Source organism: Heteronotia binoei, unplaced genomic scaffold, assembly GCF_032191835.1.
Source record: "Heteronotia binoei isolate CCM8104 ecotype False Entrance Well unplaced genomic scaffold, APGP_CSIRO_Hbin_v1 ptg002012l, whole genome shotgun sequence".
Lineage (NCBI taxonomy): Eukaryota > Metazoa > Chordata > Lepidosauria > Squamata > Gekkonidae > Heteronotia > Heteronotia binoei.
This window is the reverse complement of record NW_026800497.1, coordinates 1-102,268: the sequence shown is the minus strand read 5'-3', so window position 1 is coordinate 102,268 and position 102,268 is coordinate 1. Positions and strand designations below refer to the sequence as shown.

The 102,268-nt window shown below is 50.7% G+C and overlaps 2 protein-coding genes and 1 non-coding gene across 3 annotated transcripts; 2 read left to right on the top strand and 1 right to left on the bottom strand.

Moving 5' to 3' along the window:
• Positions 1-400: 400 nt before the first annotated feature.
• On the top strand, positions 401-27,668 carry LOC132565926 (beclin 1-associated autophagy-related key regulator-like). Its single transcript, XM_060230549.1, is given in 10 exon segments — positions 401-486; positions 606-651; positions 2,846-2,927; positions 7,148-7,385; positions 13,750-13,979; positions 17,461-17,493; positions 17,496-17,577; positions 19,614-19,704; positions 20,352-20,437; positions 27,334-27,668. Coding segments are annotated over 10 exon segments (1,281 nt in total). The 3' UTR covers positions 27,641-27,668.
• On the top strand, positions 8,468-8,534 carry TRNAR-UCG (transfer RNA arginine (anticodon UCG)). The gene has a single exon. It is a non-coding gene; the product is annotated as a tRNA-Arg (tRNA).
• A 23,151-nt stretch (positions 27,669-50,819) lies between the features above and the next one.
• LOC132565925 (F-box only protein 34-like) lies at positions 50,820-93,944 on the bottom strand. Its single transcript, XM_060230547.1, has 3 exons — positions 93,843-93,944; positions 57,835-58,058; positions 50,820-53,575 (listed from the first exon to the last, which is right to left on the bottom strand). Exons 2-3 carry the CDS (start codon positions 57,909-57,911, stop codon positions 51,502-51,504), a joined length of 2,151 nt encoding a protein of 716 aa, XP_060086530.1. The 5' UTR covers positions 57,912-58,058; positions 93,843-93,944; the 3' UTR covers positions 50,820-51,501.
• Between the last annotated feature and the right edge of the window lie 8,324 nt (positions 93,945-102,268).

Below are 102,268 nucleotides of genomic sequence, written 5' to 3'. Positions count from 1 at the left end.
TTTGTCCATTGAAGAGTCGGTGCAGCTGCATAACAGTCCCTGGGTTAGGAGAGCGGGCAGCCAGCCAACCAGCCACCAGGGGCTTTGCCACACCCCCAGCAGCCTTCATTAACCCCTGGAGAAGCCCGCACCACCCTTTCTCCATTTTATGTGACTTTGGTTTACCAGTGGCTTGCTGGCCTTTTGACTGGGGGGCAGCCCAGGAGAGCCCCAGGCAAGCAAGGCCTGCTTGGGCTGGCTGGATGTCTAGCCAGCCCAAACAGGCCTTGCTTGCCCAGGGCTCTCCTTTCTTGTGTCGGGTTGCTTTTGGCCTGTCGGGGAGGGGGGGGCAGCATATGCTAATGAGTTACGCTAATGAGCTCCTCCACCTATTTTTCTACAAAACGACCCCTGAGGCTCGATGTTTGCTAAGCGCATCCAGCTGGATCTCTCAGACCCGTTCCTTCAACAGCAGCACTTTGCCCAGACGCAAAATATGTTCTCTCCGTCAGGAGGGCTCTTTGTGCCACCAGGAAGTGCATGGAGTTAACAGATCAGGTCCACAGGACCCAACTCGCCTTTCTGGCTCCCAGCTAATGCACCGTTTGTGTTTTCATTGCCTGCAGGTTGTTAAAAGCTATGGAAAGGAAGTGGATCACCAGCGACCAGTTGGTGAGTTTCCGTGAAGCCTTCCTTCGGCCAATCCCGGTTCACGAGACGCACTTGGCCCGGCCCGACAAGGTCTCGTTTATGTCAGATCCGGCCCGCCCTTGCCATACACAATTGAAATACCTTTTAAAAACCATTAACACCAAATAGAAGATGTGCCATTAAAACATTTAAAACCAGAGCTGAAATACACACGCCTGTCCCGTGGAAGCTCGCTGGGTTACTGTGGGCCGGTCAGACTCTCTTGGCCTATGTACCCCAGGGTGTTTTTTGTAGCAGGAACTCCTTTGCATATTGGGCCACACACAAGATCACCATACTTGGTTAACGCTTCTAATCATGTTCTTGGAGCGAACTTTACCTCCTTACGATTCCAGTCAGTGCCAGCAGCAGTCATGGAAGGTCGTTTTAACCAAACTCAAGTGGCCTAGCGTTTATGCATATGCTATTCTTATGCAATTGAGGATTTACCTCACTATTTACTTTTCTGTTTGTTCTGTTCCACTCCAAAGGCTAAATTTTTAGGTGAAATTCTGTCTGGCCTAAGTGCTTATTCAGTGGAGGAAAAAATATAGTATTTCTTTTATCTGATATTGATGCTTATATCTCCCCGAAAGTTTCAGTCTTTGCCCTTGCAGCAAAGAAAATACGTGCCAAGGTGGCAGTGCGAAGGGATAACTTTTAAATTTATGTCCACATCGTTATTGTTATTGTCATCTTATTGCAGCCATTGTTATATCTTACATGATACTTTTTATGTTTTAACTTCTAGTTTACTTTCCTTTTTTCTTGAGATTTTTGTAGATTTGTGGCAGCCAATGCCTAATTACAATAAATAAACTGGCTATTGGGCCACCCCCCCCTGCCGTAGCCAATCCTCCTGGAACTTATAGAAGGCCCTGTAAGAAGAGCCCTGTAATAATAATAATAATAAAATTTTATTTATACCCCGCCCTCCCCGCCAAGGCAGGCTCAGGGCGGCTGTAAACTCTGGGAGGATTGGCTACATCAGAAGGCATGGCCTAATATGCAAAGGAGTTCCTGCTATAAAAAGCCTTGTATTTGCATATCAGACCACACCCCTGATGTAGACAATCATCCTGGAGCTTATAGTAGGCCCTGTAAGAAGAGCCCCGTAAGCTCCAGGAAGATTTGCTACCTCGGGGGCGTGGCCTAAAATGCAAAGGAGCTCCTGCTATAAAAAGCCCTGTATTTGCATATCAGACCACACACCCTGATGTAGCCAATCTTCCAAGAGCTTCCAGTAGGCCCTGTAAGAAGAGCCCTGTAAGGAATTCTAGCAGGACCTCCTTTGCATATTAGGCCACACACCCCTGATGCAGCCAATCCTCCTGGAGCTTCCAGTAGGCCCTGTATGAAGAGCCCTGTAAGGAATTCTAGCAAGACCTCCTTTGCATATTAGGCCACACACCACTGATGCAGTCAATCTTCCTGGAGCTTCCAGTAGGCCCTGTACTGAGAGCCCTGGAAGGAATTCTAGCAGGACCTCCTTTGCATATTAGGCCCCACCCCCCTGATGTAGCCAATCCTTCTGGAGCTTCCAGTAGGCCCTGTACTGAGAGCCCTGGAAGGAATTCTAGCAGGACCTCCTTTGCATATTAGGCCACACACCCCTGATGTAGCCAATCCTCCTGGAGCTTCCAGTAGGCCTTGTACTGAGAGCCTTGTAAGGAATTCTAGCAGGACCTCCTTTGCATATCAGACCACACCCCCGGATGTAGCCAATCCTCCAAGAGCTTACAGTAGGCCCTGTAAGAAGAGCCCTGTAAGCTCTTGGAGGATTGGCTACATCAGGGGGCGTGGCCTAATATGCAGAGGAGTTTCTGCTACAAAAAAACACCCTGATGTACCCTACCCTGCAGGGCTGTTGTGAGGATAAAATGGAGACAAGGAGAACAGGGTAAGCTACTTTGGGTCTCTGTTGTGGAGAAAGGGGGGGTACAAATGAAGGCAATCAGTATTTGAACAGCGATGAAATTGATCCCTGCAAGAACACTGTGAGGCGGCAATGGTGGTGCAGTGGTTGGAACGAGAACTAGATTCAGATCCCCATTTGGCACCGGCAGCCATTTGTTGCTTGGCGTTCCAAGGCAGGTTGCGGCTTTTCTTTCTTTCTTTTTGGACGCCGTACGGAAGACAGCAGGGAGCCTTAGGCAGTTTCGCTGTTTTCTTACAGAGATGGAAAATCATGTCTTGCAAGATGAGAATCGAGCAGCTGAAGCAAACCGTTTGCAAAGAAAACGAAGAGGCGGTCAGACGTAAGTGGCATCCTTTGCGACAGCAGAGGCACCCGGTCTCGCCGTGGGATATAAATCTGGTATCATCATCTTCTTCGTGGAGAGCCAGTCTGGTGTAGTGGTGAAGTGTGCAGACTCTTTTCTGGGAGAACCGGGTTTGATTCCCCACTCCTCCACTTGCACCTGCTGGAAGGGCCTTGGGTCAGCCATAGCTCTGGCAGGAGTTGTCCTTGAAATGGCAGGTTTTGTCAGAGCTCTCTCAGCCCCACCCACTTCAAAGGGTGTCTGTTGTGGGGGAGGAAGATCAAAGAGATTGTGAGCCGCTCTGAGACTTGGAGTGGAGGGCGGAATATAAATTGAATGTTGTCTTCTTCCATTGACTAAGGCTCCTCCTTTGGGGAGGAAGTGGGGGGGGGGAGGGAGAACTTGCTTTTCCCAGGCGCTCTCAATCACACAGCAGAGCTACTGAGCCAAGCCCCTCTTCTTTCTATTGGCTGAAGCTCTGCCCCCTCCTTGTAGCAGGAGCTCCTTTGCATATTAGGCCACACACCCCTGACGCAGCCAATCCTCCTGGAACTTACAGGAGGCCCTGCACTAAGTGCCAGTTTGCTGTAGTGGTGAAGTGTGCGGACGCTTATCTGGGAGGACCGGGTTTGATTCCCCACTCCTCCCCTTGCAGCTGCTGGAACAGCCTTGGGTCAGCCATAGCTCTGGCAGAGGTTGTCCTTGAAAGGGCAGCTGCTGTGATAGCCCTCTCAGCCCCACCCACCTCACAGGCTGTCTGTTTTGGGGAGGAAGATAAAGAAGATTGTGAGCTGCTCTGAGTCTCTGATTCAGAGAAAAGGGCGGGGTATAAGTCTGCAGTCTTCTTCCACAACTCCGAGTCTTTACCTGCATTCTCTCTGCAATTCTTATGGCAATTGTGTAAGGGCGTGGCCTAATATGCAAAAGAGCTCCTGCTATACTACTGCACTACTTACTACTGCCCTACAGATCAAGAAACAGTGGAAGCAAGCGGTTTGCTTTTAGCAGCGGGGCACCTAGTGACAGCATGGTTAAGTTGAGATTTGAACTAAGGACTCTTCAGAACGCAGAACTGTTGGATGCTGTGACTCTGCATGCAAAAGGATTTGGAAGGGAAAGGACTAAGAAATTCTCTCAATCAGGCACACTTGGTTCCAACCACTAATGAGAGCCAGTTTGCTGTAGTGGTTGAGTGTGCAGACTATCTGGGAGAACCAGGTTTGATTCCCCACTCCTCCACTCACACCTGCTGGAATGGCCTTGGGTCAGCCATAGCTCTTGCAGAGGTTGTCCTTGAAAGGGCAGCTGCTGGGAGAGTACTCTCAGCCCCACCCACCTCACAGGGTGTCTGTTGTGGGGGGAGAAGAAGAAGAAGAATTGCAGTTTTATACCTCACCCTTCTCTCTGAATCAAAGACTCAGAGCGGCTTACAATCTCCTATATCTTCTCCCCCCCACAACAGACACCCTGTGAGGTGGGTGGGGCTGAGAGGGCTCTAACAGCAGCTGCCCTTTCAAGGACAACTCCTACAAGAGCTCTGGCTGACCCAAGGCCATTCCAGCAGGTGCAAGTGGAGGAGTGGGGAACCAAACCTGATTCTCCCAGATAAGAGTCCACGCACTTAACCACTACACCAAACTGGCTCTCTGGAGGAAGATAAAGGAGATTGTGAGCCACTCTGAGATTCAGAGTGGAGGGGGGAATATAAATCCAATATCTTCTTCTTCGGGCCCCTGTGCTTCTGTGCCCTGATCCAGCTAGCTTTCACATTGTGTTCTCTAGAGCCCTGCGGGTTCCCAGAATCATATCAGTCCATGTTCTGATGGGCTACAGAAGAACAGCATCATCTGCGTTTCTCTATTTCCCACTCCATTGTAGAGTCCGGTGGGTGGCGGCTGAGCATATTTTAGTGCAGGGTTGTCAAACTTGCAGCCCCTGGAGGGCTCCTATCAGGCCCGCGAGCAATTCACTGTCATCTGCTTCCCTCTCTTTCTCTCTTGCTCCTTTTTGCATCACAGCTTGCTTTGCCAGGTTTGCTCAGTTGCAAAGGAGCTACAGAGCGAAGCCTCTCTTTTCTCCATTGACTGACCAGCGTACAAAGCAACTTATGTCCAAAAGTTCGCAATGCCCCGCCATTTCATGTTTTCCCCTGGGTCTTAGGCTCAAAGGCATTGACCATGAGATTTCTGTAAATGAATGTCAATAAATCAAAAGTAGTTTTGCAACTTATAGATATATACCTGAACAACACATGAACAACCTACTGATCTTTTAAACGTGTTTTTTAAGTTTTTTTTTTTTAAAAAACTTTAATTGTGTTTGTGTCCTTTACAAAGTTTCTGTCTCTGCTACCTGGCATTACAATTTGTGACACACGTGGCCCGGCCTGATGAGGTCTCGTTTATGTCAGATCCGACCCTCATAACAGATGAGTTTGACACCCCTGTTTTAGTGGGTGCATTCAAAGGGAGTTTTGACTTTCCAGAGTTCATGAGGGGTCTGGAGACCAAGTCCTATGAAGAAAGGTTGAAGGAACTGGGGATGTTTAGCCTGGAGAGCAGGCAGCTGAGAGGTGACCTCATCACCAACTTCAAGTACTTGAAGGGCTGTCCTATAGAGGAGGGTGTGGAATTGTTTTCTGTGGCCCCAGAAGGTAGGACCAGAACCAAGGGGTTGAAATTAAATCAGAAGAGTTTCCGGCTCAACATGAGGAAGAACTTCCTGAGCGTTAGAGCGGTTCCTCAGTGGAACAGGCTTCCTCGGGAGGTGGTGGGCTCTCCTTCCTTGGAGGTTTTGAAACAGAGGCTAGATGGCCATCTGACAGCAATGAGGATCCTGTGAATTTAGAGGGAGGTGTTTGTGAGTTTAGAGCAGTTCCTCAGTGGAACAGGCTTCCTCGGGAGGTGGTGGGCTCTCCTTCCTTGGAGGTTTTGAAACAGAGGCTAGAGGACCATCTGATAGCAATGAGGATTCTGTGAAGTTAGGGGGGGGTATTTGTGAGTTTAGAGTGGTTCCTCAGTGGAACAGGCTTCCTCGGGAGGTGGTGGGCTCTCCTTCCCCGGAGGTTTTTAAACAGAGGCTAGAGGGCCATCTGACAGCAATGAGGATTCTGTGAAGTTAGGGGGAGGTATCTGTGAGTTTAGAGTGGTTCCTCAGTGGAACAGGCTTCCTCGGGAGGTGGTGGGCTCTCCTTCCTCGGAGGTTTTTAAACAGAGGCTAGAGGGCCATCTGACAGCAATGAGGATTCTGTGAAGTTAGGGGGAGGTATCTGTGAGTTTAGAGTGGTTCCTCAGTGGAAGAGGCTTCCTCGGGAGGTGGTGGGCTCTCCTTCCTCAGAGGTTTTTAAACAGAGGCTAGAGGGCCATCTGACAGCAATGAGGATTCTGTGAAGTTAGGGGGAGGTATCTGTGAGTTTAGAGCGGTTCCTCAGTGGAACAGGCTTCCTCCTTGGGAGGAGGTGGGCTCTCCTTCCTCGGAGGTTTTTAAACAGAGGCTAGAGGGCCATCTGACAGCGATGAAGATCCTGTGAATTTAGTGGAAGGGATTTGTGAGTTTCCTTCATTGTGAAGGGGGTTGGACTAGATGACCCTGAGGTCCCTTCCAACTCTGTGATTCTATACCCTGAAAGTCTGGCTGCTCTCTAAGGTGCTTCTTGACTCCACACTAGCTGTTCTACTGCAGCCCAGCTGTTATCTCAGCATCTCTCACTACAAATGCTAATTTTTTGCCCTAAGTATCTCTCGTCTACGCTAAGCACGCCGATTCCGTTTTGCATTGGAACCCCTACATCCCGACTGCTTTCTTTGCAGACTGATCCCACTTTCAAACTGGGATGCGTGTGTGTATGCGCAAGTCCTTGCCTGGAAGTCACGGTTGACTTCTGGTAACCCCTTGTGGGGCTTGGACGTTCAGAGAGGTGGCTTGCTATTGCCTGCCTCTGCGTCCCAGGCCTGGTATTCCAAGGAGGTCTCCCAGTGAAGTACTTGCCAGGGTCCACCCTGCTTAGCTCCCGAGATCTGACGAGATCAGGCTTGCGTGGGCTCTCTGGCTCAGGACCACACTGGAATGTTAAGGACTGAAGGATCTCCCTTCTAGTTTGTAACTACCAAAGGGACTTTTGGCTCTCGAAAGCTCGGAGCCTCCCAAATCTCGTTTATCTCCGAGGCGCTGCTGGGCTTGACTCTGGCTCCTTCCCTCTCGCCTTTGGCACCCTGCAGAAGCCGAATGTCTCCTCAGAATCAAGGACGAGAACCAGAAGCTTTACCGCCGAGCCCAGCGGCACCAGGAGAAGAAGGAGAAGATCCAGAGGCACAACCGCAAGCTGGGCGACCTGGTGGAGAGGAGGCTGTGCGACCTGAGGAGCCAGCACGAGCAGCTGGGGCGCCTGCGCCAGGCCCACGTCCTCGAGCTGACCTCCGTCATCTTCCCCATCGAGGAGGTGAAGATCGGCGCGAGGTAGGGAAGGGCGGGGAAACGGGACTGCCGGGAAGCGGGCTGCTTTCTCGGTCAGAAGGGACGAAGGGAAAGGCGGTGCGGTCCAGAGGGGTGCTTTGTGCACGGAACGGGGCGGGGTGGGGTGGGGGAAGAATCAGGACAGGGGGCCGCACTTCCTTAACCCACTTCACACCCAAATCCTAAAAGCGTTTACTTAGAAGCAACAAAGAAGGGTTGGTTTTTAGAACCTGCCTTTCTCTATCAGAAAGAGCCCCGGGGCGCAGTGTTAAAGCTGCAGTGCTGCAGTCTGAACTCTCTGCTCTGAGCGGAGAGGTTTGGAACACTTTCCCTGTGAAGAAAGGTTCAAACGCTTGGGGCTCTAGCTTGGAGAAACGTCGACTGCGTCGTGACATGAGAGGTTGACAAGATTAAGCATGGGATGGAGAAGGTAGAGAAAGAAGTCCTTTTCTCCCTTTCTCACAATACAAGAACTCGTGGGCATTCGATGAGATTGCTGAGCAGACAGGTTAAAACGGATAAAAGGAACTACTTCTTCACCAAAAGGGTGATTAACATGTGGAATTCACTGCCATAGGAGGTGGCGGCGGCTACAAGCATAGACAGCTTCAATTGGGGTTTGGATAAAAATATGGAGCAGAGGTCCATCAGTGGCTGTTAGCCACAGTGAGTATATATATGTGTATATATATGTATGTGTGTGTGTGTGTATTTTTGGCCACTATGTGACACAGTGTTGGACTGGATGGGCCATTGGCCTGATCCAACATGGCTTTTCTTCTGTTCTTATGTGTGACACAGAGGGTTGGACTGGATGGGCCATTGGCCTGATCCAACATGGCTTCTCTTATGTTCTGAGTTCGATCCCCGTCAGAAGCTGGGATTTCAGATAGCCGGCTTGAGGTTGACTCAGCCTTCCATCCTTCCGAGGTCGGTAAAATGGTGGCTCAGTGGTAGAGCATCTGCTTGGGAAGCAGAAGGTCCCGGGTTCAATCCCTGGCATCTCCAAAAAAGGGTCCAGGCAAATAGATGTGAAAAACCTCAGCTTGAGGCCCTGGAGAGCCACCGCTGGTCAGGGGAGGGACGGTGGCTCAGTGGTAGAGCATCTGCTTTCGAAGCAGAAGGTCCCAGGTTCAATCCCTGGCATCTCCAAAAAAGGGTCCAGGCAAATAGATGTGAAAAACCTCAGCTTGAGGCCCTGGAGAGCCGCTGCCAGCCTGAGAAGACAATACTGACTTTGATGGACCGAGGGTCTGATTCAGTAGAAGGCAGCTTCATATGTTCATATGTACCCAGCTTGCTGGGGGGAAAGTGTAAATGACTGGGGAAGGCAGTGGCAAACCACCCCATAAAAAGTCTGCCGTGAAAATGTAGTGAAAGCAACGTCACCCCAGAGTCGGAAACGACTGGTGCTTGCACAGCGGACCTTTCCTTTTCCTTCTGTATCAGAAGGAGACTCAAAGTGGCTTACAATTCCCTGTTCTTCCTCTCCCCACAAATGTGAGGCAGGTGGAGCTGAGAGAGATTTGCGAAACTGGCACAAGATCACCCAGCAGGCTTCAGGTGGAAGAGGAGTGGGGAATCCACATTAGAAGAGGAAGAGTTGGTTTTTGGTGTTGGTTTTTGGAGAAAGCCAGTTTGGGTTTGATTCCCCCCTCCTCCACTTGCAGCTGCTGGAAGGGCCTTGGGTCAGCCACAGCTCTGGCAGAGGTTGTCCCTGAAAGGGCAGCTGCTGGGAGAGCCCTCTCAGCCCCACCCACCTCACAGGGTGCCTGTTGTGGGGGGAGGAGATAGAAATTGTGAGTCGCTCTGAGACCGTGATTCAGAGAGAAGGGCGGGGTATAAATCTGCTGTCGTCTTCTCTTTTATATCCCACTTTTCTCTACCCTAAGGAGTCTCAGAGCAGCTGCTTTCATATGGAATGTCTCATGAATATAGGTTTCGAAATTTTTCTTAATAATGAGATGAAAATGGAATCATGTATATTGTGGTCTTGACTGTCTTTGCACGTTTGCTTGGGGTTTTCCTAGTGGTTTTACTGTGTGCCTATAGTTTGATCATCCCAGGTCGCCAGTGAGCTGAGGACCCGCATCTCAAACCTTTACGGCCCAGCTCAAGTCATCCAGGTTGCCCTTTCCCGATACCGGGGCCCTCGGTTAGCTCCACGCAGGAACCCTGTCTCCACTCGGTTGGCCGTTTGGTCCGATAGTAGCCCTTCTCTCAGACATATGAACATGAACATATAGAGCTGCCTTATACTGAATCATACCTTTGGTCCATCAAAGTCAGTCTTGTCTTCTCAGACTGGCAGCGGCTCTCAAGGGTCTCAAGCTGAGGTCTTTCACGCCTACTTGCCTGGACCCTTTTGAGTTGGAGATGCCGGGGATTGAACCTGGGACCTTCTGCTTCCCAAGCAGATGCTCTACCACTGAGCCACCGTCCCTGCCCTGCTCTCCAGGGTCTCCAGCTGAGGTTTTTCACACCTTTTGCCTGGACCCTTTTTAGTTGGAGATGCCGGGGATTGAACCTGGGACCTTCTGCTTCCCAAGCAGATGCTCTACCACTGAGCCACCGTCCCTGCCCTGCTCTCCAGGGTCTCCAGCTGAGGTTTTTCACACCTTTTGCCTGGACCCTTTTTAGTTGGAGATGCCGGGGATTGAACCTGGGACCTTCTGCTTCCCAAGCAGATGCTCTACCACTGAGCCACCGTCCCTCCGCTGCTCTCCAGTGTCTCCAGCTGAGGTTTTTCACACCTTTTGCCTGGACCCTTTTTAGTTGGAGATGCTGGGGATTCAACCGGGACCTTCTGCTTCCCAAGCAGATGCTCTACCACTGAGCCACCATCCCTCCGCTGCTCTCCAGGGTCTCAAGCGGAGGTTTTTCATGCCTACTTGCCTGGACCCTTTTTAGTTGGAGATGCCAGGGATTGAACCGGGACCTTCTGCTTCCCAAGCAGATGCTCTACCGCTGAGCCACCATCCCTCCCCCACAGAATGTTTCCCGCTAAGGCTGGAATCTCAAGACGTCTTGCCTTGCGTGATCGCAACCAACTTGGGCTGGGTTGTGTCCAGCGTCCCTCTCAGCTGAGTTAGCGTGAACTAGCTCCGTTTTTTAGCCTCCGGCTCACACATTTTTGTCTTAGGAAGGATGGCCCAAGAGCACGCTGATGGATGCAGGGGCTCACGACTTGAATGCCAGTAGCTCGCAAGGCAGAATTCTTGCTCACAAGGCTCCGCAGCTTCGAGGGAACCGTGTTCACAGAGTGTCGCCGTGCTTTCATTGTTTGCTTAATTTCCCAGTAACTTTCTGGAATTCTAATTCGTTTCCCATTCTTGGCCTTCTGCCTTAAAAAAGCAAAAACACCCAGATTCAGTGGGTAGTTTCTGTGCCTTCCTAACTCTCCCCCTGTGGGCGCCGCGACACTTTCCCCACCAAGTAGGGGTGCCAAGTCCAACGAAAAAATATCTGGGGACTTTGAGGGCGGAGCCAGGAGACGTTGGGGAGGAGCCAGGAGACGTTGGGGGTGGAGCCAGGAGACGTTGGGGAGGAGCCAGAAGACGTTGGGGAGGAGCCAGGAGATGTTGGGGTGGAGCCAGGAGACGTTGGGGGTGGAGCCAGGAGACGTTGGGGTGAAGCCAGGAGACGTTGGGGGTGGAGCCAGGAGACATTGGCGGTGGAGCCAGGAGACATTGGCGGTGGAGCCAGGAGACGTTGGGGAGGAGCCAGGAGATGTTGGGGAGGAGCCAGGAGACGTTGGGGAGGAGCCAGGAGACGTTGGGGTGGAGCCAGGAGACGTTGGCAGTAGAGCCAGGAGCAAGGGTGTGACAAGCGTGACTGAACTCCAAAGGGAGTTCTGGCCGTCACGTTGAAAGGGACTGCGCCAGCTTTCCCTCTGAGTTTAGCATGAGCTAGCTCACAGATTTTTAGCCTCCAGCTCACACATTTTTGTCTTCACTCAGGAGGGATGACCGCAGAGCAGGCTAAATCTGTTAATCGCTGTTGCTGCAAAGTCTAGGTAAAACAAAAGGACATGCCTTTCCCAGTGATGTTCTTGTCCAGCTGCTTCAGACCAACACGGCTGCCCACTTGGATCTTCTACCTGTGAGGGTAGATTCAGGTCGGGAGCCATGTTAGTTTAAAGCAGAAGAGGAAGCCCCTTGAAGCCAACAAGATTTCCAGGGTCTCAGAGTTTGAGAGTCAAAAGCCCTGAGGGAGATACCTGACAAATGGAGGCTAGCAAGGGGGTGTCCGGGTGCGAGCCTTGGAGGGAAGGGGGGGCACTGTGCCTCCCCTTCCTGCATTCCATATTGTTGGAACTCTCTGTCTGGGGCAGTGATGCTCTGTATTCTTGGTGCTTGGTGGGGGGCGGGGGCACAGTGGGAGGGCTTCTAACCAAACTGGTGGACCTCCCGATGGCACTTGGGTTTTTTGGCCACTGTGTGACACAGTGTTGGACTGGATGGGCCATTGGCCTGATCCAACATGGATTCCTCTTATGTTCCTGTGTCTGGAGCAAGTAATGCTCTGTCTTCTTGGTGCTGGGGGGGGCGGGGCAGCAGTGGGAGGGCTTCTAGTGTCCTGGCCCCACTGGTGGACCTCCTGATGGCACCTGGGTTTTTTTGGCCACTGTGTGACACAGAGTGTTGGACCAGATGGGCCATTGGCCTGATCCAACATGGCTTCTGTTATGTTCTTAATTGACACAGAGTGTTGGACTGGATGGGGCATTGGCCTGATCTAACATGGCTTCTCTTATGTTCTTATGTGACACAGAAGTTGGACTGGAGGGGCCACTGGCCTGATCCAACATGGCTTCTGTTATGTTCTTATGTGACACAGAGTGTTGGACTGGGTGGGCCATTGGCCTGATCCAACATGGCTTCTGTTATGTTCTTAATTGACACAGAGTGTTGGACTGGATGGGGCATTGGCCTGATCCAACATGACTTCTCTTATGTTCTTATGTGTGACACAGAGTGTTGGACTGGATGGGCCACTGGCCTGATCCAACATGGCTTCTCTTATGTTCTTATGTGACCCAGAGTGTTGGACTGGATGGGCCATTGGCCTGATCCAACATGGCTTCTCTTATGTTCTTATGTGACACAGAAGTTGGACTGGAGGGGCCACTGGCCTGATCCAACATGGCTTCTGTTATGTTCTTAATTGACACAGAGTGTTGGACTGGATGGGGCATTGGCCTGATCCAGCATGACTTCTCTTATGTTCTTATGTGTGACACAGAGTGTTGGACTGGATGGGCCACTGGCCTGATCCAACATGGCTTCTCATGTTCTTATGTGACCCAGAGTGTTGGACTGGATGGGCCATTGGCCTGATCCAACATGGCTTCTCTTATGTTCTTATGTGACACAGAAGTTGGACTGGAGGGGCCACTGGCCTGATCCAACATGGCTTCTGTTATGTTCTTAATTGACACAGAGTGTTGGACTGGATGGGGCATTGGCCTGATCTAACATGGCTTCTCTTATGTTCTTATGTGACACAGAAGTTGGACTGGATGGGCCACTGGCCTGATCCAACAAGGCTTCTCTTATGTTCTTATGTGACACAGAGTGTTGGACTGGGTGGGCCATTGGCCTGATCCAACATGGCTTCTGTTATGTTCTTAATTGACACAGAGTGTTGGACTGGATGGGCCATTGGCCTGATCCAACATGGCTTCTCTTATGTTCTTATGTGACACAGAGTGTTGGACTGGATGGGCCACTGGCCTGATCCAACAAGGCTTCTCTTATGTTCTTATGTGACACAGAGTGTTGGACTGGGTGGGCCATTGGCCTGATCCAACATGGCTTCTCTTATGTTCTTATGTGACACAGAGTGTTGGACTGGGTGGGCCATTGGCCTGATCCAACATGGCTTCTCTTATGTTCTTATGTGACACAGAGTGTTGGACTGGGTGGGCCACTGGCCTGATCCAACATGGCTTCTCTTATGTTCTTATGTGACACAGAGTGTTGGACTGGATGGGCCATTGGCCTGATCCAACATGGCTTCTCTTATGTTCTTATGTGACACAGAGTGTTGGACTGGATGGGCCACTGGCCTGATCCAACATGGCTTCTCTTATGTTCTTATGTGACACAGAGTGTTGGACTGGATGGGCCATTGGCCTGATCCAACATGGCTTCTCTTATGTTCTTATGTGACACGAAGTGTTGGACTGGAGGGGCCACTGGCCTGATCCAACATGGCTTCTCTTATGTTCTTCTAGCCTTGGATGACTCTTGAATCTCTTGCTGGCCTCGGCACTCCTTGTGCAGCCCAGATGCTCTCTTCGGCCCAGGCCTCCCTTTCCAAGCCACGCCTCCCTTTTCTCAAGAGCCTCTTGCCTCTCCCGCAGGGACCCAGCGGACGTCTCCTCCGAGAGCGACAGTGCCATGACCTCGAGCACCGTCAGCAAGCTCGCGGAAGCCCGGAGGACGACATACCTGTCCGGGCGTTGGGTCTGCGACGATCACAACGGCGACACCAGCATCAGCATCACGGGGCCTTGGATCACCCTACCCAGCAACGGCGACTACTCCGCTTACTACAGCTGGGTGGAAGAGAAGAAGACCACGCAAGGGCCAGGTAAAAACGCCCAAAGGCAGCGCTCAGACAGCCGAGCGCTGCTTGTGAGATCAAAGTCTGTTCGTGAGCTGGCCTTTCACGAATCATTGGCTTTTGCAAGGAAGGGGAAGGGACTGGAATGCATGGCTCAGAGTTTCCACCCCCCCCAATAGTTTAATAGCAAATTCCTAGCTCTAATAATAATAATAATAATAATAATAATAATAATTTTTTATTTCTATCCCGCCCTCCCCGCCGAAGCAGGCTCAGGGCGGCTCACAACATAAAATGCACTGTACATCGGTTATACTTATAAAAACATGGTTAAAACAAAATTATAGATTATTAAAATTAACATTTAACAATGTGGCGTTATAAACATTGGGTCTTCAGTGGAATTCAGTGACTAAAAGCATTTCCAGCAGCATTTCCTAGCTTTGTCACTAGTTGAAGGCCATCTTGAAAAGGTGGGTCTTACAGGCCCTACGGAATTGATCTAAGCATCGTAGGGCCCGCACCTCCTCAGGGAGTTGATTCCACAGCAGTGGAGCTGCGACAGAGAAGGCCCGATCCCGGGTGGCCTTCAATCTGGCCTCCCTTGGCCCAGGGACATTCAGCTGGTTTTTTCCAGCTGACCTCAGCGCTCTCTGGGGCTCATATGGGGAGAGACGGTCCCTCAGGTAGGTAGGTCCTCGGCCATATAGGGCTTTAAAGGTGATGACCAGCACTTTGTAGCGAACTCGGTATGCCACTGGCAGCCAGTGCAGTCCACGTAGCCCCGGCTGTATGTGCTCCCACCTTGGGAGCCCCAGCAACAGCCTAGCCGCTGCATTCTGCACCAGCTGCAGCCGCCGAGTTCGGCACAAGGACAGCCCCATGTAGAGGGCGTTGCAGTAGTCCAGTCTCGAGGTGACCGTAGCATGGATCACCATTGCAAAAATATGCTGCACACAGACAGGAGCGGTGGCTCAGTGGTAGAGCCTCTGCTTGGCATGCAGAAGGTCCCAGGTTCAATCCCCGGCATCTCCAGTTGAAAAGGACCAGGCGGGAGGTGATGGGAAAGACCTCAGCCTGAGACCATGAAGAGTCATGAAGTGGGGCTGTAGCTCAGTGGCAGAACGTCTGCTTGGCATGCAGGAGATCCCAGGTTCAGTCCCTGCCGTCTCCGGTTAAAAGGACCGGGCAGGAGATGATGGGAAAGACCTCAGCTGGGAACCCTGGAGAGCACCGTCCGTCTGAGTGGACAGTACTGATGGACCCAGGGTCTGAGTCAGTATAAAGCTGCTTCAGGGGTTAAGAACAGGCCATCCCGATCTTCTCTTGATCTCCAAAGCGAAACAAGGTCAGCTCTGGTCAGGGCTTGGATAGGGAGACCTTCCAGGGAAATTTCAGGTTGCTATGGAGAGGCAAAGCACCTCCGTTTGTCTCTTGTGTTGAAAGCCCCACGGGGTCACCGTAAGTCGGCTGGGGCTTGATGGTGCTTCCCAACACCTTTTTGCTCAGAGCTGGTTATCCCAGTCTCTTCAGATCTCAGAAGCTAAGCAGGGTCAGCCTTGTTGGGTACTCGGATGGGAGATCACCATGGAAGTCCAGGGTTGCTACGCAGAGGCAGGCAATGGCAAAACCACCTCTGAAATCTCTTGCCTTGACCTGGACGGTCCAAGCTAGCCTCCATCTCATCACATCTTAGAAGCTGAGCAGGTCTGTCCCTGGTTGGTATTTGGATGGGAGACCCCGAGGAAGTCCTGGGTTGCTATGCAGAGGTAGGCAATGGCAAACCAATTCTGTGGGGAATTGAACCTGGTTCTCCCAGATAAGAGTCTACACACTTACCCACTACACCAAACTGCTCTCCAATTCTTTTATAAGAATGTAAAAGAAGCCAGGCAGTGGATCAGGCCAGTGGCCCATCCCAGTCCCCAACACTCTGGGTCACACAGTGGCCAAAACCCAGGGGCCCCTCAGGAGGTCCACCAATGAGGACCAGAACCTCAGACGCCCTCCGCCTGTTGCCCTTCCAAGCACCAAGAATACAAAGCATCACTGCCCCAGACATAAGAATGTAAGAGAAGCCCGTGTGAGTTGGACCGTCCAGTCCACTGTGTCACCCACTGGCCAAAAGGAGGCCCGTCTGAAAATCCACCAGGAACAGGGCCCTTTTCTGTAATGGCTCCTTACTGGTGGAACCAGCTGCCGAAGAGGTGAGGGCCCTGCGGGACCTTGGCCAGTTCGCAGGCCTGTAAGACAGCCCTCTTGCGGCTGGCCTATAACTAACTGGCATTGGAAACTCTGTAGAAGGTTGTAGTGTAGTTATTCTGATCGATCGCTTGTTTTATACGTTTTATTATTTTACTGTTTTAACTGCTGTAACTTGATGTATTTTAAATCTAAAATTTATGTTAGATCTTGTATGTTGTGAGCCGCCCTGAGCCACTTCGGTGGAAGGGGCGGGATATAAATTGAAATAAACTGAAACTGAAACAAAGCCCAGGTGCCATCAGGAGGTCCACCAGCAGGGCCAGAACTCTAGAAGCTCGCCCCCCGTTGCCCCTCCCTCTCCAGCACCGGGAATAGAGAGCATCACTGCCCCAGACAGAGAGTTCATCTACACTTGGCGGCTAACAACCACTCATGGACCTCTGCTCCAGATGTTGATCCAATCCCCTCTCAAAACTGTCCTCGCTTGTCACTGCCACCGCTTCCTGCAGCTGTGAATTCCACGCGCTCGTGACTCTTTGGGTCAGGAAGTGCTGTCTTTAATCGGCTCTAGCCTTAGGGAAGAGCCCCGTGGCGCAGGGTGGGAAAGCTGCAGTTACTGCATTTGGTAGCCCTCTGCTCACGACCTGAGTTCGGATCCCAGTGGAAGCCGGTTTCAGGTAGCCGGCTCGAGGTCGATTCAGCCTTCATCCCTTCCGAGGTGGGTCAAAGGAGTCCCCAGCTTGCTGGGGGGAAAGTGGAGATGCCTGGGGAAGGCGATGGCAAACCACCCCGTAAAAAGTCCTGCCGTGAAAACATTGTGAAAGCACGTCACCCCAGAGTTGAAAACGACTGGTTGCTTGCACAGGGGACTACCTTTGCCTTTTTAATTTACTCGTAAAAGAACCCCATGGCACAGAGCGGTAAAGCTGCAGTACTGCAGTCAGAGCCCTCTGCTCACGACCTGAGTTCAATCCAGCGGAAGCTGGTTCAGGTAGCCGGCTCCAGGTTGACTCAGCCTTCCATCCTTCCGAGGTCAGTCAAATGAGTCCCCAGCTTGCTGGGGGTGCGGAAGTGTAGATGACTGGGGAAGGCAATGGCAAAACACCCCGTCAAAAATCTGCCGTGAAAACGTTGTGAAAGCAGCATCACCCCAGAGTGGGAAACGACTGGTGCTTGCACAGGGGACCTTTCCTTTATCTGTTTTTTTTTTTTAACCCTTAGAGGGAGCTTACGGTCGTTTGCTCTTTCCACACTCCCCCCCCTTTTTTTTTTGAGTTCTCTGGTCCTCTTCTTGCCATTTCAGACATGGAGCACAACAACCCGGCTCACACCATCAGCGCGCCTTGTGCTATGCGACTCAGCTCGTCAACATCCTCTCCCACATCCTCGACGTCAACCTTCCCAAGAAGCTGTACAACAGGTAAGCGGGCTAGGGCCACCCCAGGGGAAAAGCCAGCCTGGCTGCGGATGGTTCGGTACACAGACGCGGAGTATGGAAAGACGGCTGCGTGCAGCTTCCTCAGAGCCAATTTGGTGTAATGGCGAAGTGCGCGGATTCTTAATCTGCGAGAACTGGGTCTGATTCCCCCTTCCTCCACTTGAAGTGCTGGAATGGCTTTGGGTCAGCCACAGTTCTGGCAGAGGTTGTCCTTGAAAGGTCAGCTGCTGGGAGAGCTCTCTCAGCCCCACCCACCTCACCGGGTGTCTGTTGTGGGGGAGGAAGGGAAAGGGGATTGTAGGCCGCTCTGAGACTCTGTCCTTGGAAGGGCAGCTGCTGGGAGAGCCCTCTCCAGCCCCACCCACCTCACAGGGTGTCTGTTGTGGGGGAGGAAGGGAAAGGGGATTGTGAGCCTCTGAGACTCTGATTCAGAGAGAAGGGCAGGGTATAAATCTGCAACTCTGCTTCTTCTAATGGATGCAGCAGGAAAAATGGCCCCAGAGCTGGCGCTGGAGGATCCCGGGACGCGTCCCAGCCAGAGAGCCAGTTTGGTGTAGTGGTTAAGTGCATGGATTCTTATCTGGGAGAACCAGGTTTGATTCCCCACTCCTTCTCTTTGCAACTGCTGGAATGGCCTTGGGTCAGCCATAGCTGTTGCAGAGGTTGACCTTGAAAGGTCAGCTTCTGTGAGAGCTCTCTCAGCCCCATCCACCTCACAGGGTGTCTGTTGTGGGGGAGGAAGGGAAAAGGAGATTGTGAGCCGCTCTGAGTCTCTGATTCAGAGAGAAGTGCGGGGTATAAATCTGGAATTCTTCTTCCTGTCGCCCACGGGTTTTGGCCACAGAGCGTTGGACTGGGTGGACCATTGGCCTGATCCAACATGGCTTCTCATGTTCCAACTTTTGGTGTGGTCCTAGCTTGTGGATCCCAAAAGCCGAACAATGAAGAAGAAGACGACTGCAGATTTATATCCCGCCCTTCTCTCTGAATCAGAGACTGAGTGGCTCACAATCTCCTATATCTTCTCCCCCCACAACAGACACCCTGTGAGGTGGGTGGGGCTGAGAGGGCTCTCACAGTACCTGCCCTTTCAAGGACAACCTCTGCCAGAGCTATGGCTGACCCAAGGCCATTCCAGCAGGTGCGAATGGAGGAGTGGGGAATCAAATCCGTTCTTCCAGATAAGAAGACTGCAGATTTATACCCCGCCCTTCTCTCTGAATCAGAGACAGAATGGCTCACAATCTCCTATATCTTCTCCCCCACAACCGACACCCTGTGAGGTGGGTGGGGCTGAGAGGGCTCTCACAGCAGCTGCCCTTCCAAGGACAGAGTCTCAGAGCGGCCTACAATCTCCTTTCCCTTCCTCCCCCACAACAGACACCCTGTGAGGTGGGTGGGGCTGAAAGGGCTCTCCCAGCAGCTGCCCTTTCAAGGACAACCTCTGCCAGAGCTATGGCTAACCCAAGGCCATTGCAGCAGAAGATATAGGAGATTGTAAGCCGCTCCTGAGTCTCTGATTCAGAGAGATGGGCAGGGTATAAATCTGCAGTCGTCTTCTTATTCTTCCTTTCCCCCTTTGTATGACCAAGCAGAGGTCAGCATGCTTTCTCAAAGAAACAGCGAACCAAAGCTGGAAGGTCAGTGCTGATAGCTCATCAGCAAAGGGTCTGGAGAACGGATGTAAGAAGCATAATGTGCCTAGCCGCAAACAGGAGCCGAGCTGTAGCGTCCTGCATTAGCTGCAGTTTCCAAGCTTCCTTCAAGGGCAGAGCCGCGTAGAGTGCATTACAGTAGTCTAGCCTTGAGTCACCCTCCCCTGGAAATGCTGGAGCTCAAAAGCGCCGGCGCTGGAATCAGAGACTGATTCCATCATCAGTGTGACCATCTTGAGATCACCCGATCTCGTCCTGTCGTGTCGCCGAGGTGGAGTTTTGTGAAAAAGGAGCTCCATTGGCTTCAAGATCCAGTCCTTCCTCCCTCCCTCCTCAGCCCCCGCCTCTCAATCTGTCTTGCAGCGAGTTCTGTGGGGAGAATCTCAGCAGGCGGAAGTTCACGTGGGCGGTGAAGAAGCTGAACGCCAACATCCTTTACCTTTGCTTTTCTCAGGTAGGCCGTCCGTCCGTTGCTCCGTGGGGAGGCGAGGGGGTTCCTTCTCAAGGGGCTTTGGATACGTGCACATTAGGGTTGCCTAGTCCAGTTCAAGAAATACCTGGGGACTTTGGGGGTAGAGCCAGGAGACTTTGGGGGTGGAGCCAGGAGATTTTGGGGGTGGAGCCAGGAGCAAGGGTGTGACAAGCATAATGGTCCTCCAAAGGGAGTGCTGACCATCACATTTAAAGGGACCGAACACCTCCTAAATGCCTCCCCTCCACTGGAAATAATGACGGATAGGGGCACCTTCTTTTAGGGCTCATAGAATTAGAGCTCCTGGTCCAATCCTTTTGAAACTTGGAGGGTGTTTTTGGGAGAGGCACCGGATGCTATGCCGAAAATCTGGTGCCTCTACCTCAAAAAGCAGTTTCCCCAGAGCCTCGTATACTTGCAGGTCAATTCTCCATTGTACCCAATGGAAATCGGTCTCCAAAAGGAATAATGGAGTGCCCAGCAGACATCCCCCCCCCTCTTGCTATCTTATGACCCTGGAGCGGGGGAAGGGCCTCCAAACCAGGGGATCCTCTGCCCCCACCTGGGGATTGGCAACCTTAGATGCATGTGTAAGTTTAACTCTTTCGTTCTTCCTCTTGCCGTTGCAGCATGTCAACCTGGACCTGCTGCACCCTCTGCACACGCTCAGGAACCTGATGTACCTGGTCAGCCCCGAGACGGAGAACTTGGGAAGGTGAGAGTGGCTCTCCTCGGCCTTCTCTCTGGTCTCCTGCACAGAACCCGCTCTGCTGCCGTTTCCTCTCACGGGGCTCGTTTCTCTCCTCTCCTCTCCTGGCAGGCCCGTGCCCAGTCTCTCAGCTCTCAGAAGCTAAGCAGAGTTGCCCCTGGTTACTATTTGGATGGGAGGCCACCATCCACTAGAGTTCCATCCGTGGCTTCTCTTCTGTTCTTGTGTCTGGGGCAAGTGATGCTCTGTATTCTTGGTGCTTGGGAGGGGCGACAGTGGGAGGGCTTCTAGTGTCCTGGCCCCACTGATGGACCTCCTGATGGCACCTGGGGGTTTTTTGGCCACTGCATGACACAGAGTGTTGGACTAGTGGGGCCACTGGCCTGATCCAACATGGCTCCTCTTATGTTCTTATGTCTGGGGCAGTGATGCTCTGTTTTCTTGGTGGTTGGGAGGGGCGACAGTGGGAGAGCTTCTAGTGTCCTGGCCCCACTGGTGGACCTCCTGATGGCACCTGGTTTTTTGGCCACTGTGTGACACAGAGTGTTGGACTGAATGGGCCATTGGCCTGATCCAACACGGCTTCTCTTATGTTCTTATGTGTGACACAGAGTGTTGGACTAGATGGGCCCTTGGCCTGATCCAGCATGGCTTCTCTTATGTTCTTATGTGACACAGAGTGTTGGACTAGATGGGCCCTTGGCCTGATCCTGCATGGCTTCTCTTATGTTCTTATGTGTGACACAGAGTGTCGGACTGGATGGGCCATTGGCCTGATCCAGCATGGCTTCTCTTATGTTCTTATGTGTGACACAGAGTGTTGGACTGAATGGGCCATTGGCCTGATCCAACATGGCTTCTCTTATGTTCTTATGTGTGACACAGAGTGTTGGACTAGATGGGCCATTGGCCTGATCCAGCATGGCTTCTCTTATGTTCTTATGTGTGACACAGAGTGTCGGACTGGATGGGCCATTGGCCTGATCCAGCATGGCTTCTCTTATGTTCTTATGTGATACAGAGTGTTGGACTGAATGGGCCATTGGCCTGATCCAACATGGCTTCTCTTATGTTCTTATGTGTGACACAGAGTGCTGGACTGAATGGGCCATTGGCCTGATCCAACATGGCTTCTCTTATGTGTGACACAAGAGTGTTGGACTGGATGGGCCATTGGCCTGATCCAACATGGCTTCTCTTATATTCACCAAGGAAGTCCAGGGTTGCTGCGCAGAGGCAGGCAGTGGCAAATTACTTCTTTTCATCTCTTGCCCTGACCTGGATGGCCCAAGCCAGCTTGATCTTGTCAGGTCTCAGAAGCTAAGCAGGCTCGGCCCTGGTTAGCACTTGGGCAGGTTGCCTCTATGGAAGTTCAGGGTTGCTACGCAGAGGCAGGCAAATGACAAACCAGCTCTGAACATCTCTTGCCTTGACCCAGATGGCCCAAGCTAGCTCCATCTCATCATATCTTAAGAAGCTAAGCAGGGTCAGTCCCAGTTGACCCTGGTTGGTAATTGTATGGGAGACCACCAAGGAAGTCGAGGGTTGCTACGCAGAGGCAGGCCATGGCAAAACCACCTCTGAATGTCTCTTGCCTTGACCCAGATGGCCCAAGCTAGCTCCATCTCATCACATCTCAGAAGCAAAGCAGGTCTGTCCTTAATTGGTATTTGGATGGGAGACCACCAAGGAAGTCCACGGTTACTAAGCAGGGTCATTTCCATTTTTGGACTCAGTAGATCCAAAATGTGCCCTCCCTCTGTATAGGCCAGTGGTAATAGTCACTTACAAGATTTTTCAACTAGAGCCCTCAGGTTTGCTAATTTGTGCCGGACCATCCTTGTGTCAGGATGGCCCAGGACAGACCGATCTCATCAGAGCTTGAATACTAAGCAGGGTTGGCCTTGGTTAGTCCTTGGATAGGAGACCACCAAAGAATTCCAGGGTCACACACACACACACACACACACACACACTGAAGCAGGCAATGGCAAACCACCTCTGAACATCTCTCCTACAGGGTCCTCATAAGTCATAAGAACATAAGAGAAGCCATGCTGGATCAGGCCAATGGCCCATCCAGTCCAACACTCTGTGTCACATAAGAACACAAGAGAAGCCATGTTGGATCAGGCCAATGGCCCATCCTGTCCAACACTCTGTGTCACATAAGAGAAGCCATGTTGGATCAGGCCAATGGCCCCTCCAGTCCAACACTCTGTGTCACATAAGAACACAAGAGAAGCCATGTTGGATCAGGCCAATGGCCCATCCAGTCCATCACTCTGTGTCACATAAGAACATAAGAGAAGCCATGTTGGATCAGGCCAATGGGCCATCCAGTCCAACACTCTGTGTCACTTAAGAACATAAGAGAAGCCATGTTGGATCAGGCCAATGGGCCATCCGGTCCAACACTCTGTGTCACATAAGAACATAAGAGAAGCCATGTTGGATCAGGCCAGTGGCCCCTCCAGTCCATCACTCTGTGTCACATAAGAACATAAGAGAAGCCATGTTGGATCAGGCCAATGGGCCATCCGGTCCAACACTCTGTGTCACATAAGAACATAAGAGAAGCCATGCTGGATCAGGCCAATGGCCCATCCAGTCCAACACTCTGTGTTGCACATAAGAACATAAGAGGAGCCATGTTGGATCAGGCCAATGGCCCATCCAGTCCAACACTCTGTATCACACAGTGGCTAAAACCCAGGGGTCATCACTGGGGCCAGGACACTAGAAGCGCTCCCACTGTTGCCTCCACCCAAAGCAACAAGAATACAGAGCATCACTGCCCCAGACAGAGAGTTCCGTCTAGACCAGGGGTGGCCAAACTTGCTTAACATAAGAGCCATATAGAATAAACATCAGATGTTTGAGAGCCAGGAGGGAAAGAAGGAAGATGTGGTGAGGGGGAGAGGTGGAAAGAAAGCAACTTTAACTTTAAATGCATTCTCCAAGTCATCTGGGTTGGCTTAGATTAGTAATTTAAAGAGACAAATGCCTTCTTCAAACTGTGGTGGGGGCTTCGAGAGCCACACAATATGTGTGAAAGAGCCACATGTGGATCCCGAGCCACAGTTTGGCCACCCCAGTCTAGACCTTGTGGCTAATAGCCACTGATGAACCTCTGCTCCAATCCCCTCTTGACGCCATCCATGCTTGTAGCCGCCACCACCTCCTGTGGCAGTGAATTCCACATGTTAATCACCCTCTGGGTGAAGAAGGACTTCCTTTTCTCCATCCTAACCCGACTGCTCAGCAATTTCATGGAGCGCCCATGAGTTCTTCTGTTGTGAGAAAGGGAGAAAAGGATTTCTTTCTCTATCTTCTCTTTCCCATGCATACTCTTCTAAACCTCTCTCATGTCACCCCTCAGTTGACATCTCTCCAAGCTAGAGAGCCCCAAGGGCTTTAACCTTTAGCTGAAGAGCCCCAAGCACTTTAACCTTTAGCTGAAGAGCTCCAAGCACTTTAACCTTTAGCTAAAGGGCCCCAAGCATTTTAACCTTTAGCTGAAGATCCCCAAGCACTTTAACCTTTAGCTAAAGGGCCCCAAGCACTTTAACCTTTAGCTAAAGGGCCCCAAGCACTTTAACCTTTAGCTAAAGGGCCCCAAGCACTTTAACCTTTAGCTGAAGAGCCCCAAGCACTTTAACCTTTAGCTGAAGAGCCCCAAGCACTTTAACCTTTAGCTAAAGGGCCTCAAGCACTTTAACCTTTAGCTAAAGGGCCCCAAGCACTTTAACCTTTAGCTAAAGGGCCCCAAGCACTTTAACCTTTAGCTAAAGAGCTCCAAGCACTTTAACCTTTAGCTAAAGGGCCCCAAGCACTTTAACCTTTAGCTAAAGGGCCCCAAGCACTTTAATCTTTAGCTAAAGGGCCCCAAGCACTTTAACCTTTAGCTAAAGGGCCCCAAGCATTTTAACCTTTAGCTAAAGGGCCCCAAGCACTTTAACCTTTAGCTAAAGGGCCTCAAGCACTTTAACCTTTAGCTAAAGGGCCCCAAGCACTTTAACCTTTAGCTGAAGAGCCCCAAGCATTTTAACCTTTAGCTAAAGGGCCCCAAGCATTTTAACCTTTAGCTAAAGGGCCCCAAGCACTTTAACCTTTAGCTGAAGAGCCCCAAGCACTTTAACCTTTAGCTAAAGGGCCCCAAGCACTTTAATCTTTAGCTAAAGGGCCCCAAGCACTTTAACCTTTAGCTGAAGAGCCCCAAGCACTTTAACCTTTAGCTAAAGGGCCCCAAGCACTTTAACCTTTAGCTAAAGGGCCCCAAGCACTTTAACCTTTAGCTGAAGAGCCCCAAGCACTTTAACCTTTAGCTAAAGGGCCCCAAGCATTTTAACCTTTAGCTGAAGAGCCCCAAGCACTTTAACCTTTAGCTAAAGGGCCCCAAGCACTTTAAGCTTTAGCTGAAGAGCCCCAAGCATTTTAACCTTTAGCTGAAGAGCCCCAAGCATTTTAACCTTTAGCTGAAGAGCCCCAAGCACTTTAACCTTTAGCTAAAGGGCCCCAAGCACTTTAACCTTTAGCTAAAGGGCCCCAAGCACTTTAACCTTTAGCTAAAGGGCCCCAAGCACTTTAACCTTTAGCTAAAGGGCCCCAAGCACTTTAACCTTTAGCTAAAGGGCCCCAAGCACTTTAACCTTTAGCTAAAGGGCCCCAAGCACTTTAACCTTTAGCTAAAGGGCCCCAAGCACTTTAACCTTTAGCTAAAGGGCCCCAAGCACTTTAACCTTTAGCTGAAGAGCCCCAAGCATTTTAACCTTTAGCTGAAGGGCCCCAAGCACTTTAACCTTTAGCTGAAGAGCCCCAAGCACTTTAACCTTTAGCTAAAGGGCCCCAAGCACTTTAACCTTTAGCTAAAGGGCCCCAAGCACTTTAACCTTTAGCTAAAGGGCCCCAAGCACTTTAACCTTTAGCTAAAGGGCCCCAAGCACTTTAACCTTTAGCTAAAGGGCCCCAAGCACTTTAACCTTTAGCTAAAGGGCCCCAAGCACTTTAACCTTTAGCTAAAGGGCCCCAAGCACTTTAACCTTTAGCTAAAGGGCCCCAAGCACTTTAACCTTTAGCTAAAGGGCCCCAAGCACTTTAACCTTTAGCTAAAGGGCCTCAAGCACTTTAACCTTTAGCTGAAGAGCCCCAAGCATTTTAACCTTTAGCTAAAGGGCCCCAAGCACTTTAACCTTTAGCTAAAGGGCCCCAAGCACTTTAACCTTTAGCTAAAGGGCCCCAAGCACTTTAACCTTTAGCTAAAGGGCCCCAAGCACTTTAACCTTTAGCTGAAGAGCCCCAAGCACTTTAACCTTTAGCTAAAGGGCCCCAAGCATTTTAACCTTTAGCTGAAGAGCCCCAAGCACTTTAACCTTTAGCTAAAGGGCCCCAAGCACTTTAACCTTTAGCTAAAGGGCCCCAAGCATTTTAACCTTTAGCTGAAGAGCCCCAAGCACTTTAACCTTTAGCTAAAGGGCCCCAAGCACTTTAACCTTTAGCTAAAGGGCCCCAAGCACTTTAACCTTTAGCTAAAGGGCCCCAAGCACTTTAACCTTTAGCTAAAGGGCCCCAAGCACTTTAACCTTTAGCTGAAGAGCCCCAAGCATTTTAACCTTTAGCTAAAGGGCCCCAAGCACTTTAACCTTTAGCTGAAGAGCCCCAAGCACTTTAACCTTTAGCTAAAGGGCCCCAAGCACTTTAACCTTTAGCTAAAGGGCCCCAAGCACTTTAACCTTTAGCTAAAGGGCCCCAAGCACTTTAACCTTTAGCTAAAGGGCCCCAAGCACTTTAACCTTTAGCTAAAGGGCCCCAAGCACTTTAACCTTTAGCTAAAGGGCCCCAAGCACTTTAACCTTTAGCTAAAGGGCCCCAAGCACTTTAACCTTTAGCTAAAGGGCCCCAAGCACTTTAACCTTTAGCTAAAGGGCCCCAAGCACTTTAACCTTTAGCTAAAGGGCCTCAAGCACTTTAACCTTTAGCTGAAGAGCCCCAAGCATTTTAACCTTTAGCTAAAGGGCCCCAAGCACTTTAACCTTTAGCTAAAGGGCCCCAAGCACTTTAACCTTTAGCTAAAGGGCCCCAAGCACTTTAACCTTTAGCTAAAGGGCCCCAAGCACTTTAACCTTTAGCTAAAGGGCCCCAAGCATTTTAACCTTTAGCTAAAGGGCCCCAAGCACTTTAACCTTTAGCTAAAGGGCCCCAAGCACTTTAACCTTTAGCTAAAGGGCCCCAAGCATTTTAACCTTTAGCTGAAGAGCCCCAAGCACTTTAACCTTTAGCTAAAGGGCCCCAAGCACTTTAACCTTTAGTTGAAGAGCCCCAAGCATTTTAACCTTTAGCTGAAGAGCCCCAAGCATTTTAACCTTTAGCTGAAGAGCCCCAAGCACTTTAACCTTTAGCTAAAGGGCCCCAAGCACTTTAACCTTTAGCTGAAGAGCCCCAAGCATTTTAACCTTTAGCTGAAGAGCCCCAAGCACTTTAACCTTTAGCTGAAGAGCCCCAAGCATTTTAACCTTTAGCTGAAGAGCCCCAAGCATTTTAACCTTTAGCTGAAGAGCCCCAAGCACTTTAACCTTTAGCTAAAGGGCCCCAAGCACTTTAACCTTTAGCTAAAGGGCCCCAAGCACTTTAACCTTTAGCTGAAGAGCCCCAAGCACTTTAACCTTTAGCTAAAGGGCCCCAAGCACTTTAACCTTTAGCTGAAGAGCCCCAAGCACTTTAACCTTTAGCTAAAGGGGGGCCCCAAGTGCTTTAACCTTTAGCTAAAGAGCCCCAGCCAAGAATTCTGGTATTGGGAGAAAGTCAGCTGTGACCGGAAAGCCCTTCCTGTTGCCAACAGGCTCGCATTCCCACTGGTTTTGGCCAGGAAGGTGTCTGATCGAATCCCCCCTTTCTGCTCCCAGGTCCGGGCCCTTCGAGATCAGTGCCGACCTGGAGGACTCCATGGAGTTCGTGGACCCCAGCGGGGCCGGTGAGACGGACGAGAGCGGTGACGAGCACATCAGCGACGAGGAGACGGACCTGGGGACGGACTGGGAGAACCTGCCCAGCCCCCGCTTCTGCGACATCCCCTCCCAGCCCGTGGAGATGCTGCAGAGCCAGAGCACCCAGGCCTCCCAGCCGGTTGCCAGCAGCAGCGCCGGCGGCATGATCTCCTCGGCAGCGGCCTCCGTGACCTCCTGGTTCAAGGCGTACACCGGACACCGCTAGGAAAGGGGCCGGGCCTCCCCAGGGCGAGGACTTTTCCCACCGCAACCTGCCATCGCCGTAGTAAAAGGCGACCCGTTCGGTTTTAAGTAGTGCCTGGAGCAAAAAAAAAAAGGAGGGGCTGTCACTTTTCAACGGCGTAAACCCAAGAGACGCTTTTCACGGCAGACGTTTCGGAAGCCTCTCTCGACGTGCGTTTCGGAGGCCGGAGACGAAGCTCAACGCCTCGGGGGCCTCGTCTGTCTCACCGCTGAAAATCCTGTTCGTGATTTTATTTTAATTTTTTTTTTTTTTTTAGTTTATTTTTTCTGAAGGAAGAAAGAGACTCGGGGTGCGTGAGCGACCCGCCGGTCATCAGAGAGACAAGGAACCCCAAGAGCACGCGGCTGGACAGTCCCATTTGCGTACCGTTGCCTGTTCCCACCTGATCAGTTCCTAACGGGGTTTTTTTTTGGGGGGGGGAGGGTACTTTGTTTTTTAAAGTCTGTACGAGTTTTACAGCACAAAAGGCGCATTTCCAACACCGACTGGCAGGCGAGAAGTTTGTGGATTTCCCGTTCTTAATGTGGTTTCTAATCTCCATTGCCATAATTTTGAATACAGAAAAGAACCGCGCTTCTGGAAAACCAAAAGGAGCAGTCGGCACTGCCGGGAATTTTGGGGTGTGCGAACGCCATGGAGGCTCCCTTGTGGGCTTTAACCGTCTTTTAGATTGAGCTACCCAGAGTTCCAAACGTTTTGCGTTTGCTCTCAGGCCGCAAAGCACTTGCGTTGCAGGAGTCGGCTGTTTCCGCAGCAGTCCCGCTCGAAAGGAGCGGCAGTTCTTTTGCAGTTCTGCCTGCCTGCGGAAAAGTCATCTCCTTGGGGTGACAATTGCAGGAGGGCCGTTTTGCTCCTTGGACAGATCCGGTCAGATTCAAGGGACCTGGACAGATTCAAGGGATCCGGTCCCCTTGAAAGCACAGCCGGGCAGCTTCCTGCCTGTTGCGCCACCCCCTCCGGCTCTGCAGCCCGCTGTTGGTGTTTTTCAGACAAGCGGCACGTTTGCAGTTGCAGGGTTGGCTTTGCCTTTGGACGACAGGTCCCTCTTTGCCCGCTCCTCTTCAGCAGATTCCAGCTTTGCGTCAGGCAGATGGTTTGGTTCATGCGCTCCACGAGGGTGAGCGGGTTCCCCAACGGGGAAGGAAGTGCACTTCCATTCACCTCCACCAGGTGCCCGGGGTCGGCACTGCCTGTCAAAGTCCACATGCCTGGCACCGGGCGTTCCCATCAGGGGTGGAATTCTAGCAGGAGCTCTCCTTTGCATATTAGGCCACACACCCCTGATGCAGCCAATCCCCCTGGAGCTTCCAGTAGGCCCTGTACTGAGAGCCCTGTAAGGAATTCTAGCAGGACCTCCTTTGCATATTAGGCCCCACCCCCCTGATGCAGCCAATCCTCCTGGAGCTTCCAGTAGGCCCTGTACTTAGAGCCCTGTAAGGAATTCTAGCAGGACCTCCTTTGCATATTAGGCCACACCCACCCCTGACGTAGCCAGTCCTCCTGGAGCTCACAAGGCTCTTTTTAATAAGCTCTTGGAGGGTTAGCTACATCAGGGGGTGTGGCCTAATATGCAAAGGAGCTCCTGCTAGAATTCCACCCGATTCCCACCAAACAGGGAGGAGAGGGACATATTACATGGTTCAGACATCGGCATGCACACAGAGGTGAATGGATCTGTGGCCTATCTTAGTAATTTTTTTATTTTGGGGGGGGTGGGGGGAGGCAGGCACCCTCCTGAAAGTGGGAGCCATACCAGCAGGGCTTATTTTTGTAGCAGGAGCTCCTTTGCATATGAGGCCACACACCCCTGTTGTAGCCAATCCTCCTGGAGCTTTCAGTAGGCCCTGGAAGAAGAGCCCTGTGAGCTCTTGGAGGATTGGGTACATCCGGGGTGTGTGGCCTCATATGCAAAGGAGCTCCTGCTTCAAAAAAGAAGCCCTGACTGTAGGTACCTGTAGTGAAAACAGAATCACATAGGGCTTTTTGTTGTACCAGGAACTTCTTTGTGTGTTAGGCCACACCCCCTGATGTAGCCAATCCTCCAATTGCTTACAGGGCTCTCAGTACAGGGCCTACCGCAAGCTCCAGGAGGATTGGCTACATCAGGTGCGCGTGGCCTAATAAGCAAAGGAGTTCCTGCTACAAAATAAGCCCTGCCTGGATCTATAGCCGTTACTACAGTCAGGGCTTTTTTTTGTAGCAGGAACTCCTTTGCCTATTAGGCCACACACCCCTGATGTAGCCAATCCTCCTGGAGCTTGCAGTAGGTCCTGGAAGAAGAGCCCTGTAAACTGTTGGAGGATTGGCTACAGCCGGGGTGTGTGGCCTAATATGCAAAGGAGCTCCTTCAAAAAAGAAGCCCTGACTGTAGGTACCTGTAGTGAAAAGAGAATCACATAGGGCTTTTTGTTGTACCAGGAACTCCTTTGTGTGTTAGGCCACACCCCCTGATGTAGCCAATCCTCCAATTCCTTACAGGGCTCTCAGTACAGGGCCTACCGCCAGCTCCAGGAGGATTGGCTACATCAGGTGCGCGTGGCCTAATAGGCAAAGGAGTTCCTGCTACAAAATAAGCCCTGCCTGGAACTATAGCCGTTACTACAGTCAGGGCTTTTTTTGTAGCAGGAACTCCTTTGCCTATTAGGCCACATGCTCCTGATGTAGCCAATCCTCCTGGAGCTTGCAGTACGCCCTGTGAAGAAGAGCCCTGTAAACTGTTGGAGGATTGGCTACATCAGGGGTGTGTGGCCTAATATGCAAAGGAGGTCCTGCTAAAATTCCTTACAGGGCTCTCAGTACAGGGCCTACTGGAAGCTCCAGGAGGATTGGCTGCATCAGGGGGTGTGGCCTAATATGCAAAGGAGTCCTGCTAGAATTCCTTACAGGGCCTACTGTAAGCTCCAGGAGGATTGGCTACATCAGGGGGTGTGGCCTAATATGCAAAGGAGGTCCTGCTAGAATTCCTTACAGGGCCTACTGCAAGCTCCAGGAGGATTGGCTACATCAGGGCGTGTGGCCTAATAGGCAAAGGAAGTTCCTGCTACAAAAAAAAAGCCCTGCAAGCTGGAGTTGGTCGCTGGGTTTGTATCCAAGCAGAAAACCCTCCCTCTCTGCGGATCCCAAAGAACAACAGCTTTGCGTTGTGGTCCAAGGAAGGGGACCGACCACTTGGACCCTCGTGGCCGAGGCCTGCCCTTCCTTTTGTACGATGGAGCTCGGCATCCGCATCAACCCATTAGTCGGGCATCTGCGGATGGCCGGCTGAACGCCGGCACGGCTCTCTCTTTCCTCCTTGCTCACAAAACTCCACACAAGAGGGCGCTCTTGAGACGCTTTTCCGTTTTCCTCTTCGGGTTGTGGGGGGGGTGGGAAGCAAATTTCTACTTCCGCTGCAGGGCACGCAAACACCTCTCATGAAGCCCTCTGCGTGCACGCGCAGGGTGCTTTCGCCATGGGGGGGTCACGGGCAGTGAAAGAGGCGCCTCCTTTCCTAGGGGGGGGGGCTCTACCACACGGCCATCGCTAAACAGTTGGAATTGGCTCCTTCTCATTTTCCATCATTTTCCAACTAGGTAGGCGGATGGAAGCGCTTGTGGGAAGATGAGAGCATTTCTGTATCCCCCCCCCCAACGGAAATGGGGGGGGGACGGGGAAAGGCTTCCATTCTGTGCGTTTCTGTTGCTTTAAACCAAAGATCTTTCTCATTCTGCGTTTTGATTTACGACCTATCGGGGGGAGGTTTCTCAGTCGGCAGGGTCTCCTTCGGAGCAGCCCCGGCGGCGAGATCCTGCTTTTTGCCAGGGCGGACTCCTGTTGAGGTCGCGTCTGGTTTGCAAAAGTCCGGAAGGAAACCGGGATTGGGTGGAAGAAAAAGGGTCTTGGGCCCCAAAGCGAGAGGTTCTCCTGTGAATCTTTCCTGGGCCCCCAAACGTACCGTGGGGGGTGTTTGCTCGGTGAAAGGCACTTTATGAGTCGTGTGGAAGGTGGGTGACTCGAACTCGGGGCTCGATGGCTGTTGGGAGGAAACAAGGGAAGCTCCTCCTCACTGATTTTTGAGCTCCCCGCCAAGACGCACCCGGAGCCTCCCCTTTGTAAATATTCTTGTGTTTTTCCCCCTTTTCCTCCCCTTACTTCATGTCTTCCCTGGTCACTATGTTTATTTATGTCTCACGTCTCTTAAAACCGCCCTTCCACACGCGCAAGAAACCCTTTTCCGGTTCTCCCCAAAGAGAGAGGCAAATCTCGGTGAAGCCACAAACCTCATCACCGTTGGGTTTTCCTGGCTTCCTTTCTGCCCCCACCCACCCCCCAAATGATGTATCTTGCAATACTGTAGCATCTGTTCGAAACCTACAGAGGTGCCCTGGGAGTTGTAATAATTTTGGGGCGTCGCCCCCTTTCGAATTGTTTTTCTTTTTGTAACAGTAGTTTGACTTGTTTTTTTGTTTTTTTTTAAGAAAAGGTTTTTAATAGTGTATATATCGGGGGGAAATCTGGGAGCATGTGTCTAAAACGTCAGTGCGATTGAGAAGAGTGGATCTGTTCCGCGTGGGAGGGAGAGAGCGTCCTTCCCGCCAGCAGTGAGTCTGGTTGAATGTTCCTGCAAGATCGTATTGTGACGTCACGAAGGCCGATTTGTCAGTTTCGGGGCCTAGTGGCGTGTGTGAAACCAAGGGGCTTCAGTCTCCGGAAAGAGGGATTCCTTTTTCCATTTACCCCAAGCCCTTTCTCAAAGGATTTTTGGCAGCGGTGCGCCACTGTTGGAACTGGTGTGCCACTGTCGGAACTAGTAGGGTTGTAACGCCAACGTGCGCGCGTATGTTTTCTAAAAATTTATTGTACTGCTGCAATAAATCTTTAACAGGAGTTTTTCTAAGGTTGGCTGGCTTGATTTTTTTTTTTCTTTATCCTAGGAGGATTATGTAGCGATCGGTTCTCAAAAGAGCCTTGCTCTTGTTTTAAGATGTGACGAGAGAAGTAACAAACGTGTAGTGTTTTTAACGACACCTTGACCTGGATAGTCCAAGCTAACCCAATCCTGTCAGAACATAAGAGAAGCCAAGTTGGATCAGGCCAGTGGCCCATCCAGTGCAACACTCTGTGTCACATAAGAACATAAAGAGAAGCCATGTTGGATCAGGCCAGTGGCCCATCCAGTCCAACACTGTGTCACACAGTGGCCAAAGAACACAAGTGCCATCAGGAGGTCCATCAGTGGGGCCAGGACACTAGAAGCCCACCTACTGTTGGCCTCCCCCCAAGCACCAATAATAGAGAGCATCACTGCCCCAGATATAAGAACATAAGAGATGCCATGTTGGATCAGGCCAGTGGCCCATCCAGTCCAACACTGTGTCACTTAAGAACATAAGAGAAGCCATGTTGGATCAGGCCAATGGCCCATCCAGTCCAACACTCTGTCACACAGTGGCCAAAAAACCAGGTGCCATCAGGAGGTCCACCAGTGGGGCCAGGACACTAGAAGCCCACCCACTGTTGCCCTCCCCCCAAGAACCAAGAATACAGAGCATCACTGCCCCAGACAGATAGTTCCATCAATACCCTGTGGTATAGCCACTGATAGCTTCTGCTCCAGATGTTTCTCCAATCCCCTCTTGAAGCTGTCTATGCTTGTAGCCGCCACCACCTCCTGTGGCAGTGAATTCCACATGTTAATCACCCTTTGGGTGAAGAAGTACTTCCTTTTACCCGTTCTAACCAGACTGCTCAGCAATTTCATTGAATGTCCACGTGTTCTTGTATTGTGAGAAAGGGAGAAAAGGACTTCTTTCTCTGCCTTCTCAGAAGCTAAGCGGGGTGTCCTGGTTGGTACTTCGATGAGAGACCCCCAAGGAAGCCCAGAGTTGCTATGCAGAGGCAGGTACTGGGAAAACCACCTTTGGTCATCTCTTTCTTGGGTGGCCCAAATTAGCCAGACCGTGTAAGGTAAAAGATGATAAAAGATCCCACCCTCCACTCCAAATCTCAGCGTCTCAGAGCGACTCATAATCTCGTTTATCTCCCCCTCTCCCCCCCAAACAAGTTTTTAAACAGGCTGGATGGCCATCTGACAGCAATGACGATCCTGTGAATTTAGGGGGAGGTATTTATGAGTTTCCTGCATTGTGCAGGGGTTGGACTAGATGATCCTTCCAACTTTATGATTCTATAATTCTAACAGATACCCTGTGAGGTGGGTGGGGCTGAGAGAGCTCTCCCAGAAGGTGCCCTTTCAAGGACAACTCCTGCAAGAGCTATGGCTGACCCAAGGCCATTCCAGCAGGTGCAAGTGGAGGAGTGGGGAATCAAACCCGGTTCTCCCAGATAAGAGTCTGCGCACTTCACCACTACATTTAACTTGCTTTCGGAGCCACTCTGAGATTTGGCGTGGATATAAATCCAATATTTACAATATCATTTCAGTATTTTTCATCAACTTTTTGTGGCAGGCAATGAGCTTTTGTGAGTCACTGAAGAAAGGAGCGGTGGTTCCTGAAAGCCAGGTGGCCCTGGCTAGTACTTGGATGGAAAACTCCCAAGGAAAGGTTGAAGGAGCTGGGGATGTTTAGCCTGGAGAGGAGGCAGCTGAGAGGTGATAGGATCACCATCTTCAAGTCCCTGAAGGGCTGTCCTATAGTGGTATTGTGTTCAGTTTTGGGCACCACGTTTTAAGAAGGATCTAGACAAGATGGAACGGGTCCAGAGGAGGGCGACGAAGATGGTGAGGGGTCTGGAGACCAAGTCCTATGAGGAAAGGCTGAAGGAGCTGGGCCTGTTTAGCCTGGAGACGAGGCGGCTGAGAGGTGATAGGATCACCATCTTCAAGTCCCTGAAGGGCTGTCCTATAGAGGATGGTGTGGAATTGTTTTCTTTGGCTCTGAAAGGTAGGACCAGAACCAATGGGTTGAAATGAAAACAAAAGAGTTTCGGGCTCAACATTAGGAAGAACTTCCTGATCATTAGAGCGGTTCCTCAGTGGAACAGGCTTCCTCGGGAGGTGGTGGGCTCTCCTTCCTTGGAGGTTTTGAAACAGAGGCTAGAGGGCCATCTGACAGCGAGGAAGATCCTGTGAGTTTAGGGGGAGGCGTTTGGGTTTCCTGCATTGTGCAGGGGGTTGGCTAGACGACCCTGGAGGTCCCTTCCAACTCTAGGATTCTATGAAGTCCAGGGTTGCTATGCAGACACAGCAGATGGCAAACCACTTCTGTCCTTGTCTTGTAAACCTTACAAGGCCACCCTACGTCAGCTGCGACTGGATGGCACTTTCCACCTGGATGGCTTAGGGTGGTCCAACCTCAGGCATCTGAGTTGTGTCATTCCTGGTTAGTATCTGGGTGGGAGACCACCGAGGAAGCCCAGGGTTGCTGCGTAGAGGCAGGCGACGACAAGCCATCTCTGGCCTTGAAAATTCTAAAGTGGGCGGCGTACGTTTTTCAAATGGATGGCATTTCCCACCACCGGGTGTCTACACGTTGTCGTGAACATCCCTCAAATTAATCAGTTTGGGTTTTGACCTGTATAAGAAGAAGAATCGCAGGTGTATACCCTGCCCTTCTCCCTGAATCAGAGACTCAGAGCAGCTCACAATCTCCTATGTCTTCTCCCCCCCACAACAGACACCCTGTGAGGTGAGTGGGGCTGAGAGGGCTCTCACAGCAGCTGCCCTTTCAAGGACAGAGAGCGGCCTACAATCTCCTTTCCCTTCCTCCCCCACAAGAGACACCATGTGAGGTGAGTGGGGCTGAGAGAGCTCTCACAGCAGCTGCCCTTTCAAGGACAGAGAGCGTCCTACAATCTCCTTTCCCTTCCTCCCCCACAAGAGACACCATGTGAGGTGAGTGGGGCTGAGAGGGCTCTCACAGCAGCTGCCCTTTCAAGGACAGAGGCTCAGAGCGGCCTACAATCTCCCATATCTTCTCCCCTCATAACAGACACCCTGTGAGGTGGGTGGGACTGAGAGGGCTCTCACAGCAGCTGCCCTTTTCAAGGACAAAGTCTCAGAGCAGCCTACAATCTCCTTTCCCTTCCTCACCCACAACAGACACCCTGTGAGGTGAGTGGGGCTGAGAGGACTCTCCCAGCAGCTGCCCTTTCAAGGACAGAGTCTCAGAGCAGCCTACAATCTCCTTTCCCTTCCTCCCCCACAACAGACACCCTGTGGGGTAGATGAAGATACTGGATTTATATCCCACCCTCCACTCCGAAGAGACTCAGAGTGGCTCACAATCTCCTTTACCTTCCTCCCCCACAACAGACACCCTGTGAGGTAGATGAAGATATTGGATTTATATCCTGCCCTCCACTCCGAAGAGTCTCAGAGTGGCTCACAATCTCCTTTCCCTTCCTCCCCCACAACAGACACCCTGTGAGGTAGATGAAGATACTGGATTTATATCCCGCCCTCCACTCCGAAGAGTCTCTGAGCGGCTCACAATCTCCTTTCCCTTCCTCCCCCACAACAGACACCCTGTCAGGTCGGTGGGGCTGAAAGGGCTCTCACAGCAGCTGCCCTTTCAAGGACAACCTCTGCCAGAGCTCTGGCTGACCCAAGGCCATGCCAGCAGGTGCAAGTGGAAGAGTGGGGAATCCAACCTGGTTCTCCCGGATAAGAGTCCGCACACTTAGCCACTACACCAAACTAGTTCTGTATAAAGTCCCAGATTCGCCTTTTGAGATCCATAGGACAAGGTAGCAGATAGACTGAGATGGGTAGCTGTGTCAGTCTGCAGCATCAGAAAAGAGCAATAGTCCAGTAGTGCCTAAATGACTAACAACAGGAGGGCCATCTTGGTGCAGAGGTGAAGTGTACGGACTCTTACCTGGGAAGACCGGGTTTGATTCCCCACTCTTCCACCTGCAGGTGCTGGAATGGCCTTGGGTCAGCCATGGCTCTTGTAGGAGTTGTCCTTGAAAGGGCAGCTTCTGGAAGAGTCCTCTCAGCCCCACCCACCTCACAGGGTAATTGTTGTGGGGGAGAAAGATAAAGGAGATTGTAAGCTGCTCTGAGACTCTGTCCTTGAAAGGGCAGCTGCTGGGAGTGCCCTCTCAGCCCCACAGGGTGTCTGTTGTGGGTGAGGAAGAGAAAGGAGATTGTAGGCTGCTCTGAGACTCTGTCCTTGAAAAGGGCAGCTGCTGTGAGAGCCCTCTCCAGCCCCACCCACTTCACAGGGTGTCTGTTGTGGGGGAGAAAGGTAAAGGAGATTGTAGGCCGCTCTGAGACTCTGTCCTTGAAAGGGCAGCTGCTGTGAGAGCCCTCTCAGCCCCAGCCACCTCACAGGGTGTCTGTTGTGGGGGAGGAAGGGAAAGGAGATTGTAGGCCGCTCTGAGACTCTGTCCTTGGAAGGGCAGCTGCTGTGAGAGCCCACTCCAGCCCCACCCTCCTCACAGGGTGTCTGTTGTGGGGGAGGAAGGGAAAGGAGATTGTAGGCCGCTTTGAGACTCTGTCCTTGGAAGGGCAGCTGCTGGGAGAGCCCTCTCAGCCCCAGCCACCTCACAGGGTGTCTGTTGTGGGGGAGGAAGGGAAAGGAGATTGTAGGCCGCTCTGAGACTCTGTCCTTGAAAGGGAAGCTGCTGGGAGAGCCCTCTCAGCCCCAGCCACCTCACAGGGTGTCTGTTGTGGGGAGGAAGGTAAAGGAGATTGTAGGCCTCTCTGAGACTCTGTCCTTGAAAGGGCAGCTGCTGTGAGAGCCCTCTCCAGCCCCACCCACCTCACAGGGTGTCTGTTGTGGGGGAGGAAGGGAAAGGAGATTCTGTCCTTGAAAGGGAAGCTGCTTGGAGAGCCCTGTCAGTCCCACCCACCTCACAGGGTGTCTGTTGTGGGGAGGAAGGTAAAGGAGATTGTAGGCCTCTCTGAGACTCTGTCCTTGAAAGGGCAGCTGCTGGGAGAGCCCTCTCAGGCCCACCCACCTCACAGGGTGTCTGTTGTGAGGAAGAAAGGGAAAGGAGATTGTAGGCCGCTTTGAGACTCTGTCCTTGGAAGGGCAGCTGCTGGGAGAGCCCTCTCAGCCCCAGCCACCTCACAGGGTGTCTGTTGTGGGGGAGGAAGGGAAAGGAGATTGTAGGCCGCTCTGAGACTCTGTCCTTGGAAGGGCAGCTGCTGTGAGAGCCCACTCCAGCCCCACCCTCCTCACAGGGTGTCTGTTGTGGGGGAGGAAGGGAAAGGAGATTGTAGGCCGCTTTGAGACTCTGTCCTTGGAAGGGCAGCTGCTGGGAGAGCCCTCTCAGCCCCAGCCACCTCACAGGGTGTCTGTTGTGGGGGAGGAAGGGAAAGGAGATTGTAGGCCGCTCTGAGACTCTGTCCTTGGAAGGGCAGCTGCTGTGAGAGCCCACTCCAGCCCCACCCTCCTCACAGGGTGTCTGTTGTGGGGGAGGAAGGGAAAGGAGATTGTAGGCCGCTTTGAGACTCTGTCCTTGGAAGGGCAGCTGCTGGGAGAGCCCTCTCAGCCCCAGCCACCTCACAGGGTGTCTGTTGTGGGGGAGGAAGGGAAAGGAGATTGTAGGCCGCTCTGAGACTCTGTCCTTGAAAGGGAAGCTGCTGGGAGAGCCCTCTCAGCCCCAGCCACCTCACAGGGTATCTGTTGTGAGGGAGGAAGGGAAAGGAGATTGCAGGCCGCTCTGAGACTCTGTCCTTGGAAGGGCAGCTGCTGGGAGAGCCCTCTCAGCCCCACCCCCCTCACAGGGTGTCTGTTGCAGGGAAAGGAAGAGACAGGTGATTGTGAACTGTTCTGACTCCTTAAGGTAGAGAAGTGAGCTATAAAAACCTGCTCTTCATCTCAGTGGTTGTTCCGTGACCCTGTAGTGGGGCTCGTAACCTGGAGGGCTCCGGCTAGCCCATTTTTGTCAGATCTCAGAAGCCAGGGCTTGACTTTAATGGAAGACCCCCAAGGAAGCTCAGGGTTGCTAGGCAGAGGCAAGCAGCGCCCAGCCGCCTTTCTCTCTGCCCTCCCGTGGATGGCTCAGGCTGGCCTGAAGGCAGCCCACCAAGGAGCTGCAGGATTGCTACACAGAGGCAGGCAATGGCCAAGCCACCTCCTCCAGCCTTGAAAACCATAACAGGGTGACCAAAAGTCAGCTGCAACTTGGCAATCACCACACACACAGAGACACACACATGCACAGAGACACACACACAGAGACAGGCAGACACACAGACACACGCACACAGACAGGCAGACACACAGAAACAGACACAGACCGACACATAGACACACACACAGGCAGACACACGCACAGAAACCGACAGACACACACAAAGACAGACACACACGGAGAAACAGACACATAGACACACAGGCAGACACATAGACACACACAGATACGCACAGAAACAGGCACACACACAGACACACACACATGCACAGACACGCACAGACACAGACCGACACATAGACACACACACAGGCAGACACACGCACAGAAACCGACAGACACACAGAGAAACAGACACACACAAAGACAGACACAGACCGACACACAGACACATAGACACACAGAGACACGCACAGAAACAGACACGCACACATGCACAGACACACACAGACAGGCAGACACGCACAGACACACACAGACACAGAGACACGCACACAGACAGGCAGACACACAGACACACACACAGACCGACACATAGACACACATACAGGCAGACACACGCACAGAAACCGACACACACACACAAAGACAGACACAGACAGACACACAGACACACACAGAGAAACAGACACAGACATAGACACACAGGCAGACACATAGACACACACAGATACGCACAGAAACAGACACACACACACATGCACAGACACGCACAGACACACACAGACACAGACCGACACATAGACACACACACAGGCAGACACACGCACAGAAACCGACAGACACACAGAGAAACAGACACACACAAAGACAGACACAGACAGACTCACAGACACACACAGACACGCACAGAAACAGACACACACACATGCACAGACACACACAGACAGGCAGACACGCACAGACACACACAGACACAGACCGACACATAGACACACACACAGGCAGACAGACACAGAGACAGACACACACACACACAGAGAAACAGACACAGGCAGACACAGACACACAGGCAGACACATAGACACACACACAGACACACACAGAAACAAACAGACACATTCACACACAACAGGTTCATTTGTAGGTGAGATTGCCTTGAGAAACCTCTCTGAATTTTTCTACACTTGTGCCTCGTTTGTTGTTGTTGCTGCACCTACCACAGAGATGTATCGTGAAGAGTGATGATGGGGTGGGTTTTAGGGTTGCCAGCTTCCAGGTGAGGCCTGGAGATCTCTCGCTTTTGCAACTCATTTTCAGCTGGCAGAGATCTGCTCCCGTGCAGAAATTGTGCTGCTTGAAGGGCACGGTGTAATTAGTAGACTGATCGAAGCCACCAAGTAATACACCGTCTTTCAGTTTGCAAAAATATATTACGAGGATTGTGTACAGCACATAATAAGCAATACAATAACGATAGAGGCCGGCAGGGCTAGGGCCTTTTAAAGTAACAGAAATCCCATGGAGGCAAAAAAAAAAAAAACCTCGTCCCCAAATGAATAGATAGAAGTCCAAACTTGGAAATAGTCCAGCTGAAATTCACAAGGTGGGTGCTCCTGAGGAACGTAGCTTCAATGCAGCCGCTTTCTTACAAAGCTTTGCTCTTGTAAGACCTCACTTGGAGTCTTGTGTTCTGTTTTGGACACCACATTTTAAGGAGGATATAGACAAGCTGGAACGGGTCCAGAGGAGGGTGACGACGATGGTGAGGGGTCTGGAGACCAAGTCCTATGAGGAAAGGTTGAAGGAGCTGGGGATGTTTAGCCCGGAGAGGAGGCAGCTGAGAGGTGATAGGATCACCAACTTCTAAAACTTGAAGGGCTGTCATCTAGAGGATGGAGTGGAATTGTTTTCTGTGGCCCCAGAAGGTAGGACCAGAACCAATGGGTTGAAATTAAATCAAAAGAGTTTCCGGATCAACATGAGGAAGAACTTCCTGACCGTTAGAGCAGGTCCTCAATGGAACAGGCTTCCTCCTCCGGAGGTGGTGGGCTCTCCTTCCTTGGAGATTTTTCAACAGAGGCTAGATGGCCATCTGACAGCGATAGAGATCCTGTGAACTTGGGGTAGGTCGTTGTGAGTTTCCTGCACTGTGCAGGTGTTTGGACTCGATGACCCTGGAGGCCCCTTCCATTTCTATGATTCTACGTCTCTCTAGATTTTGATAACGTTTCAATCCCTTCTTCAGTTTAACGGCTCAGTTATTTAGGGACGCTGTTCTATGTTCTCTAATCACAGCAAATCTCCCCTTAAAACTGTAAGGTTGGGGAGGCTCTGTAATGAACGAGGCTGATGTTCACACTGGCTTTGATCAGTCCCCCTGGAGAAAATGGCTGCTTTGGGAGGGTGGGCTGTATGGCAATGGACCAGACCGAGGCTCCTCCCCTCCCCAAACCCCGCCCTCCCCAGGTATTTCCCAACACAGACATGGCAGCCGTAATTCTGTCATGCTGGCTTCTGTAGCCAGTCAATATTTCCTTAGCAATTTTAAGGGGCGGGGGGGGGGGGGGGAACCCGTCACATACTTAGTAATAATGGTAGCCGTGGTGACCAGTGGAAACATAAGAAAGGCAGACTCAAAGGGTGACATGTTTGGGCTGCATATGGTGACTCCCATCATCATGCCCAAAAGTCCAGACAAGCAGTGGGAGCCAAACTATAATGCAGAGGTTTGAGAGCCCTAAGACATAGAATCATAGAATCGGAAGGGACCTCCAGGATCATCTAGTCCAACCCCCTGCACAATGCAGGAAACTCACAGATTCCTCCCCCTAAATTCACAGGATCCTCATCGCTGTCAGATGGCCCTCTAGCCTGTTTAAAAACCTCCAGGGAAGGAGCGCTCACCACCTCCTGAGGAAGCCTGTTCCACTGAGGAACCGCTCTAAACTCACAAACACCTCCCCCTAAATTCACAGGATCTTCATTGCTGTCAGATGGCCATCTAGCCTCTGTTTAAAAACCTCCAAGGAAGGAGAGCCCACCACCTCCCGAGGAAGCCTGTTTCACTGAGGAACCACTCTAAACTCAACAGATTCCTCCCCCTAAATTCACAGGATCTTCATTGCTGTCAGATGGCCCTCTAGCCTGTGCTTAAAAACCTCCAAGGAAGGAGAGCTCACCACCTCCCGAGCAAGCCTGTTCCACTGAGGAACTGCTCTAACAGAAAATTCTTCCTAACGTTGAGCTGGAAACTCTTTTAATTTCAACCCCTTGGTTCTGGTCCTGCCTTCTGGGGCCACAGAAAACAATTCCACACCCTCCTCTATATGACAGCCCTTTCAAGTACTTGAAGATGTTGATCCTATCACCTCTCAGCCACCTCCTCTCCAGGCTAAACGTGCCCAGCTCCTTCAACCTTTCCTCATAGGACTTGGTCTCCAGACCCCTCACCATCTTCATCGTTCTCCTCTGGACCCGTTCCAGCTTGTCTATATCCTTCTTAAAATGTGGTGCCCAAAACTGAACACAATACTCCAGGTGAGGTCTTACCAGAGCAGGGTAAAGCGTTACCATCACATCACGCGATCTGGACACTAGACTTTTGTTGATACAGCCCAAAATTGCATTTGCCTTTTTAGCCACCGCATCACACTGTTGACTCATGTTCAGCGTATGATCCACTAAGACCCCTAGAGCCTTTTCACACATACTACTGCTAATACAAGTCTCTCCCATCCTATAACCATGCATTGAATTTTTCCTACCTAAATGCAGAACTTTACATTTATCCCTGTTAAAATTCATTTTATTGATTTTAGCCGTTTTCCAGCCTTTCAAGGTCTTCCTGTATCCTGTTTCTGTCTTCTACTGTATTTGCAACCCCTCCCAATTTAGTATCATTGGCAAATTTAATAAGCATTCCCTCTATTCCTTCATAGAGCCCCGTGGCACAGAGTGGGAAAGCTGCAGTACTGAAGAAGATATTGGATTTATATCCCGCCCTCCACTCCGAAGAGTCTCAGAGCGGCTCACAATCTCCTTTCCCTTCCTCCCCCACAACAGACACCCTGTGAGGTGGGTGGGGCTGGAGAGGGCTCTCACAGCAGCTGCCCTTTCAAGGACAACCTCTGCCAGAGCTATGGCTGACCCAAGGCCATTCCAGCAGGTGCAAGTGGAGGAGTGGGGAATCAAACCCGGTTCTCCCAGATAAGAGTCCGCGCACTCAACCACTACACCAAACTGGCTCTCTACTGCAGTCGGAGCCCTCTGTTCACAACCTGAGTTCGATCCCAGCGAAAGCTGGTTCAGGTAGCCGGCTCCAGGTTGACTCAGCCTTCCATCCTAATGAGGTCAGTAAAATGAGTCCCCAGCTTGCTGGGGGGAAAGCGTAGATGACTTTATCCGTAGTTAAAACGGATAAAAGGAAGTACTTCTTCACCCAAAGGGTGATTAACATGTGGAATTCACTGCCACAGGAGGTGGTGGCGGCCACAAGCATAGCCACCTTCAAGAGGGATTTAGATAAAAATATGGAGCAGAGGTCCATCAGTGGCTATTAGCCACAGTGTGTGTGTGTATATATATATATAATTTTTTTTTGCCACTGTGTGACACAGAGTGTTGGACTGGATGGGCCATTGGCCTGATCTAACATGGCTTCTCTTATGTTCTACTGGGGGAGGCCATGGCAAACCACCCTGTAAAAAGTCTGTTGTGAAAACATAAAAGCAACGTCACCCCAGAGTCAAAAACTGGTGCTTGCACAGGGGACTACCTTTACCTTTTTACTATTCCTTCATCCAAATCATTGATAAAGATGTTGAACAAAACAGGTCCCAGGACAGATCCTTGAGGCACTCCACTTGTCACTCCTCTCCAAGAGGATGAGGAACCATTCACAAGCACTCTCCGGGTGCGATCTGTCAACCACGTACAGATCCACCTAACGGTAACGATAACGTGAATGTCAGATGTTTGAGAGCTGCGAGGGAGGGAAGGAAGGAAGGCAAACAGATGGGGGGGAGGGAGGGAGAGGGGAAATAAAGCAACTTTAAATGCATTGTCCGTGGCTTGGCAAAGGGATTGAGAGAGACAAATGCCTTCTCCAAGCCGGCCAACAGGACAGTGGGGGCTTCAAGAGCTACACAGTATGTGTGAAAGAGCCGCAGGTGGATCCTGAGTCAGTGTGGCCACCCCTGGTCTATTCGGACTGGCAGCAGCTCTCCAGGTCCTCAGGTCGAAGTTTTTCAATTCCTACCTGTTCCATGGAAGGGCTGTGGCTCGGTGGTGGAGCCTCTGCTCGGCATGCAGAAGGTCCCGGGTTCAATCTCGGGCATCTCCAGTGCAGAGAACCAGGCAAGAAGTGATGGGAAAGACCTCAGCCCGAGACTCTGAGGAGCCACTGCTGGTTTGAGAAGACTGACTCCAGTGGACGGGGGTGTGTGTGTGTGTCTGATTTGGAATGGGCCAGCTTCATGTGTCCGTTGCCATGGAGCACCCCTGGGAGCTTCTGCACACACAGCAGACGCTCTTCCATTGAGCCCACGACCTCTCCAGCCTGATTAAGCCAGGGAGACCTGTACTTGCAAAGGAAACATGAACGAAGGCCAGCACCACTGCAAAGGAAAAGGTAGGGGAAATGTATGTCAGACTCCCCGTCTATTTGATCTTGAGCCTTCCTGGTCCTCAAGCAAAGAGCTTGTACTCTTCCAGCTGCCCTCTTGTGGCTCTTTCAGGTCTCATGCACAAGAAGGCCTTGTTCTTTATAAAATTTATATCTCTGCTACCTAATCTTAAATAAGTACACACATGGACCGGCCCGACGTGACTTGACCCAACCCGACATGGCCCGGCACAACAAGGTCCCTAGGGCAGTTCCGCAGGGCCTGCAAGACAGCCCTCTTCCGGCAGGCCTACAACACCTAACTGCAGAGGAGAACATCTTGGATGGAACAAAATGCTTTTATAGACCGCTGGTTTTATTTTATCTTGTTTTATCAATTGTGGTTTTAACTGTACTTGTAAATGTTTTAAACTGAATTATGTGAATTATTGTGTTGTGAGCCGCCCTGAGACACTTCGGTGAGAAGGGCGGGATATAAGTCCATTAAATAAATAAATAAAATAAATAAAATATGTCAGATCCGGCCCACATAACAAATGAGTTTGACACCCCTGCGTGTAGATTTATACCCCACCCTTCTCTCTGAATCAGAGACTCAGAGCCACTTACAATCCCCTTTATTTTCTTCCCACACAACAGACACCCTGTGAGGTGGGCAGGGCTGAGAGAGCTCTCCCAGAAGCTGCCCTTTCAAGGAAAACAGGTTGCTTACCTGTAACTGATGATCGAGTGGTCATCTTAGCAGCCACACACTGGGTACTGCGCCTGCATGGTACCTCTGTTCAGGAAATTTCTAGAGATAATTTTTTTGGCGGGCTTTTTCTCAGGTCCCGGGAAGCCGGCATTGACGGCGCATGCCTGGAGCTGAGGGAAATCCTGCCCGCACCTCAGTTCCTTCCTTACACCGCCGGGGAGCTCTGAAAGTTTCAAATCGTCTGAGAAACCCAGCCGTCAGGAAGGTTGGGTGGGTGGGTGGGTGCGGCTGCACAGATGACCACTCCAAGATCTTCTATTTGATTTGAGATGAACTGCGCCGTCAGTGCCTGCTTCCCGGGAGCTGAGAGAAAGCCCACCAAAGAAACTATTTCTAGAAATTTCCTGAAGAGAGGTACCGCACATGCGCAATACCCAGTGTGAGGTGAACTGTGCCATCAGTGTCTGCTTCCCGGGAGCTGAGAGGAAGCCCGCCAAAGAAATCATCTGTAGAAATTTCCTGAAGAGAGGCACCGCGCAGGCGCAATACCCAGTGTGAGGTGAACTGCGCCGTCAGTGCCTGCTTCCCAGGAGCTGAGAGAAAGCCCACCAAAGAAACTATTTCTAGAAATTTCCTGAAGAGAGGTACCGCAAAGGCACAATACCCAGTGTGAGGTGAACTGCGCCGTCAGTGCCTGCTTCCCAGGAGCTGAGAGAAAGCCCACCAAAGAAACTATTTCTAGAAATTTCCTGAAGAGAGGTACCGCACAGGCTCAATACCCAGTGTGAGGTGAACTGCGCCGTCAGTGCCTGCTTCCCAGGAGCTGAGAGAAAGCCCACCAAAGAAACTATTTGTAGAAATTTCCTGAAGAGAGGTACCGCACAGGCGCAATACCCAGTGTGAGGTGAACTGCGCCGTCAGTGCCTGCTTCCCGGGACCTGAGAGAAAGCCCGCCAAAGAAACTATCTCTACAAATTTCCTGAAGAGAGGTACCGCGCAGGCGCAATACCCAGTGTGAGGTGAACTGCGCCGTCAGTGCCTGCTTCCCGGGACCTGAGAGAAAGCCCGCCAAAGAAACTATCTCTAGAAATTTCCTGAAGAGAGGTACCGCACATGCGCAATACCCAGTGTGAGGTGAACTGTGCCATCAGTGTCTGCTTCCCGGGAGCTGAGAGGAAGCCCGCCAAAGAAATCATCTGTAGAAATTTCCTGAAGAGAGGCACCGCGCAGGCGCAATACCCAGTGTGAGGTGAACTGCGCCGTCAGTGCCTGCTTCCCAGGAGCTGAGAGAAAGCCCACCAAAGAAACTATTTCTAGAAATTTCCTGAAGAGAGGTACCGCAAAGGCGCAATACCCAGTGTGAGGTGAACTGCGCCGTCAGTGCCTGCTTCCCAGGAGCTGAGAGAAAGCCCACCAAAGAAACTATTTCTAGAAATTTCCTGAAGAGAGGTACCGCACAGGCTCAATACCCAGTGTGAGGTGAACTGCGCCGTCAGTGCCTGCTTCCCAGGAGCTGAGAGAAAGCCCACCAAAGAAACTATTTGTAGAAATTTCCTGAAGAGAGGTACCGCACAGGCGCAATACCCAGTGTGAGGTGAACTGCGCCGTCAGTGCCTGCTTCCCGGGACCTGAGAGAAAGCCCGCCAAAGAAACTATCTCTACAAATTTCCTGAAGAGAGGTACCGCGCAGGCGCAATACCCAGTGTGAGGTGAACTGCGCCGTCAGTGCCTGCTTCCCGGGACCTGAGAGAAAGCCCGCCAAAGAAACTATCTCTAGAAATTTCCTGAAGAGAGGTACCGCACAGGCGCAATACCCAGTGTGTGGCCTGCACAGAGACCACGAGGAAGATCAGCACTGAGAGAGCTCTGCTGACCCAAGGCCATTCCAGCAGCTGCGGGTGGAGGAGTGGGGCATCAAACCCGGTTCTCCCAGATAAGAGCCCGCGCACTTCACCTACACCAAACTGGCTCTTTAAGGAGCTACTGGACATTTGTTCTTTTCTGCTGTCAGGTCTTGGAAGCTAAGTGGGGACAGTACTTGGATGGGAGACCACCAAAGAAGCACGTGCAGAGGAAATCAACTGCAAACCATCTCTGCGTCTCACATGTCTTGAGAGCCTAATGAGTGTTGCTGTAAAGTTGGCCGCAACTTAGAATCATAGAATCATGGAGTTGGAAGGAACCCCCAAGGTCATCTAGTCCAACCCCTTGCTCAATGCAGGAAACTCACAAACACCTCCCCCTAAATTCACAGGATCTTCATTGCTGTCAGATGGCCATCTAGCCCAGGGGTGTCAAACATGCAGTTCGGGGGCTGAATCAGGCCCCCGGAGGGCTCCTATCAGGCCCCCGAGCAACTGGCTGTCATCTGCTTCCTTCTCCCTCTCTCTTGCTTCCTTCTGCATCACAGCATGCTTTACAAGGCTTGCTCAATCGCACAGGAGCTACAGAGCAGAACCTCTAATTTCTCCATTAGCTGAGGCTCGTCCCTTGGGGAAGAAGGGGGGAGGAATAGCTTGCTTTGCCAGGCTCTCTCAATCGCACAGCAGAGCTACTGAGCCAAGTTTCTCTTCCTTCTATTGGCTGAGGCTCCCCCCCCCAGTCCCCTGGGGGGAGGAAGGAAAGAGCCAGAGCTTCCTTGGCCCAGTCCCCTGGATCCCATGGAAGAAATGAAAAGAAAGCATCTTTAAGACCAATAAGTGCTAACATTTTAAGCATTTTTAAAAAAACATATTTGTATTTGTCTGTGTTCTTTATAAATTTTATAACTCTGCTCCTTAATCTGAAATAGGTACACACAGGGCCCAGGCGGACATGGCTCGGCCCAACCCGACATGGCCCGGCCCAACAAGGTCTCATTTATGTCAGATCTGGCCCTCATAACAAATGAATTTGACACCTCTGATCTAGCCTGGGGAGGGACGGTGGCTCAGTGGTAGAGTATCTGCTTGGGAAGCAGAAGGTCCCAGGTTCAATCCCTGGCATCTCCAAAAAAGGGTCCAGGCAAATAGGTGTGAAAAACCTCAGCTTGAGACCCTGGAGAGCCGCTGCCAGTCGAGTAGACAATACTGACTTTGATGGATTAAGGGTCTGATTCAGTAGAAGGCAGCTTCCTATGTCCTCTGTTTCAAAACCTCCAAGGAAAGAGAGCCCACCACCTTAACGCACTTGACTTAATGCACTTGATCCACTACCGCCCCAAGGGGATTTCTTCAAGCTGACGTCAACCCATTTCTGACATTGAATATACGCCTTCAGCCAACTGCAGACCACTCTGTCCGGGTTTCTCAAGCTTAGGTAGGCGACCAGGCTCCAGAGCGAACGACAGGGTACAGAATCCAATCGAACGTTCGGGGTGGGTAGGGGCATGCTAACTTTTCGAGTGGCCGAATTTAGAGATTTGTTCAATGAAGCTGCCAGTAGTTGGGAAGCAAATTCCAACAAGGTAGAATCATTAAAGAGTTACACATGGAATTCACTGCCACAGGTGGTGGTGGTAGCTGCAAGCATAGACAGTTTTAAGAGAGGATTGGATAAACATGAATACATGAAGCTGCCTTATGAAGATCCTGTGAATTTAGGGGGAGGTATTTGTGAGTTTCCTGCATTGTGCAAGGGGTTGGACTAGATGACTCTGGAGGTCCCTTCCAACTCTATGATTCTATACTGAATCAGACCCTCGGTCAGTATTGTCTACTCAGACTGGCAGTGGCTCTCCAGAATCTCAAGCTGAGGTTTTTCATGCCTACTTGCCTGGACCCTTTTTTTTTAGTTGGAGATGCTGGGGACTGAACCTGGGACCTTCTGCTTACCAAGCAGATGCTCTACCACTGAGCCACTGTCCCTCCCCATATGGAGCAGAGGTCCATCAGTGGCTGTTAGCCACAGGGTATAGATGGAACTCTCTGTCTGGGGCAAGGGATGCTCAGTATTCTTGGTGCTGGGGGGGGGGGAGCAGCAGTGGGAGGGCTTCTAGTGTCCTGGCCCCACTGGTGGACCTCCTGATGGCGCATGGTTTTTTTGGCCACTGTGTGACACAGAGTGCTGGACTGGATGGGCCATTGGCCTGATCCAACATGGCTTCTCCTGCGTTCTTATGTGTGACACAGAGTGTTGGACTGGATGGGCCATTGGCCTGATCCAACATAGCTTTTCTTATGTTCTTATGTGTGACACAGAGTGTTGGACTGAATGGGCCATTGGCCTGATCCAACATGGCTTTTCTTGCATTCTTATGTGTGACACAGAGTGTTGGACTGGATGGGCCATTGGCCTGATCCAACATAGCTTTTCTTATGTTCTTATGTGTGACACAGAGTGTTGGACTGAATGGGCCATTGGCCTGATCCAACATGGCTTTTCTTGCATTCTTATGTGTGACACAGAGTGTTGGACTGGATGGGCCATTGGCCTGATCCAATATAGCTTTTCTTATGTTCTTATGTGTGACACAGAGTGTTGGACTGAATGGGCTATTGGCCTGATCCAACATGGCTTCTCTTGCGTTCTTATGTGTGACACTGTGGTCGTTTTCGCACTCACCTTAATCAGCAGCGACGACCCTCTTCACCGCGCAGGATCCGCGCGGATTTCGCACTAATTGCCGCGGAGCACCCGGAAGAGCCGGAAAGTCCCGGCGCTTTTGCGGCGCAAACGGAAACTGCTTTTTGGCGGTTTCGGTTTGCGCTGCAAAAGCGCCGGGACTTTCCGGCTCTTCCGGGTGCTCCGCGGCAATTAGTGCGAAATCCGCGCGGATCCTGCGCGGTGAAGAGGGTCGTCGCTGCTGATTAAGGTGAGTGCGAAAACGACCAGAGTGTTGGACTGGATGGGCCATTGGCCTGATCAACATGGCTTCTCTCATGTTCTTAAGTGACACAGAGTGTTGGACTGGAGGGGCCACTGGCCTGATCCAACATGGCTTCTCTTATGTTCTTATGTGACACAGAGTGTTGGACTGGATGGGCCATTGGCCTGATCCAACGTGGCTTCTCTTACGTTCTTATGTGTGACACAGAGTGTTGGACTGGATGGGCCACTGGCCTGATCCAACATGGCTTCTCTCATGTTCTTATGTGACACAGAGTGTTGGACTGGAGGGGCCACTGGCCTGATCCAACATGGCTTCTCTTATGTTCTTATGTGACACAGAGTGTTGGACTGGATGGGCCATTGGCCTGATCCAACGTGGCTTCTCTTACGTTCTTATGTGTGACACAGAGTGTTGGACTGGATGGGCCACTGGCCTGATCCAACATGGCTTCTCTCATGTTCTTATGTGACACAGAGTGTTGGACTGGATGGGCCACTGGCCTGGTCCAACATGGCTTCTCTTATGTTCTTATGTGACACAGAGTGTTGGACTGGATAGGCCATTGGCCTGATCCAACATGGCTTCTCTCATGTTCTTATGTGACACAGAGTGTTGGACTGGATGGGTCATTGGCCCGATCCAACATGGCTTCTCTTATGTTCTTTGAGTCCGGCTTGCCCTGAGGACTGAGTAGATTTCCAGAGCCAGCACAGTGTAGTGGTTTCAGAGCACTGGACTTGTAGCTAGATCAAGATGGGTAGCTGTGTTAGTCTGTATCAGTAGAAGAGAACAAGAGTCCTGGAGCACCCTAAAGACTAATGACTATTAACCGCTACAACCCCACTGGCTCTCTGAATCAAGAGTCTGAAACACATCAGTCACACACACTGCTTCCCGAGCTACATTTCTGCGCAGCCTGGAATTCTACTTTATCGCATTGGGGGTGGAGAGGGGGGAAGACAACACGAAGAGTAATGGCAGATTGAGAATGCACATTTTATTTAAGTAAAAAAAAAAAAGAAGGAAAACCAGATAAGTGGGGGCCGTCAGCAAGAGCTTTTCGCGACATCTTTTCTAAAGGATAACATTCTTCTTTCCTCTGACGGCCCCCCCCCTAAGATATAACAAATATTTTGTTCTAGGCTAGTTTTTAAGGTTGTCCAGTTTAAACCATCTCTTTCACCTTTACCTATTTAGAGTTTCTTTTTCCAGAAACGTTTTTTTTTTCTTTTTAATATATATATATATAATTTTATATATAATATGTATATATTATACAGGATATACAGATTTCCAAGAACGAGACCACTTTAAAACACGGGGACCGAGTAGCCGCAACACTCTCTGCCGCTGCGTTGTAGCGATTTTGGGGGGAGGGGCTTGGCTAGCCAGCTGCTGAGAAAGACAATTCTCACAGACAAAAAGGGAATTTCTGGGATATTATTTACACAGGTGGGCCGGGGCGGGTGCTCTCTTTCCTCTAAAAGGCTCTCATGATTTAAAGTATGTGCAGTTTCAAAGCCCCATGGAAAGGATATGGGAAAGGGGGGGGGGGGGAGAAAAACCACCCACAAACTATGTACAGCGTAAACAGCACAAGGCGTGAAAAAATCCTCCTTCTGTCCAGGAACGGAGGCCTCCCAAAGAAGCCACCGGATCGGGGGCTAACACTCCTCTTCCGTTTCCCGGGGCTTCTTGTGAATAGCCCGGTTAAAGCTGTGGCACGCAGGGACCCAATGATTGTCGTGGAGGCCTAGTTTGCACCCGGGGACATTCTTCTGGGCCCGGTGGCAACACATCCAGTAGCCGGGTCCATAGGGCAAAGCTTGGCAATAGGGCTTGGGGTGCCACCGGCAGAGCGAGACGTCCCCCTTGACGTACTTCTTCTTGCACTGCTTGCACGGGTCCTCCCGGTAGCGGGGGTCGCGCACCCAGCGGGAATCGGCCGGCCGGATGTTGTAGTACTCAATGATGAATTTGAAATAGCCGCAAGTGCATTTGAGGGCCACCAGGCTCCTGGTGGGCAGCAGGCCGAAGATCTTCACAAGGATGTGGTGGGGGAGGAAGACCAGGTACTGCTGGGGCTCCAGCAGCTGCTGGATCTTGAAGCGGGTCTCCAGAAAGTCATGCGATCGCTGCCTCTTTAAATGACAAGCATCGGGGCCCTGCAAGAGGGCTTCCACGGGTTCCCCGGAGACGCCGCTGATTACACAAGGTGTGTCAGTGGGAGGGTCTCCCTTCCTGTCAACATCCACTCGGTGCTCTTCTGCAGTAGCGTCCCCTGTACGGAGATGCTTGCGGCGAGTTTCGCGCTCAGACAACAGTAGGAATAACCTCCCCGGAAGAGAATCTTCCCCGAAGCTCGAGTCAGAAGGGTGAGCTTTTCTACACAGTTTATCCATCTTTATGACAGAGATGCTAATATTTAAGGACTCTTTCGTCCTGAGATGCGAATTTGGGTTAGAAACATCTCCTGGTTCTTTAGGTGTAGAAGCAAAGGCTGCATTTTCCCCGTGTAAGGAACGTAGACACGCCTGAGCGGCTTCTGGATATGTAGAAGGGAGTTGTAGCGTAACCTTAGATCGTGATGGAGTTCCCAGATCGAGCTGAGAACTTGAATTCTCCACAAATGATGACAACTGGACAGGCGGCGGAACTTCCCAGAAATTGTCTTCCTCCGTAGAGCCACACTTTGATCTCTCGTTGTCATCCTTGCCCCGTTCTTCCTGATTAAGAACCCCGGAAGGCTCCTTGCCGGCTTCATTCTCAGCCGGTGTTCCACTTGCCAGCAGCACCCGCCCAACGTTCCTCCGGAAGCTGTTGTTTCGTGAGAGGCTTCCCGCTTCCCGTTCGCTTTGCCGTCTCAGGCACTCCGATTCCAGCTTCGCCACCATGTCCAACACCCGCACGGGCTCGGCCTGCTGCTCTCCGTCGCTGCTGGTCCCGCAGGTTGCCTTTTCAGGTGGAGTCTCGTGGCCTCCCAAGTTGGAAAAGGGGCTGGATGAGGGAAGTGAGACTTTGGCTTGCCCGGGACACCTAGTAACGGTTGGGGCACCGGGGCAGTTCTTGGTGCAGTCAGCAAGCAAAACACTCGCTCGTTGTTCCAGGAAAGCGACCATCTCGATCACGGATAAAGGCCTCCCGGGGAAACCCCCCTCCCCGCCGTCATTCACATTATGGACAGAGCAGTGCTCAATGCCGCAGGCGAACGGCTCGTAGCACCTCCCACTAGTCTCTCGTGGCCTTTCCAGGTGGATCTTGGCCTTCCTGAGGTCGAGCGATTTTTTCCTCCGCTTGGTCGCCCTCCCGTCGATGTCCCAAGTGCTTTTGTTCTTCATGGAGCAGAGCCGGTTGTCAGCGCACTGCTGGGCTGCGAAGAAGGCAATCTTCTCCTTGGTGTTCCCCGGTTTCACAACTGCCCAGATGTCCAGCAACGGCTCTCCGTCCTCCCCCTGGTGGATGGTGGCGGGCAGAGCGCTCCGCTTCTCCTTCCCGCTTCGCCCTTCGGCGTGAACTCGACCACCATTCCTGCCACAGAGGGAGTTGGCGGAAAGGTTCCCCAGTGGCTTGCGGAGAGGCGGGCTAGCTAAGAAGCCAGCCTTGGGACTGCTGCGCTTTTCCTCATTGGCCAGCCGCTGTTGGCTCATGGGTGTGCTTTGTGGGGGGTCCTGGCTTATTTCTAGAGGCCGCTCTTTCTTCTGAAGCTTGAGATATGGCTTTAAGTGCATGCCAGATATTCTAGGAAAGAAAACGATAGAGAGGGACATTTTAACTCACACAACATACATTATTCCACTGCAAAGAGATCTCCTTTGGTGCAAACAATGAGGCAGAGGAAATCTTAAGCCGAAGGATCGTGCCACTGTCTGCTAAGCGAGTGGCAAGATACAACCCAGTGTCCTTATTTTCCTCAAGGGGATTTGTAAACATGGACTCCTATTTGTTTGTTTGCTTATTTATTTCTCAAATTTATATATTGTTCCCTCTCCCCTGAGTGGGATTTGGCACAGCTAACAGCATATAAAACACACCCAATGAAAACAATAAGAAGGATACAATAAATAGATTTTTTAAATATAAAACGATTAAAAATCTATCCCCATTCAAATCTATCCACTATTAAACAGGATAGGATGTGTGGATGGTGAAGACACAGCAGAAGCTGCAGGGTGGATCACAGTCACCCAAAGGCTGCCTGAAAAAGAGCAGCCTTGATGCCCTGCAGAACCTAGAGAGATCCCATAAGACATCTGCCTCCTCAGGCAACTGGCTTCACAGAACAGGGGCCACTAGTGAGAAGGCCCTCACCCTTGAGAAGGCCCTTGCTCAGAGAAGGCCATTGGTAGGAGATGACCCTTGCCCTTGAGAAGGCCCTTGCCTTGAGAAGGCCCTCGCCCTTGAGAAGACTCTTGCTCAGAGAAAGCCCTTGCCCTGGAGAAGGCCCTCGTTCGGAGAAGGACCTTGTCCTTGAGAAGGCCCTTGCTTGGAGAAGACCCTCACCCTTGAGAAGGCCCTCGCTCAGAGAAGGACCTCGCCCTTGAGAAGGCCCTCGCTCGGAGAAGGACCTCGTCCTTGAGAAGGTCCTTGCTCAGAGAAGGACCTCACCCTTGAGAAGGCCCTTGCCCAGAGAAGGCCCTTGCCCTTGAGAAGGCCCTCGCTCGGAGAAGGACCTCGTCCTTGAGAAGGCCCTTGCTCGTAGAAGACCCTCACCCTTGAGAAGCCCCTCGCTCAGAGAAGGACCTTGTCCTTGAGAAGGCCCTTGCTCGGAGAAGGCCCTCACCCTTGAGAAGGCCTTCGCTCAGAGAAGGACCTTGCCCTTGAGAAGGCCCTTGATTGGAGAAGGCCTCACCCTTGAGAAGGCTCTTTCTCTGGATAGAATAGCTGCAATTAAAATGAATATTCTACCAAGAATAATGTATTTGTTTCAAACTATTTCCATTGTGAAAGAAAGTAAACAATTTGATAAATGGCGAAGAAAAATTTCAAAATTTGTGTGGGCTGGGAAGAAACCAAGGATCAAAATGAAAAAGAAAGGTGGATTTCAACTAACAAATTTAAAATTATATCAGGAAGCAGTTTGTTTAGTGTGGATAAAAGAATGGATAACGCTGTTAAACAAAAAGTCTTAGTGCTGGAAGGTCACGGAAATAAATTTGGCTGGCACGCATATTTGTATTATGGGAAAAAAAAGATGGACATTTTTTTCTCTCACCATTATATAAGAAATAATTTGCTAAATACATGGATGAAATACAAGAAATATGGGGATGAGAGAAAACCGTTATGGATAGTGCCAGCTGAAGTAATAAAAATAATGGCTGAGATAGGTGAAGAAAAGTGGTTGTCATATAATCAATTATTAAAAATACAAAGTGGAAAAAAGAACTGAAAACTGCTGAAGAGTTGAATAATAAATATGATTGGTTCCAAATGCAACAATTAAAGAGTTTGGTGGATAATGATATCAAAACTGAAGGAATAAGACGAGAACAAACAGAAATGGGAAAAGTTCTGCTTGGAGATAATGAAAAATTAATTTTGAAAATCTATGCTACTCTTAAAGATGAAAGATGAAGTAGTTAAATCTCAAATGATTAAGTGGGCAATTAATGTAAATAAAGAAATACAGATGGATACATGGGAATATTTGTGGAAGAACTCTATGAAGCCTTTCTCCATATGTTCCTCAGAGAGCACTGTGTTCAGGGACACAAAATCTACTCTCTGTCCCCAAACCAAGGGAGGCCAGACTGTGCTCTATACAGGCTAAGGCCTTCTCAGTGGCAGCACCAACCATGTGGAATGCCCTTCCAGAGGCCATAATGAGGAATTAGGATCACTGTCAGAAGAAAGTAAGTTATGATCCCGCCTATACTGAAGTTTTGAGCAGTGCCATGAAATGTATTTTAATTGTTTTAAATTGTAATCTAAATTTTGTTTAAAAAAAAAAATTGACTGTTAGCCGCCCGGAGTCCGCTTGCGGAGAGGGCGGGGTAGAAATCTAGAAGAAGAAGAAGAAGATATTGGATTTATATCCCGCCCTCCACTCCGAAGAGTCTCAGAGCGGCTCACAATCTCCTTTCCCTTCCTCCCCCACAACAGACACCCTGTGAGGTGGGTGGGGCTGGAGAGGGCTCTCACAGCAGCTGAACCTTTCAAGGACAACCTCTGCCAGAGCTATGGCTGACCCAAGGCCATTCCAGCAGGTGCAAGTGGAGGAGTGGGGAATCAAACCCGGTGCTCCCAGATAAGAGTCTGCACACTTAACCACTACACCAAACTGGCTCTCCACTTATCTAAAGTGATAAATAAATAAATACATTAATAAAGCATTGTTCCAAAGGTTGGTGTGTGGCTAAAAAGTTCCCACAACCTTGCGGTGAAAGGTGCGTCACCCTCCTCTAAGGTAAGGGATGCTGAGACAATATGACTCTCCGTGAGCCAAATCGGCCATTCTGCACCACGCCTTGCGTGCCCTGGACCCCTTCGCTTGGGGAAAGAGGTTAAATGTTTCATGCACGACAAGAGAGCGGCAGCTTTGCATGCGGAAGATCCTGGGTTCAAATCCTGGTCCTCTCTGGAGGACCCAGAAAACCATGGATGGTCACAGTAGACAGGAATGGTCTAGCTGGGCCAATATGCAGATTCATTATAAAGCAGCCTTGAATTCCCATCTCATAGCCTGCTGAACTTGAAGTCGCCTTCTGCTGAATCAGAGCCTCAGTCCGTCAAAGTAAGTATTGTCTGCTCAGCAGGGCTTTTTTTTGTAGCAGAAGCTCCTTTGCATATTAGACCACACCCCTCTGACGTAGCCAAACCTCCAAGAGCTTACAGGGCTCTTAGTTACAGGGCCTACTGTAAGCTCTTGGAAGGACTGGCTATGTCAGAGGGGTGTGGCCTAATATGCAAAGGAGCTCCTGCTACAAAAAGAGCACTGATTTAGGCCACAACCTCTGATGTAGCCATATCTCCTGGAGCTCACAGGGCTCTTCGTACAGGGCCTACTGTAAGCTCTTGGAGGATTGGCTACATTGGGGGGGGGGGGGTGGCCTAATATGCAGAGGAGCTCCTGCTACAAAACAAGCACTGATTTAGGCCACACACCCTGATGTAGCCATACCTCCTGGAGCTTACAGGGCTCTTCGTACAGGGCCTACTGTAAGCTCTTGGAGGATTGGCTACATCAGGGGGGAAGGGGTGGCCTAATATGCAAAGGAGTTCCTGCTACAAAAAAAGCACTGATTTAAGCCACACACCCTGATGTAGCCAATCCTCCTGGAGCTTACAGGGCTCTCAGTATAGGGCTTACTGTAAGCTCTTGGAGGATTGGCTACATCAGAGGGGTGTGGCCTAATATGCAAAGGAGCTCCTGCTATGGAAAAAGCCCTGCTGCTCGGACCAAAAGCGACTCTCCTGGGATCAGGTGTGGGGGGTCTTTCCCATCACCTCTCACTAGATCGTCTAACTGGAACACTGGGGATTGAACCCGGAGCCTTCTGCATGCCAAGTCAGGGAGCCCTGCACCACCGACGAAGCTCCAGCTCTCCAGGGTTTGGGGCAGGAGAGGGTCTTTAACAGCCTCGCCTCCCTGCGCTGCCGTTAACTGGCAGGCCCGGGCTAGGCTTTTCTGCGCCCCAGGCTGAATAGCACTCTGCCGCCCACCCCCACCGCAGTATCATATTCATGCGTGCCCCCCGATGATGTCACTGGTTCCCCCCCCTTTGCCCAGGCTTCCCGAGTCTTGGGGCGTCTAGGCGAAGACAGAACCCGCGGCAGCTTGCAGGCCCCACCCCCCCTTCACTCAGACTCCCAAACCTCGAGGAGCCTGGGCGCCTCGTGGTGCCCCTAGGCCAGGTGGCACCCGAGACCGCTGCCTAGTCGGCCTACTCCCACGCACCGGCCCTGTTAACTGGAGATGCTGAAGACTGCAACCTGTGTGTGTGCAGCCGCCTCCTAGGTACTACGCCGCAATGCCCCGCTCTGCCAATCTCGCCTACCGTTTGACCTGTTGGAAGGCGGAGGACGTGGAATTCAGCAGTTCCCTGTGGAGGCCGGCTCGGCAGGAACTCTTCATCCTCAGTCGCCCCCTCCTCCTCCCCGCCTCCGGGTGCAGCAGGCAGGCCCCGTCACAGCCAGTCCATCTCCCCCTGCAGGCCAGGATCCTTCCTCAGCTCGTCTCGCCCACGCGGCGTCCGACTGTGTCTTTGGCCCCTAAAAACCGCTGGGGGGGGGAGGGAGAAAGCAGAGGCGCTGTTAGTTACGTTGAGCCGGGAGACACGTAGGATGCACCACCCCTGGTCACACAGCCCGTATTCAGGAAAATGCTCCCTAACTTCATTCCCCTCGTGACAGCTGGTTATGCTTTCCCCCCAAGAAAGAACAAAGGTGTCCTAGAGTAGGGTTCACCAACACAGTCTCCAGGAGCATCATAGTGCCCACCAAGTGTTTTTAAGAAGTGGGTGGAGAAGAAGAGGAGAAGTCTATCAGGGCTAGTAGCCATGGAGATTAAAGGGAACCTCCACATTCAGAAGCACTAACCAGTGGTGTCAAACATGTGGCCCGGGGGCCAGATCAGGCCTCTAAAGGGCTCCTATCAGGCCCGCAAGCGTGTATGTGTGTATGTGTTTTGTTGGCTTGTTATGCTAGGACTCTCCTGGGTGCAATGGGTTTTTGCCTCTCCCTTTTCATGCCTTCATGATCCAGTCTTTCTCAGTAGGGAAGCAATGTGAATTATTTCGATGAGGAATAAGTAACAAGCAGTGAGGTGGTATAGGCTGAGAGTGTGTAGACTGGGGATTTTAACCTAGACTTCCCATATAAGTAGGCTGATACACAGAGTGTTGGGCTGGATGGGCCATTGGCCTGATCCAACATGGCTTCTCTTATGTTCCTATGTGACACAGAGTGATGGACTGGATGGGCCATTGGCCTGATCCAACATGGCTTCTCTTATGTTCTTATGTGACACAGAGTGTTGGACTGGATGGGCCATTGGCCTGATCCAACATGGCTTCTCTTATGTTCTTAATAAACAAAATATTGCAAGAGTGCTAATCTTTTAAGCATATTTTAAGTTTTTTTTAAAAAAAAATCTTTTTTTTGTCTGTGTCCTTTATAAAGTTTATATCTCCACTGCCTGTACGATACACTGTATGACATTCATGGCCCCAGCCCCACAAGGTCTCGTTTATGTCAGATCCGGCCCTCAGAACAAATGAGTTTGACACCCCTGCGCTAAACCTCTAAATTCCAAAGCCAGGATGCAATTTCAGGAAGAAGGCCGCTTCTGCTCTCTCACCACAATTGTTGGCTTTTCAAGGGCCTCTCCTGGCGGGGGGGGGATTGCCGAAACGGGAGTTCAAGGGCCACGCCGGTATTCATAAAAACTCATCTTGTCTGACAACGGATCGATGCCTTCCTAGCCACAACGCAATTTGCAGCTGATGGGGAAGGCTAATAAAAGCTGACTTTCCAGGGGAGGGACGGTAGCTCAGTGGTAGAGCATCTGCTTGGGAAGCAGAAGGTCCCAGGTTCAATCCCCGGCATCTCCAGTTGAAAAGAACCAGGAAGGAGGTGATGGGAAAGACCTCAGCCTGAGACCCTGGAGAATTATTTAGTGAGGCTGTAGCTCAGTGGCAGAGCATCTGCTTGGTAAGCAGAAGGTCCCAGGTTCAATCCCTGGCATCGCCAAAAAAGGGTCCAGGCAAATAGGTGTGAAAATCCTCAGCTTGAGACCCTGGAGAGCCACTGCCAGTCTGAGAAGACAATACTGACTTTGATGGACCGAGGGTCTGATTCAGTAGAAGGCAGCTTCATATCTTCATATGTTCAAAGCGCATAGCAGCCACGTTCTAGCGCGAGCCATCAATGCCGCAAAGACAAACAGCTCTTTCCTGAAACACACAACTACGTCTGAGTCACCTGCTCATGGTCGGATGGGGCCACAACAAAGATAGAACTCTCCGTGCCAAAGCACAATTCTGACTGTGTAAGGAGTATACAGTATCAAAATACAAAAAGGGTATCTATCATCCATGCAAAACATATCAGTCATCTCTCTCGGCTTGGCTTCGCGAACAAAGATTTAAGAAGGGTGCAATAGTCCACGTTTGCTGCAGGCTCGCTGGTGGCTGACAAGACCAATGTGGGACAGGCAGGTCCGGCCACAGCGGCTGCAGGGAAAAGTCTGATTTAGGGTTGGTCCTGTAGCAGTGCGATTCTTCCTCAATCTCCTTTTGTCCTCAAGACCAGCTATGCGTGTGTTCTCAAAGGAAGAGACAGCCTGGTGGATGGTGTGCCTCCATGCTTTGCGATCTGAGGCTAGGTCAGACCACTGGTGATGGTTGATGTGACAGAAAGTTAAAACCTCATTACTTCCACAATGCTACTACTGTCCTTATATGGCACAAAGCCGCGATATTATATTCCAGTGTTATATATGAAAAAGGGTCCAACGGAGAACCGGTCCGTTTAGCAAGCCATTTCGGATCTCAAATCTTTCTTCTGGGGGCCAATCTTGTATGTTATGTGCAATTTTCTGAGTCCAGTAGTGCCAAAAAAATATACAGACAACATCTGTGTCAGTCCAGAAGTCCTAGCTTTCTCTAATTTTCATGCATAATAGCGGGAGGAAAGGAAAAGTCCCCTGTGCAAGCACCAGTCGTTTCCGACTGGGGTGACGTTGCTTTCACGTTTTCACGGCAGACTTTTTACGGGGTGGTTTGTCATTGCCTTCCCCAGTCATCTACAGTTTCCCCCCAGCAAGCTGGGTGCTCCTTTTAATTTTCACACATAATAGCGGGAGGAAAGGAAAGGAAAAGTCTCCTGTGCAAGCACCAGTCATTTCCGACTCTGGGGTGACGTTGCTTTCACAACGTAAGGGGAGGGACGGTGGCTCAGTGGTAGAGCATCTGCTTGGGAAGCAGAAGGTCCCAGGTTCAATCCCCGGCATCTCCCAAAAAGGGTCCAGGCAAATAGGTGTGAAAAACCTCAGCTTGAGACCCTGGAGAGCCGCTGCCAGTCTGAGAAGACAATACTGACTTTGATGGACCAAGGGTCTGATTCAGTATAAGGCAGCTTCATATGTTCATATGTTCATTTCACGGCAGGCTTTTTACGAGGTGGTTTGCCATTGCCTTCCCCAGTCCTCTACACTTTCCCCCCAGTGAGCTGGGTGCTCCTTTTACCGACCTGGGAAGGATGGAAGGCTGAGTCAACCTCAAGCCGGCTACCTGAAAACCCAGCTTCTGCCAGGGATCGAACTCAGGTCGTGAGCAGAGCTTAGGACTGCAGTACTGCAGCTTTAGCACTCTGCGCCACGGGGCTCTTATAATAGCGGGAACGCCATAGCCGATACATTCCTTGTCAGCAAAACAGGATGGAGAGCGTGAGCCGCCCGGGATTGAAAATGTTTATCATGGGGGATGGGGGGGGGGGGCTGCTGATAACAAAAAATGCAGACCGCAAGATAGTGCTATTTTTTGAAAAATTTAAATTCTAACCATAGGTGTGTACTTCCGCTCTAAGATACCACATATGATCTCCCATCTGCTGCACAAAGATAACACGTACGAATCCGCCACTTATCTGTTTCCCTCAAATATACAAGCATTTTCCATATGGTTATTGGGTGTTATCCTCCTGCTTTGCTCAACAAACAGCGGCACATTCCTGCTAGCGGTAAGGCGCGAGGCACAGAACGTAACAACCACAAGACAGCCGAGTGTTCTGCAAAAAAATGACCGTGTCCCTTGGGAGTGGCTGCATTTGTTAATCTGGATCATTTCTCGTGCACCTTTTCATTCATAAATGCACCCAAAGAAGAAGAAGAAGAATTGCAGATTTATATCCCGCCTTCTCCCTGAATCAGAGACTCAGAGCGGCTTGCAATCTCCTATGTCTTCTCCCCTCACAACGGACACCCTGTGAGGTGGGTGGGGCTGGAGAGGGCTCTCCCAGCAGCTGCCCTTTCGAGGACAACCTCTGGCAGAGCTATGGCTGACCCAAGGCCGTTCCAGCAGCTGCAAGTGGAGGAGTGGGGAATCAAACCTGGTTCTCCCAGTTAAGAGTCTGCACACTTCACCACTACACCAAACTGGCAACCAGTGTTCCCTCTAAGGTGAGCTGGTGTGAGCTAGCTCACAGTTTTTTTTAGCCTCCGGCTCGCACGTTTTTGTCTTTGCTCAGGAAAAATGGCCCCACGGCAGATTTATGCAGTAGCTCACAACTTCCATGCCAGTAGCTCGCAAAGTAAAAATTTTGCTCACAAGACTCTGCGGCTTATAGGGAACATTGGTTACACCAGTGTTCCCTCTAAGGTGAGTTGGTGTGAGCTAGCTCACAGGTTTTTTTTAGCCACCGGCTCGCACATTTTTGTCTTCGCTCAGGAAAAATGGCCCCACGGCAGATTTATGCAGTAGCTCACAACTTCCATGCCAGTAGCTCGCAAAGTAAAAATTTTTGCTCACAAGACTCTGCAGCTTATAGGGTTGACTCAGTCTAAGGCAGCTTCAATGTGTTCAATGGACTGCCTATTACTTTTTTCAGATTCAAGAAGACACCTCTTGGCTGGGTAAAAGAGTTGTTACCCTGGGTAATTCTTATCTGACTTTATTATGCACGTACTTGCTATTGCTGATATATTTATGGAGGGATATATAAAAAGTCCCCCCCCCTCTCTCTCTGTGTATATATACAGAGAGAGAGAGAAAGGGGGGGGCTTACAAGACTCTGGAGAGCCACCCTGGGGCTCTTTAGCTTGGAGAAACGTCGACTGCGGGGTGACATGATAGAGGTTTACAAGATTATGCATGGGATGGAGAAAGTAGAGAAAGAAGTCCTTTTCTCCCTTTCTCACAAGACAAGAACTCGTGGGCATTTGATGAAATTGCTGAGCAGTCGGGTTAAAACGGATAAAAGGAAGTACTTCTTCACCCAAAGGGTGATTGGCATGTGGAATTCACTGCCACAAGAGGTGGTGGCGGCTACAAGCATAGCCAGCTTCAAGAGGGGGTTAGATAAAAATATGGAGCAGAGGTCCATCAGTGGCTATATATATAATTTTTTTTGGCCACTGTGTGACACAGAGTGTTGGATTGGATGGACCATTGGCCTGATCCAACATGGCTTCTTCTGTGTTATAACTTTTGTAGAAAAAGCCCAGCAGAAACTCATTTGCATAATAGGCCATGCCCCCTGGCACCAAGCCAGCCAAGTTGATGGGGTGTGAACTGGCAGAGACTGACCAAGAGAGAGATCTTGGGGTCGTGGTAGATAATTCACTGAAAATGTCAAGACAGTGTGCGTTTGCAATAAAAAAGGCCAACGCCATGCTGGGAATTATTAGGAAGGGAATTGAAAACAAATCAGCCAGTATCATAATGCCCCTGTATAAATCGATGGTGCGGTCTCATTTGGAGTACTGTGTGCAGTTCTGGTCGCCGCACCTCAAAAAGGATATTATAGCATTGGAGAAAGTTCAGAAAAGGGCAACTAAAATGATTAAAGGGCTGGAACACCTTCCCTATGAAGAAAGGTTGAAACGCTTAGGGCTCTTTAGCTTGGAGAAACGTCGACTGAGGGGTGACATGATAGAAGTTTACAAGATAATGCATGGGATGGAGAAAGTAGAGAAAGAAGTACTTTTCTCCCTTTCTCACAATACAAGAACTCGTGGGCATTCGATGAAATTGCTGAGCAGACAGGTTAAAACGGATAAAAGGAAGTACTTCTTCACCCAAAGGGTGATTAACATGTGGAATTCACTGCCACAGGAGGTGGTGGCGTCCACAAGCATAGCCACCTTCAAGAAGGGGTTAGATAAAAATATGGAGCAGAGGTCCATCAGTGGCTATTAGCCACAGTGTGTGTGTGTGTGTGTGTGTGTGTATATATATATATATATATATATATATATATATATATATTTGGCCGCTGTGTGACACAGAATGTTGGACTGGATGGGCCATTGGCCTGATCTAACATGGCTTCTCTTATGTTCTTATGTTCTTATGAACTACGTTCCTGTGCGTTCCTGCTTATATTTAAAAAAAAAAGTCCTCTGTGGGGGGGGGGAGGGAGAGATAGAGCGCACCATTCAGCCTAATAGTACAAAAAAGAAAAGGGGTCTCTCTCTCATATATATATATATATATATATATATATATATATATATATAAATATATATATATATAAACCCCCTTTTTCTTTTTTGTACTATTAGGCTGAATGGCGATTTTGGTATACTTATGTACACTTAACTTTCCCCCCACCCCATCCCTCGAACATAAGGGGTTTATATTTTGTTAAAAAGCAAAAAACAAAAATTTAAAAAATATTGGTATTTTATAAAAACAAATGCATATTTTTAAAAAAAAAAAAAGAAAAAAAGCCAATTTGTCTATGTTGTAACACCACGGTGCAGGAATGGCGCTTTGATACAGGGTACGGGTCTGTGGGCTCATAGTTAGAATAAAACCTTCCTCCCATCGTACTTTTCAAATTCCTTTCTCCTAGGTGGCCACAGAGGCATGAGGAAGATTTCCATCAGCCTTGCTTTATATGTTTTGGTTATTTCCCAATTTTTTGTAGGGGAAAATAGCAGGAAGGATGTTGGATCTTAGAGTTCAGCAAAATTCTCACAGGGGGATTGAACAATGGAGCCCAGAAGCAATTATTATTTTTTTTTTTTTGGGGGGGGGGGTTAAGAAAGAAAGAGCACAATGAAATTTAGGGGTTCCAGAACGCTGCTCCTGTGAGCTCCTGCCCAGAATGAGGCCCAATTGCAAGCAACCCTGGCATCAAAGGGCAAAGATAGTATGGTGTAGTGGTTAAGTGAGCGGACTCTTACCTGGGAGAACCGGGTTTGATTCCCCACTCCTCCCCTTGCACCTGCTGGAATGGCCTTGGGTCAGCCATAGCTCTGGCAGAGGTTGTCCTTGAAAGGGCAGCTGCTGGGAGAGCCCTCTCCAGCCCCACCCACCTCACAGGGTGTCTGTTGTGGGGGGAGAAGATATAGGAGATTGTCAGCCGCTCTGAGTCTCTGATTCAGAGAGAACAGCGAGGTATAAATCTGCAATTCTTCTTCTTCTTCAAAGCAGCAAATTCCACCCTCTCAACAGCAAGAGAAAGGGAAAGGCTCTCCAGCTTCACTGCCAAACTCTTCTTCTTCTGAACACTGCTTTTCAACAGCATCCTCGCAGCCCTTGGCCTTTCAGCAAACGCATGCAGATCCACGGTCTCTAGAGGAGCGATAATATGCTGAAGCACATGAGTGCAGCTGCTGGGTCAGCAATGTGCAGAGGGAGGGCAGCATGCGTTCCGCTCTCCTGGGGCACGGAAGCCCAGCTTTTAATTAACTCTTTTAGAGGTTCTAGCTCTCGTGGCAGAAGAGGAAAAATGAGATTAGCGGCATTGGAAGGAAGGTGACTGCAGCAGGGCTTCTACCTCTCACCTCTGGAACCGGGAGTGACGGGGGAACAAACCTCCTCCAGCATGCTCTTCAAAGAACTGAGAAGAAGCCCAGGCCCTGTCAAAGCGGGTAGGGTCAAACCTTGTCGCTCCTACGATTGCACCGGGGGTGGCAGAGTGCGGCGCTGCGCTGCGGAAGGCAGAGATTTTAAGAACATAAGAGAAGCCATGTTGGATTAGGCCAGTGGCCCATCCAGTCCAACACTCTGTGTCACATAAGAACATAAGGGAAGCCACGTTGGATCAGGCCAGTGGCCCATCCAGTCCAACACTCTGTGTCACACAGTGGCCAAATTTTATATATATATGTGTGTGTGTGTGTGTGGTGTGTGTATGCGTTTATGTGTGTATATACACACACACACACACACACACACACACTGGGGCTAATAGCCACTGATAGACCTCCACTCCATATTTTTATCCCATCCCCTCTTGAAGCTGTCTATTCTTGTCGCCGCCACCACCTCCTGTGGCAGTGAATTCCACATGTTAATCACCCTTTGGGTGAAGAAGGACTCCCTTTTATCCATTTTAACCTGACTGCTCAGCAATTTCATCGAATGCCCACGAGTTCTTGTATTGTGAGAAAGGGAGAAAAGGACTTCTCTGCTTTCTCCATCCCAGGCATAATCTTGTAAACCTCTCTCACGTCACCCCGCAGTCGACATTTCTCCAAGCTAAAGAGCCCCAAGCGTTTTAACCTTTCTTCATAGGGAAAGTGTTCCAAACCTTTAATCATTCTAGTTGCCCTTTTCTGCACTTTTTCCAATGCTAGAATATCCTTACAATCTAAACATCTGTTTCTAGCAAACCACATCTACACATCAAAGGCATTTGAGGCCAAGGATTTGGGTCCCAGCGGGCTGTCAGCTCCAGAGCCTATGGGGCAACCAGCCTAATGCTGAACTGCTAGCAGGATCCGACTGTAGATTTATACCCCGCCCTTCTCTCCGAATCAGAGTCTCAGAACAGCTTACAATCTCCTTTACCTTCCTCCCCAACAATGGGTAGGTGGGGCTGAGAGCACTCTCCCAAAAGCTGCGCTTTCAAGGACATCTCTGCCAGAGCTGTGGCTGACCCCAGGCCATTCCAGCAGCTGCAAGTGCAGGAGTGGGGCATCAAACCCGGCTCCCCCAGATAAGCGTCCAAGCACTTAACCACCACGCCAAACTGGCTGCCTCCGCTGCCTCGGGGATTCGCACAACACCCCTCCCTCCCAATAAATATGCTGATTTCATTTATGAAGCCACCTAACGTAGTGGCGGCAGCCATGGATTCTGCTGCATGAACCGCTCTTCTGTCTGGCCTGATATTTATTTATTTATTTATATTTCGATTTATATCCCGCCCTTCCCACCGAAGTGGCTCAGGGCGGCTTACGGCATATAAAATCTAACATAGGTTTGGCTTTAAAACATCAATTAGCAACAGTTTAAAACAGTAAGTTAATAAAACATAAAACCAGCGGTCTGTCGGAATGCACCCTACCACCATCCAAAATTCCCAGTGTCGGTTAGTTGTAAGCCAGCCGGAAGAGGACTGTCTTGCAGGCCCTGCGGAACTGCGGAACTGCAGGGCCCTCACCTCTTCCGGCAGCTGGTTCCACCAGCAAGGCGCTGTTACCGAGAAGGCCCGATCCCTGGTAGATTTCAAACGGGCCTCCTTTGGCCCGGGGATTACAAGCTGCCAACTAGCTTCATGGGCATCATACTGAAATGGGGGAGTGGCCAGCGCCCTCTCTTCCTTGTGACTACAAAGGGATTTTTGGATTGCGGACCTCCCACCCAACGTGAGGCGAGAATCGGCAGCTCAACTGACTTTCGGGCTCTCGTTTACATCGTTTTCTGATTCTGGGCCTTCTCTTTCGCCTAATCCATGTGCCTCTAGTCTGGAGGGCTCAAGAGGGCAGAGGTTACAAGCATCGAGGCACTGCTGTTGAAGACGCAGCTGCGCTGGGCAGGGCATATTTCTAGGATGGAAAGCCACCGCCTTCCCAAGATTGCCCTGTATGGCGAACTTTCCACCGGCCATCGAAATAGAGGGGCACCAAAGAAGAGGTACAAGGACTCCTTGAAGAAATCCCTTGGCACCTGTCGCATCAACCATCACCAGTGGTCTGACCTAGCCTCAGATCGCAAAGCATGGAGGCACACCATCCACCAGGCTCTCTCTTCCTTTGAGAACGCACGCATAGCTGGTCTTGAGGACAAAAGGAGAATGAGGAAGAATCGCACTGCTACAGCACCAACCCCAAATCAGACTTTTCCCTGCGGCCACTGTGGCCGGACCTGCCTGTCCCGCATTGGTCTTGTCAGCCACCAGCGAGCCTGCAGCAGATGTGGACTATTGCACCTTTCTTAAATCTTCGTTCGCGAAGTCAAGCCGAGAGAGAGAGTCTGGAGGGGCAAAGGCTTGCCTTTTTTACCCCCCCCCCCCCCGCCGGCTGCGTAGATCAAGCCTACCGAACTAGCCGCACAAACACAGAAGAAATGAAAGCTTATCCCAGCTGCTGCAGCCAAGATGATCATGGGGCGGGCGGGGGGGGGGGGGAGCACGGAGAAAACAGAGGTGAGTCATGGCATCATTTTACTCTCCCTGTGATGTTCAGGCCCATCTCCTGCTATGGAATTAATTAGCAAATTGTGAGCCACAGCATCAGAACACGTGGAAGGGAGCTGGCCGTCCCAGCAGGCGCAAGTGGAGGAGCGGGGAATCAAACCCGGTTCTCCCAGGTAAGCGTCAGCACACTTAGGAAAGGAAAAGGAAAGGTCCCCTGTGCAAGCACCAGTCGTTTCCGACTTTGGGGTGACGTTGCTTCCACAACGTTTTCACGGCAGACTTTTGACGGGGTGGTTTGCCATTGCCTTCCCCAGTCATGTACACTTCCGCACCCCCAGCAAGCTGGGGACTCATTTGACCGACCTCGGAGGGATGAAAGGCCAAGTCAACTTGGAGCCGGCTACCTGAATTTAAGGGAAAAGAGGGGGAGAGAGGGGAGAGGGGGGGAGAGAGGGAGGGGGAGAGTTGGAGGGAGGGAGAGAGGGAGGGAGGGGGAGAGAGGGAGAAAGGGAGGGAGAGAGAGGGAGGAAGGAGGAGAGGGGGGAGAGAGTTGGAGGGAGGGAGAGGGAGAGAGGGAGAGGGAGAGAGAGGGAGGGAGAGAGAGGGAGAGGGAGGGAGGGGGAGAGAGGGAGGGAGAGAGAGGGAGGAAGGAAGGAGGAGAGGGGGAGAGAGGGAGTTGGAGGGAGGGAGAGGGAGGGAGGGAGAGAGTTGGAGGGAGAGAGAGGGAGGAAGGAGGAGAGGGGAGAGGGAGGGAGAGAGGGAGGGAGGGGGAGAGGGAGGGAGAGAGGGTGTTTATTTTTTTAGTGCTCTATAGCAGGGGTGGCCAACGGTAGCTCTCCAGATGTTTTTTTGCCTACAACTCCCATCAGCCCCAAACATTGGCCATGCTGGCTGGGGCTGATGGGAGTTGTAGGCAAAAAACATCTGGAGAGCTACCATTGGCCACCCCTGCTCTATCTTTACCGTTACTGAGGAGGGTGAGAAGCCAACGTATCGCAATTACAAATGCTTAATTCAAACGCAGCAAGCACAAACGGCTGTTTATTTGTTCGTCGGTCGCTTCATTTCACCCTTTATTAGTGCCGTTTTTTAAGTTCTCTTCAGTAAATGCACATTAACGCCAGTGAAAACTAATTAAAGAAACTGTCGGGTGAAAAAAGAAACAGAGGCCAGGAAAAATTTATTGCTACTTAGCAGTATTAGCTGCAGGCCTCTGTACTGATGCAAACTAGTTCATTGAGTCAAATGCTCCCTTAAGCCCGTGAACCTCTTGAGTTTTATTTAATTGGGGGGCAAAGGAAAGAGCGGCGGTAGAGGGAGACTTAGTAGGGCACTGAGGGGGAACAACAGTGGGAGGGCTTCTGGAGTCTTGGCACCGCTGGTGGACCTCCTGATGGCTCCTGGATTTTGGCCACTGTGTGACACAGAGTGTTGGACTGGATGGGCCACTGGCCTGATCCAAAATGGCTTCTCTTATTTTCTTATGTGACACAGAGTGATGGACTGGATGGGCCATTGGCCTGATCCAACATGGCTTCTCTTATGTTCTTATGTGACACAGAGTGTTGGACTGGAGGGGCCACTGGCCTAATCCAACATGGCTTCTCTTATGTTCTTATGTGTGACACAGAGTGTTGGACTGGAGGGGCCATTGGCCTGATCCAACATGGCTTCTCTTATGTGACACAGAGTGTTGGACTGGAGGGGCCACTGGCCTGATCCAACATGGCTTCTCTTATGTTCTTATGTGACACAGGGTGTTGGACTGGACGGGCCACTGGCCTGATCCAACATGGCTTCCCTTATGTTCTTATGTGACACAGAGTGTTGGGCTGGATGGGCCATTGGCCTGATCCAACATGGCTTCTCTTATGTTCTTATGTGACACAGAGTGTTGGACTGGATGGGCCATTGGCCTGATCCAACATGGCTTCTCTTATGTTCTTATGTGTGACACAGAGTGTTGGACTGGATGGGCCACTGGCCTGATCCAACATGGCTTCTCTTATGTTCTTATGTGACACAGAGTGTTGGACTGGATGGGCCATTGGCCTGATCCAACATGGCTTCTCTTATGTTCTTATGTGTGACACAGAGTGTTGGACTGGATGGGCCATTGGCCTGATCCAACATGGCTTCTCTTATGTTCTTATGTGACACAGAGTGTTGGACTGGATGGGCCATTGGCCTGATCCAACATGGCTTCTCTTATGTTCTTATGTGTGACACAGAGTGTTGGACTGGATGGGCCATTGGTCTGAGCCAACATGGCTTCTCTTAGGTTCTTATGTCTGGGGTAGTGATGCTCTGTCTTCTTGATGCTTGCGGGGGGGGCAACAGTGGGAGGGCTTCTGGAGTTCTGGCCCTGCTGCTGGACCTCCTTCGGCCTGGGGATTACCAGTAGGTTTTGAGAGCCAGATTGAAGTACCCTCTGGGGAATATATGGGGAGAGACGGTCCCTAAGGTAGACAGGTCCTCGACCATAAAGAGCTTTATAGGTAAAAACCAGCACCTTGTAACGAATCCGGTACACGATTGGCAGCCAGTGCAGGTCCCGCAGCCCTGGCAGTATGTGCTCCCACTTAGGGAGCCCCAATAACAGCCTGGCCGCCGTGTTCTGCACTAGCTGCAATTTCCGGTTTCGGCATAGGGGCAGCTCCATGTAGAGGGCATTACAGTAGTCCAACTTCGAGGTAGGATGTTTAGCCTGGAGAGGAGGTGGCTGAGAGGTGATATGATCACCATCTTCAAGGACTTGAAGGGCTGCCATATTGAGGATGGTGTGGAATTGTTTTCTACGGCCCCAGAAGGTAGGACCATAACTAATGGGTTGAAATTAAATCAAAAGAGTTTCCGGCTCAACATTAGGAAGAACTTCCTGACCGTTCGAGCAGTTCTTCAGTGGAACAGGCTTTCTCAGGAGGTGGTGGGCTCCCCTTCCTTGGAGGGGTCTGGAGACCAAGTCCTATGAGGAAAGGCTAAAAGAACTGGGGATGTTTAGCCTGGAGGGGAGGTAGCTGAGAGGTGATAGGATCACCATCTCCAAGTACTTGAAAGGCTGTCCTGTAGAGGATGGTGTGGAATTGTTTTCTTGTGATCCCAGGAGGTAGGACCAGAACTAATGGGTTGAAATTAAATCAAAGGAGTTTCTGGCTCAACATTAGGAAGAACTTCCTGACCGTTACAGTGGTTCCTCAGTGGAACAGGCTTCCTCGGGAGGTGGTGGGCTCTCCTTCCTTGGAGGTTTTGAAACAGAGGCTAGATGGCCATCTGACAGTAATGAGGATCCTGTGTTCTTATTAAGAGGGGATTGGATAAAAATATGGAGCAGAGGTCCATCAGTGGCTATTAGCCACAGTGTGTGTGTATACACACACACACATATGTTGGCCACTGTGTGACACAGAGTGTTGGACTGGATGGGCCCTTGGCCTGATCCAACATAGCTTCTTTTATGTTCTTATGTGTGACACAGAGTGTTGTACTGGATGGACCATTGGCCTGACTCAACATGGCTTCTCTAATGTTCTTGTGTGTGACACAGAGTGTTGGACTGGATGGGCCATTGGCCTGATCCAACATGGCTTCTCTTATGTTCTTATGTGTGACACAGAGTGTTGGACTGGATGGGCCACTGGCCTGATCCAACATGGCTTCTCTTATGTTTTTGTGTGTGACACAGAGTGTTGGACTGGATGGGCCACTGGCCTGATCCAACATGGCTTCTCTTATGTGAAACAGAGTGTTGGACTGGATGGGCCATTGGCCTGATCCAACATGGCTTCTCTTATGTTCTTATGTGACACAGAGTGTTGGACTGGATGGGCCATTGGCCTGATGCAACAGGGCTTCTCTTATGTTCTTCTGTGACACAGAGTGTTGGACTGGATGGGCCACTGGCCTGATCCAACATGGCTTCTCTCATGTTCTTAAGTGACACAGAGTGTTGGACTGGAGGGGCCACTGGCCTGATCCAACATGGCTTCTCTCATGTTCTTAAGTGACACAGAGTGTTGGACTGGATGGGCCACTGGCCTGATCCAACATGGCTTCTCTTATGTTCTTATGTGACACAGAGTGTTGGACAGGATGGGCCACTGGCCTGATCCAACATGGCTTCTCTTATGTTCTTATGTGTGGCACAGAGTGTTGGACTGGAGGGGCCATTGCCCTGATCCAACATGGCTTCTCTTATGTTCTTAAGTGTGACACAGAGTGTTGGACTGGAGGGGCCACTGGCCTGATCCAATATGGCTTCTCTTATGTTCTTATGTGAATTTAGGGATAGTTATTTGTGAGTTTCCTGCATTGTGCAGGGGGTTGGACTAGTTGACCCTGGAGATCCCTTCCAACTCCATGATTCTACATCCCACCGTTCTCCCTAATTAGGTCCCTAACGGAGACCTAACGTGGCTTAGAGAGCCCATTTGGTGTAGTGGTTAAGTTCCTTCCAACTCTATGCTTCTATTTCTTGCCTCTGTGCTTCCTTGGTAATGTCCCATCCACGTACTGTCTGTGTCAACCCTGCTTAGTTTCCACATCTGACAACATGGGGCTATAGCCTGGGCCATCTACGGCATGGTGCACCTATCCACATTCTAGGACAGCGGTGGCCAAACTGGCTCAGAAGCCACATGTGGCTCTTTCACACATGTTGTGTGGCTCTTGAACCCCCAATCACCTAATTGGCCAGCAGGGAGAAAGCATCTGTCTCTTTGAAATCACTTCTCCAAGCCAAGCCAGCCAGTGGCTCGGAGAATGCATTTAAAGTTGCTATCTTCCCTCCCTCCCTCCCTCCTGAGCCAGGTTGGTGTCATAGTTAAGTGCGCAGACTCTTATCTGGGAGAAGAGGGTTTGATTCCCCACTCCTCCACCTGCTGGAATGGCCTTCGGTTAGCCATAGCTCTCATAGGAGTTGTCCTTGAAAGGGCTGGTGCTGCAAGAGCTCTCTCAGTCCCACCCACCTCACAGGGTGGCTGTTGTGGAGAGGGGGAGAAATAAAGGAGATTGTGAGACTCTGGGATTCAGAGTATAGGGCGGGATAGAAATCCAAGATCTTCTTCTTCTCCCCCCTCCCCACCCCTTGTGTCTTAAGCTGCCAGATGGTGGCTCAGTGGTAGAGCACCTGCTTGGTAAGCAGAAGGTCCCAGGTTCAATTCCCGCCATCTCCGACTAAAAAGGGTCCAGGCAAATAGGCGTGAAAAACCTCCGCTTGAGACCCTGGAGAGCAGGGGAGGGACAGTGGCTCAGTGGTAGAGCACCTGCTTGGTAAGCAGAAGGTCCCAGGTTCAATCCCCGGCATCTCCAACTAAAAAGGGTCCAGGCAAGTAGGCGTGAAAAACCTCAGCTTGAGACCCTGGAGAGCAGGGAAGGGACGGTGGCTCAGTGGTAGAGCATCTGCTTGGTAAGCAGAAGGTCCCAGGTTCAATCCCCGGCATCTCCAACTAAAAAGGGTCCAGGCAAGTAGGTGTGAAAAACCTCCGCTTGAGACCCTGGAGAGCAGGGGAGGGATGGTGGCTCAGTGGTGGAGCATCTGCTTGGTAAGCAGAAGGTCCCAGGTTCAATCCCCGGCATCTCCAACTAAAAAGGGTCCAGGCAAGTAGGTGTGAAAAACCTCCGCTTGAGACCCTGGAGAGCAGGGGAGGGACAGTGGCTCAGTGGTAGAGCACCTGCTTGGTAAGCAGAAGGTCCCAGGTTCAATCCCCGGCATCTCCAACTAAAAAGGGTCCAGGCAAATAGGCGTGAAAATCCTCCGCTTGAGACCCTGGAGAGCCACTGCCAGTCCAAGTAGACAATACTGACGTTGATGGACCAAGTGTCTGATTCAGTAGAAGGCAGCTTCATATGTTCATATGTCTCTCAAACATCTGATGTTCATGTCTTGCGGCTTTCAAACATCCCATGTTTATTCTGTGTGGCTCTTAAATGAAATAAGTTTGGCCACCCCTGTTCTAGGAGAATCCAGACAACACTTTGAAGCTTTTATCCTCCAAGGGTGTTTCAGAGAGCCCAAGGCCCCTCTCTCTCCCCATTCCGAATTATCCTGGCCTTGTTTTGTAGCTGTGATTCTATCAAGCTGGGGACTGATGTTGTTTTATCACCATTACTGCTAACAAGCCCTCCCGAGCTCACACAGACAAGAATCTGAGAAGTCACTGGAGTCCGGTCCCACCCCGCAGAACTTGGAAAAACCTACAGAGGAGCGAAAGAATGCAGGCTGGACTGTCGGCCAGCCCGGTTTGGTGAGAAAAGTCCGTTCTCAAACCCACAGGGCAGTCCACAAAGATTACAAAGAATTATTCAATCTAAGGATATGCGTTTTAAAGAATAAAAGTCCTTGTTTTTCATTGTGGAGATCAGAGACAATGATTCCTCAACAGGAAATCAAGAACGGAGAATACACACACCTTCAAAACCACACTGCAAACTGTTTCGCCAAGAGTGAGCCTAGCTAGGATATCCAGGGGACAAACCGGAAGGAACATTTAATGATGCTGAAATTCTTACAGCTGCTTTTTAAAATTGGTCTAGACCAGGGGAGGCCAAACTTACTTAACGTAAGAACCACACAGAATAAATGCTGGATGTTTGAGAGCCACAAGACATGAACGTCAGATGGTGAAGAGAAGGGAGGGAGGGAGGGAGGGAGGGAGGGAGGGAGGGAGGGAGGGAGGGAGGGAGGAAGGAAGGAAGGAAGGAAGGAAGGAAGGAAGGAAGGAAGGAAGGAAGGAAGGAAGGAAGGAAGGAAGGAAGGAAGGAAGGAAGGAAGGAAGGAAGGAAGGAAGGAGGGAGGGAGGGAGGGAGAGGGAGAGAGAGAGAAAGAGAGAGAGAGAAAGAGAGAGAGAGAGAGAAAGAGGGAAAGAGAGAGAGAAAGAAAGAAAGAAAGAAAGAAAGAAAGAAAGAAAGAAAGAAAGAAAGAAAGAAAGAAAGAAAGAAAGAAAGAAAGGGAGGGAGGGAGGGAGGGAGGGAGGGGGAGGTGGAAAGAAAGCAACTTTAACTTTAAATGCATTCTCCAAGCTGCTGGCTGGCTTGGCAAAGTGATTTAGAGGCAAATGCCTTCTCCAAGAGCTACATGTGGCTCCTGAGCCACAGGTTGGCCACCCCTGGTCTTGACAAAAGACATCGACAAATGGGAGTTATTTTCACCGCATTTCCCTTTCCCTGAACAGTCCCTTTGCAGAGACCATGAACATAGCAAAACGTGGCAGGGAGATGAGAAATTTAGAGAGCCCCAGACTCCTCAGCAATGGCTTTGATCCATGCCTTAGTTACACCAAGACTAGACTACTGCAATCTGCTCTACTTGGGGCTACACCTGGAGAGTGTTCAGCAGCTGCAGCTAGTGCAGAATGCTGCAGCTAGCCTGCCAGTCAGGGCCAGTTACCAGAAGCCCATAACCCCAATGACTGCAACAATTACACCGGCTTTGAATCTGCTCCTGAGCCCAATTCAAGCTGTTGAGCCCAACCTTTAAAGTCCTACGTAGCTATGGGGTATCTGAAGGACTGTCTTCCCCTAGATGTTCCTGCCTAGAAACTAAGAGCACGGGGAGAATCCCCCTTGACTGTTCCATTAACCAAAGAAGACTGGAAGGTGGGTACATGAGAGAGGGGCCTTTTCGGTGGCAGCCCCATGGTTGTGGAACAACCTCCCCGAGGAAGTGTGCTTGGCCGTCTCACTGTCATTCTTGAGGAGGCAGCTGAAGACAGTTTTAATCATGATGGCATTTGACTAGTTCTTCTGCCTACCAGTGGTTTTCAATTGTTTTTAACTACTGTTTTAAATGAATTTTATTATTATTTACGCAGGGGTGTCGAACATGCAGCCTGGAGGCCAAATCAGGCTCCTAGAGAGCTCCTCTCAGGCCCCCCCCCCCCGAGCAACTGGCCCTTGCCTGCTTCCTTCTCCCTCTCTCTTGCTTCCTTCTGCATCTCAGCTTGCTTTGCAAGGCTAGTTCAATCACACAGGAGCTGCAGACCAAAGCCTCTATTTTCTCCATTGGTTGAGGCTGCTCCCCCTCCTGGTCCCTTGGGGAAGGAAGGAAAGAGCCAGAGCTTCCTTCGCCCTGTTCCCTGGATCCCATGGAAGCAATACAAAGAAAGCCGCACCTTTAAGACCAACGAGTGCTAATGTTTTAAGCATATTTTAAGGGGGGGGGTTTTGTTTTCTTTTAAATCTTTAGCCATGTTTGTCTGCGCCCTTCAAAAAGTTTATATCTCTGCTACCGAATCTTAAATAGGTGCACACACGGCCTGGCCCAAGAAAGCCCGGCAAGGCCTTATTTAATTCAGGGCGCTCAGCATACAAATTTCTTCCTTCCCCTATTTTATTCTCACAACAGCCTTGTGAGGTAGGTTAGGCCAAAAGGGCCATTAGCAAATGAATTCGACACGCCTGAATTTGACGGAGTAAGCCGCCCTGATTTCCTGTAAGGTAGAAAGGGAGCTAATAAATGTTTTCGATAACCATTAGAGGGGCTCGGGGAACTCTTGAAGGAAGGTGCTGTTAAAAAAAAAAAAAAACTCCATTTCTTGCAAGCTTGCCTCCCTTCATTGGACTCAACCCAGTTGTCACACAGGGGGCAAAAGAAGGCCCCAATGCTGCCTATCTATTCCCCAGTGCAACTCAGACATTCTAGCAACGACCTTTGAAGCCCAAAGGAATCAGGACGCCTGAGGGACTGCCTCCAACCCAAAGTACATATAAGAGAACATAGGGATATTTAGAACATCATTCGTGGGCCATCAAAAAAATTACCCACTTAAAAAAACGTGCTCCGCCGAGGGAGGAGGATTCGGGCCAGCCAAATTAATGCAAATAACTGTTTTTCTATTTGAAGTCATGTGGGGAGAGCTTAATCTGGCACAAACACAGACACATGGCCCGCCGCCCTAGGCAAATGCATAGGTCCTGGGCTTTTTTGTAGAAAAAGCCGTGCAGGAATTCAGTAGCGTATTAGACCACATCTCCTAATATTTGCATATTAGGTCACATACTCATTCGCATATTAGGCCACACCTTCTATGATAATCAAGTGCAAACTGAACCGTGGCAGTAACTTTCCCAGGCCCTGCAGCAATTCCGTCTGGCCAGCCAGGCCCCAGGGAGGCTGCCGCACAGTACATCCGAGCCCTGTGATCCCTGCCTGTCTCTGGAGAGGCTGCTGCACAGCGCGGCTGGGCCCCACGATCCTCGCTGGCCGGCCAGGCCCCAGAGAGCCTCCTACATGGCTTGGCTCGGTCCAGCAATCCCCGAGGGCCACACCAAGTGACCTCAAGGGCCGCATATGGCCCTCGGGACGGAGGTTCCCCACCCCTGCTTTCATCATTCCAGGTGCCCTTTTCTGCACTTTTCCCAATATCTTTTCTGAGGCGACCAGAATGGCACACAGTATTCCAAATGAGACCGCGCCATCGATTTATACAGGGGCATTATGATACTGGCTGATTTGTTTTCAGTTCCCTTCCTAATAATACCCAGCATGGCGTTGGCCTTTTTTATTGCACTCGCACACTGTCTTGACATTCCATAGCCAAATCTTACATCTTAGGCTGCCTCCACAGCCACGGAGGCAACTTTAGTGGGTACGTGGGGCTCTGTTCCCAGACTTTGGAATACCCTTCCTGAGGCTACAAGCTTGACTCTTCATTCACACTCACAAACACACTCGTCTTTACGGAATCATAGAGTTGGAAGGGACCTCCAGGGTCATCTAGTCCAACTCCCTGCACAATGAAGGAAACCCAAACACCTCCCCCTAAATTCACAGGATTCTCATTGCTGTCAGATGGCCCTCTAGCCTCCAAAGAAGGAGAGCCCACCACCTCCCGAGGAAGCCTGTTCCACTGAGGAACTGCTCTAAATTCACAAACACCTCCCCCTAAATTCACAGGATCCTCATTGCTGTCAGAGGGCCCTCTAGCCTCTGTTGAAAAACCTCCAAGGAAGGAGAGCCCACCACCTCCCGAGGAAGCCTGTTCTGTTGAGGAATCGCTGTAATGGTCAGGAAGTTCTTCCTCATGTTGAGCTGGAAACTCTTTTGATTTCATTTCAACCCACTGGTTCTGGTCCTACCTTCCAGAGCCACAGAAAACAATTCCACCCCATCCTCTATAGGACTTGAAGATGGTGATCATATCGCCTCTCAGCCGCCTCCTCTCCAGGCTAAACATCCCCAGCTCCTTCGACCTTTCCTCACAGGACTTGGTCTCCAGACCCCTCACCATCTTTGTCGCCCTCCTCTAGACCCGTTCCAGCTTGTCTAGATCCTTCTTAAAACGTGGTGCCCAAAACTGAACGCAATACCACTATGTGACAGCCCTTCAAGTACTTGAAGATGGTGATCCTATCACCTCTCAGCCGCCTCCTCTCCAGGCTGAACATGCCCAGCTCCTTCAACGTTTCCTCATAGGACTTGGTCTCCAGGCCCCTCACCATCTCTACTCATTTGCGAAGCTCACCGAGAGCGCCTCGGGCGAATGGCCCTTTCGGCCTAACCTACCTCACAGGGCTGTTGTGCGAATAAAATAGGGGAGGGAAGAACTTCGTACCCGAGCGCCTAGGATTAAAAATGTTGACAAGGCTAGACATCGGGCTTAGGAACCTGTCTCCAAAGGCAGTGGGAGGCTAATGAGCTTTTGCTGAATTAAATCTCTCTCACAGCTGCTCTTTGACAGATCTATTGTTCTGCAGCTGCGGCGGTTTTAATTAATCTTACAAGATCACCCAACGGTCGCTTTAAGCGGCCCGGTTTTTTATTAGTTTGTTTTAGGGATGATTTCTTATTTGCTCTAAGCCACCAGGAGCTATTTATTTTGTAGAAAGGCAGGGTGTAAGTGACAGGAACAAAAAATGGCGCATGACACCAGACTCAACCGCACTTTATGAGATCTCACCGGCCAAAGCTTGCGATGTGAGATCGACAAGAGGCTAAAACCCACAAAGGGGCGGAAGAAAGAGATGACGGGAAACAAACATGCAAGGGTAAAATATAAGAAACCTTCCCTTGCCCCCCCCAAAGTACACACATGACAAAAGTTCTTCTTTGAGCCAATCTTGGGTGTAGACTCATTACTGCAGGAAACCGGGGTGGAATTCTAGCAGGAGCTCCTTTGCATATTAGGCCACACCCCCTGATGTAGCCAATCCTCCTGGAGCTTACAGTAGGCCCTGTACTGAGAGCCCTGTAAGGAATTCTAGCAGGACCTCCTTTGCATATTAGGCCACACACCCCTGATGTAGCCAATCCCCCTGGAGCTTCCAGTAGGCCCTGTACGAAGAGCCCTGTAAGGAATTCTAGCAGGACCTCCTTTGCATATTAGGCCACACCCACCCCTGATGCAGCCAATCCTCCTGGAGCTTCCAGTAGGCCCTGTACTGAGAGCCCTGTAAGGAATTCTAGCAGGACCTCCTTTGCATATTAGGCCACACCCCACTGATGTAGCCAATCCTCCTGGAGCTTCCAGTAGGCCCTGTACTGAGAGCCCTGTAAGGAATTCTAGCAGGACCTCCTTTGCATATTAGGCCACACCCCACTGATGTAGCCAATCCTCCTGGAGCTTCCAGTAGGCCCTGTACTGAGAGCCCTGTAAGGAATTCTAGCAAGACCTCCTTTGCATATTAGGCCACACCCCACTGATGTAGCCAATCCTCCTGGAGCTTCCAGTAGGCCCTGTACTGAGAGCCCTGTAAGGAATTCTAGCAGGACCTCCTTTGCATATTAGGCCACACCCCACTGATGTAGCCAATCCTCCTGGAGCTTCCAGTAGGCCGTGTACTGAGAGCCCTGTAAGGAATTCTAGCAAGACCTCCTTTGCATATTAGGCCACACCCCACTGATGTAGCCAATCCTCCTGGAGCTTCCAGTACGCCCTGTACTGAGAGCCCTGTAAGGAATTCTAGCAGGACCTCCTTTGCATATTAGGCCCCACCCCCCTGATGTAGCCAATCCTTCTGGAGCTTCCAGTAGGCCCTGTACTGAGAGCCCTGTAAGGAATTCTAGCAGGACCTCCTTTGCATATTAGGCCACACCCCCTGATGTGGCCAATCCTCCTGGAGCTTCCAGTAGGCCCTGTACTGAGAGCCCTGTAAGGAATTCTAGCAGGACCTCCTTTACATATTAGGCCACACACCCCTGATGTAGCCAATCCTCCTGGAGCTTCCAGTAGACCCTGTACGAAGAGCCCTGTAAGGAATTCTAGAAGGAGCTCCTTTGCATATTAGGCCACACCTCCCCGATGTAGCCAATCCTCTTGGAGCTTACAAAAAAGAGCCTCGTCAGCTCTTGGAGGATTGGCTACATCGGGGAGGTGTGGCCTAATATGGAAAGGAGCTTCTGCTAGAATTCCACGCCCACGGCAGGAATCAATATTGCCCTCAAACGCAAGGAAGCAAATCGCCGAAGGGGTCGGGGTAATGGAAACCACCAGGAAGCGGCTGCTAACAAAACAGAGCGGGAACGCACATGCAAATGGAACGCAGAAATCTTTACAGCTTTAGAAATCAAACAGGTGAGGCTCCAGTGCAACCTGATCTCCTTTTTTCTCCGCCATTACATAACTATTGTTGACAATAATAGCTCAGTGCTGTTTTTTTAACACCAGATTTTTTGGGGAGGAGGGGGAGAAACCTTTCATTCGAGGGATCACAAAGAACAAGAACATAAGAGAAGCCAAGTTGTTTCCTGAGAGCCAGTGTGGTGTAGTGCAGGGGTGGGCCAACGGTAGCTCTCCGGATGTTTTTTGTCTACAACTCCCATCAACCCCAGCCAGCATGGCCAATGGCTGGGGCTGATGGGAGTTGTAGGCAAACAACATCTGGAGAGCTACCGTTGGCCACCCCTGGTGTAGTGGTTCATGTGTCAAACTGGGATCAGGGAGACCCAAGTTCAAATCCCTGCTTTGCCAGGAAAGCTGACTTGGGTGACCATGGGCCAGCCACACGCTATTAGCCTAACCCACCTCACAGGAGGTGGTGGTGGCTACAAGCATAGCCAGCTTCAAGAAGGGATTGGATAAGCATATGGAGCAGAGGTCCATCAGTGGCTATTAACCACATGAGAACATAAGAGAAGCCATATTGGATCACGTCAATGGTCCATCCAGTCCAACACTGTGTCACACAGTGGCCAACCCCCCCCCCCCCAAGTGCCATCCGGAGGTTCACAAGTATGGGCCATTGGCCTGATCCAACATGGCTTCTCTTATGTTCTTATGTCTGGGGCAGTGATGCTCTTGGTGCTTGTGGGGGGGGGGCACAGTGGGAGGGCTTCCAGTGTCCTGGCCCCACTGGTGGACCTCCTGATGGCACCTGGGTATTTTGGCCACTGTGTGACACAGAGTGTTGGACTGAATGGGCCACTGGCCTGATCCAACATGGCTTCTCTTATGTTCTTAAGTGACACAGAGTGTTGGACTGGATGGGCCACTGGACTGATCCAACATGGCTTCTCTTATGTTCTTATGTGTGACACAGTGTTGGACTGGATGGGCCATTGGCCTGATCCAACATGGCTTCTCTTATGTTCTTAAGTGACACAGAGTGTTGGACTGGAGGGGCCACTGGACTGATCCAACATGGCTTCTCTTATGTTCTTATGTGACACAGAGTGTTGGACTAGATGGGCCACTGGCCTGATCCAATATGGCTTCTCTTATGTTCTTATGTGTGACACAGTGTTGGACTGGATGGGCCATTGGCCTGATCCAACATGGCTTCTCTTATGTTCTTAAGTGACACAGAGTGTTGGACTGGAGGGGCCACTGGACTGATCCAACATGGCTTCTCTTATGTTCTTATGTGACAGAGTGTTGGACTGGATGGGCCACTGGCCTGTGGGGAATGCTAATTAAGCAAACCGGCCTAAGTTGCTTCATTTTGCATCTGCAGCGGCATTTTTTTTTTTTTAAAAAAATTATTTTGTGCAATTTGATTCTCGTTTTGCCAGCAGTGGGAAGCAGTTAGGAACTCTGAAGGGCAGTGAAACCCCGCCCTCTCAACTGCTACAAATCTTCCTAAGCAATTCTTTCAGGCTTCTGAGGTTGACAGAAGGAATTGCTACCCACTCTGGGCAACCGAAGCTTCCTTCTGTAAGATTGGTGTAGTGGTTAAGTGCTCTGACTCTTATCTGGGAGAACGGGGTTTGATTCCCCACTCCTCCACTTGCAGCTGCTGGAATGGCCTTGGGTCAGCCATAGCTCTGGCAGAGGTTGTCCTTGAAAGGGCAGCTGCTGTGAGAGCCCTCTCAGCCCCACACACCTCACAGGGTGTCTGTTGTGGGGCAGGAAGGGAAAAGAGATTGTAGGCCGCTCTGAGACTCTGTCCTTGAAAGGGCAGCTGCTGGGAGAGCCCTCTCAGCCCCACCCATCATTTCAATCTGTTCCATTCATGAGATCTCCAGTGGCCAATCAGAAGCCCTACTGAGTAGGGGTTCCAGCTGGTCCCACCCGCTTTCCAAAAACACCTGCCGCACAACAGGGAAGGTGTCCACGTTGGGGAGCTTGATCTCTGTTGTCCGGAGGTCAATAGTAATAATCCCAAAAAATCTCCCCCTGGAAGCTGAGCCAAAGAAACCGCGGCGTGAGCTCAACAACTCCAGCACGACCATATCTGCCCATCGGTTCAGTCCGATTGCCTTTTTCTCCAGAAGGGAAGGAACTGCCAACTTTGTTGAGAACACCCTTCTCTCGAAATGATAACGCTCCACTGTTGAACTCCTGGACAAACATGCAAACGCAGACTGCGGCGACGCTTCGACCTGACCGGGGTGCAGACATTTAAGAGTCAATCCCTAAGAGATGATGAAGCGGTCTGAAGATCTTGCGGGGGGGGGGGGGACCTGATGACAAAAGCAGCCAGAGAGGGCTAAAGATGAGACTAGAAGAAAGGAAGCCTGTGTGGGAAGTTGTAATGGAAAGAGAAGGGGAGGGGGAAGGACTATTATCTCCTCTGCTCTAGAGCTGAACCCTTTTCGTTCGTGCGGCCACTTCTGCAAGCCGGCAACGTGCGGCGTGCCTTTATGCTGTGCCAAAACACATATACGCAGGGATTTCAGAACAATCGGTCCGGCTTCCCTGGAGCAGAAGGTTAAAGCCAAACGAGATGGGTGGGGACCCTGCGTTGAGCTATCTTGGAATCTGCTAATAGGATATCGGAAAATGTGACCGTAAAGCAGAGGGCAGGAGAGCGATCCCCTTCCTAAAAGAATAAAAGGGAAAGGGACGGGGAGGGGAAGAGAAGACAAAAAGAAAGCAGATTTCGGAGGACAAACAAGTCTATTTGGGCGGAATTAAACCCCAGAAAGTTCAACAGAAGCCTTTGCTACGAAAGCAAACGATCAGTTCTCCCTCCCGTAGAACAAAGTCCTTCTGGATAGAAATACCTGTGACAGATCTATAGGCCCCGCGAGGAAGATCAATGGGCAGAAAGCAGATGATTCCCAAGCAATTTGCACGTCACGACGAGCCGTGTTCCCACTTGGGGCAGAAAGCATCTCCGCTGAGCTCACCTCCAACTGCTGGAGTTTGAGGCCAAAGAAAAGTCCTTCCTCTCCATCATCGGAGATGTGAGCCCCCTGGCTTCACAAGGCACTGAAACCGTGTCCTTGAGTTTGTGACATCAGCCCGTTGCCATGGGAATGACGGGGGCTATTCGCAATCCAGCCTCGAAGGAAACTGCTGCAGGATCGGACAACGCACCGAATGCTCGAGCTTTATGCGAGACGGCCTGGAGTCCGCTCCGGACACCCTGGCGCCGGCCGCGCCTTTGGGGAAGCTCGTTCCAAAGTGCAGGAGGTGGAATTCAACCATCTCCTTTGCAAGGGATCGGTCGAGGCTGAGCTCACCTAGGGAGACCAGAAGCAACCACCCAGGCCTCATGGAAGTCTGGAATGAAAACTCGCATAGGAAACTACACAAAGGGGGCCATGGCTCCGTGGCAGAGCATCTGCTTAGCATGCAGAAGGTCCCAATTCAATCTCCAGCATCTCCAGTTAAAAGGATCATAGAGCTGGAGGGGATCTCCAGTCATCTACTCCAACCCCATGCACAAGGCAGGAAATTTCCAAATACCTCCCACCTCAAACCCCCAGTGACCCCTGTAATATGCCCAGATGATGGCAAAAAACCCAAACCCCTTTAGGATAAGAACGTAAGAGAAGCCATGTAAGATCAGGACAATGGCCCTTCCAGTTCAACGCTCTGTGTCACACAGTGGCCAAAAAACCCAGGTGCCATCAGGAGGTCCACCAGTGAGGCCAGGACACTAGAAGCCCTCCCACCGTTGCCCCAAAGATACAGAGCATCACTACCCCAGACACAAGAACATAAGATAAGCCATGTTGGATCAGGCCAATGGCCCTTCCAGTTCAACACTCTGTGTCATACATAAGAACATAAGAGAAGCCATGTTGGATCAGGCCAATGGCCCATCCAGTCCAACACTCTGTGTCACACAGTGGCCAAAAAAAAACAGGTGCCATCAGAAGGTCCATCAGTGGGGCCAGGACACTAGAAGCCCTCCCACTGTTGTCCCCTCTAAGCACTAAGAACACAGAGCATCACTGCCCCAGAAAGAGAGTTCTATCTATACCTTAAGAACACAAGAGAAGCCCTGTTGGATAAGGCCAATGGCTCATCCAGTCCAACACTCTGTGTCACACAGTGGCCAAAAAAAACCCCAGGTGCTATCAGGAGGCCCATCAGAGGGGGCCAGGACACTAGAAGTCCTCACATTGTTTGCCCATACCAAGCACCAAGAAGACAGAGCATCACTGCCCCAGACAGAGAGTTCCATCAATACTCTGTGGCTAATAGCCACTGGTGGGACCTCTACTCCAGATGTTTTATCCAATCCCTGGCCAAAACTGGAGAAAAACTGCTTCCTGACCTCAAAGTGGCGATCAGTTCACAGTGCTGGGAAGCCATGGAGGCAGAAAAAAACAAATACCAGCCCAGTCCACCAGATCCAGGGCTTTTTTTTGTAGCAGGAAACTCCTTCGTATATTAGGCCACAAAACCCCTGATGTAGCCAATCCTCCTGGAGCTTCCAGTAGGCCCTGTAAGAAGAGCCCTGTAAGGAATTCTAGCAGGACCTCCTTTGCATATTAGCCCACACCCCCTGATGCAGCCAATCCTCCTGGAGCTTCCAGTAGGCCCTGTACTAAGAGCCATGTATGGAATTCTAGCAGGACCTCCTTTGCATATTAGGCCCACCCACCCCTGATGCAGCCAATCCTCCTGGAGCTTCCAGTAGGCCCTGTACTAAGAGCCCTGTATGGAATTCTAGCAGGACCTCCTTTGCATATTAGGGCCACACCCACCCCTGATGCAGCCAATCCTCCTGGAGCTTCCAGTAGGCCCTGTACTGAGAGCCCTGTAAGGAATTCTAGCAGGACCTCCTTTGCATATTAGGGCCCACACCCACCCCTGATGCAGCCAATCCTCCTGGAGCTTACAGTAGGCCCTGCACTAAGAGCCCTATAAGGAATTCTAGCAGGACCTCCTTTGCATATTAGGCCACACAGCCCTGATGCAGCCAATCCTCCTGGAGCTTCCAGTAGGCCCTGTACGAAGAGCCCTATAAGCTCCAAGATGATTGGCTACATCATGGGGGTGTGGCCTAATAGGCAAAGGAGTTCTTGCTACAAAAAAAATAGCCCTGCTGATCTTGATGGACCAAGGTCTGATTCAGTAGAATGCAGCTTCATATGTCCATGTGACTTGCACTGTGTAATCTGCCTTCAGTCTCAGTTGCTGTAAGCAGTATTCCCTCTAAGCGGACTTAAGGTGAGCTAGCTCACAGATTTTTAGCCTCTACTCACACATTTTTGTCTTAGCTCAGGAAAAATGGCCCCAGAGCACACTAATCAGCGCAGCAGCTCACAACTTTCCTGCCAGGGGCTCACAACTTTAATACCACTAGCTCACAAAGTACATTTTTTTGCTCAGAAGACCCTGAGGCTTAGAGGGAACATTGGTAAAGCCGCCCTGTTTGTAAGCCGCCTAAACCCACTTGCGGGATAGGGCGGGATATAAATCCAAAAATTAAATTAAATTAAAATAACTGGGCCCTTTCACACATGCTGCACAATGCAGTTTCAATCCACTTCAGCAACCTTTCGCAACCGGATTTCGCCATTTCGCGCAGTAAACTTACAAAAATGCACTGAAAGCAGATTTGGAAGGGTGCAATCTAGTGTGTGTGAAAGCGCCCAGTGAGAAAGGCGGACTAAAAAGGTCAAGGTAGTCCCCAGTGCAAGCACCAGTTGTTTTTTGGACTCTGCGGTGACGTTGCTTTCACAACGTTTTTCACAGCAGACTTTTGCCCTTGCCTTTCCCAGTCCTCTACGCTTTCCCCCCAGCAAGCTGGGGACTCATTTGACCGACCTCGGAAGGATGGAAGGCTGAGTCAACCTGGAGCTGGCTACCTGAATCAGCTTTCGCTGGGATCGAACTCAGGTCGTGAGCAGAGGGCTCCGACTGCAGTACTGCAGCTTTCCCACTCTGTGCCATGGGGCTCTTGTGAAAGACGGACTACAAATAGAGTAAAAACCCAAAACGAAGCATGACCAACAATCTTCCTTGAAGTCTAATGCAGCTTTTCCGTCTGTAGGGCAGCTCCCGGGCTCCCCTTCGAATAGATGAAAAATGTTTAGTCAGCGTACAGTGTCTGCATGACCCCCAGGAAGAAGAAGATACTGGATTTATATCCTGCCTTCCACTCCGAAGAGTCTCAGAGCAGTTTCACAATCTCCTTTACCTTCCTCCCCCACAACAGGACACCCTGTGAGGTAGATGAAGATATTGGATTTATATCCCGCCCTCCACTCCGAAGAGTCTCAGAGCAGCTCACAATCTCCTTTACCTTCCCCCCCCCACAACAGACACCCTGTGAGGTAGATGAAGATATTGGATTTATATCCCACCCTAAACTCCAAAGAGCCTCAGAGCGGCTCACAATCTCCTTTCCCTTCCTCCCCCACAACAGACACCCTGTGAGGTAGATGAAGATATTGGATTTATATCCCACCCTAAACTCCGAAGAGCCTCAGAGCGGCTCACAATCTCCTTTCCCTTCCTCCCCCACAACAGACACCCTGTGAGGTAGATGAAGATATTGGATTTATATCCCACCCTAAACTCCGAAGAGTCTCAGAGCGGCTCACAATCTCCTTTCCCTTCCTCCCCCACAACAGACACCCTGTGAGGTAGATGAAGATATTGGATTTATATCCCGCCCTCCACTCCAAAGAGTCTCAGAGCCGCTCACAATCTCCTTTACCTTCCTCCCCTCCCCTCCACAACAGACACCCTGTGAGGTAGATGAAGATATTGGATTTATATCCCGCCCTCCACTCCAAGGAGTCTCAGAGCGGCTCACAATCTCCTTTACCTTCCCTCCCCACAACAGACACCCTGTGAGGTAGATGAAAATATTGGATTTATATCCCGCCCTCAACTCTGAAGAGTCTCAGAGCAGCTCACAATCTCCTTTACCTTCCTCCCCCACAACAGACACCCTGTGAGGTGGGTGGGGCTGGAGAGGACTCTCACAGCAGCCTCCCTTTCAAGGACAACTCCTGCGAGAGCTACAGCTGACCCAAGGCCATTCCAGCAGGTGCAAACGGAGGAATGGGGAATCAAACCCGGTTCTCCCAGATATGAGTCCGCATACTTAACCACTACACCAAACTGGCTCTCCAACACTTTCCAGGAGACCAACGCTTTCCAGAAATCGAGCTTTGGCCCGTAAGAATGCGTTGCATCGAGCTGCGTGCATGACACATACGAAGTGGCAGCATTTCCAGCGCTGCAGGAAGTGTTCCAAGAGCTGGCCAATCATATACCGACAAAACATCACATCCCACGGGGTCCAGGAACCAGAAGGAGCTACTGGCCACATGGCGTTAAAACAGATTTGTGGGGTTCTTTTGCGAGGAAAATTGCCGAAGTCAAGAGCGCGTGGGCTCGCTTCACGTTGACTTTGAAACTTTGAAGCTGTTAGTTCTCTTACTTCTCAAGGGCGCTCACTGTCTAAAAGTGAGGGGTCCCCTCTCAACACTGCTGCTGTTACTCTCCCACCTGGAGCTTGTCCAAACACGTGGCTTAGTCCTGAGCAAACAGGTCAGTCTTAGCAGGAGTATAAACATGGGGTTGATCCAGTTTGGTGTAGTGGTTAAGTGTGCGAACTCTTATCTGGGAGAACCGAGTTTGATTCCCCCACTCCTCCCCTTGCAGCTGCTAGAATGGCCTTGGGTCAGCCATAGCTCTGGCAGAGGTTGTCCTTGAAAGGGCAGCTGCTGTGAGAGCCTTCTCCAGCCCCACCCACCTCACAGGGTGTCTGTTGTGAGGGAGGAAGGGAAAGGAGATTGTAGGCTGCTCTGAGACTCTGTCCTTGAAAGGGCAGCTGCTGTGAGAGCCCTCTCCAGCCCCACCCACCTCACAGGGTGTCTGTTGTGGGGGAGGAAGGGAAAGGAGATTGTAGGCCGCTCTGAGACTCTGTCCTTGAAGGGGCAGCTGCTGTGAGAGCCCTCTCAGCCCCACCCACCTCACAGGGTGTCTGTTGTGGGGGAGGAACGGAAAGGAGATTGTAGGCTGCTCTGAGACTCTGTCCTTGAAGGGGCAGCTGCTGTGAGAGCCCTCTCAGCTCCACCCACCTCACAGGGTGTCTGTTGTGGGGGGAGAAGATGAAGGCGATTGTAAGCCGCTCTGAGACTCTGATTCAGAGAGAAGGGCGGGGTATAAATCTGCAGTCTTCTTCACTTCTCTGGATGAGACAGCTAGTTTGGTGTAGGGTTCTCCAAGCTAAAGAGTCCTAAGTGTTTTTTGGAGATGCCAGGGATTGAACCTGGGACCCTCTGCTCCCAAGCAGATGCTCTACCACTGAGCCACCATCCCTCACCGTCCCTTTAGAAGGCCATTGACTCTTATTTTCTTAATAATTAATTTTAATGTCGAGCAGGCCCTTCTTATTGCATAGCCTCTTATGCTGCGGTGGCAGCTTCGGCGAAGCCAGGTTTTCAAAATCCCGCACGGTCGATCTGGTCTCCAATCACCCATCGGAAGCCTGGCTGGGCAAAAAAATCCCCCCCTGCTCTCTAAAAACACTTGGCAGGCTCAGGCTGGGAGGTGCCGTGGCACCCCCGGGCATCACATCGAGGATCCTTGGGCTATGCGGTTCTTCTCCACGCCTCCCCTTCCCAGTTTCGCTTGCAGGACGTTGGAGAGATCTGGAAGGGGAAACGGAGCAGCCAGCTCAAGCGTGCGGCGAAGAGCCCCCCCCCCCCGGGACCGATTGCTCGGGAAAGGCAGAATGAGTCATCTCGAGGATTCCAGCTTTCGTTTTTACGAGGTTGCAAAACCCCTCCTGGTCAAATTCAAAACAAACAAAGCTCCTGGACAGACCTCAGAGCCAGGAGCGGGCCTTCGTCTGGCGTGAAGACAACCCACTCCTCGCTGTTTGCTCTCTTTAATTTCATTTCCATTTCTCGATTTGTATCCCGCCCTATCCTGCAAGCGGGCTCAGGGCGGCTTGCAACATTCAAAACTTTACGGCAACATTAAGCGAACCGCGTCCAAACAAAACAATGTCATAGTTGCAGAATTATCGGATTCGCTCAAAAACCCAGCTCCACGTCATTGGCTACAAGTCGTAACACCACATTTTGTGGTTGTTCAGTCGCACAGGCGAGTCCGACTCTTTGCGACCCCATGGACAAAGTCACGCCAGGCCCTTCTGTCTTCCACCATCCTCCAAAGTCTGCTCCAATTCGTGTTTGTTATGTCAGTAACGCTGTCCAGCCATCTCCTCTTTTGCCATCCCCTTCTTCTTTGGCCCTCTGTCTTTCCCAGCATCAGGGTCTTCTCCAGGGAGTGCTCCCTTCTCATTGGGTGGCCAAAGTATTTGAGCTTCAGTTTCAGCAGGAGTGACTGATTTGATCTTCTTGCAGTGGCTATTTTAAGAACATAAGAGAAGCCATGTTGGATCAGGCCAGTGGCCCATCCAGTCCAACACTCTGTGTCACATAAGAACACCAGAGAAGCCCTGTTGGATCAGGCCAGTGGCCCCTCCAGTCCAACACTCTGTGTCACACTTAAGAACAAAAGAGAAGCCATGTTGGATCAGGTCAATAGCCCATCCAGTCCAACATTCTGTGTCACACCTAAGAACAAAAGAGAAGGCCAATGGCTCAAATTTGTGTTTGTTACATCAGTAACACTGTCCAGCCATCTCATCTTTTGCCGTCCCCTTCTTCTTTTGCCTTCTGTCTTTCTCAACATCAGGGTCTTCTCCAGGGAGTGCTCCCTTCTCATTGGGTGGCCAAAGTATTTGAGCTTCAGCTTCAGCATCTGACCTTCCAGGGAACAGTCTAAGTTGATTTCCCTTAGGACTGTCTGACTGGATCTTCTTGCAGTCCGAGGGACTCTCAAGAGTCTTCTCCAGCACCACATCTCAAAAGCATCTATTCTGCGCTCGGCCTTCCTTATGGTCCAGCTCTCACAGCTATACATGACTATGCAATACCAACGCTTACTTACTGGGAAATACATACAGGGAAAACCACATACAAGCTGGAATACTCTCGAGTACTGCCTTCTCCGTGTCTGCTGACGGATTTCTGATCAATTATCTGAGTCCCCAAAGTGTAGCCTTGAACTCAATGCCCTTCTGGCTCTGGGCTACACTCCCTGACTCAAATTTGCCTCTCAAGTCCACAGAGGACCTCTATAACCGGTCGTTTTAAAAAGCCCGAGGAAGGCCAAATTGCTTCAGAAGCACCACACTGGACAAATCCCCCCCACCAAGAAGAGGAGACTGCAAAAGCGGTACAAGGTTTCACGTGGGCTAAATGCCAGGAGCACGTCGACACTACGAACCACCACGTTGTTTTCAAGGGTTTCCCCTCTCAGCTATCCACCGCATGCACCTTTCAGGAAATGTCGCATGGAATATTTTTACTGGTTGCCCTCTTTTGTCTATTATATCTGTGTATTAGATCATGGTTTTAAACTGTTGATCGTATTCATTTGTCTCAAATCGAATACGTCTTGTTATGATGATGACAGAACTGGACCCCGCCCTGAGCCTGCTCGCAAGAAAGGCGGGCTAAATTATTAGGAATTGTGGAATTCACTGCCACAGGAGGTGTGGCGGCTGCCAGCATAAACAGCTTCAAGAGGGGATTGGAGAAACATCTGGAGCAGAGGTCCATCAGTGGCTATTAGCCACAGCGTATTGATGGAACTCTCTGTCTGGGGCAGGGATGCTCTGTATTCTTGGTACTTGGGAGGGGGCCACAATGGGAGGGCTTCTAGTGTCCTGGCCCCACTGATGGACCTCCTGATGGCACCTGGGTTTTTTGGCCACTGTGTGACACAGAGTGCAGGACTGGATGGGCCACTGGCCTGATCCAACATGGCTTCTCTTATGTTCTTATGTGTGACACAGAGTGCAGGACTGGATGGGCCACTGGCCTGATCCAACATGGCTTCTCTTATGTTCTTATGTGTGACACAGAGTGTTGGACTGGATGGGCCACTGGCCTGACCCAACATGGCTTCTCTTATGTTCTTATGTGTGACACAGAGTGTTGGACTGGATGGGCCATGCGCGTGATCCAACATGGCTTCTCTTATGTTCTTATGTTATTCTGTCTGGGATAGTGATGCTCTGTATTCTTTGTGCTTGGTGGGGGGGCAACAGTGGGAGGGCTTCTAGTGTCCTGGCACCACTGATGGACCTCCTGGTGACAGCTGGTTTTTTTGGCCATTGTGTGACACAGAGTGTTGGACTGGAGGGGCCATTGGCCTGATCCAACATGGCTTCTCTTATGTTCTTATGTCTGGGGCAGTGATGCTCTGTATTCTTGGTGCTTGGGAGGGAATAGTGGGAGGGCCTCTAATGTCCTGGGCGCAATGGTGGACCTCCTGATGGCACCTGGGGTTTTGGCCATTGTGTGACACAGAAAGAAAGAATACACTAAAATTTAGACGTTCCAGAGCTCACAAAATGAGGCCTGACCACACCCAGACATACCTTCTCAAGTTTCCCCAAAGCACAATACTCACCCAACCTACACAGCCCTTCTTGTGATATTCTTACACGGCCATTCTGGACTGGACAGTCTGAACACCATCCCTTTTGCTCTTTGCAAAACTACGACGGAGTGCCTCTCTCTGATCGGTTTGCATCTTTCTTCTTCCAAAGCTTGACTAATAAGATCATCATGGACAAGAAACACACAACTGCCAACACAAGGCCCCTCCCTCAATTAAAAGCGGACGTACACATGTCAGGACGGATGGAAGCCCAGAGCGGTGACTCACACAGAGACGCAACAGACAACCTCATCAGAAACGGGACAGCTTCTGCTACCTCTGCATTGGGGAACGTCTGAATGGTCCTGTTGCACCCAATGCACCAGAGATGTGGAAACATTATCCAGCCCCCAACAAATGGGAGAATGGCAAGTCCAGTAAATTATGCAGAGATACAGCAGGAAGTGGCTGTCTGCTTTTAGTCCACAGAAGGCTTTGCTTAATTAAACATATTTCACGCAGCACACAAACTGTTCAACTCACAGCAGTTGCCTACAATGATGATGATATTGGATTTACATCCCACCCTCCACTCTGAATCTCAGAGGGGCTTGCAATCTCCATTATCTTCCTCCCCTACAACAGACACCCTGTGAGGTGGGTGGGGCTGAGAGGGCTCTCCCAGAAGTGGCCCTTTCACGGACAACTCTGCCAGAGCTATGGCTGACCCAAGGCCGTTCCAGCAGCTGCAAGTGGAGGAGTAGGGAATCAAACCCAGTTCTCCCAGATAAGAGTTTGCACACTTGAGTATAAACAATTTTTATTTTTATGCCCCAGACATAAGAACATAAGAGAAGCCATGTTGGATCAGGCCAATGGCCCCTCCAGTCCAACACTCTGTGTCACACAATGGCCAAAAAAACCAGCTGTCACCAGGAGGTCCATCAGTGGTGCCAGGACACTAGAAGCCCTCCCACTGTTGCCCCCCCCCCCCCACCAAGCACAAAGAATTTCCCTAGAGCTCAGCTTGGGAATTACTGGCACGGGGGGTGTTCAAAAGCTTACAGGCAAGCTCGAAACAAATAGAAGAGAAGACCTATTTTGGAATCCAAAATTTCTGGGAAAAACAAAATGCAGTCCTCACCCATTACGCAAACACTGTCCCCCACCCCTTTGCTTTAAAAAATGTACAAACTGGAAGAAACCGTTTACACCCCGCCTACTTAAGAACATAAGAGAAGCCACGTTGGATCAGGCCAATGGCCCATCCAGTCCAACACTCTGTGTCACACATAAGAGAAGCCACGTTGGATCAGGCCAATGGCCCATCCAGTCCAACACTCTGTGTCACACATAAGAACATACGAGAAGCCATGTTGCGTCAGGTCAATGGCCCATCCAGTCCGACCCCCCCAAGTGCCATCAGGAGGTTCACAAGAGGGGCTAGAAGCCCTTCCACTTTGCCCCCCGCAAAAGCACCAAGAATACAGAGCATCACTGCCCGAGACAGAGAGTTCCAATAATATGCTGTGGCTAATAGCCACTGATGGACCTCTGCTCCGTATTTTTATCCAATCCCCTCTTGAAGCTGGCTATGCTTGTAGCTTGTGGCAGTGAATTCAACACGTTAATCACCCTTTGGGTGATGAAGGACTTCCTTTTATCCGTTCTAACCCGACTGCTCAGCAATTTCATTGAATTCATTGAGTTCTTGTATTGAGAGAAAGGGAGAAAAGTACTTCTTTCTCTACTTTCTCCATCCCATGCATAATCTTGTAAACCTCTCTCATGTCACGTTTCTCCAAGTTAAAGAGCCCCAAGCTTTTGAACCGTTCTTCATAGGGAAGATCCGCCCAAAAGCTAACGGACATTGGATAAGCTGCAAAAAAGCATATGCCTTTCTTGTCTATGGGGAGGGGGGGTAAATTTTTAAGAAGTACCTTCAGAGAGCAGCCCCGCCACACAAGTTCAGACATTACAGCTCCCTCGGTGTTTTGCACACGTCTTTGAAGGGCATTTCTGAAAAACAAGAAAGGGGGGGGGGAGAGAGAGATGAAGCAGGAAATTAGCAAATGAACATTTTATCTTTATTACCAAGCCGTATCGTAAAACTACCAGACACACGATCAACACAGCACGACCACCCTGAACCGTCTGGAGGACGCCAGGGACGACAACACAAAGAGACCTCATGAATTTCTCAACGCTTCAGTGGAAGCAGCGACACGATCGTCCTGAATGTTGCTATCCCGCCTGAATTTGGAAGGTTTGCACGGCGTTAGGGCTAGGATCTGGGTTCGAATCCCTGCTCCGCCATGAAGGTTCGCTGGGCGACCTTGGGACAACCACTCTCCGCCTAGCCTGCCTTGCAAGGCTGTTGTGAGGATAAAATGGAAGAGAGGAGTATGATGTGAATTGCTCGGGGTTCCCAGCGGGGAGAGAAGTGGAGCATAAATGAAGTCAAGAAACTGAGGATCCAGTGAGGAGGGGCACAGCAAACAGGTTTCTTTCACCACACTGCAAACCACATTCCCATCAGCTTAGTCCAGGGGTTTCAAACATGCAGCCCAAGAATCATAGAGTCATAAAATCATAGAATCATCGAGTTGGAAGAGATCTCTACGGTCATCTAGTCCAACCCCCTGCACAATGCAGGAAACTCACAAACACTTCCCCCTAAGTTCACAGGATCTTCATTGCTGTCAGATGGCCATCTAGCCTCTGTTTAAAAACCTCCAAGGAAGGAGAGCCCACCACCTCCCGAGGAAGCTTGTTTCACTGAGGAACCGCTCTAACGGTCAGGAAGTTCTTCCTAATGTTGAGCCGGAAACTCTTTTGACTTAATCTCAACCCATTGGTTCTGGTCCTACCTTCTGGGGCCACAGAAAACAATTCCATCCCATCCTCTAGTCTAGATGACAGCCCTTCAAGTCCTTGAAGATGGTGATCCTATCACCTCTCAGCCGCCTCCTCTCCAGGCTAAACATCCCCAGCTCCTTCAACCTTTCCTCATAGGACTTGGTCTCCAGACCCCTCACCATGTTTGTCACCCACCTCTGGACCCGTTCCAGTTTGTCTATATCCTTCTTAAAACGTGGTGCCCAAAAGAGTCAGATCAGGCCCCCAAAGGGCTCCTATCAGACCTGCAAGCAACTCACTGTCATCGGCTTCCTCCTCCTTCACTTTTGCTTCCTTCTTATCACAGCTTGCTTTACCAAGCTTGCTCAATCGCACAGGAGCAAAGCCTCTGTTTTCTCCATTGGCTGACCAGCGCATGAAACAACTTATGTACAAAAGCTCACAATACCCAGCCATTTCACATTTCCCTCTGAGTCTTAGGCTCAAAACGCTGACCATGAGATTTCTGTAATGAAGGTCAATAAATCAAAAGGGGGTTTGCAACTTACACACACACACCTGAACCACACCTGAACGGTATACTCAAGATTGCTACAGCACAGTGTCCCTATATTTCCATGCAATGATTCAGAGCAAGAGGTATCAGTTATCAGAAACTGTTAAATAAACCAAGTATTGCAAGAGTGCTAATTTTTGAAGCATAATTCATTATAAGATTTTTAAAAAATCTTTAATTGTGTCTGCGTGCTTCGTAAAGTTCATATCTCTGCTATTACCATGGCACAGAGTGGTAAAGCTGTAGTACTGAAGTCAGAGCCCTCTGCTCACGACCTGAGTTCGATCCCGGCGGAAGCTGGGTTTAGGTAGCCAGCTCAAGGTCGACTCAGCCTTCCCTCCTTCCGAGGTCGGTAAAATGAGTCCCCAGCTTGCTGGGGGGAAAGCGTAGACGACTGGGGAAGGCAATGGCAAACCACCCCGTAAAAAGTCTGCCGTGAAAACGTTGTGATGCGACGTCACCCCAGAGTCAGAAACAACTGGTGCTTGCACAGGGGACTTTTAATAGGCCCATGATGCAGAGTGGTAAAGCTGCAGTACTGCAGTCGGAGCCCTCTGCTCACGACCTGAGTTCGATCCCAGCGGAAGCTGGGCTCAGGTAGCTGGCTCGAGGTTGACTCAGCCTTCCATCCTTCCGAGGTCGGTCAAACGAGTCCCCAGCTTGCTGGGGGGAAAGCGTAGACGACTGGGGAAGGCAATGGCAAACCACCCCGTAAAAAGTCTGCCATGAAAACACTGTGAAAGGAACGTCACCCAAGAGTCAAAAATGACTGACGCTTGCACATTTACCTTTCCACTTGGCAATACAGTTTATGACACTCAGGGCCCGGCCCAACGTTTATGTCAGATCCGGCCCTCATAACAAATGAGTTTGACACCCTTGGCTTAGCCCGGGGGTAGCCAACGATAGCTCTCCAGATTTTTTTTTTTTGCCTACAACTCCCATCAGCCCCAGCCAGCATCGCGAATTGCTGGGGCTGATGGGAGTAGTAGGCAAAAAAACATCTGGAGAGCTACCGTTGATCACCCCTTCCTTAGCCGATGCTAACATGGGGTGGCTGTGCAGAAGGTGCTGTGTTACGTCTCAGGTGTGCATTTTAAAACGAAGGATCTCTGTTAACAGGTGCGGAGCAACGCCTTTCTCCATCCCTGGTCTCTGAACAGCTGAAGCCAGCCAAAGTAGATGGATCCGGAGCTAAGCAGGGTATAGATGGAATTCTCTGGCTGGAGCAACTGATGCTCTGTATTCTTGGTGCTTGGGGGGCGCACAGTGGGAGGGCTTCCAGTGTCCTGGCCCCACTGATAGACCTCCTGATGGCACCTGGTTTTTTTTTAGCCACTGAGTGACACAAAGTGTTGGACTGGATGTGCCACTGGCCTGATCCAACATGGCTTCTCTTATGTTCTTATGTCCTGGCCCCGCTGATGGACCTCCTGATGGGACCTGGGTTTTTGGGCCCCTGTGTGACACACAGTGTTGGACTGGGTGGGCCACTGGCCTGATCCAACATGGCTTCTCATATGTTCTTATGTCCTGGCCCCGCTGAAGGACCTCCTGATGGGACCTGGGTTTTTGGGTCCCTGTGTGACACAGAGTGTTGGACTGGATGGGCCACTGGCCTGATCCAACATGGCTTCTTTTATGTTCTTATGTGACACAGTATTGGACTGCATGGGCCACTGGTCTGATCCAACATGGTTTCTCTTATGTTCTCATGTGACACAGAGTGCTGGACTGGATGGGCCACTGGCCTGATCCAACATGGCTTCTCTTATGTTCTTATGTGACACAGAGTGTTGGACTGGATGGGCCACTGGCCTGATCCAACATGGCTTCTCTTATGTTCTCATGTGACACAGAATGTTGGACTGGATGGGCCACTGGCCTGATCCAACATGGCTTCTCTTATGTTCTTAAGTGTGACACAGAGTGTTGGACTGGATGGGCCACTGGCCTCATCCAACATGGCTTCTCTTATGTTCTTATGTGACACAGAGTGTTGGACTGGATGGGCCATTGGCCTGATCCAACATGGCTTCTCTTATGTTCTTATGTGTGACACAGAGTGTTGGACTGGATGGGCCATTGGCCTGATCCAACATGGCTTCTCTTATGTTCTTATGTGTGACACAGAGTGTTGGACTGGATGTGCCACTGGCCTGATCCAACATAGCTTCTCTTATGTTCTTATCTACTGACTCAGCGGAAGTGAGCTTCGCTGGAATAAACCAGGGACTCTGGTGGCATCTTAAACAGGAAATCAAATTTATTCCAGCATAAGCTTTTGTGAGCCGGAGTTCTCTTCGTCTGCCTAATGGATGTACACGTCGTGCATCTGACTCACGAAAGCTTGCGCCGGAATAAATGTTGTTTGTTTTGAAAGCGCCTCTGCTTCCTTTTAGCTGACGCAGACTGATGCGGCTCTGTGTGTGTCTTATGCGCCAGCCAGCCTCTTCTGAGTTACAGCAAACTGATGAATCCACAGCTTGCAAAAGTTCCTATCCTTAAAAGCCTTGCTCAGGTCTTACAGTCGCAGGGGTGGCCAAACTGCGGCTCAGGAGCCACATGTGACTCTTTCGCACATACTGTGTGCAACTAGAAGCGCCCATGGCCCTGTTGGCTAGCCTAGAGAAGGCATTTGTCTCTTTCAATCACTTCGACAAGCGAGATGGCAGCTTGGAGAATGCATTTAAAGTTAAAGTTGCTTTCTTTCCACCTCCACCACCCCCATCTATTTGCCTGCCTGCCTGCCTGCCTGCCTGCCTTCCTTCTTAGAGAGCCAGTTTTGTGCAGTGGTTAAGAAGATAGAAGATATTGGATTTATATCCCGCCCTCCACTCCGAAGAGTCTCAGAGCGGCTCACAATCTCCTTTACCTTCCTCCCCCACAACAAACACCCTGTGAGGTGGGTGGGGCTGGAGAGGGCTCTCACAGCAGCTGCCCTTTCAAGGACAACCACTGCCAGAGCTATGGCTGACCCAAGGCCATGCTAGCAGGTGCAAGTGGAGGAGTGGGGAATCAAACCCAGTTCTCCCAGATAAGAGTCCACACACTTAACCACTACACCAAACTGTGCGGACTCTTATCTGGGAGAACCGGGTTTGATTCCCCACTCCTCCACTTGCAGCTGCTGGAATGGCCTTGGGTCAGCCATAGTTCTCGCACGAGTTGTCCTTGAAAGGGCAGCTGCTGCAAGAGCTCTTCCAGCCCCACCCACCTCAAAGGGTGTCTGTGGTTGGGGGGGGGGGAGGTAAAAGGAGATTGTGACCGCTCTGAGATTCAGAGTATAGGAAAGGAAAGGTCCCCTGTGTAAGTACCAGTCGTTTCCGACTCTGGGGTGATGCTGCTTTCACATTTTCACGGCAGACCTTTTTATGGGGTGTTTTGCCATGGCTTTCCCCAGTCTTTTATGCTCCCCCCCACCCCAGCAAGCTGGGGACTCATTTGACCAACCCCGGCTACCTGAACCCAGCTTCCGCCAGAATCGAACTCAAGTCGTGAGCAGAGAGTTCAGACCACAGTACTGCTGCTTTACCACTCTGCGCCACGGGGTATAGGTATAGGGTATATACAGAGTATAGGGTGGGATATAAATCCAATATTGTCATCGTCATCTTCTTCCTCTTCTCCCTCCCTCCCTCTTTCCATGCAGCTCTCAAACATATGATGTTCATGTCTTGCAGCTCTCAAACATCTGATGTTTATTCTACGGGCCTCTTACGTTAAGCAAGCTTAGCCAGCCCTGGTTCGAAACGCCGTGGCCGCCTTCGTTGAGCAAAGCCGCCTCTTGCCGAGTTTCCCACTTTTCCTACCGCTTACAGCTTTTCGTAGCGTCGTTGTCCTTGCCAGGGACTCTTGGCGTTCGTATGATGCGACCAAAGTACGATAGCCTCATTTGAGTCATTTCAGCTTCTGAGGAGAGTTCCAGGTTTTGATTTGATTTAGAACCCACTTAACGTGGCCGCTCCCCCCGGAACTATTATAGCGTTAGGCTGCATTTTAGATTTAGACTGGAGCTATGAAGGTGGGTTGAGACCAGGCCTTGAATTCAGCCGGAGCTCACAGGAGCACAGCTCCTGAACCTTTCTGACGTCCCCCCCCCTCCCCACCTACCTACCTAGTCTATTGAATAGTAGGTGCAGTTGCATAACTATCCCCGGATTAGGATAGCGGGCAGCCAGCCAGCCACCAGGGGCTTTGCCATGCCCCCAGCAGCCCTCATTAACCCCTGGAGAAGCTCGCGCCACCCTTTCTCCACTTCTTATGTGATTTTGGGCAGCGGGTGGCTTGCTGGTCTTTTGACTAGGCGGGGGGGCGGCCAAGGAGAGCCCCAGGTGAGCGAGGCCTGCTTGGGCTGGCTGGATCTCTAGTCAGCCCAAGCAGGCTTCACTTGCCCGCGGCTCTCCTTTCTTGTGTCAAGTTGCTTTGGGCTGGGAGGGGGGTGGGCGTATGCTGATGAGTTATGCTAATGAGCTCCACTACCTATTTTTCGACAAAACGACCCCTAGTTGAGACCAATACTCCCTCTAAGCTATGAAGTCTTGTGAGCGAAAATTCTACCTAGTGAGCCACTGGCATTAAAGATGTGAGCGATTTGGCTGCTTCATAAATTAATTTGCTCCGGGGTCATTTTTTCCTCAGCTAAGGCAAAAATGGGTGAGCCGAGGCTAAAAAACTGTGAGCCGGCTCACACTAATTCAGGTTAGAAGGAACACAGGTTGAGACCCATAAATCAGTTGCACAACCACATTTTTGCAGGCTAATACCTGGAAGTGAAAGAATAAAGAGCTTTGTAAGGAAATTAGATAAATCTACCATCGGCTACTAGCCATGGTGACGGAGGCACTAATCCTCTGAATCCCAGAGCCAGGGGGGAAGGCCTCGGCCTCTCTGCCCTGTTGTTGGCCCTTCAGAGGAACTGGTTGGAGACAGGATGCTGGGCTAGATGGACTACTGGTACGATCTAGCAGGGCTTTTCTGGTGTTCTTACGAAGGCCACGGCCTCTACACCCTGTTGTTGGTCTCCAGAGGAACTGGTGGATTCCTAAGTGAGACAGGATGCCAGCCTAGATGGACCACTGGTCTGATCCAGCAGGGCTCTTCTGATGTTCTTATGAAGGCCTCAGCCTCTGTGCCCTGTTGTTGTCCCTCCAGAGGAACTGGCTGGCCCCTGTGTGAGACAGGATGCTGGACTAGATGGACCACTGGTCTGATCCAGCAGGGCTCTTCTGATGTTCTTATGAAGGCCTCAGCCTCTCTGCCCTGTTGTGGGCCCTCCAGAGGAACTGGTTGGCCACTGTGTGAGACAGGATGCTGGACTAGATGGACCCTCACTGGTCTGATCCAGCAGGGCTCTTCTGATGTTCTTATGAAGGCCTCGGCCTCTCTGCCCTGTTGTGGGCCCTCCAGAGGAACTGGTTGGCCACTGTGTGAGACAGGATGCTGGACTAGATGGACCCTCACTGGTCTGATCCAGCAGGGCTCTTCTGATGTTCTTATGAAGGCCTCGGCCTCTCTGCCCTGTTGTTGGCCCTCTAGAGGAACTGGTTGGAGACAGGATGCTGGCCTAGATGGACCACTGGTCTGATCCAACAGGGCTCTTCTGATGTTCTTATGAATAGCACAATCCAATTTAATACCACAAACATTTTGGACCCAGCATGGCAAGGAACACGCCTTCCCTTTCGCTCCCGACAGAGAAGCTGTGCGCCTGAACCCTGCTTACACACTCTGGCGCCTGCTGCATAGAAGCAAGCCGACAGTATGAACACGACATCCACCACGCACAGTTGCTAAATTTAGACCTCCAGCTTATTAACAGGCCAAGACGTAGAAGGCAGGGGAGGCTACAAAAACGGCTTCTGCCACCCAGACGGCAAGACCCAGGAAACGGGGCCACCCGCACGCCCCACACACACACACTCATGACGCCGTATCTGAATGGCCCCACTCCTTGCTTGTACTTCATTTTACGTGTTGTGCACACTGCCTGATGCGAGGTTTAGCATGTGAATCGCAAGATACCACAGTTCCGCTGTACTTTGCATTAGTCAGGCTGCACCCGGAGTTCTGAGATAAGTTCCGGAGGCCTCCCTTCACAAAGGATGTGGACAGAATGGAGCGGGGACAGAGGGGGGAAACGAGGATGATCCGGGGCCTGGAAACCAAGCCCTGCAAGGAAAGACTGATGTTCTATCTGAAGATGTTCTATCTGAAGAAGAGGAGGTTGAGGGGGGACAGGATTGCAATTAGCCACAACATACTGTTAGAACTCTCTGTCTGGGGCAAGTGATGCTCCATATTCTTGGTGCTTGGGAGGGGCAACAAGGTGAGGGCTTCTGGTATCCTGGCCCCACCGGTGGACCTTCTGATGGCCCTTGGGTTTTCTTGGCCACTGTGTGACACAGAGTGTTGGACTGGATAGGCCACTGGCCTGATCCAACATGGCTTCTCTTATGTTCTATTGTGACACGGAGTGTTGGACAGGGTGGGCCACTGGCCTGATCCAACATGGCTTCTTTTATGTTCTTATGCGTGACACAGAGTGTTGGACTGGGTGGGCCACTGGCCTGATCCAACATGGCTTCTCTTATGTTCTTATGTGTGACACAGAGTGTTGGACTGGATGGGCCATTGGACTGATCCAACATGGCTTCTCTTATGTTCTTATGTGTGACCCAGAGTGTTGGACTGGGTGGGCCACTGGCCTGATCCAACATGGCTTCTCTTATGTGACACAGAGTGTTGGACTGGGTGGGCCACTGGCCTGATCCAACATGGCTTCTCTTATGTGCTTATGTGTAACACAGAGTGTTGGACTGGGTGGGCCACTGGCCTGATCCAACATGGCTTCTCTTATGTGCTTATGTGTAACACAGAGTGTTGGACTGGGTGGGCCACTGGCCTGATCCAACATGGCTTCTCTTATGTGACACAGAGTGTTGGACTGGC

Excerpts from the sequence above, each read along its gene's own strand:
- LOC132565925 (XM_060230547.1), bottom strand. The coding sequence starts at position 57,911 with ATGAAGAGTTCCTGCCGAGCCGGCCTCCACAGGGAACTGCTGAATTCC. Across the intron at positions 53,576-57,834 it reads GCCTTCCAACAGGTCAAACG|AATATCTGGCATGCACTTAA; the intron begins GTAGGCGAGATT and ends TTTCTTTCCTAG.